Here is a 140,174-nt window from a genome sequence, read left to right on the forward strand (position 1 = left end):
CTTCAAGAACTAGCAAAGCGGAAAGTACAGACCATAAATCGGAAATTTTACTTCTAATTTCAGTTCATGATGTTTGAATTTGCCTGCTCAGACAGTCAGAATATTGCCGCTTGTTTTGAATGTTCTGTGTGTGCGTGCTATTTCCCCATACAGTAGGATGTCTGCTTGGATAACACTTTGAAGAATCTAAATTAATGAGTTACAGCTACATTTATTGAATTCTGATTATAAATTTTATTGAGCCCTCTTTTAGCCTCTAACCCAACTAGTAGCACTTCATGCTAGCTATCCCAAATTAAAGGTTTTTTAGTAGATTGGTCAGTGGCCTCCTACGCTATTCTGCGTTAGTCACCTCTTCCAAATATTGAATTAACACTGACAGCCTATTAGTTCAGCTCTGCACTTCTCTCTTTGCAAGTTGTTTACAGCGGAAGAAATTTCCAAAAAGCTTCACGGCGTCGAACTGGCGCTTCACACGTGTCACGGGAAAACATTAACAATTGGGTAAAAATTTTAAACTCCAAGCAAGCGATCATTTCTCATTGGCCGAGGTAAACTTCTTTTCACGTTAGAGACTTAGAAATGATGAGACATTTGTTGGAGAAGCCAGAACGTAGTAAAAAAAAAAAAAAGAGTTGAATAAACACCATATGTATATTTTTTGGCAATGCCACAAGTAAATTGGAATTAAGTATTACTTGCATAAATAAAATGTAATATTAAAAATAAAATATTGATTTTTAAATGATCCTTATTGTATGATTTAATGACGCGTGGTCATCACTGCTTGTTAGCCAATCAGATAAAGGTTTAGATGAAGAGCCACAAAGAATTTAAATTGTTTTCATAGTGCAACTCTATAGAGGTCCAACATTTTCACAGTTCAACCTGTACTGAACTATGTTGATGAAAAAAATATCAATAATCACATGAGAGTTAAAATGTAAATACATTAGCTGTCGATATGTATTACAGCTCTGTTTTGATCAAACCAGAAATACCTAGGGGGTTTATCAGATATCAGAAAGTTGTCGACTTCAATCCGAAGCCAACATAAGAGCAGAAAAATGAAAATCAGCTTTTTTTTCCCCCTGATGTTTGTGCTTCCCTGCTGACACTTTTAAAGAACAACCTATCCAAAAGCATCCAGCACCAATTCTCTCAAAATCTCATCAGCTCCGCTGGATCATTTATTGCAACGCATAATGAAACTGCAGCAACCAGAGGGAGCAGCTTTAATTTGGGATAAATGCAAACCGCAGTTAGAGAGTCTGTCGCTTCACAGAGAAGCAGATTGAGCCTTATTGGGCTTCACACATGAGACATCCACCTGCCCTCTCCTCCTCCGCTCTCCCACTGTTGTTCCTCCACTATCTCTCTCTCTCCGATTCCCCTGTTTTGCAAGAAAGCACAGGAACAACATGACGCCCTCTTGCCGTGCATCAGCTATTAACAGCAACAGGAAGTAGTTTTGGTTTGTACGAGGAAGGTTTGCGCTTACATCTGTTGGTGTCACTTCAGTAAGTACAGGTTTGACAAGTGTGGAAAAACAACATTGGGGTAGAGGTAGGGGTGGAGAGACAAACAGCACTACAAGAGGCAGATTCGACCAGAGGAAGCTCTGAAAGTCAGAAGGTATGAAGTATTAATGAGAGGAAAGTGAAAAAGAGGTAAGGGAAAAAGTACAGAAGGATCCTGTCAACACATTTTAACTTACACTGCAGAGGAACATCACGGTTAAAGGGAGCAAACTTTGATCAGTCCGCAACGCAGAGCAGGAAATAAACTTTAATGTGAAAACATGTTAGTTTTTAATCATAATCTACTACTGAGCCTCGGAGAGTAAAAGATGCAGTTTCTGCACAAGACTCATTTGCATTTAACCTTGAGGACGTCTGGATTCATAGACTTGAAATAAATGAAACTCTTTCAAAAATAATGAGGAGATGCACATAGTAACCTGATCACGTGTCAGGCGACTTGGTGGCAATGCGTGTGGCGCAATGTTTCGCAGCTAATTAGTGCAACTGGAAACTTGTTGGTGAAATCGGTGGGTTAGAAAAAGTTCTTTCAGATGAAAAGATGGAGAAAAAGTTCACCACTCTGCTGAAAAACGGTGGGAAAATAATTCAGCAATTTTGGTGCTAATTTTTAAATTGGACCTTAGCGAATAAGTGAAACGAGGGGAAAACAAGCAAAAATAAGCAATGATAAATGGATTAAAGTATTTTCACATTCAAATTTGGAAAAAAGATGCTCAAATTGAAAAACATGGCACCTTGCGTGGTACTTGAATTTTCTTTTCAAAGAAACAGTTTTTATGTTGCGTAACTATAAGTTTTCACATCAACAGTCTTACCTTGACCAGTGAGGAAGTCTAAAAATGTTCAACAGTAAAAGATTGGGTTTTCTCACAATCAAATTGGATAAAGTATAGCAATGCAACATTGGTGTCTATAAAATAAGAAACCATTCCAGTTCCACAAATTTATATTAAAAAAGATTGAAAAAAAATAGACTAGTACAAAGTGAGCAATCAGCAGGGACACAAGAGGAGAAAGTCTCTTTGCTAAAAATGGTCTAGTTAAAGCAAAGTCCAGATGTCCATATCACGAGCACTTTTCACACTCACTACTACCATCAAATTGTCTGACAGTTTTCTGAGAAGCAGAAACTTCCCATGTTTACAGGAAAATTTTAAAGAAACATGCTCATGAAAAGGTGAGCATGTGAGCTGAAAGTAAGAGCGTATGTGCTGATGGGGTCATGCATGCCTTTACGTTGAAATAAGGATTTTACATTTGCAGCTGTTCATCCAGTGACATTTCAGTGACTGTGACCATCCAGGAAAACATCCAGCAGCTTCAATCAGGTGTGAATGAGGCCTAACTGCCGCAGATGACAAAGGCTGGTGGCGGTGGGGCCCCAGAGAGGATGAGCCGTTATTTACAGAGTGGGCAGATTCAATAAGGTCAGGAAACAAATTTCTTTTCATCTCGGCGAGCAGTTCTTTTCCAAGCTCCGTTCCGCTCTCAGCACCAAGACTTACAGGTGCACCGCCTTGGGGCTCTCCATCATGCATAGTTGTATATGACGAGCTTCAAATTCAGCTGCCTGACCCTTGGCTTTGCCCTCTCTTTTTCTTTATTTTACTTCTCTCTTCCAGCTCCTGCTTTTGGTTTGAAATCATTATTTGACCGTTTCTTTCCTGATGTTTACTCTGCACCGTTTTCTGAATGCCTAGAAACCCCATTCATGTCTCAGTTTCAATCTCCAAGTCTCCTCGAAATCCACTACAATAGGTAAATTTAGCATTGCAGCACATGCTCATGTTAATAAATGATGTGCTTGCACATGCAATATGTATATGTTTGTTCTTGTAAGTGAATTAAAGCCATCAATACCTGACACCATCACACAAGGCTTGGCTCTGAGATAACCTTGCACATTCTCGCATCAATACTATAGACTGCACCAGCAGCAAAATAGCATATTGTCAGTATTTGTCAGATTCATGTTTTAACAATCGATCTATGCAGGCCCCTGGACACTGGGGGGCTCTAATGCTGCTCCACCACTTGCATGAACTGTAGTTATGCCAGCTGGCTGATGAAGCAGCCAACGTACAGGGAATTAGAGCAAAGTGAATAGCAAAGAAGAAAATTAGGCAGTGTTGATGCAATGTTTACAAGTCTTAGAGTGAAATACTCAGATTTCCAATGAGCTTGCTATGGGGTTTAACAAGATCTGAGGATCTGAGAAGACATGGGAATACAACATCATAGTGTATATAAATAGTCTACAAGTGGAGGACATTTTCTTATAGCAACCCATTGGCCCAGGTCTGGCCATGGAACTTCACCCTTAAAGTAGGTCGCAAGATGCTAACAGAAGTCTCCAAAAGCCATCACAACACTCTTACTACTATTCACATAACAAACAGAAAGATCAACTTTCATGGGATGTGTACAAGAAAGACACCATCAAGATCACTGGTTGCTTGGATTTTGGGGTTTCTCGTGTTTGGTTTTCTGACTATTTGCTGTCTTTATCTTCAGCCTAGGTCTTCTTTTCTTTCTTTGCATTCAGATTAGTCATTCTTGCTCTTCCTCCAGACAGTGTTTGGTCTTTGCTATTGTTTATTTCCTCCTCAGCTCCTCTAGTTCATTAGTCTCTTTCCCTCAGCCTACCTACTTGGTCTCCTCTCACAGCTGCACCCTGTTCCCAATCAGTGCCCCGATAAATAAGCTCCTCATTTGGTCAGGCAGTGCTGAATTCTCCCATTTTACTAGTTGTTTTCATTACTTCATTGTTTCCAGTTCCCACTAGTTCCTCCACCTCCAAAGCTTTTCACACTCCTAAACAAAAGTACATCAAATATTTGTCACAGCTATAGCATTTCAAAGGTTTTGTTGGCTGCTGTGGAAGCAAAGGTCTCCAAAAAGTGAAGTTAGGCTGAAGCTACTGTTGACAATGATGTACATTAACTCCATCTGGCATGTAGCTGTCAGGCAGACTTCTTCATTATCTCACAATGCATGCAAACACACACACGCACACACACACACCCCCTGATAAGCTCACCTGATCAAAGAGTCATTCATCTCTCTCCCTCATACACTCTGTCATTTACACTCTTGGGAATCCAAAAAGGCACATACACCTGCAGCTAAAGAGCGACCCACTAAACAGGCTATTACGATGCATTCAGAGTCGACTTGTAATGCCTCAGTGATGAGTTTGGGAAACTTCCTAAGTAAATACATCAACAACAAGTTGTGGAATTTTCATTGTTACTCTTCAAAATCGCTACATCCGATATTAGGCTGATTTAGTTTGGGTTTTTGCCGTTTCCTTCGCCTAATCTGGGAGACCCAGAGGCGGATTCAGCTCACAGGGAATGATGCAGGAGACGGCAACGTCTCGATCTGAGAAGCTTCTGCATAGTTTAACCGAGCACAGCAGACGACGTGCCTAACAACTCCACAGAGCTGCAGCCATGAAAAGTGCGTAACCCTCGCCGTATCAAATCCAAAATTGAATTTTCTGCTTCATCGCATGTTTCTTGCTGCGATGGATACAGAGTGAGCACGGAGAGGAGGGTGGGGGTGGGGGTTCTTTGAATCTTTTAACCTTTACGGCTTGTTGCAGTATCAAGCCCTGCGGACAAGATCGGATGCTGACACGTTTGTCAAGGGATGACAAATTAGCTGTCCTTCCAGATGCCTGATTGCCTGACCTTTATTCACTAAGTGGTGGCGGTGGTGAAGGGGCTTGACAGCCTTAAATGGTGCCTGTGTCAATGAGGGCCTGCATAGGAAATGCACATTTTACCCCATTAGTCTTTACAGTGATGGAAATACAATCGCCACCATAGCGAGTTCAGCATTTTTTTTTATTCACATTTTAAATATTTGAAACTACAGTTTTTACTTTCCTATTCATTGCTTTAAGAGCACTTAGAAGAATAACAGACCCACTCACTTTTAACTTATAAGAAGTTAAAAGAGCACAGCTAAAAATTGTCTAGTTAAAGCAAAGTCCAGATGTCCATATCACAAGCACTTTTCACACACACTACTACCATCAAATTGTCTGACAGTTTTCTGAGCAGCAGAAACTTCCCATGTTTACAAGAAAATTTAAAATAATTTTAAAATTCTTAATTCTTATAAAAAATTCTAAAATGTATTTATTCCGAGTACTTTTTTTGCAGAATAAATACAGCGCTTTCTGTTTTAGTAATGCTACCACTGATAACCAGTAATATAAAGATAGTTACTACGTGCAAAAGTTAGCATTTTACTTGTGAACAAGTTTACATTGTCACACACACTAGATATGTTTACCTTGAGTTACCCTGAGCATCTACATTCATCCAGCAGGCTGATTGATGTGATAGAGCAACACAATCTGATCCTTTTGACTGACATTTGCAGCAGACCTTAAAATGAACCTAAACTATGAAAAAAAAAAAAATCTCATTGACACGCAAGAACCTAAATTTTAGTTTCCTGATGATATTTCCTTCAGATTTCAAACTCATTCTGATTTTGTTGAGTGCTCTGCAGAAAATGCAGTAACTTATCTAGGAGACAATCTTTAGCTTTGGGTTTAAAAGGAGAAAGTTTCACACTTTGTGGTCAGCATCAGGTTTACTTCAGATCACAAATGGATCACACCTGTTAAAAACTTATTTGTGCATTTTAATGACTTCTCGTAAAAAAAAAAGAAATCTATGTTGGGGCTCGAGAGGAGATACAGTTGGCGCGGAGGTGTTTGGGGGAGCAGTGAAACGTTAGACTGCATAATTATGCAGCTTAAACAGAGTCTCTGTTTATAACCCTCTTATGTTGGAAAGCAAATCAAATTTTGACAAACAAATATGAGGATTTTCCAAAAATGTAAGATGGAAGAAGAATACACAGTCAACATTTGAAACATTACATTGTGTAAAGTGCTATTGCTACACATCAGATTGTTGATTAAAGTCTCATTAAAAGCAACTTTACACAGGACGTTCTTCGCCTAGATATAAAGGCACTCAGTGTTTCAGCTGTTCTGCAGTTTACTGGAAGTTTATTCCAAATTTGTGGTACATAGAAGCTGAATGATGCTAATGGAGAGTTATATGGTGAGAACAGCTGTATTTATACTCATCTTCATCTAAAAACACTCAGATTTTACTTACTAAATGACTTCTGCACACAACTGATTTATTAGTGTTGGATCAAAAACAGATGCATGCCACACTACGCAGATTTTCCTTTGTGAAAATGTTTGAAAACCACAAATCCCGTTCCTCCTGCTGCAATTTAATATCACATTTTGTTGGTCTATGACATAAAAACACTGCTGCTTTTGTATGTTTACGGCATATCACTCAAGTGAATGAGTGGACCTTGATTTGACGTATGTTGAAATATTTGTCAAAATCACACCTGAATTCATGTTTCATTTCCTGTAAAGCCATTTGTTACTTATTTTTGACAGCCGCTCTCAAGAAATGCAAGGGCAAAAATCAAAGACAGGCAATGAGCAAATGAAGGCAGACTGTCTATACCAACAGAACCAAAAACAAAAGAGCTGCTTCTTACAAAAAGGTCAGTCGAACTGTCAAACGCCAGGATAAAACTACATGTACAAACCAACGGGGGCCTTAAAAAATAAAATAAATTCAAGAAACTCAAGGACACAAAAAAAATTAAATGGCAGTACTTCAATAAAAGACTCGATGGATTCAGACCTACAAACTTAGAGATATTTGGGGCAAACGGGTCTGGACTACCCCCAAACCCTGACTTTATGTAGCCAAAGTCCATCAGCTGCATGTTAAATACCGTTAGCCACAGTCAACTTAACCAAAGTGCATCTTCTTCAGCCTAATTGAGTTAGAGGATGCCATCTCCTTTGAGAAACAAGATATTAAGCTTCCCTTTCAGGGCACAGTGAGGAAAGTAAATCACTTTTAATTAGAATAAACCTACAGATTAGATCTGGCCTTTTGCTTGAAGACATTTGCATAGCTCCTCTAAATACATTCCCGGCGCCATTGTGTGATAAGTGGGATTAAGCAATGAGCAGAGAACGGAGGTTCTCCGGTTTAAAACCAAAGTGTTCAAGTTATGTAACTATGAGGAAACTTACGACTGATTAAGCTTTTAAATTGAACGATTAACAAGCAAATTAGATACGATCTAAAACACGAACCGAAATTTAAGCAATTATTAAATCATTTTTCAAACTGCATATTTCATGTGCGTTTTTATTAGTTACTTTCATTGTTCTAGCAATAGAATCTCACATAAAGTCAAATTATATTTAAAAAAATGTAAGTTTTACTTAAATAATTATTAGAATATGATCACATTCTCCAAGTTACACATTTATAAACTGGATGTTTTTGCTAAGTGTTAATGGTTAATATCTGCAGTGGATATCTTAACATTTTTACTATATTTTACTTTTAGAGCTGATGTGTAGTCGCAGTACAGCATCCCATCATGTTAAAGCCACTTTAATGCCCAAATTTTCCATGGCATCTGTTACAAAGATAAAACTGAAGAAAAAGCTGAACCAAGACGTGAAGTTTTAGCGGAGCGGCTGTGTCCAAACGCTCACCTATTGCCATAAGATTTAGATCGTGTCAAAATGAAGCAGATTATAGGTACAAAATAGCTGAAATGAGCTCCTGCTTTTATTCATTTTATGTACTTTTTTAAAAAAACCTTCTTATAACAAAATGGTGTTCTTTCACCAGATGGATATTTATGATCAGTGGGTATCAGGATGATAAATGTATTTCTCTTTAATGGGACATTTTTATCTCGTTTTCGGAGCTGATTGATCCAGCTGCAGTCTCTGCTTTGTAAAAATATTCATGCAATGCAAAGGAATCTCCTGAATTTTTCAATTTATGCCTCACCTTGCACAAAAAGTTGCTCTAGCAAGCAGTCAGCTATTTTATTTTTTTTTGTGGTGTTTTACGAGTTAAAATCTGTCCGCTGATGCTTACCTTTTCAACAGTTCCACATAAGGCTATTTATACACCTGTGTATAAATACATACCTTAAAATCCCCCATTTGTTAATGGATGTAATAAGGCTTAAAAAGAGATTCAAACTTAAAAACCAAACTGACAAAAAAATGCAACTGATTAATTTTAGCCCTATTTGTGTCTAAATAACATACTTTAAGTGATTCACTGCTTTATCTGTGATGTTATAGTCTCAGCAGAGCTGATGCTTGTCCATCTGACAGCCCAGTCTGTGACTTGACTATATGTTTGTTCCCATTTAGAACAGGCAGCTGAACCATTCAATCACTCAAGATGGATTTTAAAGGGCGGTGTTAATTGATTGTCTTAAGAGTGGCTCCCTTACAATTGGATCATCCAGGATACACGCCTGTATACCTTATAGAGCTGCTGCTGATCATCAGTGAAAGGAGACAATTATTATAGTTCAGTCGTCTGATCGGGATGTTTCTCCATTTACTTACAAGTGAAAAGAGATCTTACAGAACCAGAACCTGCTGCAAATAAAAAGGGTGTTTTTACACCTAAGAGACTGGTAGACTCTGCAACATTTGTTACATTTTCAGGTAGTGCGGTTCACTTTCATGCTGCAATGTGTCAAACGAACCAAGTCCTTTGAAAAATCTGTTCACTCCGCCACCTGTGGCGGCGCTATACCAAGAACCACTACAGGAAATGACAAAAACCTCTGAAGAAGACAGAGGTTTTGAATGAAGTGATGTAAGATTTTAGTGGTTGCAGGATGATGAAAGACCACAAGCCATTTCTCCTGCTAATGATAAACACTTATTTGTTTATGCATTTACCCAGAATGCCATGCACTATCTTTCCCTTACTACTTTTGGAGTGGTCTGTGGTCTCCTTGGATACACACATGCAATCAAACCAGACCAAAGTTTGCTTCAACCAAACCGAAACTTACATTTGTGATCAGAGTTCACTTTTTTTATCCTTAGAGTTAAATTATGCATTCACATCTCCCCAAACAAACTGAACTTTCTAGGCAAACAAACTAGTCTGAATAAAGCGGATTAAACAGGTGTGATGCACACTTTCTCTCTCTTCTGACCTGAGAACTTTGGACTATTCAGAACAATCCTTTTAAACTAGAGACCCAATATTGGATCATTTGTAGAGGATGGACTAATGAACAGTACATTTTCCACCTTAAACTTAATCATCATCTTCATTCTGAGCTTGAACACTGGACCTTTCTCTCTGTATATTAAGTGATAGAGAGATGAGTTCAGCATATTTAATTTAAAAATATGAATTATATGTAACTTTAGGAGCATCTTTGTCTGACGTGTTCATTGTCAGTTGATGAGATGCAACCTGCAAACTTTTTTTGGTCAAGATTTCAACACTAGAAAGAAGAAAGACTGGAATGGGAATAATCAGAGCTGGGATGGGATGTTAAGGCAGATGGAAAGAGAATATAAAGCAACAGGAACGCATTCAAATACAACAATTGCTTTGAATCACCCAATCGCTTCTCGTTCAGAGGTGACAGTCCATCTGTCACCGGCGTAGAAGTCCGCAGGGGGATCAATGTCTGCTGAGGTGGCCAAAACAGAAGCCATCTGCATCCCAATTAGTATTCCTTCGCGGTGGGGCCGAAACCAGCCGATGCATCGGCCTCCGAAAGCGAAACGGCAGCGCAGGTGCCATGTCGATAGATTGATAAGACAAGCGAGACGTGGCCCTGGAGAGCGCGTGCCCGGACAAGTGATTTAACCCGCTCTGCGATAAACTTGGCAGGACTCACACAAGCAGACAGACCAGCACTTGCACATACATAACCCAAGCAACCGCTCACACACTCACAGCAACACGCGTATGCTCACAGACTCTGAGCAGATATGGACGTCTTACAAGGATGAATGGGCAGCCCGCGAAGGACGGCAGGACAGCATAATAAAAGCAAGACGAGGCATTAATCCTCCTTGTGGGGATCGCTGATGTCTGCAGCATTATGGCAGGCCAAGAACATTTTTCACATCTACAGTATGTGTGGGAAGGTGTGTGTATGTGCGTGTGTGTCTGTTTGGGGGGACTCAAATTAGAAATCCCGCAAGTAAGTGTAACGCTAAATCACTATGTGCCTGGCACGTTGTGTCATCATTATTATACAGTTGCTCTAAGGTGGTGGGGTGTGTATAGCTGGGAGGATGTGTGTGAGACATGCTGTCACACTATTCACTGCCGTCTATGTCCAGTCTACATGGAGCAATAACAAGTGGAATCAGTTTGAAAATGCCTCATTAATACTGAAATGTGCAACATTTTTCAAAGCATATGCTAATGGTAATTTGGCAAACGGTTTTATTAATGTACTTGCACACATGTACATTATCTCTATGTGACTACAATGTAGTCATATTTATCTTGTTTTTTAATATGTTTTCAGATTGTCAAACACTTTAAAAATATTTGCCACCTTAAAAGTCAAGGCGGTTCACATCCAACATCGATTGGCCACACCTAGTCGTTCGATTAAACTGAAGACGTACAGCATATGTGGACATGCTAAATGTTTTCTACATTCCCAACAGGAAATCAAATGTATGTAATGTTTACAGGTTTTTTTGCTCATGCATGCTGCATTGTTTGGTGAAAACAAGGAGTGCTACAGAATTCATGTAGAAATCTGCTGTGAAAATGAAGTATTGCGTTTCTGGATCCATATTCAAAGCTGAATAAGCATTGGAAGCATGTGCTCAGCAAGTGAAGAAACATATTTTCTGCTCGTCTGCAGAGCTAGTCGGAGTGTAACACACACACACACACATTATGCCCCCCAACCAACTCCACAGGCTCTGATCAGGGGCCTGTTTCACAGAGCAGCAGAGGTGGGTGGCAAGAAGGCAGCAATGAGCTCTGCTCAGCCTTCAAGGATGGTACATAACAAGGGACACTGCTAAAGTGTGGGGCTTACCTGTAATTCAACAAAATAACCAACTGCGCTGCTTTTTTGCCAGCCAGTGAGAAAATGAGGGTTGTACCTGGACAAACATGAGTCCAGTCTTCCCACTTGCTCCTCAAAAATGCTATAAAACTGTAAAAACATTGCACTTAGATCCAAGACCAAGCCAGTCAAAAAGAGATCTGCTGGCGAATAATGAATTCAGCAGTATTTGATCGAAGTCAGGAAAGTAAACAGAATTCCTTTTTGCTATTTGATTCACTGCAATTTTTAGACTGCCATTAGCTGAATATTTCCAACCACATTCTCACCTCTTTGTTCCAGCTAAACTAGTCTGAATGCATTCAGCAACAGGCACAAACAGCTTCAAAGCAGCAGCAGACATGGTAATGGCAGGTTTAGACAGATATCTGGATGTTGCCATACTGCTGACCTACTAAAGACTATGGTTTGCTGTCTGACAGTCTTATTAAATGTTGCCCAATAAGAAGGTTGTTCGTTCTGTTTAGGACTTTCTAGTTTTCATTCGCAATGCCATGCATTTGTTTGTGAAAATAGAAATGTACTCATTACATGGAAAACGTAGAGCTGAAAATGAACAGCAGTCGGAAAGTTTTGTTCTAGTCGGCCACCCAGGCTAAGCAAGATGTGTGAAGCTAACGTTTACCCTAGCTTGTCGTAAGATAGGAACTGAGTGTCTTTGTATACATAGCGGTAAATAACTCAGGAGAACTAATTATGCTTTTTTGTTATTATAAAATTTACGTTAAAGTATCTGTGGTCAAGTTTTATTGGCCTCAAATAAAACTTTTCAACCAAATTTTCAACCAAAAAAAACTGGTTGAAAACTTGGTTATGGATGTCAGCTTCCAGTTGCTGGTAAGAGAAACATCATTTAGATTTACCAATAGTTCAGATACTCTGGTGCAAACATGACAACTTCTGTCTTGTCTGATTTAAATCGCAGAATATTAAAGTTATGACCAGGAATCTATTTCTATGGTGCAAGATAAACAAAAAATCACTGTAGGTTTGTAATTACAACATCAACGATGGCAAGGACAGCGACCAAAAAGTAACCTTTGCTTTCAAAAATAGGCAACTGACAGCATTATCCCCCCACAGCTTTTTTTTCTTTATTTGATTTTCTGGGTCAAGTCTGTCAATCCAAGTAAAAAAAAATTAAAAAAAACCATAAAATGCATAATTGAGCACTATATTTTATGAGTGGAGATGACCTTTACAGAGCTCGTGCTGCGCTGGGGGGATATCAGGCCACCAATTAGCAGTGTTGTTTCTGCTCCAGTGCCATCTCAGGTCTCAGAGAGACACACATGTCATCAGTGCCATCAGCAAAATGCAGGAAGGAGACAACAACTCGGTGGCACGCCGATGCAAAACTGTCTCGGATGAGTAACAATTTATACACTTATTGCATTTAAGGGAAAAAAAATTTGCTATTATGTGAAGACCTTCATGGATTATCGCCATTTCTGGAAAGGAAGAGAAGTTTAAATAGCAGCTGGGTGTTTTTATGTGAACTCCTCCATAGAATCAAAGGTTCTTATGTTTTGTTTTGGTTTTTTTAACACAAGTCTTATGAAACGATGTGTTAAATAATCACAATTATTTTGATGTGATTAAACATCTTGACTTCTTTCTTTAGTTAAATGGTCCAAATGGGACCAAAACCCACTGCCAGTCATACATAATACAATTTAATTACACTATTTTGCCTTAATTATTGAATTATAAGCAAGATTTTAGCATTTTAGCTAAAATCTTGCTCATAACTTAAGAGAAAACCTGACCTGCACTTGTTAATCCAATCCAATCCAACTTTATTTATAAAGCACTTTAAAACAACCACAGCTGATACAAAGTGCTGTACAGTAAAACCCAACATAATAATAAAAAAAACAATAATAAAAAAAAATTAAAAACTCTTACAGTTTAAAAACAAAAACATACAATTTAAAACTAGATCCCGCTGGTGTTGAAAGCCAAGTAAAATAGATGGGTTTTAAGACGAACTTTAAAAGTGGACAGTGAAGGGGCCTCTCTGACCTCCAAAGGCAAGGTGTTCCATAACTTAGGGCCAATGACAGAGAAAGCCTTGTCCACTCTGAGCTTCCTCCTGGATCTCGGTACCTCCAAGAGCAGCTGATCTGCTGACCTGAGTGACCGATAATAATGACGTGAAACAGTAGTATTACACGTCTGTGTGAAAAATTGCACCACCATATGCAATTTAAGGATTATGCCCCAGTAAGCACGCCAACACAGCGGTCAAGGGCAGGCGTAATAATGAATTGATTGCCCTCACAGACTGTCATAATGAATGTAAATCAGCCTAGAGAGTGTGCTTTTAACAATCGATATGAATATGAATCTCTGCCACTGTTCAATTGATTGATTATATTCATTTTTATGTAGACATATTGCAAGGTTCAATCCTGAACTTCGCAAACAGACCATGCATCAAAATAAAACGACTTTTTGAAAACTGATTTAGAAACAGGGAGAAATAAAAATTAAAAAAAGGGAGAGAGAAATTCAAAAATGAATATCCAAAGAGTTGTCAATATTCCTGAAGTGTGGCACATGCAGCGCCCGACTATGGCGCTGCATTAAGCTTTCATGAAAGTGAAAGTTAATTAGATATGATGACTGAACTCCCGGGATCGTAATTAGCCGAACTGCGTGACTGCTCTCCTGTAATTAAATGTCATTTTCCCTCAGTTCACTGAGCAGGAAAAAAATAAAAAATACGAGGAAGAGGAAGAGAAAAGAGGCAAATAAGTATTAGAGGGGGAGGAAGGCTGCTCCAGAAAAATGGCAGTAAGAAGTAATTCACCTGTGGACTGTGGCCCCGATCTTGGACATTTCTGAGGCACGAGAGCCAGAATGACAAAGAGTGCCGCTAAACTGGTTGGCAGTTGTTCACATTAAGCTAATAAATGTGAACAACAGTACGTGTGAGCACTCGCACAAATTCTACAGCCCGCTTTGATGCCCATGGTGTGTTTTGGAGGCTGTGTAACGTAAGCACTCAAGGTGAGAGTCGTATCTGCAGGTGAGAATGAAATGTCAGATCGCGGCACGCGTCACGTGTGGATAACCCCAGGATGAGAAAACATGACTGAAAAGGAAGGAGGCGATCCAACCGAGTGCACGGCGGGCGAGTTGTCATGTGGTTGTGGAGTGGCATCCAACCCGCAAGTAGAACGTACTGACTGACAACAGAGGACACTCGGAAAGGACGATCGCAATAACCGGGTGGGGCCACAACTTGAACCAGGGATCTTTCACTGGGTTGTTTCACCAAGCAAAACTTTTCATACCATACCTTTTCACCTTCTGAAACACTACAAAATCAATTATCGATGCTTTTTGAGATTTGGACGAGACAAATTTTAGAAACATATTGATACCACTGCAGCTTTAGCTGTACGTTTAGGGAAGTGGTCCGACTAGAAGATGAACCTCCACCTGAGTCTAGTCTTTAGCAACCCCTAACAGGCATCTTTACAGATCTTCCCAGCCCAGTGCATAGTTTGGCACTCTACTTGCAATTCCCTACTGCTACAACAAAGGGGACACATTGCATTAACTGGACTACATCCCATAGAAAAGGTCCAGCATTGGTGAGAAGAAAGATGTGATTTTAGAGACTCTGGTTCCTGCTTGAAAAGTTCGGATAAAGGTGACTTGGTGTCGATGAGTTTTTTTATGCATCAATGAGGATTTTTAGAGTTTCCTGGTCTATATTAAGCAGCAAAGCTACCTGAGGCCATCACACTTTCCAAGTTTATAGACGTCAGTGAACTATGGGGTTAATAACAGTTAATTCATGATCGTCAGTTTGCTTTTCACATATAGGTTGCTTTGGATATCTTTAATTCCTCAATTACATTTTCATCCAAAAGCTTTTTTGTATTCACTCAAATTAAATTTGTTAAAATTTTTTGATATATATTTGAAATATATATATACATTTAAAAAAGAAAAATATGTTTTCTGTTGTTTTATAAAGTACTTTTGAATTGAACAGAATCTGAGCTAAATTTAAATTACTATATCGTTGGCACTATAACGATTTTCTCCGGATGTGTAAGATGTTTCCATCCACTTGAAATCTTCAACTTTCTCAACTCTATAGAGACGTTGACAGAAGTCTTGGTTAATCAGACTTCACAAGCACAGTCATCCCATCAAAGGAATATACTATGAGCTTTATAGATTGATGCCTTTCATGTTACATTTTATCTTTTGAAAGGGGTAAAGAATTTAAAATTGTGCGACTAGTGATCATTGCTTATGCATTTGTCAGATCAAAGGTGCCTGTTAATATTGGGAATTAACAGGCACTAGTACCACCACAGATTTGTATGGGGGTTTTTTTGTTTGTTTTTAATGGATTGTATTCCTCTAAAAATCTTGCTATTAAATTCATCAGATCCTTCAAGCTTTGGTGAAACTATTCCAACTTGGTGCAATCACAGAAAGTATCTGCAATTATGTGCGGCGAGAATCTCGGGTCTTAACGAGCTCATTCAAATCTTCGGAATATATACTTTGCGTTATGCTGCATTTATTAGCATGTTTTCTGAATTTCTTAGGTTTATTAATGTTATTTATTCCAGCCTGGTCATCTCTGGATGTATCTGAGAACTTATCCAAACGGGCAAAGGGAATGGATGAACGCAGAGGCGGAGGTTCTCATTGTCAGAAACACCCACAGGCCATGTTCTGTATAATAATCACTTATTTCACTGTCTTCATATAGTGCGCTCTCTGTGATGATATTGTTGATGCTGGAAGAAGAGCAGTGTGAGCGGAGAACCTAATTACCTTAGCCTGATGGACAGAAAATGATCACCGTGGACGTGATAAGGCTCCAACGCGTTTGCCGGGAAAAACGACCTGGGGTTCCCCGCCGTGTTTCAGATTAGAAAAACAACAGGTTGAAAACCCACCTGTGTCTTCATCTCAGACCTTAATGTGGAGTCGCCGCGGTCCTCATCCCTGCTCTGCTACAAAATGCAAAAATGATTGTCAGTGAGCTGGGACTCCCCAAGAACTTTGTTTTCACTTTGATGAAGGTCTGACCCCTTGAATAACTTTTACAGCCTTGCTGGAAGGAAGATTACAAACGCAAACCCATAAAATCCAGTTATCTCCTAGAGGACTGTTGGTTTTTTGCTAACCTTCAATTCTGAAATTTGAAAAGTGAGACTAGGGTAATCAATATAGACCAATGATCAATATCAACGGATAATACGTCGGATAGAATTTTCAATAATTTCACTGAACTGCACAGCATTCTGGGCGACGAAGGCAAAGGAAAGGATTTAGCTGTTCGTCCTCTCACAGCTACCTAAGCAAAATTGGTGACATCAACTGACTCTACCTTTGGTTACCTAGCAACAACCTGTTGAGTGAAACTTGTGCAGCAGCAGTTACAGGTTTCACCAAAGTGCCTCATAAGACGCCAGTATTTCAGATATTTAAAACAGAAAAATTAATCATTGATTATTGATAGACTGATATAAAATACTATTATAATACGTTTTTCAGACATATTGTCCAACTCTAAATAAGATACACATTTGTAAAATCTATTTTTTTCATTTTTAAAAACAACTCAGTCTCGGTCAAATTTAAAAGTCTGAAGAGCAGTTCACAAGTTTTAATACAGATTCTTAGTTGGATTTAGGTTGTGACATTAATTAGACACTTGAATATGCTTCAATCCAAGCCTTTGAATTGCAGTTCTAGCTGAAGGTTTAGGGTTATTTTTCAGCTAAAAGGTGAACCTGCACCTCCAAACTGTATATAAAAACATCTCATAATTTCTTAGTTTTTAATTTGCTAGAGAGACAGTAAAAGTTCTGGAAATGTCCATCAGCAATAATAATGCCATAACACTGAATAATCCACCTTCTGTCACTCCTTTAACCAAATAACGTATATGGAGTGCATTTTTCTTTGCCAGAAGAGATCTTCATACTAGTTATGTATTCGTTTCAAGATGTAACAGATGTATTTATGTTTAATTGGCGTCAAATTTAGACTGCACGTGTATTTTCAGCTGAAACAGTGCAAACGTTTCAAGATGAAGAGAACAAACTGTGAAGAAGCCTCCGAAAATGTATGACATTTTCCAAACCAAGTGTAGATTGTTGCATTTCTCGCATTATTTGGCGCGCCGCTGTTAAGCTTGGAAGAGAGCTGCTTTGAACTGCTGATGCACATTGAGAGGAAGCAAGTCTTCTCCCTGGCAACTGTGTGGGAAAACCTACTCAAACTGTTGAAAGCATGAAACCAGATAAGCATAACTGTGACATGACATTAAAGAGTGTTTGCTGCAGTGACTAAAAAATTGCGACTGAAACCGGCAACCACGGCCGCTTAGATGCAATCGAGGTCTGACAAAGTGAAGATTAAAGGTGTCAGACCTGAATGACATTTAGTGATCTCTCATTGGATTATTATTTTAGGGAAGCCGCTTTATGGGCGCTTTAATGGATGCTTTTGTAGGCGCTTGATTGATTTTATGACTGCTGCAGTCCATGCAATATAAAGACATTAAACCTCCTAACAGAGTCTCCTCAACTTTCCTTGCACTCTCTGGAATATACAGCAATTTTCTAATCCTGGTATACAAGGAGGAGGGAAATTTCAGAACAACATGCCAAAGAAACTAAATATAGACAACATGATTTGACCTTTCCTTATTGCAGCACCTTTTTTTTTTTTTTTATCATTTGCCCTGTGGCTGTACTGTACCTTAACATCCTGCCTAACTATTTGACTGTCAGAAAATACAGAAGGCATCTACAGCTAATTCCACCTGAGTCTTTAATTACCTCATTAATTTAGACTGGCAGAGGAGGTTAAAATCTCCCTGTGATCCCCAGGCTCCGCACGTGAACATTAGTCACTGAATGGAAGGCCGTAACCTCCTTCACCCTTTTTTGAGACCTTTAAGCACTTAACAAGATTTAATTCTAATACAAGAATTTATCATTAAAAGTCTTGCTGCAGCTTTTTGGAGTCCAGCCGAATTGTTGATTGACTCACAGCGAAGCTAACTTGTACTTTGTAATTGGCAGCGGTTGATGAAGGGCTTAAGAAGCATTTGGCCCCATGTGGCTTTCCAAGAGGACTTCCAGGGGTGGGGAGAAAATAAAGGTTTTCACCTTTAAATTTCATTAGTTGCTGAAAGTAAACTATGAAAATGTTGTTCATGCAGCTGGTTAGTCTGATTTCATTAGAAAGTACTATTGGTTCAATTTCTTTCCAAAAATGAACAAGTATCAGATGCACAGTGCTGGGAAAAAAAATATATTTCCACACTTTTACACCAATATTGTCTTCATTTTTAGCTTTCAAATAATCAAATGTCAACATTTTTTGATTGACTAAAAGCCAAAACCATAACTTATCTCTGAATAACCCAATGTTTTGGGTGCAGGTCTTATTACTTCCTGCCTGATGTACAGAATCAAGAAATTACTTAAATAGAACTGGTCTTAGTAAGTCAACTGAGACATCTCCAAAAGCAACAACTCATGCAAACAACAAACCATTAAAGTCATTGACATTTATTGGTAGGACCAAATCAACTATAGAGAAATCATTGAGCATTGGTGACCGTTCCAATACAAACCGGCTAACAAAAATTACCCCAAGAATGCCTGAAGGATGAAAATGACATGTAAACATTTGCAGGTTTCTTTTGTCTCAGTTAATTTCATGATTCAATCGTAAGAGGAAGAAAAGGCAAAATTAGCAGAGATGAGAGAGTTCCACGGTTAAAATGACCCAAAAAAGAGCACAAAAGCCAATCTCACAAAACAAAACACACTGATCATCCACAAAGCGAGACAAAAGTAGAAATTCCTAGGTTGATATACGGCACAAAACTACAATCTTTTATAAAGAAATGTCATACCAACGGACAAACATGGCAGCAGTCGTTTGATGGTGTGGTTTGCTCCAGAAACATCTGAAGAAGCATGACAGGTCATCATCAGTTTGTGACCCAAGACAAAAACCAACGTTTATTTATGCAACAGGACAAGGATCCAATACTTCCTGAGAAACATTTTAACAGATATATCTTCTTACTAAATCATTAGGTATTTTTGAATTGGCCAACCTAAAATCCAGACTTAAATGCGCCTTGGAAATTTGTAAGAGTATCTAAAACCTCTAGCTATGCGTGCACACAAACACCAAATCATGTGACATTTGTAAGATTGGGAATACTTTACATGTGGCGTTATTGAGATTAATTGATATTTAGTCCATTGAGATATTCTAGGAGAATTTTTAGACGTAATATAGCAGACTATCCACATTTCCTTGTAGCAACATCGGCTGAAAATTTCCATGGCTGTTCTCATCTGCATCTGTTATTTAAAATTGTTCACTGAAGAACAGGGGTTAGGAAGAGCACAAAAACACACAGAGGCTTCTCCAGATTACATCAAGATAGGAGAATAATAGTGGGAGGGCTGAGATGGAGGTTATATTGGTCAACCTTCACGCTTAGCAAAAGGAAGAGGGGTCAGCACACATCCTGTCTCTACCAAAATTGGAATTAAACAAGAGACCAGGCAAAGCAGGCGGAATAGACGCCGATGATAGCAGGGAGGAGGATAAGACTGATTTCTGATTAATGAACTGTTCCTTTTTGCCTCAGCTAAAGAGTCTCCTCTAGTGCAGCCAAACAGAAAATGATGCAGAACTTGATGAAAGTGAGGAAAGCAATCAGTTCACAAAACTGTTCAGAGGTAGGAAAAGGATTAGCAGAATGGTTAACAATAGGGCTGATTGGAGGAGCGAAAGAGAGTTGCCGAGTACAGTGTACCAGACAAAAAAAAAGTTTCAGATTTTCATTTTAGAAAAAAAAAAACACAGTATTTAATTTTTTTTTCCAAGCAACCTTTACCTTCTAATGTGAGAGTAACTTAGAAACCTGAAGCTACCTTTGGTTGACCTGGTTTAGGTGGAGATCACATGATTCTCAGTGTCTGCAACTTTTAGACACTGATTGGTCCAACACACCTGAATCAAATGGCTGAATTACCAATTTGGTACACAGTCAAGTTCTCCAGAACCTTGCAAATGACCCAATTATTTCACTAAAAGTTGCACCAACCCTTGAGGTCTTAGGTTTCAAACCAGCTGTACAGATCAACACCTATAGATCTGCATAATTCAGCATGGGTAGCATTTTCTCACCATATAAACTGTAATTTTATGCTATGACTTGAATTTATTTCCAACATTTCTGAAAACTGTATCTAAATGGTGTCATTTTTCAAAATGAAACAGTCTCTATCTTAGTATAGTTATGAACAGATTGACTATACTTTGCGTGACAACAGATCTTGGTTAGATTATTATCCAGTAAGATTGACTGCGAAGAGAGGGAATTGCTTCCTATAATGTCAAATGTTATGAGCTTGTCATACAAGATGATATTTGCTGCTAATTTAACAATAACCTGTAGAAACATGAGCAAAAATCTTTGCTTACGTGATACATCTGGAGGCCAGAGGAAATGCAATCAGAAAGGACACATGGAGAAAGATGTTGAGAGATATGAAAACTTTTCTCATACCGACTTCGCTAAACTGGGCCAAAACCACCAACAAGCAATAAATCACAGCACTTTCCAACAAATAACTTGATAACAAGTCAAAGGTAGGGACTGAGAGGAGAGATGAAGCTCTGTGTGTCCTTGTAATACCTGCAGGCCTCCCCCCTCCCCGCCCATCCTTTAAAAAGCACTGAATAAACTAAACTGGCAGCTTACAGGTCCATTAAATCAACTATGATTGTGGCGGAGAGAGAAAACGGGAGCATTATTACATTTGTGTTATTGGTCAAATATTGCTGGCCTGTGAAGGAAAGAGGTGATATCCAGAACGGGGGCCGGGCAAATGGAGAAAGAGAGCAAAAAATGAAGAGGAGGAGGAGGAGGAAGAGTAAGGAGGCAGCGGAGCGGGTTGCATGTGTCCTTTCTGATAACTGAGTTTTCACTTGCTTTCGACCCCCTCCTTGCTGTAATAGGAGCTGACACCTATTTGTGACATATGACTGTATCTCTGATTGCCTGGGGCCTGATAGCATTCTGATGCCCCAGCTCAGCTCATGATGGAGGGATAGTGAGACTGAGCAATGGAAAAATGGAGGAGTTTGTGGCTGTAATGCGCCCGTCAGGGTGATACTATATCTTTGGGAGATATGGAGGCTGCGTGTCGGCTGGGGGGGGGAAGCTCAGGTAGTTCATGTGTTACTTAGTTGTAGAAATGATGGAAGATGTGTGGGAGAAATTGGATGGAGGGAAAGTCGCCAAGTACCTCAAGTTATCAGTTCTCCTCCCGCATCTAATTGCTGGATGCTGGAGCAGGTGTGTGTGTGTGTGCGTGTGTGTGCGGGGCAAAGCAGAGCAAACATTACACTGCTGTGACACTAAACTAAACAATGCCACATGAAAAGAATGTCTCCTGTTGAGACAGGCTTTTTAATGGGCCAGAATACATGGCAAGATGAGCACAAAGTGACAGCAGTTTTAATCTCAGTTGTTGCAGTGCGACAAAGTCTCTTTCCGTATCGCCGAAAAGATACAGATCCTCTGGTTAACTTTAAGATTCCCAGAAGGTCGCAAATATTTCCAAATCCAGAGTCTTCCAGGGAAGATAGAGGTTATAAAATCCTAAGATTTATCTGCTCAGTCTTCCGGCTATTCACCGAAGTTCTCTCCATTGATTCTTTCCTTTAAAGAGTAAACAATAAGTTTCCAAATCTTGGATTGAGGCAGGCAAAAAGGTCAAACCAGCCAATGTAATTTAGTAACATCTTCCACATTAGAGCATCCAACAAGGTTTTATATTTTTGAATTTCAAACTAGCGGATCTCACAAACGTAGTATATTTTGTCCTTCATTGGTGCAGCCAGAGAGAAAAAAATTAAAAACGAAGCAACAAGTCAGAAAAGCATCGTTAGAACAACAATTTTTATCAAAGCTCATACAGCATCTACTTATAATCTTTCCAAAGACTAATGAGCCTTAATTAATTTCTATCTTGCTCCGCTTTGTGCCTCAGTACCCCAGTACCCCAGTCTCTAGTTTCTAGTAAAAAAGCAAAAGTGGAGATCGATTCTAACAAGCTAACATCATCATCTGAACCTCTGGAATGAAGCTTTCTATTTACTTGCAGGTTCGGAGTTAATGCACAGCATTCACAGGGCAGAGAAGAGGTGTAACGCAGTGCTTTCACAGATCAATGGCTTCTCCTCAGGAGAGTCTCTGGCATGATAAAACACTTTTCACTCTGTATGCTTACTGAGTCGAGCCTCCATCTAATGTGTCTGGCTAAGGTCACCGGGGTTAGATAAAAAAACAAGTGCAGTTTATCAATACTTTCAAGGGTACTGACATTCATAAATGCAGAGGTTAAGATTAATATGAGCACATGGGGTATATTTATTTCATTCATAATGTGGAAGATTGATGTTTTCTCCATAGTGTCCTCCACTTTTATTGCCATGCCTGGTAAAGATGTCTGAGGACAGTTAAAATATACGCACCGGGTTGAAATATCCAACCATTTAGTTGGAGAACATTTATTAAGTTAGAAAAAAAACATGTTTTTACTATATAACTGGTGCTACATTTATTAGTATCTTTAATATTTCCCATAAAATACATTCAACTAAAGCACATACTGTCCTTTCAGTCTATCCAAACCGTTTGGGGGAAGTTAAATTCATCATCCAAAAGCAGAAACACTATGGCACGACTACAAACGTACTAAAACTGACAGAAAAGAAGGGTGCTATTCAGAAATTCAGAGGTTTGCTGCTTTACCTTGGAGCCGTTAGCACTTTCATGTAAACAAAACCCTTCTCGCATTTCTAATGGTAAAATTTAACGATGAAGAAAAAAAGAAGTCAATTTCTGTAGGAAAAAGGTACTCTAGTCCATTTGTCAGCTGCTGTCAGCGGAAAGTTATTACGTGTTTTCGCAGTTGATCGTAAATGTGTGGAAAATTTCCTCCATTCTGATCAACATTCATCAAAAGCTTCTCAATTAGGAGACATCTTCATTGACAACCAGAGAGCTTTTGCCATCTAATGAGGTATCTCACATGATTGCCCCGCTGGTAAATTATTCAGCTAAAAATCCAAACGGCGAAGTCGATGGGAAGACGGACACAGTGGGGAGCCGAAGGGGGGAGGAAGGAAAATGAAAGAAGTCTCATCATTTTCAATTCATCACCTTTCTTCCATATTGCCCTGTAGATCACAGAGAATATTCACCTAATCAGATTTATGATTTATCCCATTTAAATTCAGTCGACTTTCTCAAACGCCGAGAGATGGTGGGTGGGGAAAAAAGCGGCCGAGAGAAAGACGAAGGTGCAATTTATAATCTACAGAAGACAGACACCAAGTGTGGGTGACCTCTATTTGGATGAATAAAGATTGGCTCTTTTAATGTCCCACTATTGAGGACTTTCTAATGAGCATAAATTATTAACAGTTAGTCTCTCGAACTCAAAAATCTTTAAACGTCTTTGCTTGATCGCATATTATAAAAAGAGGATTTCAAAAAAAATGGTCGAAGACCATTTTCTGCTTATTACTATATTCGACCACTTATTTTATTGTAAAAAGATCAAATATAATTGGCAAAAACAAAAATTATTTCAGACGTGATTAATTTTTTAATTATTAGAATAATACACTGCATATGTGTACCGCTAAGAGTGTTTGTGTATGTAAATGTAAAAGTGTTTTTCAAAGCTTAAAAAGCATCTTTGGTTCTAATTTAAAGGCAAAAACATTTTTAAATTATAAGTTTTAATAATTAATACATCATATAGCATTTCTACCACACACTTTCATGTTGAAACACATTTTTCTGAAAAAAAAAAAAAACAGCAATCATAGGCTCTCCTCTCAGAAACAGTACATGTAGCTGTCAAGTAATTTAAATCAGAAATCAGGACTTTTTCCCCCAAAGAAAATTTCTCTATCTGGAAAATTATTATTTTCCAAAAATGAGCAAAGTATTTTATTTCTTTCAAAAATCTTGCTCTCCAGAAAGTTGGTAAGCTTTGTGAAAATAACCGTGAGGCGAAAACGTTTGAAACACCTTCTGCATTCATCTTCTTAGAGAGGTGAAGATGCTACACAGTTTAAGCCCCAGCTGCGACGGACAGCTAGCAGGACAAACAGCCGAGCTTAATCAAGAGCATAAAACTCCCAGAGGTGAGAAAATTCACTGCTTTGTTGTCTTCTGTCAGGACAAAGCATGTAAATAAATCAATAAGCGCTCTCTTCAAACATGAGTCCGGCAAGTTTTCCCAGCTGGAACGAAACAAGCAGAAGACGACCGATTACCACGTGTTGCTAGGATGCTGGTCAAACCTGACCAAATAATTCATTATATTCAGAAGAATGTAAAGCTAAACCTCAGCAACAATAGTCAACTTTGCTAAAAGAAAGAAAGCAAAAGACATCTTTTTTCCTGTAGTTATTTTTAAGGGCAAATATTTACAAAGTTTGATGAAAATTGGAATATGATGGAGCAATAAAAAAAACTGCCACTGACCAGAAAATTTTGCTCGCAACCAAGTTGTATGTAAATATATAGATTGTGATGCAAGTTGCAAAGATGAGGTTTTGTGAAGATGAAAATTACAGTACGGTTGGAATGGTGGGAAAATTACCTGTTTCCATTTACTTTGGTTATTTTTATATAATGTTTTGAAAAACTTAACTATTAAAAATCTACATGACTTATATTGTGAATTTCTCTAAAAACATTAAATGTCGGTATAGTTTTATGCCAACACATTTCTCCTTTGGGCAGGCCCAAGTTCAGCAGCTAGATGGCCCATCGTCTCACCGGGTATTAAGACCTTTTAAAGAAATAAGACAAGTACAGAAGACAGTATATCTTCACAGTCACACTTCTGTACACGGCAGATATGTTTTCCCTGTTCTAAATTGAATTAGCGAGACGATCCCCTGCCAAGTGTGGAAAAGTGGAGCGGGCGTGTGGAAAATGCTCCATACTAAGTGAAATCTTCTCTGCGACACGAATCATGCTGAGAGCCATAGCTGCTTTTATTACCGGCCACAGTGCCAGGATGACAAGTCCTAACACAGACTCGAATTTGCACGCAGAAATACACACACACGGCACAGGGACATTTGTGGCAAGCAGTTAGAACTGTTTGCAAGCATGTAAGCGCACAGCCCAGGAAGGAAACTTGATGCGAAAAGTCAAACATACAAGAGGCACTGCTGGGCTCCTTCACAATGGAAGGGGTGTGAAATGAGTCCGGGGCACGTTGCACTGCGGGAAGGCTTTTAACACATGCCTTGGTACTGATGAGCAGTCAAAGCCCCTTTCTGTGATCTGGTCAACTCGGCTCAGGAGGCTGGTTGACAGCAAATTGTTTTTGTCATTTCTCACTCTGAGGCGAGGCGCACTTGCGCCGCGGTTGAGCTTCCACAAACTCCAAGCTTAGCAGAGAAGAAAACTTTCAGAGGCAAATCTCATAGTATTAAGCAAAAAAATAATCATGATGAAAATATGAATCAGACCTTAACACTGTATTTCAAAGCAGGCAAGACAATGTAGCTTTGTCTCTAAAGGTGAAACATTACAAATATATTTGTAAGATTCGTACTAAACAGATTAGTTTCTTACTTTTCAAAACATTTTTGTCCAAAGATATTACATTAACAGGAAAAGGAATTTAAAGGAAGGAACTGCCCCAATGGATTCAGTTCACACTCTGCCTATCACAGAACCCTCTTGGATGGGTTTATCCATTGTAACCAGCAACAGTGACTTGCCTTTTCCCATTGTCTGAAGTATAATGGAAGTCAGTGTTTTGACACCTTTTTCAACCACATGTGTAAAATTACCTTCACGTAACATTTCAGCACCAACAATCATGTTGTGAGAGAATGGACAGCTCAGAAAAGGAAGATTTTCAGCTGCTTCCATTCACCTCACAGACAACAAAAAAATTATCAACTCTCTTTAAACATTTCAAGTTTTTACGCAGTTTTATAGTTGGATTTGCATCTGAACTTTGGCGTTTATCTCAACCGTTCAATTGTAGCTCTGGGTGTTTTTTGACGGTGCCGTCCTTTTGCCCCAGTCTTAGATCTTGTGGCCGCCGCCAGCATTTTTCCTGCAACCTACATTTTAGCTCTTCTTATCTTACTCAACTCTAATCTTAGAAGAAAAGCATTAATCCAGCATGGTGCTGCCAACACCATGTTTTACCGTAGAGATGAGCTTTCAGTGGGATTTTTCCCCAGACAAAGCACTTTGCATGCAGGCTGAAGAGTTACATTTTTGGTTATCATATAAATAGTACATGCTCTCGATACACATCATAAAATAAAGAAATGCTGATCCTCATACTTCAGCAAGTACTTAGTTTTCTGCTTTTATTATTATTTTCAATTACCTGAATAATTTATGATTGATGCTTTAATTTAGCCATCGCTCAAAGCCTGTGGGTTACCGTCTTAATTTTTTGTAATAAATGTTCAACACCATAGACGTGATGCATGATGTCCACGTAAGCATGTTATTTATGCACCATTTTGCCTTTTTTTTGTCACTTCAATTTGTTGGACATCACGATCGGGGCAGTGGCAGCTCTAACCCTCGCCACGCAAGCAAAACTTAATAAAATCTAATCACTGGCATCCATCTTATTGGAGGTGACATTTGAAAGGACAGAACGGGGTTTTATCCACAACGCCTTCTCCGCTTTAGCTGAAAGCACAAACATGAAGTTGATCTAATCAGTTCTCGTCTGTATTCGTGTTTTTTTTTTTTCCCCCACACTCAGCACATGCCAGGTGTCCTTGGGGAATATTTTTAGAATATATCTCAATTAGTGCCAACGATGTAAAATATCAGGTTTGAAAAAACAATCCAAGTTCACGTGGGTTATTGGCGAGAGAAAAAAAAACGTGAAATGTGACGGCAAACTCTCAGAATAAAGCTTTCGTGTTTAAAATGCAAACTGCCTTCAGTGAGTGAAGGTTACAACTTCATCTTCACGTGTCTGCTACGCCTGCTTGGATGTCTTGTTAAAACAGCTAAAGTTGTGTTTAAAAGCTTGGAGCCGTTCTGTGTGGAACAACGGCTTCCCTCTTTATCTGTCTTCTAAATAATACATATCAAAAATTAGTTCTGAACCATTACAGATAGAAATCCTATATTGTCAGTTAAAAGCAGAGAAGAAAACATATTTGATCTCCAAACAATACTTATTTCTTGTTGATCTTCTGATTTGAAGTACATTTTAGTGAGGATAAATTAAAACAATAACAAACATCTGAAAATCCAATATACCACAGATAAAACCGCCAGGGTTTTTGCTTAGCTGCGGACAAATCAAAATGAAAGTTTCAGTTTCAAGTATCGTTTTCTTATTTTTTACATGTGCATACAACATTAGGGTTTTTGGAAAAGTTCCTCTATTTTCACGTCATGTATCAAATCTTTGCCAATTTTTCTTAAGTAGTAAGAACATATTCTTCTTACTAGAGGTTTGTGATCATTCGTATTGTGATGTCAATCCAATACCAAGTTTTAAAAAAAGGGTACGGATACATTTTTAACTCAAATTTATTCCCCAATTTATAGATTTTAATTTGACAAAAAAAAAAGGGAAAACCAAAAGTTTGTGGTTATAGTAAGATTATTGTAAAACATTTCAAGGGGAATGAATACGTTTGCAAGTGTGTGCATGTTTATTGCTGTTGTGAGAGACTGTCGATCTGTGTGGTTGATCCCCTCTTTACCTGAGAGCTCTGCCTGAGTCTATTGAACTTAAACCTTTGCAGGGTCTTTCTGCTGTGAATGGCAGGAGGACGCCTGCCGTTCTGTCTAGAACCTCTCTATAACCCTGTCAATGAGGCAGCTTCACTTCTCTCTGTGTGTGCGTGTGCGTGTGAGTGCGTGCGTAACACTGTTTTGGCCTGCAAGTCTTTGTGTGAAGATCGGTTCCCATGTGGGAAAGGTTTGAGTGTGTGACTCAGCCCTAGCGATGGTGTGGGATTGCAGGAATAAGAAAGACAGAGCCAGGGGTTAATCTGAGGTGGGTGCAGTTCATCAGATTCCTGAAGTGACGTGTGGCGGGAGTTGGGATCAAGCGGGAAGAGCCCGCAAAGCAGAGCAGAGAACTGCAGCATCAACAACAGCAGTGACTAATAACAGCTGTCCCCCTCCACTTACTGAGGATTTACACAACATAGGAGAGGCTTCTGACAATTGTACACATCATTTTAACAAGCAGGCAAACACACCAAATTGCCATGTTCTTACTGCTACCTCAGCGTTTTGCTTGCATGTGCATGGCAGATATACAGGATTAGTGATTTGACGGTTTCTGCAGAAACCTGAATCTGAAATATATGAAACTTGTGTCGATTTACGAGATAAAAGACAAATGAAGCATGCACAAAACATTAGGAACGGAAAGCCTTAAATGAAAAAATTTACAGGGGCGGGGGAGGAAAAGTTGAATGCATGCAATAAAGTGTATGCTCAGTCATTCATACTGCAATACTACCCTGCAGATGGATTCATTTCTGTGGTCTGATGAAGTGTTGCTTAGGGACAAAAGAGTCATCTAAATGAGCAAAGACAATGAGCACACAGCCACTTTGTTTACAGAGTGGCTGGAAGAATATGGAGAAAGCAGCCATCACCTAACCTTAACGTCCGTTTCAAAGAAAATCTGCACAGCACTGAAAAGGTGTGCATGAGAGTCCTGACGAAACCTAATCCTGACAATTATGAGATAACTAAACAAAAACAGGAAAGGTTAGCCGTTTAGCACGTCTTATGGGCAGTACTTCTTTATAAAGAAACCCCACTTACAGAGTTACTGTGTTGACACAAGCTCTGGAGTGCAGCTCAAACAGCATTAGCTTTGTGTGGCATTTAGTGGAAAGGGCATGCCGTGTTGACACCGATGGTAGAAAATGAGAAAATGCAAAAAGCTATTCAGATTTTTAAAAATATAGATATATTAAGCCCTCCAGACGCAGAGCTCCTTCAGCCACAATATGAAAAAAAAAAACACTAAAGTAAGACCTGGCATACACTCTGTTGGATTAAAGAAAAATATGTGTTCTACACAAAAAAATCACTGCAGCCTCTTTTCGCTGATGTAAACGCAATGAAACAGGTAAATTAATGTATAATTATGGCAAAAAGATGGTTGGTGAGGATTTTTTTTGACTGGACGCATATAGATTGGAGTCTCACTCAGGTGCATGACCGTCTGCATTTACCATTTCTCATCATGCTACAGAGTCTTTTTAAAAAGAAAAAAAAAGGAGAAGGGGTATTGATTGGGTTTCAGAAGGATAGAACTTCTGAAAGAAAGAAAACTCTCCACTCACACAGATAAGCTCTATAAATACACCGCAGCCCATTTACAAGAAGATCAATGGTGCATTAAAGTACCTGACAAAAAGTTTGTGAAATTAACGGATGAACAAGGCTTGTATTGAATTAAGATCGTTCTTCATTCATTGTTTTGTTTACTTTTGTGCAGAACTGGTGCAGTAAGGGACACCCAGACACAATGCAATCCCATTTCCAAACTGAACTAGATTTTATTGATCGCATACGGAGTCAAATGAATTGTGCCTCATACCCAAAAAGAAACTCGACCTTACATTCAACGTTACAGTGAAAACGGGAATGTACAATTATTTAGTAAATTGCTTTGTTCACAATTAATTCTGCTGTTAAACACTGTGCAATGGAGAAAACCAAAGTGTAATTGTGAAGATCTTTAGTGGTGAGGGTTCAAAATGATAAAGCTTATCAAAAAAATACAAATTTGAGAGTTCTAGCTCTTGGTATTTTGAAAATAAATTTTAGTCCTTAAACATTTCGCATCATCTATGGGAATTTCTGATGTGCGGATTCATTATAAAGTTATTAATGTTGTTCACACTGTAAACCTAAGTATGTCCCCGTATGGTACTGTCTCTTAAACCTCTGATATCTGTATCATCTTTGAATTTTTTTTATTAAAAAAACAAAATATCAATGCCTGTTTTGGCTGCAACTTGTGTGACCGTTTTTCAAAAATTGGCATGGCAGAAGAAGACAGAGCAGCTGAAACACCAGTTTTTCTATATTTACAACAAAGTTAAAAGTGTTACGTTTGCAACTTCTTCTGTTGGTTTTATCCACACACAGTTAACTGGAATTGCATTAAAAATGTACGTCAACAAATAACATCTATTTATGTCAAATTCTGTAGTGCAGGATTTAACATACATAGTTTAGACGTGAAATAAAAATCAAATAAAAATGAAGACTTAAAAAAAACGAGTGCTTTTGAAGGCTATTCTACAAATTTTGACATAACAGCTGAATCCATAAATAACCGTACTACGAATAAGAGAAAAACAAAGATCCTCCACACAATGATAGTGGTTCTGTTGAGTGTGATGCATCTGGATCTGTTTTTTCAAGTGCTTTAGGGATGTTTCAAATGTAAATAAAACTTTTTCTTTTTTTTAAGTCCACTCTTACTAGCTGGAGTTCGCAGCTTCAAAAAGACTATCAGCACCAGGATGCCACTCCACTGGGCAAAGAAGAAAAAAAGTCAGAACATCTTACACCGCACTACATCAAAATGCAACAAATGAAAGGCGTAAAATTCTGTGTGAGAGCGAGCGCTCGCAGACCCCCACCGTCGGGTGGGTGAAGGTGCAGCCAGCGAGTCGTATTGCTGGTCAACACATCCCCACCTCTCCTTCTGCTCTCAGCGTTTGTACAAGGAATATTTTTGTAGTCCAGTTCTGTTCCTCGGGACAATAAACACGTCTTCAACAAAAACAATCTCCCACATTTCTTACACTTTGTGCCTCCTACACATATCCCCTCTTTTTCACATCAGTTTTACACTTCCTCTCTTCCGCCTTCTGTCGTTTCTCTTCCTCGCTTGCTACAGTGTTTAGTCTTGGCTCTTACTTTTCCCCCTGCAGGGCTGAGTGTCTGCTGTAATGAATTGTACTTAATTGCCAAGTGGGACCCACAGCTTTAAATATAAGTCTCAAGACATTTAACCTGGGCTGATATAAATGATAAACACACCTTAATAAATGGCTCTGAGCTTAAAGCAGTAAAGAAAACCCATTTATCTCTTCAGGTCCAGAACATTGGTATGCAAATACGCGGCACACACATCAACTGATCTGGCCAATAATTTGCTTTTAAATTAATTCCCAACATCCTGCGATTTGAGGGCATAAAAGCTTAATGCTCTCCTGCTGATGGCTCATTATTAATCTAATTAAATGAATTAAAACTATTTTAATCATATACAGTTTCGCTCTTTGTAACCCTGCTTTCTTGATGCAGGCTCAACGTAGGACCAAATGGCTCTTTGAGCTCCATTTGAAAAAGGGTCTGTATATTCTAGCTGAGCATATCTGAAACAAGCACAGCATTAGCTGCTTTAGTTTGCTGCACCTAAAGAACTTTCTTCATATTCAATACAGAAAATTGACAAAACTTCAGCAAAGTGTTTGATCTGTTTCAGATCTGAGTTTTTGCTACTTTGGCACACTTAAAGGCCGTTCAAACAAACCTGGCCCCAAATTAGTTGCGTTCTAGACTCAATAATTGGTTGTGCCACCTTTGGCAACAACACCAACCAATCAAGTGTTTATAATAATGGGCAATTAGCATTTTAAATCCACAACCTGTTTAAAGTCACAAAGCATCATCAACGCACTAAAAACCTTCTTTCGGGAGCCCCAAAAACCTTTGAGTTTTTGTCCAGACAAAATGTCGTTACCATGTAACCGAGAGGTCAAGACTCAACAAAACATTAGCAATTTACTCTCCTGTCTTTAATAGCAACTGAAATCATTATTTGATCTGCAAAAGGTCCTTTTTTACATTTGATATTTCATGAAAATACCATTGTAGGTTATAGAACTAAAGTTGAAGCACACCTCATCAGTGGCAAACTAATATTTAGCCAAGAAATTTTGAAGAAATGTTGGCCCGGCCACTTCAAAGAAAACATGAGATGGCCCAATGTTATTACCAAGTCATCGCAGTGACATTTGAGGAGCATTTGCAGGAATTTTGTATAAGTCTCACCTATGTGGCCACATCAAAATGCCACAATATGAGATTCAGTGAAGGACGATGTGGAGGCTTCATTTGTTCAAAGCCTTTCGTCTTCATTCACCACTGGAATACAAAGCAGACATATATAGCATCGACAGAATGATGGACACATTATATTTGCCTAGAACAATCTGGAACAAAACACACAGTCTTTGAAATAAAAGCGTTATCTTGCCTCAGTCTGCTCCTCTAGCAAACCATTTGGAAAGAGAAGATGAAAACACGAGGTTTAATAGAATGCAGAATAATTGTGCGACTACCGGAATTTGATATACACATTTGTAGACATTTCATTAACAAGGGACCAGTGTTGGCTTCTTTAAAAAACAGCATTATTATATGTCCACATAAGGGAGTCCTATCTCATTAGTCAGAAGGAGACAGCTTCGAGTTAAGGGGAGAATCTGAATATGGAAATTTAAACCAAGACAGAGGGTTCACTTCTCACTGGGGTGACATTTCAAAGCAAAGGACTTTTTTTTTTTTTTCACATGAAAAAGTACATTTCTAAGATGTAAAAATATATGTGTGGTTATCCTGCATTAGATCACAATGGAAAGTTTAGAAAACATGGTAGGTGTGAGTAAGTAGATAGCCACAACAACCATCGAGGAGCTCCAATTCCCCAAGCTAAAAGTTGGCACTTGTCATCCATATAAAATCAACCAAACTCAGTGTAATGTGACGCGTTTGAGAAAGTGCAAACAAACCCTCTGCACACATTTTTGGAAATGTTCACCCTGTGTTTCTGACCAGTGCATTAACAATACTGGTTATGACACTCATGCATAATAGAAAGCACTGAGAACCCAAAGGAGCTGAGGAGCATAAAAAAAAAAAAACAGAATCAGAGCGCCAAGTTGCTGCAGCCGGCCAAACGGACAGCCTCCCACTCCTCCTGCTCTTTTCCTCCACCTCAGTCTGACATATGCTGCACATGCAAAGCCAGATCAAAGTAAGCATGGCCCTTATGAATAAAAGAGTGCAACCCATCTGTGTGGCTGTAGAAATATGGAGCCTCCGTGTCAGAGAGGCAGAGCAAAGCAGGCTTCACATGGGGTCGTGTAAGGCCAGAGTACTGCTGAACCCGTAGCTCTTCTGGCAGCCACTGGCATAATTATGGCTGGTGAAAACATAAAAAGATCCAGATCCAGATGCAGTTTAAAAAGAAAATGTTAATAGTGGCATTGAAAAAATAAGTAAAGACTACCACACAAAATGGTGTTCATGGTGCCACATAGGTATGGTACATTTACTGACTGAACCAGATTTGGACAAATTCTTACAAAAATCATTGGTCTTAAACAGTCACTCTGAAAAATATCCAATTCTAATTCGCTGTACAATTTAACATATCTTTAGAAGATATTGCTGAATGTCCTTCTCACACTAACTTTGAATTTTTTCCTACAGTAACAACGTACACACTGAATAGTTTTGTGGCTAGTGGTCAGACTGAAAAGTCAAACTGGTAGTTTTCATGTACTTTATATATACCGATCAGATAAAGATACAATTCAAGTTTCTGGAGCAGGGTCAGTAAAACTGAAAATTGTCCAATTTGTTTATGTCTAAATTTGAGAGTAGAACAAGGTGTTTAAGCTACAGATTGATTTGAACCATATTCACAGCTTAAATAAAAGTCTGCGTGATGAGGCATTTTCCTTTTCTCTGCTCGCTTTTTCATTTTTCTTTTACGTTATACTGAAATCAGTGCAGATACTGTAGATAACGGTATGCGACGTAATCACGTAGCAGGCTCTCCTGTGTCATTTTGCACATCAAACTTGGCTTTTCCCTTGTTCTCCCAATCCACTGTACACCACTGAAATCTGCTTTGCTGGAATAAAAAGAAGAGGGTTTATGCACTACCACCTCACTGCCTCTTCAAAGGCAGTGGAGTTAATGCTTTGGTTATTGTTTTATCAGCACATTATAAGCGGGCGCAGAGGAGGAACGTTTCTGAAGTCAAGTTCAACACCAGGTGAGCAGGGTAATATCCTGAAAAGCACGACACAGTTTGACCAGATTCTGTCTATTTCAGCATTGGCAGGGAACGCCCATGGCTGGCACATGCCCCAGCTCAGCATCAAGGATAAATTATCAATGCAGGCCAACTCCTGGGGGACACAGCAACTGCTGGAGCTGGGGAAAGTTGTGTGAAGGGATGACCAGGGACAGAGGCAAAGTTGGCAGCAGCTGAAATTCATTTTAAAGTAATATCGCTAATATTTTGTGTTCTCAATAAGAAATAAATCAGTTAATCGCATGATAAATTAAAACTAACTCAATAACTTCCATTTGCATGATTGATTTTTTTTTTCTATCTTTCTACCAAAGACTGTGTGGCAAAAGGCTTCAGTCCGTTTCACTGGTTTCAACTAGCACTCTTTCTTGAAGGGCAGTTTTGTTTATAGAGCTAATACAGTATCTATTTTATTTGTTGATTTAGTTCTGGATACTTAAGATGCCTTCCAGTTAGAATGTTAAATGTTTGTTAGAAACTAAAGTTTATTGATCTTTGATAGGGTGATATTGCAATAAACCATGTTGAAATATCATTTATAGCAATAACTTCTGTGACAATTTCTCATCCAGCAAAATTTGTCATTGTGGGAGGCCTATATCACACCGTATAGTCAATACTGTGTGAGAAAAATTATATTTCAATATTTTATTCTGGACAGTCAGAAAGTTGCAGTCCCCATTTTTGTGCCGTGATAAAATGTTTTCCCAACACGCATCCAATGCCAAGGTATTCAAAGCTCTTGAACCCTTTCCTATAGTGTACTTCAATTGGATTTTAAGAGAGAAACCAACAAAAAGTAGGGAAACATTCTGATGTGACATGAAAGTCAAGGGTTTCATATTTCCTTTTACAAATAAAAGTCTGAGTATAAATCTAGCTGTTGTGTAAAAGGTCTCAGAGATTTGTTGGAGAACATTACAGAGCAAGCAGCAACATGAAGACCAAGGAACACAGCAGACGGGTCAGAGATCTGCTCTGGAGATAGTTAAAGCATGATTAGGGTATAAAACAACATCCTAAGCTCTCAGTACACACTGTTCAAAAATGTAAAGTGCACAGTAATTATGTAGCAGCTGTTAATTTACAAAAATATTAAAGAGTATGCAACTCAAAGTTGTAGGATTGCTCTCCAGGACTGAATTTGCACAGCCCTGGTTTAATAATCACATGAATGTGTTTTAATTGCCCAGTGAAAGAAGAGAATCGATGGAGAGGCTTGAAAATCAAACTCTTGGTTGCTATTATTCAAGCCAACTGAGACTGAGACGTACAAATCTGGTACAGAATTACTTCCAAAGAGTTGTAGCTTTAATTGCAGCAAAAGTTGGTTCTACAGTGTTGACTCAAGATTTTTGAAGCAAATGCCACATTAAATATATCCACAACTATTAACTATGGCTGTAACATGGCAACATGTGAAAAGGTCCAAAAGGTGATAACAATAAAACCACCTACAGCGACTCATTGTCAAGGACAAAGTATTTAGATTTAGTTTACCTCAGAAATCCATGCACTCACACAGTAACCTAATGTGATAACATCGTGAAAGGTACCAATGAATTTTAGCATTGCAGTCTCTAAAACAGTGGTTCTTAACCTGGGTTCAATGAGTCGGTCTCAGGGGTTCGGCGGAGCCTCTGCCGCGGAGGTAAAGACACACTTGTGTAAAGTCGTGATGACGCCCCGCTTTGCCATCACGTTACATTGCTTAGCCAATCAGTGCTGCAGAGGAGCACTGATTGAAGGAGTTCCACTCTCAGCATGGATTTGAACTTTTGTCTTTAATTACTTCAGCAAAGCTCACAGTTTTTACAAAATTCTATAGTCTAAATCTGCTCCTTAGTCGCATCTTTTCGGGGTTGGTACTGCCTCTAGTGGTACCAACCACTAGAGGTTGGCAGTGGTACCAACCACTGCCAACCTCTAGAGGCAGTGTATAATTACACAATTAGCTGTGTAATTATACACAGCTAATATAATTACATTACTAAATCAGAATACCGCAAAGTATTTTGTGTCTGGGGGGGGGGGGGGGGGTAGGGATTGGAATAAGAAGGGTTCGGTGAATGCGCATATGCAACTGGGGGGTTCGGTACCTCAAAAAAGGTTAAGAACCACTGCTCTAAAAGTAACATACTTAAACCTGCACAAACAACCATTTGTTCTTGTTTAGAGTTCTATCAAACAGCCACTGCAGGTTTATTCCTTAAGTGTTACCCTGAGGGAAAAAGCCAAGGCGGGGAAATGCTCTCTTATGTGATATGCCAGGCACAGATGCGTTTACAGTGTGTTATTAATCACAGGAAGATCATTTTCTCGTGCGAGCCACCCAGGAGCTTAATTTCATTTGTTCTCATCGATTTAACGGCCATTTCAGAAACAGGAGGAGGTGCAGGGGAGTGCAGGCTCGATACAAGCTATTGATCACAAGGTAAATGACCTTGTATACACGGTGACCGCGGACGCGAAGAGAAATCACGTCGTTCACAGGTCTCCGTAGACTTCCAGCCACACCAGCTGACGTGAAGCCAGTTGCGGACGAGGCCGCTTTGGCGGGAGCGCAGATGGAGCTGCTCAAGGCATGTACACCTGCCCACGGGGGCGTCAAACCTCTTCCGCCTGAGCGTAATTAATCTCATCTGTTCATATTTGCCTTCAAAGCCAATTCGTCGCTCAAGGGCCGCTGTCATGGTAACCGGTTCCACGCCTACGAGTCGGTTTTTCACGCTTTTGCTCCTGGTTGGCACAAGGGGTGAAGTATGAACATCTTGCGACCTTTGGCTGTTTTTGCTCATGAACTACCAGCCCTAAATCCAGTGACACGTGAGAGCTAACGGGAGCCAAGGAAGAGGGCCAATGCTCTTTTGGTGAGTAAACAGTGTTTACATGAATTATTACAATATAGGAGATGATTAAGTACTCCGCAGAACAGTGGCACCACTTTGGCAGCAGTCCCACAACTCGATTTATGAGGTTTGCTGCATTTTTCTTGTGTTAAATATGAGAATAATAGGGGTTTTTTTGTCAGAATAATTAAACAGAGTTTCTGTGCAACTACCAAGCATGAAGAAGTAATGAAGTGCTCCTTTGTTTAAGGTCACTGGTGGAGATGGGATTTGCAGCTCTTCTAGAAGAGCAAAATCTATTGAAGCCATTCTTTTCAAGGAACTGATTTCAGAAGTCAGAATAATGAGTTTAAGAGTTTATTATAAATTATTAATTTGATATAGTAACTAGTAAACTGTCTCTAGATAATTTGAGATAACGCAAAGGATGGTTGTGAGCGTTTAATTAATAACCATCTCAGTTAAATAAACACCGACCTGTTGATGGATTTTAGGGACAAGCAGTGTGTGAACCTGTGTGTTAAAAAGGTCTTTGAGAGATTTGGTTCCTTCATGAGCGTCACAACTCTGATTACTTGTGAGGCAACAGACGGTTTGATTTGATTGCCTTTTCTTAATCCTAATCTTGTTATTCTATAGGCCCCCTCCTTTAGAAATCCGCCTGCCTTCGCTAACACACACTTTCTTAGAAATGTGTGTATCCCTGTGCCTCCGTGTGCACTGTAAGTATGTGAATGATGGATATATCTCGTTGCCTGGCTTACCTTATCAGCAGTAGGGCCAGTATGGGTTTCATCAGGCGCTCGATGAAGCAGGAGATATGGGCAAGCTGAGGCAGCTTTAGAGGAAGGCGGCGCTCACACACAAAACAAGATTGGCTTGTCTTCAGTGCAAAATAAATGGCGTTGTTGAGGCTCAGATAGTCAAAGAAGAAAAGGAGAGACTGCTTTAAGGTGCAACTTACCTGATAAGAGGCCAGCTGTGATTAAAAAAGGTAAAAGGGAGCGGGACGGCTTAATGCAGTTCTCGCGGATAGAAAACTGTCAAGAACTTTCTTAAGTAGCAAGCTTGGTAATTAGACACAGAACACTTGTGGAAAAGACACGTTAACTTTTTTAATTGTCTGTTGCCAAAGCTAAATTTCAATCGCATGTGGTGAATAGGGGTGAGCAAACCAAATTCCCATTTGTTTTACCTGCTAAAGTTGCAGGACAAACAAACATGCAGACTCTAAAAGAAAACAGAAATAAATCACTTTTTTTTCCAATTTTACTTGCCAACAGCAGTGTGAGGGATTTTGCGGGTTAATAAAAAAAAAAAAAACACATCAACCCAAGGAGCACTCTCAAAAGAAAATGACAAAACACATGTCCAAAAGAATTGTTCACATTCACAATTGTTATAAACACAAATCAAAGATACATTAACATCAGTTCAAGTCAGGAGGATGTTTTAAATAAAAAAAAAAAAATCTCTTTAAACCTAAATCTGCACTCTTAGATTCACTTTAAATACACATTTATTCTATCTGCTTTCTTATTACAAAGGGGACTGAGTATTTCTGTCAAAAAAAACCTCCGACATATGAAGATTTTCCTCTCTACTTATAGAACGAGGGTTTATAACCCTGGCCAACCTGAATTCAACAGACGCAGTTTGTTTATTGCCCAGGCCAGCTTGGCCTCTGTTAATAAACAGCTAATGACCACTCGCAGCAGAAAGGCTGGAAACAACATATTTTGAATGCTGTTGATCATAATACCTAAACAGAAATCTCAACCTACTAGAATAAGCATTGGTAGATCAAAGCTTTACAAAAACAGGAGATCATAAATTGGGCACCCGAATTCTGATTTGGGCATTTCAACCTAAAACACTTATTTTAGAGACACAGAAGCCTGACATACTGCAGATATGTTGCTCAATCTCGGTGAGCTACATAGACTCTTACAACGAAAGGGTTTTCTGCTCTTCTGTCAAGCCTTTCCAAATTTGCAGAAATGCAACCTTGTGTTGCCTTTGAAATAAAAGGAATCCTGCTACATCTGAAGGTCAATGGGTTGCTCTTCCTTACCGAGCAATTTGTTTCTTTCAAACCACTCTAGATTGTTAAAGATGTACTCTGTAGGGCAGTTGCTGCATCTTTTCCTAAATGCAAAGTGCCTCGTATTATCAGAGGGAGCTCTCTTGCGGCACTTCACGACTTGCTTTTGCCTTTAAAACACATGCTCAGAGGAACAAAAAGCTGCCACCTGAGAATATGGAGAGTTGCCACGACCCAGAATGTCCACAGGAATCCTAAGTGTAGACGGTGAACAAGGGATGCAGACGGCCCCGCTCCGCAGGGCGTCTTGTGCTTTTCTGAAGTGGGCCCTAAAAGACGGTCTTCGAAGCACACAAATTGTGGTTTATCAAAGAGATGGGCCGTAATCTTGGAAAGCAGGCAGGTGTTGACCACCTGCTCTTATGTTCTGAGCCAACCTCTTCAGAACAGCAATTCCAAGGAACACTAAATGAGAGACAGAGCACCAGAACAGGCGATTACAAGGACGAGAGCGGGTTAAAGAGCAAGTCAGTGTAAGCAGAAAGGCAAACATTAAGAGGGGAAAGAAGAGCAGTGTGGCTTAGTGAATTACAACGAAATTAACAGGAGGCAAGACCCATGTGAGAGCAAAGAAAACAACTGAAAGGCAACGAGTGAATGAGTGAGTGAGTGAATGAATGGGTGAGTAAGAGTGTCACACTTGAGCTGACAAAACATCACCTCCTCTTGTCATAGAAGGGAAGGCCAGGCCAGGGGGAATTGGAATGAGTGGAAATGCTGGATCCCAGGCCCACTGTGGCCATCACTGTCACTCTCGTCTGGCAGCACAACATGTTCCAATGACACAAAAAGTCCCTCGAGTTTGAAACTGCGCAAGAGACTCCCCTCTTTTCTTTTCCTCTTTCACACACAAGACAGACACTCCCTAAATTTTACTTAAAACTTTTTGTTTGATCCTTTCAATAATGCTCCGTTTCATTGAACTATCAAAATCTATGTAATTAACAGACGGAGTTGGATTAGCTGTACGTCAAAGCAGCTGAAAAAAAATGTGCACCCCATCCAATGAATATGTAAAAGTTTGTAGTTGTAAAGTGACCAGTACTCCCTTTTTGTGTTGCATGTTCACCTCTTTCACCAACCAGTGTTGGCAGAAACGTTCCAAACAAATGTCGCTGATTGTACCTGGAAGAACCCGGTAAGACGGTTTGCATGATCGAGTTTACATGGCATAACTTTCACAGCAAAGTGGATTTCTTTTGTGGACTTTGAGAACTGTACACCGCATAAGACCTTCATTCTTCATGTGGCAGAATATCCCAGCTCCCTGATCCTCAAATCTGTTCATGTCTCAAGTTGTTTTGCTTTGTGTTTTCCCAAGCTTCCTTTTTGAGTGTTTACATTCTCTCTTATTCTGTTAGCACAGCCAGAAAAATGTGTGAGTCAACATGGGGGTGGAAGGGGGATTAAAAATCACCCTTTTCAACTCGTGGACACACCCACATCACAGTTTTTCTTGCCATCATCTCACAGGCTAGAAAACAGCCACCACTAACTGAGAAAAATTATGAAAAAACATGCAAAGGAACGAACAAGAAGGTATAAAAATCTTCAGGAATACGTTGAGCTTTAACAGTGTCCAACAAGGTCACATAACACCAGGCATGAAAAAAATAAACATGTTTAGTAAAAGGGATTTTTTTAAAGTTTATGAACCTTTCCAATTTTTATGTAAGATTTCACATTTGATCAAATCAGCAAACACAGCCACTGGGAGAAGGTATGGCTGTTTTGGGTTTGCCGCTTCCACAGACAAATTAGCTCGACTTCAACAACTACAACCAAAAACAACTCAGGGAAACCGATCCCAGTCACTCCGTTCAATAATCCCGTCCCTCACTTCCGACGTCCATCATGGCGCCTCAACGTGATTTGTCGACATCGTTGGCAAAGATCCATAATATTGTGGAAGGGACGCGAGCGTGGTGCATCAAATTGTTGAAACAACTCATGAATAAAAACACTTTTGAGAAGGAAAGCAATTTGTTTAGAAAGGTATAACAACTCCTCTTCCACTTTTTGTGCTCATATGATTGAGAGTGCAAATAGCAGGTTATGAGCTGAACTGTCAACATGCCATATCAAAACAAAGAGAAAAGCAAAGTGTTGCAACTCAAAGATTTTTTGAATCTCTATGTACTACATAAATAGTAAAACTGTGTGTGTGAACTCCAGCAGAGAAATGTGTTTAGAAATTGTAGGGGAGGGGAAATATTAGTTCCTCACTACATTAAAAATAAACTGGTTGTGAGCGAGTCTGGCAGCATTGAAATACCACAAAAAAGTTCAGCTTAAGAGTTTTCTTTTATCAAAAGCATTTTTATAAAATCAGAAGCAGTGACAGGGTATAAAAAATGACCCATATTACATCTACAGGGTCATTATTTTAGAGGTGGAGTAAATCTCGTCAGTCCATCACAGAACAAAGAATTAAACACAGGTTACTACAATGACTGATTAACATGCATGTTTTTGGACTACGGGGGAAAGCTGGAATACCAGGAGAGAACCCTTCCACCCTTATGCGGAGAACTCCAAGCAGAAAGATCAATGAGAATTGGGGTGAATTGACCCCAATTCTCATTTTGTTTATTCATGTGTAGCAAAAGAAAATTTGTTTTTCAATGAAAAGAAACCAGGTTGTGTTGAACTTTACTGTCAAAATATGATCGTTCTTTTAGCTTTAAATTGTAAGATTTCATAACAACAATTTGCCCGTCACTAGTTGTTAAAGACTTTTGGGTTCATCTAGAAATCATGCATGAACCTGTGAAGATAAAGTTTTAGAACCACTGAATGTATTCAAATGATTTTGAATCCATTTCACACCTTGGAGTTTCCTTATGCCTTTTTGTTATTTTCCCATTTTCAAGTTCTCTGTGTTTTGTTTGCCTTCGCTTTATTGATTTTATGCCTCTTTATCTGTTAGCCAGACTTTTCTCCAGCCACTGATGAACTCCTTCTTGGAATGGTGGCTCCAGATCAAGGTCTTCAGTAGTGGTTAATAATGTGTTGAGAATCATTTTGCCACTCCGAGAATGCTGTGGCCTTCCCGAGTTTTTGTGTGGCTCAATTAAAGCAGCTGCACTTTTCATTTGGGTTAAACAGTGGCCCAAGTCTTATTAGCAAGCGCGAGATTGAAGGACCGAGAGCGGGCTCCCGAGAAGTGGGAGATACTAGGGAGAGTAAGCGGAGTGAGACCAGAGCGAACACTCCCATTAACACATTTCCTACCGCTATTTTCCAATTAGCTTGGTATCGATCAGCTAGCAACCCTCTTGCCGTGCTGTGGCTTTCACAGACTGGGCTCGTGGCCACTTTACTCTCAAGTTGTGTTGAGATTTCACCACACAGTGGAGGTGGACAAGCGGGCTCGGCTTGGACGCCGTCCAGGTATGCTGGAGTGGTAAATTGGCTTGAAAATCCCTTTCATTTAATGTCCCTGTCCTCTCATTGCAAGCCGACTGTTTCAACAAGTAAATAAAAAAGGCAAACATATACATCCATGTACGGTTTGTGCACTTTTACTGAGGGGTACAAACATCTTCTGGAAATGTCATAGTTGATGTGATCATGCTGCCAGTGTGAGGAGTGAATTTTCACAGAGAAACTGCATAGACTTGTGCCTTGAAGACTCAAAAAAAGTCAATGTTTTTTCTGCAAATTTCTGGGAATTAAGAAAATTGAAATACAAGGTAGTTCCTCTTACTTTTAAACAATCTCCTCCAACAGTCTGCACAGTGTGTGTGTCTCTGTGATGGCCGGTCTGAACTCCAGAGTGGCAAGGCAAGAGGGAGAGAAGGTTAAACCTCCTGTGATTAAAAAGAAAAGTGGGATTCTAATAATGTCGCCATCACACCATGAGGATGGCAATTACTGAGAGTGTAGCTCTATAAATGTCTTTCGTTGATTTAACATTTTCCTGTGACCACTAGCCAACAGGCTGTACTATAGAGATCAAAACTATTTTAGATAGCTGATTTAGCCCTGAAGAAGTATTAACTGAATGTTGCTTTATCTAAAATTAGAAATTAGCTGTAAATTTCTAAAATGGCATACTCTGTACAGCAGAAAGGGTTAGGGTCGATTACTTTTCACAGATTAAACATAAAAACTTTTGTTTGGTGTTGCATGGTGGAGCACTTAGCACTGTTGCCTTGCAGCAAATAGGTTCAGTGTCCTGGTCAAAGCCCATTATTGTAGAGTTTGCATTGCCTCCTGGTGAATGGGTAGTATTCTCTGTAACTACTCTTTAAAGCATTGGCTAGCACCTAACAAATCATAAGCTTTAGTAAACTTTGAGTTATAAATGGGGAACATTCAGCGGCAAGCGTTCTGAGGGTCAGAGTTGTGTTGAGACTTTCCAGTGACATAATGGATGAGCATAAAAACAGCAAATTATCCTACAATATCACTTTGGTTAAAAAGTTGGCGCCAAACACACAACAGATGAAGAGTGACCCATCCATCTAATCCTTGTTCTTATGCACAGTCAGAGTGGTTCATGTCAATATTCAGACGTATGAAATGGGAAGGACACACAGGGACTTGCATAATAAACAGCACACACTCATACCTTAGGGAAGTTGCCGGATTACCCATTTACAATCAATGGATGCTGAGAACACGCAAACTCCATGCAGAGAAACGCTGTGGTAGATTCAAGTCCAATTACTTCTTAACCAGCAGCAGGAGAATGAATATACCAGGTCTGTTGTGTTTAAGGAAAAACACTGTGTAAGGGGATTGGTGCTGTGCCAATATCTAGCTGTAGACTAAGTCTTACACTGAGCTCTCCACTCTCAAGTCCCAACAGACTGAACTCTTCCTATTTTTCAGCTGCAAAGGAATAAGAAAAAAAAATCAGTTTGACAGCTTCTGTTTGTGGTTTGTCTTTACAAACATCATGGTTAAGTGTTAGGGTTTTGATCAGAGTCTGAAGTTAGGTAAGTGGCCTTCTCTAGTCCATTTGTGAAACAGACAGCGGTGGGTCATAAAAAGAAACGTGTTTAACACCAGAATACATTTTTTAGTCAAGTGTATTTTGTTTAGAACATTTAGCAACAGATGAAGGTGATTTATATGAAACAAGCAATAAACCTTAAATTGTGCCATATGCCATCATCAAGACCATCAAGAATAATCATCGTCACACATCAAATATATCAGCTGTTTTTAATATGAGGCAACTCTAAACAAATGGGGTTCTAGCCTAGATTTAAACTCTGTTTTAGCAGTTTTGCAGTTTTCTGGAAGTTTTGGTGCTTAAAAATAAAATGCTGCTTCACCGTGTTTTGTTTTGAGGATGCAGAGAAGACAAGAACCAGAAGACCTGAGTGGTCTGGAAGGTTGATAAAACAATAACAAGTCTTTAACGTATTTTGTTGCTAAGCCATTCAGTAATTTGTTCCAGGTGAAACAAAATAAGAAATAGGAGAGCAATGTCCCAACAAATGGCTTGGATATAAAGAAATCGAGAGTCTTGCATTTTCAACCAAGTTCTGCAAATGTTTTGTCTAATAATTCATATATGGCGTTTCCCTCCCTACAGCTGGATATACCATCAATCTCATGTTTGGTCAACCTTTGGTACTGTTGTCTTGCAAAAATTACTTCAATGAAGAGAAAGGAGTACCACTGCCACACAGAAGACAGAGGAACAAAGGCTAATCGAGACACACAAAGAGCTCACTTGACAACCAGCTGACCACAACAACACAGCTACACATAAAGGCAGAGAAACAAAAGACAGGACAGGGCACACAGAGCAGCTTTCTAAATAAAACACAAGCTTATCCTAGACAGAGTTCTCAGAAGGATAAAACAATAAGATTATGCTAAAACAGATTTTCCATACTCCCTATGATGTGTAGCACTATATACTGGTGTGCTTACTGTAGATTCACTGTAGATTTATTGGACATTTTCCCCTGTAAACAGCTGCAGACAGCAAGTTGTTTAACTGAGAGAAGCCAGAGTGAAAAAGCCAAACGATGGGAAACAAAATCATCTGCACTGAGGATTTCACACTAATTTTAGGTATCACTGATCCCAAAATACTCATTAGTGCAGCTTTTAACAAAAGAAAATAGATTTAAATTGCTTCATGCATGATTATGATCAGATTCTAAGTTGTCATTTAATAGGTAGCAAAATGTACAGTAAAATGAAATTGTGTTTCTCTCATTTGAAGGATAGTGATAAAGTAGAGTCTTCCTTTAGACGATCAAGAAATCTATCACAACTTTGGAGGGGAGCAACACCTGGCACATCTGTTTAAGCCCAAGCAGCAGAGAATGTTGCCTAAAAAAGTGCAATTCGTTGGTTATCGAGTGTTTGTCCACTGATTTCTGTTAAGCTGAACCAAAGCAGCGATTTCCTTTTCATGTCTATGCTTAATGCTGTGTATAATAAACTGCCTGGTCAAAAAAGCAAAAGTTGCCACCTGGATTTAACTAAGCAAATTAGTTAAACCCTCCTAATGGATAATTACTGAATGGGTGATTATGTTTCAGCCGGCAACAAGTTATTTAATCTCAAAGAGTTGCTTCTCATTTCTTAACCATGTTGAAAGACACATCCCATGTGGAAAAGATGCCAGTCTGTTTGAGAAGGGTCAAATCATTGGTATACATCAAGCAGAGAAAACATTTACTACTAAAAATGGGTTAAGAAGTGTCTAACACATTAAAAACTGGAAGGATAGTGGGGACCAACATCTTTGAGATGACAAAAATGATAGAGTTACTACTCTACAAGATACAAGTATATTCCACTATTTCATGAAACTTTCTTAGAAACGTCTTCAAACATAACAAGTGGATTTGCCTTCACCGTTTTCCAATTTATTAAATCAACACTGTTTGCACTTTTGCTGAAGAAACCTTTTAAAATCAATCAATGGCTCTTCTTAATACTCCCCTCATATGCCCAGTTCCATTGTAGAGGAAAGTATTTATCATGCTGCATTAGCAGATCTTGCACAAACAACCATGAACAAGAGTTTTGAAGAGCCTCTGCCAAGGTAAGCAAATCAATCAGACAGAATCTCTTTTGTTTCCTGTACAATACTGTGTGTTTTTCCCTTTTCTACTGTTCTTTTTGAGAACTATTAAGTTCACGAAGGTAGGAAACAAAAGCTGCTGTCACAATGAGTGTCTGGAAGTGAACCTGGCACGAGCGGCACCCTCTTATCTGAGCTCAGCAAAAGTTCCCATTGATTGGGCTACTGATTGTGCGTCTGTCAGCCTACCTGTCCGCACACCTTAATACCCCCCACCTTGCCTCTCTCTTCTATCCATCCTCCCAAGGCCTCATTGATCAGCTTTGGCTAGGCTGCTGCCCACTGATCAGTCAGCTTGATGTCTTTTGTGTCTGGGTGGAGTGAATAAAAGTGTTGGGGTAATCAAACAAGAATGAAGGCAGGGAGATAGGTGGAGTCAGTGGTTGGCCCATGAATGCATGACTTGATTCCATACTTTCTATGCTCAGGTTTATGAGGTTTTCTGACTTCTATCCCATTTTGTATGAAAACAGAAGGTTATAAATAAAGGGACATATTTCAACAGTGATCTGGCTTTAAATATGGAGTTTGTAAAATCGGATGGTTATGATGGCTAAGTGGACACGTAATGCAATGAGGTATACTCTGTAAACGCGTATTACAATCAATTGAGCATTTTGAATCACTTCTGAATTCCCAGGATTAGAAATTGAGATTTTCCATAGAATGTATTTTTTTCTGCACCTCTGAACACAGCTTTGAGATGGGTAACAAAGTATTGGAAAAAAATCAGATTTTTTTCCTGCCTATATACAAAATCTTTTCCATATCTTCCAGAATTTTCCTAGTCTGAAACCTTGCCAAATGATTAAACAAAGGATCAAAAGGACGTTGATTTGGGATTCATCCCGAAGGGTTGACAAGCCCCTCAGATAAACAAGAGGCAAACTTTCATCCAATTCCTGTTCATGCCATGAGCACCCCTTACTTTTCTTTCCAACTGTGGACACAGAGAATAATTGCATCCATGAGACTGCATAAATTAGATGGGAGTTGTGGCAAATCTATAGGCAAGTGGATGGGGCCTAAGCGGGGATCAGCGCCTCTCAAATTTCTGAGCAGAACCTCACAGAGAGTCACAAATGGGACAGATTGATTAGAGGGGGCCTGGATAAACCATAATTTCCCTTTCAGCCTTGTCAATAAGCATTTAATAAAGGGGGATGAAACAAAGTGGGAGGAGGTGGCTTGGGGTGTTATTATGATAAGTGATGCTTTATGAGGATATTCTGTAGCAAGGTGACAGAGGGAAAAATGGCACTGGTGGAGGCACAGATTGACGATGCAAATGCAGAATAATGTGCACAATCGGGGGAAGGAAATATTCAACCAGATGGTAACCGGAAGAGGCAGTGCATAAATGCATTTATTAGCAGCCAGACAATTCCACGAAAATTAGGTTCAGGGAAAAATAGTTTACAGCCTGATATTGCCCAATCAAAACACATACATATTCTGATATTCACAAATAACTTGTGAATAAAATTGTCACATGAAAGCTGACTTCTGGCTTGCTGCGACAGCAGAAGAATTTATAATCAATCTTTTAAAAACTGAAGACATAAACAAGCATTTACCCAGTTTGGAAGCCCCCAGTGTGGCTGGGGATTGGTAGGTTTTCCTTTCCGTCCTCCATGTTTTCAGTCAATTCGTGCCTTAGATAAAAAGAGCTTAGAAAGATTATCCCCCTGGCTTGCATGCCATTATCATTAATCAGTGTGTTATTGACTGCTCTGTCCTTTCCTGTTTCAAGTTCAGGCCTCCCTTAATCCACAGATTCTGCCCAGAAGACACACACCTGACTCTGGGAGGCTCAGCGCAGCTTGAACCACGTCCACCCTTGCAGGCATAAATCGATTCGCAGTGAGCCCCCCTCTCCAATCAAAATGCCCAAACATTGTGACTGCCAATGTAAATTTTCCTTTTTACAGTATCTGGAGACTCGTTCTTGAGAATCTGCTGCAAAGGCCAGAAGGAATTAAGCTCATTATGTGTTCATTTTCACAGAAAACCGTATCTAAAAGGCATGTGTCAGACACAATTACAGATTTAAATACCCGAAATTACATTTTAAAAGTTGCTGCATTAAAGAAAATGTATAAAGTGCATTTAGTTAAAATCCAGTTAAAATGCTGGCAAATATTTTGCTGATTTGAAGAGCCTCTGGTGTATCTGTTCAGTTTTACGTTGTCTTGATGGTTTACTGCATTGAATAAGTTCAGTGTTGTGAAGATGTTTTCAGTCATTCATTTACTTTATTTATAGGTCGGTTCCAAGGAAGAAAAAACGTCTTGTAATTTTTTCCAAGTGTGCAGTCATTGTTTCCACTCATCTTCAGTCCAGTCCAGACTATTAAGAGACTTTTTAAAACATAACTCTGACCTAGGAGTTATCTAGTGGATAAAAATGCTTTTAGAAATCAAGGACTTCACAATTTAAGAGTCAATTTGGAGAGGCACATTTTAACATTTCTTTACCAGCAGAATGTCACAGCACAATTTGTTTTTGTTTTAGCTAAATACATTCACACACATAGTATATCATCTTATTTTTACAAGAATGTTGCATTAACTAGCATTCATTTTTATAGCCTAGCTCTTGCCTGCAACCTAACCTTTACCAGTGCATGCTAAACTTAATGGTAGTCCTAAACCTACCCCATAACCTTATCATTAGCTGTATATTCCTAACTTTAACCTCTACATAAGCTTAAATAATACCTTAGCCCTATTGCTGATGTTCAAGTTGATCAAAAGAATAGGGAAAATTGGGTTGAAGTGACTTTGAAGGTGCATGGTGGCAGAATGCAAAGCAGATTACATTTTCAAGCAGATGGGTTCAAGCAGCAGAGGATGTCATTCAGTGTCCATCTTATCCAAAAACAAAAAGGAAACTGAGGCTGCAATTCCCACAAGTTTTCCAAAATAAGAGTTTGGAGAAAACATTGTCTGGTGCAATGAGTCTCATTTTGAGCTGCAACATTCAAATAATAGTTAGTATTTTACAAAAAAAACATGAAAGCATGGCGACATCCCAACTTGCATCAGAAGTTCAGGTGGTACCAGTCAACCTTGATTTAAACACCAAAGCCCATGAGTATTCAAGAATAACAATGTTGGCTACTTTCCTGAACATGACGATGAGTTCACTGTATGATGGCTGCCTCCGTCACCAGATCCCCATCTAATGGAGAACCATTGGGATATGGTGGAACTGAAGATTTGTATTATGCATCCAATCTCCATCAACTGTCTCCATATTCACCTGATGCCATATAATCACAATAAGGACCAAGATCTCAGAGAGAATATCTGAGATGTTGTTAAATCTATACCACACAACTCATGAACTCACTAAAGGTGAGTAAGTGTTTGAAGGATTAAAATAAAACTATTTGATCATGAACAAGAAAGAGATGAAGCAATAATCTATATTCATGGTAAACAAAACACTTCCTCTGGGAGATGTTGAGCTTTGCGTGCTCTCCTTCACAGACAATATCCATCTCTCCTACATCTGTGCTATATGCTGTATGTCCACAAACATGGCCGCGCAAGGATGTTTGTTTACAGGAGAGGTATGTTATCTTAGCCATGTTTGTGTGCACCTTTGGTTTGAGTGGTTAAACACTTTATGTGGGGCTGCCTCTCACTGTTGACTACAGCTATTTACAGACACGCACAGCCTGGTCAAATAGATGGAGATAATCTATGCAAATGCATTCTCAATCAAAAGCTATTTAGCCGCCTGTGTAGTTTTCTGTACGTGTTCATTGAGACAGTTCCCTCAGGGCCCGCCGGTGGAGATGGTATGGTGATATGAGACTGATTAAAAACAATGCAAAGTGGTTTGTTTAGCTTCAAGAACACCAGACAAATTTGTGTTCTCTTAGTGTGCAATGAGTGTTATATTACCAGGATGTAAGAAGCTTGTTTAGTTGCATTGTTGTTAGAGACATGCAATGCAAACACCATCTTCTCGCCTTGGGGAGAATGATATAAGCCTGCGTCAATCAAATTTTATTTTATGTTTTTATGTTTATGTTGCTTCACATTGTTGTGCAACGTGAAAAACGATGTTTGCTTGTCCAATTAACATCCGCAGTTCATATTGCAAGAAATGGTTAAAACGGAGCAAGCCAACAATTCAGTCAGGTATAACTTTTAGAACCACTGCTGGATGAAACATGACCAATAGCGGCTTATTAATGTCTCACTTTGGGCTTCGGTCTCTGGATTCGGTGTACTTTGCACAGAGGTCATCAAACCCTTTCCTATTGGTTTCTGGTGAATATTGTTGGATTTCAGTTTATTTATGCACCACCAATTTATAACAAATGTAATTTCAGTGAATTTTACATAAGGAAAACTTCAGTTTGTGTTGTCACATATAACTGAATTCAGTATAAATTAATCCACTTTATTTTAATTTATAGACAAATTCATGTGAAATTATGCAATACAGTCAAACACAGGTCACACATTTTCAGTTAAAAAGTTGTCAGGAAGACCAACTGATGGCACTAAAGTTATAACTAAGCTGTAACCCGTCTCTTTTAACAGGACGACACCTCCAGCAGAACCAGAGCTCGCTTAAAAAAGTAGCAGCAAAAGCCTCACCAAAGGATCCATTCAGGAAATATACAAAGTTGAATATAAGCTCCTACTACTTCAAGGCAGGATTATGGTTATGCCGAGACAGATTTTACGGGTTTTGCTGAGGTTGATGCCACATGACGCATCCTCCTCCTCGTAGTCCTGGACTGCTGGCTTGATTTTTGAGAACTAGCAGCTGTGCGGCTCCTACAGTGATTTATGAATTACAGAGGGGAACTCAGATGCGACTAAACTTCTCAAGGTTATGACGGAGATTTAATAACCCCTAGAAACACAGAGCTATTAGTATTTTTCTATGGGAAAGAAAAGCAAAGAGTATATGCAGTTCATGACAGAAATATCTCTAACAATTGCACCACTTGCGCACGACTGGCAAAACCAAAGTTAACAGCCGTTAACAGGAAATCCAGCTGAAGAAAATACACTAGGCCAGCAACATTTTTGATGGCAGAAAAAAAGAGAATGCAAAGTTTATTGCAGAAAGCGTATTAACGGAGAGTAGTAAGAGAAGATAGCCGAAGCTAGCAGCTAAAGCACACTGCAGCAAAACTATGAAGATAGCTAGAGATAATCTAACCAATTCACCTAATCCTAAAAGTAGATAGTGTCTAACTTATGGTCAAAGACACTGTCCACAGTAGAGGAGAATGCTAAGCAAAATGTTGGTTTATATTCTACTTTTAGAATCTCTAGGATCAACATTGTATGTGGAGTCTGAGTGCGAAAGAACTAAATTATAATCATTTTGTGTTCTCCGAGCCATTTATGAAGGGGTAAACTACTGTTGGGTGCAAATAAATGTTTCCCAACATATATATTAAGAAAATAATAAAATACCTTTAGTGTCATTATACATGTACAACAAAATTGATTGACTGGATCGATGCAAGCACTGCCCGTTTTATGGTGCAATGTCATGTTGGTGGAAATGCAGAGAAACAAGTAGAAAACATGGTATGAAAAGGGCAAATTTGGATTGTACCACAATGTATTGTATACCTATATATATAGAAATAATAAAAAATATTGTTAGTTGTGTTACAACGGACAGAAAGAAAAACAAGAAAGTTGAAGCTGAATCTTCAATTCCTGTTGACATACAAGCCATCATTAGCACTGCACCAAAGGTTGTTTTTCCAAGAAGTTAAAGGCACAATTTAAAACTCCCACACAAGATTGCCTTAAATATGTTTTCCATGTTCTTTTTTATTTTGATTGCAAGCCCTTATGCCAATAATGAATGTGCAGAGTGTTATTTAGTGTAATTGAGGCTGTTGCAAGAATATTATTAGCATCCACCATGAACATGTTGTTTCTGCAATGAGTTCTTCTGCTAGTGTTCATTTAATTAGCAATACTGTGAAAAACGAGCTCTGAAAACACAACTGACAACCAAGCATGCATTCACACTAGCATGTGTTTCCATATGCCTGAATGTAGCTGTAACAAAAGGAAACATGAGGGATGTGCAAAAGGACACCTTAGTGTACAGGAGAGGAAATTACTCTCCCTACTACCAGTCTCTTTCTTGGGGTTTCCTCTGTTAGACTAGAGGGGAAGCTGGTCAGAATCAGTGGGAAGATTGATGGAGCTAAATATGTCAGGGTAATCCTGAAACAAAGGCTAAAACAGACTTGTTCATCTGCTAGGAAGACAAGAACCCTAGATCAACAGCCAGCAATTAAATGGTTTAGCCCAAAACACATCCATGAGTTCAAATGATTCTGTCATAGTACAGACCTAAATCCAGTTCAACATCTGCAATAGAAACTGAAAACTGATCCCAAGTCATTAAATGGAATACATTATGATTCTAGAAGCTCTGTTAATTATAATCCAAAAGGTTGATCAACTCTGACTATGGGTTATGACATGTTTGACCCAAACAACTTGTGTTGGCGACCATTTGGACCTTGCTAACAAGTACACGCCTGTACTAATACTTAACGAGATTCGTCATTGCTTTGTTCTTCTGCTAATAAACAAAACCTTCATTTTCTTTCTGTTGGGCACTATACTCCACTAATGAAGTGGCAGTATTACCATTCCTGCTAAAAAGCACAGCAAACATGGCCCCAAAAAAACTGGGCTGACATTTGCAGAAACTCTTTCTGGACCATAAAGGGTTGGTACAGATGACAAACTTTCTATCACTCTGAGTGTACAGTAGAAAAGACTGAAAGTTATGAATTGTTAGACCTCAAACATAGGCAAGGTTGAGTTCAAACTCATGATCAAAACTAAACAAGACGTTTGAATGAGAGGAAAGGATGTGGAAAACTTTCAGTCTCTAGATGTGCAAAGCTGGTAGGAACAATCCATATTAAAACCCAATTATGTTTGTGGTTTTAATGTGTCTACTGTGGCAAGGCATGAAGGGTGCAAATTTCTTCACAGGGGTTAGTCCTTTCAAATGAAGTTCTCCTCACCCATCTATTCATAAAGTATTCTTGGAATGGTGGTGGGGGATGAAATGTTTTAGTCACATGTAGATGAGCAGATTTTTTTTTTTTGCAGAATAACATATTGCTCTGTGCCACAGTTTGGCATTTTCACTCAATAAACCTTTGCCCATGATCAGCATTTTAAAAAAGTAATCCTGTAGAGCGGTTTTCAGATCTCCCCAGCAGCTAATGGGCACATGTTGAGGGAATCAAATTAGTCTACCCTGCCACATGTCCACATCTCCACTGAAGTCTCTTCTCTATCAGCACGCTTGCTCTGTGCGAGCCAAAAAAGTCATTCCTGCCCATCGTGCTTTCTGTAGCGCTTCCCCCTCTTCCTCGGCACACGACGGAGCCGAGAGCCAAAAGCATGCCTCTCCCAGCCACCCACACTCCCCCTGCCTCTCTCCCCTTTCCCTCACCTCCCTTGCTAAACTCCAAAGTCTCCTAATTCCTGTTGCACTAATTGGGGCTGACAGACACAGCTAATTATGCGCAGATAATCTGCTGCATCTGACTAATTATAATTCCCATTAGCTGCCGATAATACTCATTAGATCAACTTTCTCAAGAAGAAATTGGAAATAATAGGTCGGGCTCAACGCTGCATTTTTTCGGCAATCGTAGGTAGGCCACTTGGTGGAGGGGGAGTCATGGGGGAGAGGGGGCTGTTTGATGTAGGGGAGGCAGCCTGCTTGTTGTCATTGGCCGCTGTGGAAATAGATACGCCATCTGATCCAAATGAAATCTGATACGTCTCGACTGCAGCAGCAGGAGTAAAGAGAGACAGCCGAGGGGGATTGGATTTCATCATGTGGGTCTGCGTTCGGTCAGACGGTACTATGTTCATAAAAATAAACAGCATATATTTATCTATATGTGTGGCCTCCGAGGCATTTGCTGTACGAGTCTCAGCAGTGCCCCACTCCTGCTTGACCACCGACGCTAGTGAAAAAAGCAGTTTAAAAAGCCGTTACTCGAACTTGCGCTTACCTAGTGGGGGAGTTTATTAGCCCATTCTGCGGCATTATCACGGTAAAGCACCAATCACACACACTCTTTTTTGGCCATTTACCTTTGGTCCAATTCAGCCACCACTGCGAAATCTAATCCCATATGTTCTTTATAGCAACGTGGCAGCTTTTAGCTCAGTAAAAATATCAGGTAGCAGGTGCTTAGATGTGCTTTCAAATCCTGTAGAGAAGGATATTATTTAGCTATGGTTAGAAGTCTATTGTCATGGTCCTGATTTTGAAAAATTATGTTTCTTTTGAGCCACAATTATGTCCAACTAAATGCAACAGAAACATTCAACATTAAGAACATTCAGTTTGAATAAAAGCAACTGAAGAGGGCCCGTCTTAATTATCAACAGTGTCCTGAAAGGTCCTGAAACCCTCAAACAAGATATCGATCGCATTGAGGCCTGACAAAAAGAGAATAAAAGTTGGACTTAACCACAAAGTACCTCGCTTACTAGTACCTAACAATGTCTTCAACATTGTACATCTTTTCTTCCACAACATTCGACAACACTTTGACATTCAGCATTTGTGGGTTTCCATGACAACCCATCAAATCACCCATAGGGAAGAGAACTGATGGCACTTTTGGGTCTTCTAATGAAAAGAATGATTCAAACAATATTAGGCTCTATGCGCCATACTCTGTGCTTTATTGTGTTGTGTGATTAGGCAATAAAAGAGCTCTGTATCTCTCCCTCCACTTGTATGCATTCATCTTTATATTTTAGCCCCGCAAGGCCAACTGTAATTCCCAACTTGTGGGTGTAAGTGTTTGGAGCCCAGGTGCCGGTTCACCTCAGACTAAATTAGATCTGCTTAAGCTGAAGGTTCCCAGCACGGTAACAAAAAAACAAACAAAAAAATTATTTACGCTGTTGGGTAGGGTTCACCAAACCTTGGGTCAAGATTGTAACCCAGTTTTAGTAAAATGGTTCTGCATTTTACTTTCAGGAATTACAAAAAAAACACTTGACCTCGGATTCAAATTTTACTGGGAAAATATAACTGATCTATCTGACAAGCTCTGGATAGATACAAACTTTATTCTCCATGTGTGAGGTCTTCTGCACATGTAGAATCCACATGAGCCCTTCTGTGACCAAAACTCTCTTTTTGTGATTTGGAAAATTGTGAAAGAACAGGCATAATTCTTTATTTGAAAATATGCGCAAAAAGAAAAAGAAAGGTATGCTACACTCTGCCTCCATGAAATGCTTCTAACAAGATAATACGGGCTGTTATCCCTGCACCCAGTGAGCCATTTTGTGAAATAGGTCTCTTTTTGTCCTAATAAAAGGTAATGTCTGGGGAAAAGTGGAAATCTGGTCGGCACACACACTTAACAATAGAAATAAACTAATATCCTATCGCTGAGTGATAGTGATATACGAGTATGAAATAATTTGTTTAAGGGAATAAAACTGAAGAGGGAAAGCACACACTGGCATCAAGTGGTTATAACATTTGGTTATGAACTCAAGGGAGTAAATTTTGTTCTTAATCTGCTTTTTAGAAGCGGAATTAAACTAAACCTGTTGGTCTTGGGTTTGAACCCCCTCTGGAGTCTTTCAACCCAGTGCACATGCAGGCTCTCTGGTTACTGTGGTTTCCTTACACAATCCAAAACCTGCATGTTGGGTGATGTTCATTCTCAGTATAAAATACACTATGGAATAACATCTGTCTATATTAAATTTATGACTAGTTCTTTGGTCACAGTGTGAATGCTGAGCATAACACTATACTAACTATGTAATATGTAATATTGTTAGCTTAAGTAGATCTGAATCACATTTTCAGTTTTATATTTCAGGTTAGAGGTTATTCTGTTCAACTATATTTGGTAATATCAATGTTGGACATTAGTCACTTTATCCACTTTTACTATAAATACTATACTCAGTATAGTATTTACCCAGAATACTATAGTGGGTAAAGTATTCTTTACTCAGTAAAGAATACTTTACTTTACCCAGTAAAGTATTACCCAGTATTCCCAGTATTTACTAAAAAATTTTCTGGGTAAATTTTCTGGGTAAAGTATTCCCAGTACTTTACTTTACCCAGAAAATATTTTACCATTAAAAGTGCCAACGTTGCATTAAATTGTCATTTACAAAATCATGCAACGCTGGCACCTTTTAATGGACTTTTAATGCAACTTTTAATGCAACTTTGCATTAAAAGTGTCATTATTTACCGAATGACACTTCATGACAACAGTCAAAGACATTCATAAGGACTCGTTCATGTTCATGACAGATGTTATGTCATGTTTATGACAGTGTCATGTGAGTCTTATTCACACCCCTTCAAATAAAGTGTTACCCAAGACCACAGTCTAGATAAATACAGCTTTATGTAGTTTTGCATTTGATATTAGCTTCAGGCAGAGTGAGTTTCTCCAACCCAATAAACAAAAACAGTAATCAACTCCACTGAAGTGAAACAGATGAGAGTGCCTCCATGAAAAGTTTTTTTTTAATATAAAACCAAAGAAAAAAACCGAAACACTTTTCCCATTGTCTGCATCAAACTTGTTTTGATTCTGAATCTTCAGTATCTGTGAATGGGGTTCTTTGTTCTACGATCTTTAAGGTTTACTGTGGCTGTAGCAGGAAAATAGCTTACAAAGACAATCTGAAGTGTTGATAAAGACAAATTTGAGTGCATTTGCAGAAAATGTGCAATAGTAGTGCTGATGGAAAAACTAAAAAGGTAACATTTGGTCAGAAATTCAGCTCTCTTTCTCTCTATGCAGCATTTCCATTCCCATAATTGTCCCATTAGCGGCCTTTAACAACGGTTTCTCTCACCGAGTCTGCTGTAAAAGGCTCTACAGTAGCACTTTCTGCAGCTGTCATTTTTTATGTAGGACGGGGTTTAGCACCGGCAGCGGAGCCAGTGGTTTAATACGTTAGAAAAGCTTGGTGTGACTCATGTTTAGTGATTACCATTGTTTCTGCCCGGCAATCGTCCGTCGCCATCGCCCCATCTGCACTGTTTCCTGATGAGAGGAGCAGTAACCACCTTAAGAGGTGCTTAGTACTTCCAATAATGAGACAGAGAAAGTTTCCTGAGAGGAAAATAGGAGCCGAGTGGGTGAACAGATTCAAACCATCAAAACCAAGTACACCCCTGACCCATTTGTCTTCTTCAATAGTCAATATTGGGTTAAAAGATAAGACTGAAAAATGTTACTTTGTCCTCTTTCTGCTCAGCTTGAACTCCTCTGCCTCCTCTTCTCTCCACATTTCTGCCTCATCATCAAGCAAAATGAGTCGTGCACTGTCTCAGCAGTGTGTTCTTTCTCTCCTTTCACTTTCCCAATCGGTTCCCCCTTCTCATTGGCTCTGGATTCTGGCCGAATGCTGGACTATTTTCATAACAGGAAACAACACTTGTAAATTTTCTAAAAGAAGCTCAGCTGTCTAAAATGAGCTTCCAGAGAGAGACGGGGGGAAAAGGGGGCTATAGAGTCCTATTTGCATGAGCAGACAGAAGGTTAATAACACAAGCCCCACTGTGAAAAGGGAGAAGAAAAAAGGAAGAACGGAGTTAGTAGGAGGGATGGAAAGTGCTGATCCTCCACTTCTGGCTCATGAGAATCCATCTAAGACACAAGGGAGGAGCGTGGAAGTAATTAGAGCCCCGTATACGTGATGGGTTTCATGTACGGCACCACCTCCTTTTTTCTCCACTGCGGCACCTCATTTTCCCCAAATACTTGTTGAGACAAGGCGCTAACAAAAGCAGGAGCTGCAAGTCTGAGAAGGGATCATTTTTAACCATCTGCTGCTGCAGCAGACACACCAGGGTTGGTAAGACTCTTAAATCTCACCTAGCTAATAAAAAGTCAGGGGATATCTGATTGAATGTACTGTGTAGGTCAGTTTCTGTGACACATTATTGGGGCGTAAAGGTTCCCCAAGGTGTGACATTCTGACCTTTTATTTTCCCTTTAGGTCATGCACAGTGTAACCTCAATAATTCTAGTCTCCACTGGACAAAAAGTTTCTTCAGACTAAGCCGAATACCTTGGAACGATAAATATACAGAACACTGGCAGCATTAAGGCACAGAATGTTCTTCCTTTTAGCTGACAAATTTGAACAGTTGAATCATCTTGTTTGATCAGCTGAAGCTTTAATTACACATTTAAAGGAATGTGATGCTTCAGTTAATGTGAATTTGACTTGAATCGTCTTTGAATATCAATGTCAGGTCATTTCCATGTCTATTTTGATGGTTTAAAAGGTTAGAGGATTTTTGCCTGGTTCTGTGAAGAAAACCTTTCTCCCACTTGATAGGGATAGATGACATGAGCTCCGCCCATCCGCTACAGACATGGAGTCATTCACTGATTGGTTTGGTGTCCCTGACATGATGAAGACATTAGGGGTAAAGAGAAATTCTTCCACTTAAGCTAAAAACATGTCAGTCTGAACATACAAGTGCAGACTGGTCAGTTCACTTTATGTTCATTGGGAAATTTTGTTTCTTTGTGCTGGTCTTGTCTGCTTCTTACCTAAAAGGAGAAGCTCCTTTGCTTCACATTCTGATGCAGTCCAAGACCTCTGGAGCAGCTGAGCAATGAAGTGGTGGTGGAAAATCACTGTGGCAGTGCTGTACTTAGATGGGCTCTTGTCCTTGCCCCGGGGATTGACATACAAAAAGGTGGGATATGTGGTATCTATATACCAATTTAGAGGGAAGGTGAACTCACAGAGCAACGAGCTTCCAGAGAAGACAGGTCTTTGTGGAGAATGGGGAGACTTAAACAGAGTGCTTGGCCAACTTTATTACAGAAATGTCTGCCAGAGGTGAGGGTGTTTAAATGGCAAAGCCTCTTCACAGTCTCCTTTTTCAATGGGTTTCTGCCAAACTTGATGTTCCAGTAACCCATGTCCTGAGCTTGTCTTCAGCAAATTGTTTGTAGGCTGACCCTTATCCCTTCAATAGTCTACAGCTCTCATTCGTCTATTTAAAAAAAAAAAAAAAGACAACCTCTGGAGATGATGTGGCACATGATCACTCAACTTCTTTGGTCTGTTCTCGTTGGAACCCGTCTCATGAAACATGGTCTTGGTCACAGTGCCGCAGCTCGGTTTCAGGGTGTTGATGTTCTCATAGCCTATGCCATTTTTATTAATTATTTTTCTTCTGATTCTCAGGGAATGTTATGTTGAGCATCCAATGACTGGACTGAGAGAGTGTGAGAGCCCACTTGCGCATCACATGACACCAGGGAAGAAAAATGGTTAATTGGGTAAAATTTACAAATTTTAACTTAGGGCTGTTCTCATTATTGTTGCCAATGGGTTAGATATTGATGGTTGTGTGTTGACACAAGCAGAACACCGAGTACATTGTTTAAAAGCCACATCTTCAGTGCAGTCCCATGAAAAGACATGATAAAATATTTACAAAAATGTGTAAGGGGTGTACTTGCTCTTGTAGCTTTAATCTCTACCCTTGCATTGTTGCATTGTGGTTGAAGAGTGCACTTCAGCAGTCACCAGAGAGAAATGATCAACAGGCAAACGGCTGGATCCCTGTTTGCTCCGGCCTAATGAAACTATTCTATTTTAAGACCATCTGTGGGTTGTTTTTTTTAGGACTTGTGCAGACTTCTTTTCTGCATCCTCAGATTGTACAAGCATAGATATGAGCACACTGGGAATAAGGCAGCGATACTTCATAAAAGTCTAATTCAAAGTTTTTGTTTTGATTTTTTCGTTTTGGTGTGCGCGACCATGGACGGCCATGGTAACAGAATTTAAAATGAATTATGGAAACAAAGAAGAAGGGGGAAAAAATAGTTGCACAAAGCCACACAAACGCTTTATAAATAGAGATCCATGGCAACCTGAGATTTGTTGTTTGCCGCCACACGCTGCTGAGAGCGAGACAAGAGTGCGGACTTAAATAACACCAGGAGATTGGTTTGCGAGAGAGGCAAAGTCAAAACAAATTACGCCTTTTCTATCACCATGGGCCTGCTGGTAAAGGATCTGAAATAGCTTTGTGCCTAGGGACATTTTTACCACTGAAAGAATATGGCGGCAATATCCTCGGAGGACCTTAAAAAGAAAAGAAAAAACAAAAGGATGAGGGACGGAGGAGAGGATGGGGAATGAGAGGGTTTAGTTTTACTTCAGATCACAGGTGGTGACTTGATCCCCTTAACTAACCTCTTTTTTTCCCACTTTATCCTCCTCCCTTTTGCCTGCCCCTTCCCATTTCACTGAACGCCTGGGAAAAATGAGAAATACCTCCCCGGCCGACGTGCCTTCTTCTCTTTTGTTGTTTTCTAAAAGCAGGGCCCAAACGGGGGCTTGAATTACAACATTGTCCAAACATAATGAAAATGGAATCCTCTCTTGGGTCAGCCCTGACGGTTTTATCCAATTTCCATCAGCTCCTGCTTGTTGATTTAACTTGTTTTTCAGGTAAACAAAAGAGAAAGATGTTTGGGTCTGTTTTTTTTTTTTTTTTTGCTCTTCTCTATTTAATCTGACCTTCAGCATACCTCTATCTAGTTGGCTCTCTGATACAAATAATCACTTGAAAACCACACTCTTTGTACCCAATCGCTTCATTTTCCCTTTGCAACATAAAAGTTGTTACATCAGATATTTATCAGGGTTTTAATTGATTTTTGTTTTGCAAGATAAAGTAATTCAGTGCGAGTGTTTCACTCTGGCCCTTGTGTTGTTCATTAATGTGTACTTGGTGGGCAATGCATCAAGTTGTTGCACTTCAGACCTTTTTTCCTCTGGTATCTTGAGGAGTACATATGGCCACTTTGGTAGCTGGCATTTGATGGCTGTGCTAAAGGGTTGGAAGTCAGCCAGGCATTGTCAAACGGTAGATGGATGGAAGCTCAAAGAACTTGCCCTGACCCAGGGCACCCTCAGCATCAAGGATGAGAGGGACAGAATGAAACTCTGATAAAGCACTTGCAGCGAATAAAAGAAAAATAAAACACCTTTGTTTGGTATGAGAATACTTTGGGGGCATATTCATGAGAATATTTGCAAATACCAAATCTGGGCAAACTTTTGCTTTAATTACAATTCTGAAACTAGATGGAAAGGTAGAGCTGCTCTTAAAATAGCTCGATTTAGCAAATGGCGTCTCTCATTCCTGGCACTGGCATTCATTTGACAAACACAGCAAATTTGTCAAAATCTGGCATCTCCAAAGACCAGACCTGTCTGTGTCTTACATAAGGAATGACATAAAGAATGTCAACAAAACAGTCCGACTTGGGTCGGCGAGGAGAGTCTTCCGCGACTGGGCTGGGGCGTGGCTGGACGATGGTTACCCTTTTCCGTTCGCGCACACATGTTCGTGGAGAACGTGGTGCTAAATAACCTGCAGACGACATGATTATCAAGACGGCAGGTAGATAGGTCAGTCAAACTTTATTAACAAACCAGCGTTCTGACAACTATCCCAGCATGCACCGCGCGCTTCTTCTTCTACGGGCAAAAATGAAGTCGACGGCTGCTTACCGAAGTTGCTAGACCTGTTGTGGCTCAATATTGGTTCATATATAAGGCGCACCGGATTATAAGGCACACTGTCGGCTTTTGAGGAAATTGAAGGTTTTTAGGTGCGCCTTATAGTGCGGAAAATACGGTATTAGTAAAAGTTTTTGATGATGGTGAAATTCTGATGTTAACCTATGATAAAACTGGATATTGAGGAGGCAGTGCACCAATGATCTTCATAAAGCAGGAAAAGTAAAGCACTTTCAGTCAGAGCATCTACGCATCACTTCCTACTGCTACTTCCTTTGTGACTAATCAAATGCCTTTCTGTAAATACCAGCCAAATACAGTGATTGGTGTTTGAATAAAATGGTATTTGTACTTAATAATTGAATAGCGCTTTATAAAGTCGAGATGACCTTAAACGCTTCACACAACATTCAGTTTTTCCACCCATTCACGCATATATTCACACCCTGATGGTGGTGAGCTACTGGATGCCACAGCTGCCGTGGGGCAATTAGAGGTGGGTGAAGTGTCTTGCCCAATGACAGAACAACACTGTATAGCACTGCAATGTTTTACAACAAACTAATCTGGATTTTTACCAAAGATATAAAGATAAAGTGACCACCTACAAGCAAACCCTTTGATCAGTTTTTTAAACCTCGGTTTAAAAATTTTGAAATCATGAAAAATAAAGATTTGTATGAGCAATTTATTCAGTCTAATGCCATTTAGCTAGCACAACAACCTCTCCCCCATTAGCTGTGACTAAAGACTCGTCTAAACGGTTGGACTTTCCACCCAGTTGGAACAAATCCATTGAACACTGAATGTATTACTGCTTTCCCAGGTCTAATAGTCTAAACCCACCTGGTGATTTACAGCTAGTTGGATCTATACAGTTGGCGATTTTAGCCCGTGTAGCCCAACATATTAAAATTCCCTTAATTTCCAAAAATGCAAACAGTCCCTTTCTAGACCACAAAGAGTCACAAATGATTGAAACAACAAGCATTTCAGAATGTAATGGAGAAAATTTTAAGAACCAGCCACTGCTGGCTTCACGAGGCATACAAATCAAAAATCAATAACAAACAAAGCAGCAATTGTTCAGGTCTCCTAATCTCCCCACAATATAAACAGACAACTAAAGTCTATTGGGAACCTGTTTTTCTTCTCACCTCTTTTTTGCATAAGTATGAAACAGAAGGGGAAGGAGGAAAACAACATTGCTTAGGCTCGGCGATAACTGAGACATAATTTGTTGAAATTGGATGATACAGCTCAATAACAGGAATGCAACCGTGATACGAGAAAGCTCTCATTGTATTTCCCCATATTTAATCACCGCTGACATGTGTGGTGTTACAATGTGCTAACTACTGTGCTAAATCTCATGCTGTTGTTTGTGAGAAGCGGTGATAAGGGAGGGAGGGGAACACATTTTCCGTTCCTCTGGCTGCTATAAAGGACCCCTGGTAAATGGATTTTTTTTAAACCCATGGCAGTTACAAAATTACAAACTGAACAATAAAAATGTCTCTGTCTGAAATGTGTTTCTGGGGGATTTTCCATGTTTCACAATGTGACAGGGCAAATGTGTTCATTGGATCGGGTATAAATGCCGACTGCCAACAGTTTGCAACGGTCGTGTTGGAAATAAAAATGATAACTAAAAACCAAGTGTTGGATGTTGGAAATAAGAGGCATTATGTCGCTGCTTTTAGCCGCTATTTGAGCTGGCAGACTTTTCTACTCTGCTTATTCACCTTGTGGTTGTTATTCTCAAATCAGCAGAATTCCACTTTTGCGCCAGCAGAGTTTCTGACAACTGGCTGTTGACATTACAGTGATGAACCTTTTAGCAAACATTCTTCCAGTTTCAAATATGTTAAGATTTTTTTACCCCGTCACTCACAACCTTAAAATATATATATTAAAAAAAACATGAATTGTTCAATAAATATTGAAGAAGTCAAACTTGAAAGAGTTAAAGTCCTTTTTGTCTGGCTATTCTGTTCACAACAACAACATAAATATAGTAAAATTAAGCTTATAAGTCATGACAACATCTGGGTTTTAGCATTAACATAAAAGGTACAGCAGTCTTATGGTAAGTAAATGTCATCCAGCGATCATACTTTCTGAGCTCTGGTATCTATTGGCAAATTTGTAATGGCTGCCCTCCAACATGGGAAATTCAGATGCAAATTTTGACATTTTAAATCAGAGGAGTGTAAGGTCTAAGGCTAAACTTTTCAAGCTGCTTGTAAATGTTAATTTGCATTCAAACTCTATATTCAAGTTTTTTTTTTATGTTTTCCAGAGCAAAATCTCTCTCCATGTGACGCCGAATGCAACCCAAAATCAAACCACTGTCAATCCAACTCTATGCCTGAAGATGGCTACTGTCCATTTCAAAACTTCTGGTTTCATCTTTTGATTAAACTATGTGATAAATGCACAAATCCAATCTGCTTTGACCCATGTGCAGATTTTGAAGTCTCCTTATCAGATCACATTTGTACTGCTGGTTCCAAACAATAAGACAGGGCAATTTTTCCCATTAAAAAAAAAAGGTTTTATGCGTCTTTCAAACTCAATTATAAAGTTTTTCCTTTCAAGTTGTTCATCAGGTGCTACCTTAAAACCTCCAACCATCAACTTATAGGCTTCTTGTGTTGACCTCTGCAGCAATTATTTTTATTTTGGTGGTATGGGGCAGCTGTTTGGAGACGATCCTCCTTACTAATTGTTGGGAAAATGTGCCGTGTTCATTTAGCTCTACAGTTTGCATTACATGACCTTTAGCAGCAATAACACACTCTTCTCCCTAGCAAGCTCATTAAGACTGAGACCTTGATTAAAGCTTTATGGGAGTTATAAGAATCTCTTGATGTGCCTAAGCATTCGGATGGTGGGCCTTTCCTTTTGTTTCCTTGTTCGGCCCAAAAAAAAAAAAAAAAAAAAAAAGAGCTTTTCGAATAAATATACTTGTCTTCCGCTTTCTTTGCCAAGAGTATTTGTTTTTTGGCGCCTGGTGATGTACGGTTTCGTACTTATTTAGTTTCTTAACTAAAATCGTGACCCATCTGAGTGAATCAAATGTTAGCTGCTGTATTTTTTTTTTCTCCCCACAGCTTTTGGACAACTCTACCATCTCTCAACATTCCCTCTGGCAACAACAGATGCACCCCACAGAGCACAAGTACTCGAGGTTGTGAATCACAGTTTCAGAATTAGAATCTTTTTGTGTATCTAACACACATAACGGAGCAGATAGATTGCAATTATGTGCTTCAGTAAGAATTTATTCCATTGTTGTGCAAATTACTGTGTCTTGCATAAGTATTCAGACTTGTTCACATTTTGCTACGTTACCGTCACAAACGTCTGTTTATTTCGGAGGCGTTTTTTGGTGATGAACTAACTCAAATAATTTACTATAAATAAAAGGAGAAGAAGGATGCACCATTTTTTAAATAAATATCTAGAGTATGACAGCTGTACATTATCTGCACACTCAAATTTAGATATTCTTTGCTAAATTGTTCAGGCTTATTCAGCTTATATAGATTCTCAACTAATTTTAGGTCCATGCTTTGACTGGGCCATTGTAACACACGAATACTGTCAAATCCAGATATTCACATACAGAAATAAAAAGACATAGTAGTTTTTTTTCTCACTGAAGTGAAATCTGACCAAACTTGTCGTTTTAGATTAGAGTTACCAAAATTATTTCCATTTGCTTAATACCAGAAAACTTTGACAAAATTTTAACATTATTTTAAAATGTTATTTTGTAACTTTCTTCAAATTCATAAGTTTACATACATTTGGCCATTATCAGGGATAATTGTCTTTTATACTGAATGACTTGGGTTTTGGGTTTCAATCAACAATCCACTAATAGTAGATTAACTATGTTTGAGTTAATTTGATGCATTTTATGACCATACCTGCTTTTTTCTTTGACATGATTGGAAAGTCCAAAAAAAATTATAATAATTTTAAATCTTCCAAGATATCAGGAAGAGAACTGTGGAGCTGCACAAGTCTGGTTCATGCCTGGGAACACTTTGCAGATGGTTTAAGGTGCCGTCTTCGTCTGTTCAAACAATTACATGCAAATACAGTCATGACGGGAATGTCCGACTCAGGAACGAGATGGGCTCTGTAATTTGGTCCAAAATGTACAGATTGAACAAAAGACATTGTGAAGATGCTGGCAAGACGGTGTCAAGTCCCGTCTTTCTTATGACAGCTTTTCTTTGCTGCTGACTAATAAAAACATGAAACCAAAAAAAAAAGTCTTCTCTTTGATGCTTTAAAAAAATAATTCATTTATTCAACCACTAAAAGATCTATAAATTCTTCAACAAAGCCACCTTAAAACAAAAGTTTAACTTATTTTTCTTGTATAAAGTGGCTGCAGTCGTTTAATCAATACTAATTATTTTTCATGCAAGCAATTCTACTTAATGAGCTACAACATGCAAAACTGCTCCCCTTTTATCCTTATGTAATCAATATTTCCACTAACTGCTTTGCCTAATTTGCACATTGGTCCTACTGACAGTTTTTTTCAAAAGATATCCAGGACAGTTGCAATGTACAGCCCGCTTCTTGCAGGTTATGGTGTTAAGAGCCTTATTTTTAGGTTTCAATTCATTAAAGTGAGCCTCCAGGCAGGCCTGCAGTGCACACACACACACACACACATTGATACTCACTCAACAACACAGGACCTGTATGCAGATGAAATTATAGATGGCATTAATAGGTAAACACAGTGAAGTAAACAAACTCCATTAAAAACCTGACATGTTTCATTTAGCTGAGATGTTTTTGCCCCACTGGCTCGGCTGCAGGGATTGTTTAAAAGGGAGGGTGATGCTGCTGCTGAAGGTAAAGGTGGAGGTTGAAAGACCAGTAGCTAGGCTGGGGGGTGCGGGGGGTTGTTCTCTTAAGGGATACAATCAGAGTGCGGCACAGGTAATTATACGCCGCACGCTCGTAATGTGGGGGTCAGCGAGAGTCCGTTCCCTTTATTTTACAATCAATAGCCGCAACAGAGGCGCTAGCTGAGACGGAGAGAAACTGATGGAGGAGAAGGAACTTGAAAAAGTTCTTATATGTAGGATTTAAAAGTATATCCAGACGCTTGGGAATGCAAAAAAAAAAAAAACAGCTGAATAGAAACATTTAGGAGGTCAGATGCATCAGATAAATCTCCAGTGGCATCTACAGGTCCCTACATAAGTTATTCTCAGCTAATGCAGCAGTTTGGAGGAGATAATACAATATTTAAGACAGAGTAAAGTAGGGGTAAAAAAAAAAAAAAAAAGCATTTGTTCAATTGCTTTTAAGATAAATAGAGAATCAGCCAATCACATGGAGGCAACTTAAAGCATTCAGCCTTGCTGAAGCTCAAAATGAGCAGCAGAACAGAAAAAGCAGATGAGAGAGATTTTTAATGCGGCAGGATTGTTGGGCAGAGAATTTCAGAAATTACTGCTCCACCGGGATTTGATCCAGTGAAAAGAGAGAAAATATCCAGTGAGAGGAAGTTACTTTGATGGAAACGCCTCATTGATGTCAGAAGAAAATGACCAAGACTGGCTCAGAATGATGGGAAGTCAAGAGAGGAGCAAATATCCACTTGTTACTATGCAGAATGCCCTCTCCAAACACGCAATACACCAGACACTGAAGCAGAAGATTGCAGAAAATTGAGGGTCCAATTCACACAGGCTCAAAATGGCTTTACAATAACAGATTGGTCCAATTATTCTTAGTAGTCTTGTCAGAATTTGGCCTTATGAGCATGAAAGCATAAATCCATCCCACCTTGCACTGAAGCTTGAGGCTGATGGTGATAGAGTAATAGGGGAAGTTTTCTTACCAGTTGAGTATTGTTTGTGCATCTTAGGATGAATGCTTACAACAGATTAATGCACAAAAGCTCAGATCATCTCAAACTGGTTTCTAGACGTGAATCTGAGGGACCTTAAGGTCCCTCAGTCTCAATCTAATTAATAGAGCTTCTTCAGGATGAGGTGCAACAAGATATTTGCATCATGGATTTCGATATGGACCCAAATCTCTGAGGAATCAGCGACTTGGAAGACCAGAAACAATCATTTATGAAACTGGGTTCTGGAATGGATATATTTCAGAACGTTTCACGTTTCCATGCGGCCATTTATTTTTTTTAAATGATGACATCAAAACAACATGTCTGTCTGTCTTTCCTGCACTCTCACAAACAAACATGGCGCCATTCTGTGTTTTTTTTGTGTTGTTGTCTTGCATTGCGCCACCGATTGGCCAGGCATATCTACATCATTTTCGGTGGTGCCGTATCGTGATGTGTGGACACGCATTTTTCTGTTAAACGTTTAAAAAAATCTCTGTGAAGCATTTACGGGTTTGTTAAAAATAAAAGCTTACAAAGGCAGATTAAAAGCAACACATCGTACTGTGTATGAATGAAAAACAGATGCCACTTCAAGGGTGCCTCCACATGAAACCGAGACAGAAAAGCATTGATTCCCTCTTAGCTGAAGTCGTAATCTGTCTTGGACCGCGTGCGATTCCTCAGCCTCACTGGAAGATAAAGATGAAGGGAAAGGGGGGGAAGAGGGGTTCGGGTGCTACAGCGGTAATATCAGTCTTCAGCCAAATGGATATACATGAATGGCAGGCTTTTTACAAACGATAAGGATGTTGTTGTCACAGATCTGTGGGAAACAAGAGGAGGATGAGGCCTTGTCGATTTGCCCACCGCTTTGGGAGAGGAAAACGGCTAACTGGAGCAAAACGCAGCTTTCTACTGCTTGCTGATATCGCTTCTTTATGGAGATTTGAATCCTTAAACTGAAGTGCCCTGCGTGACGTCTCCCCCCCCATGAGCATATTGCTGACAATTACAGATGCGATTAGGCCTTGATGTGTGCAGGGTGGGCAGAATTTAGAGTGTTGCGTAACTAGAAGCTGGCCTTTCCAGCTCAACCTGAGCGGTGTTTGGCATTTCTGACAAGTCATTGTTTTGTTTCATCTCATCAGTGCTTTGAACTGCGAAGCGCCAGCAGGGGAAGTGCGATTATTCAGCTAAACTCTGTAGAGGAAATTACAGCTCTGAGACAGCAGGTGCATGGAAAAAAAAATACTCCTCCCTCTCCCCCATGCCTCAGGCATAAACAGGTGCATGGGCATGGAAGCACATATGCCAAAATGCGCATCTGTACGTACCAAAATAAATAAATATAGCATGCGTCACAAAAATAAAGTCACATTTTGTCATTTTGAATAAATGCTCAAATCCTTTTCCTCCTACAACCCCCGGAAAAAAATGAAAACAAAACAAAACATAAAATACAAGCAGCACAATCACTCTGTGACACAGATCCACACATGATCTCCCAAGAATGCAGCAAGCGAGCATGCAGGAGCTTTTCCAGACGAGGTAATTCTGTTTCTGTTTGTTTGAGAGGGAGGAGAAAAAAATAGGAAAAAGATAGAGGTAGAGGACGGTGGGGGTTTAAATCTAACATAGGAGGCCCGTGGCAGAGTCCCCAGGATCAAATTCAATTCTGGCAAGATACACATTAAGCCCCGTCAATCACAGGAGTGCCCTTGGAAAGCAGCAGAATGGTGATGAGAGCAGCAGGGGAGTCTCTTTTTGCACGAAAGCGGGGATGAACCTTCCTTAAATCTGGTTTGGCACATTCAAGAACCCGCATCATCGTGGGGGGTCCCTTGTACTCGACTCTGTCGCTCATTTTTCAACTCAAGACCATTTATATTCACTAAACAGGAAACAATTTACATCCTCAGGCTGCACAGATGTCTGCATAAGGCACCTCTCAGCCACAAAGACAACATTTACAAAATATGCCAGGATATACACAATTATAATACCAAAGACAAAACAGAATACACTATTCATCTTCAAAATTATCTTTAATTTAAAATATTCAACTCTGATTTACGTTTTGCAGAGATGTTATTGTCCGTAAATGCTATTTATGCTCTTTATATTTTTATGTTCAGATCAAAAATAAGTATTCAGTGTAACTTTTTCACATTACAATTACTGGAATTTTATTACTTTTTTTGAATGGTGAATATTTTATAGGTTAACAGAAGTCAATGAAGCGATTGGAGTGAATACAAGTAACCTGCTTGATGGACGGTATTTATTAAAGGGAGGACTTTTACTGAGAATTGAAAACACAATATATCCCATCACCTTCATGCAGATGACATTCAGCTTTACTGCTCCTCCAAACATGTCTGTTTTCAAAAACAATTTAAGGCTTTCTTATTCAAAAAAAAGCCTCAACAGCTTTTAAGATATTTGCCTTTTTATTATTTGAATCATGTAGTTATTATTTACCTACTTATGTTTCGAGTGTCTCCGCTGTTTTTCTCATTGAGAAAAGGTTTCGTTTTTGTACACCTCTCATGAAAGTTAAGCGTGTCCAGTCCCTTTATGAACGAACAAACATGTACTCCGTTATAAACATTAATAAGAGCCAAACCAGTGATGACATCTGAGGGTTTTTGGATACTTATTTTAGCATCTTGCGGTCTGCTTTGGAATGAGCTAGCTTGAATGTCCAGACCTTGGCTGGGAATGTCTCATTTGTAGTCATATTCATACAAATGAAAAGCACATTTAATTCAGTAAATCAATTCACTGAGTGAAACACTTTATAGAGATAAATTACACACACACTGGCTGATTAAGTCTTTGTGTTAATTATATTTTTTTACTTACATTTAATGAAAACATGCCAGATTTGAATATTACACTAGAACAGTAAATATATATAGCAGTGGTTCTTAACCCTTTTTGAGGTACCAAACCCCCCAGTTGCATATGCGCATTCACCGAACCCTTTTTATTCCAACCACCCCCCCAAGACACACAAAATATTTGCGGTATTCTGATTTAGTAATGTAATTATATTAGCTGTGTAACCACCCCCACACCACTAGAGGCAGTAGCAACCCCGAAAAGATGCGACTAAGGAGCAGATTTAGACTATAGAATTTGGTAAAACTGTGAGCTTTGCTGAAGTAATTAAAGACAAAAGTTCAAATCCATGCTGAGAGTGGAGCTCCTTCAATCAGGGCTCCTCCGCAGCACTGATTGGCTAAGCAATGTAACGTGATCCTCTGCAGCAAGTGATGGCAAAGCGGGGCATCATCACAACTTTACACAAGTGTGTCTTTACCTCCGCAGCAGAGGCTCCGCCGAACCCCTGAGACCAACTCATCGCACCCCTGGGGTTTGATCGAACCCAGGTTAAGAACCACTGATGTATAGAAATGTGGAATTGATGAAAGGGATGTTTTAAGCATGCTAAAAGGTCATCATTTTCATATTAATGAATTATAAATCTGCACCATATAAAGAGTTATTTCAGGTCATTTTGTGACCTCTTTCGATCCCTTTCTAGTCTCAAAAAGCTGCTTTCTGAAGGCCTTAGTCGGCTTTTTGGATCTCACTGTGGAGTTTACTCTACTTCCACCAGTCTGGAGCAAGCAAGCTAAACGTCTGAGGTTTAAACAGGGCAAACCTCCAGAAAAATGCTGACTAGCAATGTTCTCATGTGCACCTGATGTGATTTCTCTTTGTGTAATTTTAGCCATTTATGTGGGAATAAACGTGGAGGTGTTCGCATTTGTTCGTCGCCAAAAATGACCAGCTTCTTACATTTAAAAAAAAATTTAAAACCTGATTTTGTGTTTTATATTGCTTGATTTGATCAGTGTAACCCCATGGTTGTAGCATGGCAAAATTTTTCCCAAAAAAGGGGTTGCGAAAACTTTTCAAAGGCACAACCCGTGGCCCCGATCTTTCATCCCCACTGTGTACTATGAGTATACGCCGTGCTCAGCCAAATAAATGCATATGCTTAATCTCTCTTCACTTTCAGCAGACAGGAAAATTACATGCTGTTCCGCTCGCAGCTTGACTTCATTGCGGCTGCAGTGGAAGCGACAGTTAGCCTATTTACTTTTATTCTGGACTTGTGCTAATTATCTTAACTACACAAGTAATTATCTTCCACATCAAAGGGCCTCGCTCCGAGCCCTGCTGATCCCCTCCCTCCGTCTCTCACTCCCAAACAACCGGCCTGCCTGGCCCCCCGACACACGCCGTCGCCATCATCACGTTTCCCGAGCCAGCTGAATCATGACATTAGTGGATAATTAGCCGATCGCCTGACTGGGTTTGATTGGGGAGGGTGAGAGGGGCGAGGGCAACATGTGACGAAGCGAACCGTCTGGCATTGGAGCTGCCGAATTTTGAGAGATCACGGAACTGAGACTGAAGAGAGATCTCGCATGTTTTTACCTGCATGGATTATCGGGAAATAAATGACATCTGCAGGGATGCAAGGATTGTTGTTTGTTTGTTTTTCGCTATTTGGCCGTAGCTGTGTAGATCAATGAGGTTGTTTTTATTTAAACTGAAGCCTTAAAGGAATGAATGTATGGTAAAAAAAAAAAGAAAGAAAGAAAGAAGTAGGAATGTAGAGCTCATATTTGTGTGTGTTTGATTTTTACTCGCATTATCTGCCTTGTCTGTCAATACCTCTGGGCTGCAGACAATAATCAGGTCATCTGGCGCCAGGCACAGATCCTTCATTAACAGTATAACTGTAATCTCTGCAGAAAACATGCGACTGCTGGGGGAAAATTTACATGAAGTGCATTTAAATTCCTTTGAAGTTGTTTGTTTTGCTCACCTTGGAAACACGCTATTTCTACTTCTCTTCTGCGGTGCGGAGTAAACGCACCCCATAAATATTTATCCACCTTGAGCCCGTGCTATTCTGGCCCGGTGTTTTCGACATGGCCACCGGAGATTGGGCCTATCAGGACCCGCCGACGAGAAAGGGGAGGAAGAAGAGAGGAAGAACAAAAAAAAAAGAAGAAAAAAAAAAGAGCAAAAAAGAAAGCTTGAAGGAGAGAAGTGGTGCTGGAGAATATTTTTGTGCAGGTCCCAAAATGGAAAGTGGAGGGTTTGCGAAATGTTTAATGCAGAAGAATGGTTGCACGGTTCAGAGTCTGTTTCCTTTACAAGTCACCTCACACGCTCATGAAACTTCACTCACACAAGTCTAGGCGCTGCATTTCTTTTTTTTTGTGTGTGTGTGTGTGTGTGTGTGTTTTGGTGCTCAGAGGAAGCTCTTTGAAGCTTCAGTCTCCAAGGGAAAAACACCTGGTGATTCAGTCCAAATAAACCTTCCAAATGTATGAACACCTCCATAAAATTTTCAAATTTTTCTTTGATTGTTGGCATTTTATGTACTAGAGCATCACAAAGTAGTGTGCAGTTGTGAAGTGGGAGGAACAATCAGACGTTGATGTTAAACATTCATGCAAAAAAATCTAAATAAATGTTGAAAATTATCTCTGCACTTCCACCTAAAACATGGTGATGGCAGCATTGTGCTGTGGGAGTTGACTTTTTTAATCTCCATTTCTTTCTTATTAGCTTCCAGACATCTTTTGCAAATTTTCCAATGGACTCGTATTAATTTTAAGAAAATATTTTCTGCCCCTAAAATCACATCCACATTCAATTTTATTCACTGTAATCAAAATGTTTTTTATTAGAAAATGAGGAATCTTTTCACTCACTGTCCTGAGGTTTTATTTCCCACCTAACCTTTTAACATTTTATCATATTTCAACCTCAAACTCCAGTGCATTTGTTTTTATGTTAGACCTACACAAACTGGTGCACAAAGTGGAAGAATGGTTTGGGAAATGTTTGCACAAATTCAAAGTTGGGAACAAAACAAAGATAAAAAGTGTGTACATTCAAATAAAACCCACTTCAACCAAATATCTCTCTCTCTACCATAAAACTGTGTCAGAGGCATGATGCTGTTCAGAAGCTTTTCTTTGGTGGGACAAAGTTGCTCAGAGATGATGGGGAAACTGGGTGAAGCTAAATGCAGGGTTGATCTTCCAGAAACAAAATCCCAAACATAAAGCAAAAAAACTACTTTTCTCAAACCAACCTGAAGCTTGAGGCTATTTTGCAAAAAAAAAAAAGAACAAGTAATTAAAATCAAACGTAAAGGTATGTTTATGGACTTTCGTCTCGAATCTGACGCTTTTCAAGTTAAAATTAAAGCAAAAACTTTAGGAATTAAACATCTACAATATTTTCAAACTGTTTAAATCAATATAACTTTATTTCAGGTTATACTTCAAAGCAGCTCTGACATCTCAGATCTGCTGTGTTTTAAATAGCTGTTGCAAGACAAACCAATTTCTAACTATTGTATGCCGTTTAGTTAGACATGTTAGTTATGAGCAGGTTCAACAGTAGATACTTTCCTGTAGCAGTTTCCTGACCAATGAAAATCAACACATTCTTGCCTTGCAGTTTTATCTCAACACGGGGCTAATTCAAAAAAGTACTGCAAGTATTTAAATATACAGCAATAAATATATTCAAATATCTAACAAAGATCGAGTTCTTGTGTTGAACTGATCTTATTGGAAGAGTTAACAGAGGTTGGTACTGCAACTGCTTTGGCTGGATTTTTTTTTTTAGGAATCTTTCCTTACCTGCAGTCATCCGCCATTATCATCCAGGCTGAGCTCATCATGATGCCAGGCTGACCACTGCTTTTGTTCTCCTCCAATGTACTGGAAGTATTGATTTGACCTCTCCTGGTGTTCCTGCCATTTTCTCTGGTTGTTTGAGCTGCCACAGAGCGGTCCAGGTTAGCTGGCGATGGGAGCTCCTCTGTGCTAATGGCTAACTTGAATCAAACTCCAGACATTTCTGATAAAATAAAATAAAAAATTATATATATATATGGCAATGAATGAAAGTTTAGTCAACATTTAAAAGGGCAAATGTTATTTTAGAATCTAATCAAAAATGTTGTCACATATTCAGAATTAAATACTTTTGTGATCCCAAAAGGTAAATTATATGTTGTAATTCATATTATTCAAGGTTCTGCAAAAAGTAGATGCTGACCTCCTGCAGCAGTCTGTATTACAGTGAATCTGAAGAAGCTCTGTTTTTCCTATGACACTCATAAACAGAATGCTCAGGATTGTTTGTAATTTTACTTTTTTATGTAAAGTAACAGATTTGCAAAGTCTAGAATTGCACAGAAAACCCATAAATTGTGGAATCTGCAAAGTGAAACAGCACATTTTTTTTCTTAAAGTTATTCCTGCATGTCTGATTCTCTTTGAATAAAGCTCTTTGATTTCTAAAAAGTCATAACATTGAAGCAAATAGTGCCCATATCTGATATGTTCACATCTTTCCACATGATCATCAACACAAACTTAAATTTATTTTGTTGCATTTTTATCTGATTGACCAACATAAAGTTGCACATAACTCTAAAGTGTATGGAAAATTATAGTTTTGATCATTCTTACATAAAAAAATGTCCTGAAAACTGGAGTGCTTACATGCATTTATCACCTTCAATCAACACAATGACCTACTTAATAGGACAGGTAGTAGTTTTATAAATACACAGACATTTCTCCATATCTAGAAAAAAAACAAAAGGTAAATTCCATGTTTTTCCAGAGTTTTCAGACAGTGTCCAAAGTCATCATTACATCAAACCATATCCATGTGTCAGAATGGCTCCATTTGTGATGAGAATTTGTGACAAGCCTTAAAAATACATTTACAAAACAGATGCTTACCATCCAGTCGGACTGAGCTGAAGGCATTTTTTCTTTTTTAAATGAGTATGCAACGAATTCCGTCACCAGACTAATTTCTGTTCATCTCCTTCCAATTTACAACCGTGCCCCACTTTGTCTTACTCCATCACATAAAATGCAGAGAATCTCCGTCAAAATTTGTGGCTGTAAGCGTGGCGAGACGCGAGAAAAGCTAAAGTGGTGTGAAAACTTTTCGCGAGCGCAGCCAAGCAAACGTCAAGACAGCGGCGCACTTTGTGCATGAACTTGTGTGGCTGCTCATGCCTCATACTGACAGCGGCCCTGTGTGGGAGCATGACACTTCCTCCCCTGAACTCTGCGACACCTCTGCCAAAGGTGGGCTGGATTATACATCCAGAACCGTGTCACACACAAACACACACACACACACACACATCTGCAAACCACAGGCTTCCACAACACTGCAGCTCTCCACCTGGATGTTATTGGCGCCTGCCGCACCCTAATGAGCCCACCTCAGCTCAGTCAAAGTCATCTGATGACACTGATGTGGGGAGATTGATATTCACGCTTGACTCGCCGTCCTCTCCGCTCAACTGCGGTGTTTACCTCCCCACACAATTAGTATCTGTTGAAGACAGACGAGAGAGGGATGGAGACATGCTCCTCTGCTGCTGCTGTTTGTGCGACCACATTAGCTCCAATTGTTTATGAAGATGGGAGATGTCTTTTAACGCGTCTTGAAGGTGGCTTTCCATATCCCAAGGCCCCCCCACCCATTACTGGCTCATTTAATCCTCATAAAGCGGGTTTACCTCTCTGAATGTCAGAAGCGGCAAATGACTAAAGCTGCGTCGGGCTTAAGTAAAATGCATATTTCAACAGATAGCTGCAGAATTTGCATCAGAGGCAAACCTGGCTTTGGCTCGTGAGGTTGTGCGTCATCGATGGTGGTGAGGGGGCTTGTGGAGGTAACTCCAGGAGCGAGGCCCTGCAGGTTCAAAGCCTGCCCACACAGCAGCACCATATACACTACTGTTAACTTTCACCTGATCATAAGCATATAAACACTTAAAGCAGTTACAGAGGACAGCTGTGTGCTGACTCTGTGAAGGAGACGACGGCCAGCCTCTGGCATAAACAAGGTTTTGGCTGGTGTGAAGGAGGACCACAACCAAAACCAGAAAGCCATGTCTTCCAACTTGATATAGCAACAATTCGCATTCTTCCCAATTTGACTCTTTGCCGTTTCAGTACAGTTTATATGCTGATTTTTAATTCCCCAATTGGAAGGGGGAAAAAAAGTGGCTCTGGCTGAAAAGAGCAGGTGGACATGCAGGTCTGCTGGGTTTGTGAACGATGCGGGAAGAATTTTTTTTTTATGTAGAACCACAGCGACCCTCTCAGGACAGAACCGTAATTGCAGCCTCTTCTGTTCGAAGAGATAAGCTAATGGCAAATATGTCTTTGATAGCTAAAACAAAAAGAACCTCGCACAGTTTAATTCAAACTTCACAATTATGATTCATTGCAGTCCAGATAACACATTTATTCAACTTTGCCTGTTTTCTATACGTCTTATGAAGGTTTGTTTCTCTGTTTTTCAAATATTGATACAAAATGTTGGGTTTTAGCTAACATTTGCGCTATAAACAAACTTTTTTCCCCGGTCAAAATTTACATATCTTAATTATAAGTGCATAAGCTAACAAAAAAAATTAACCAACACAGCTTAAATTTAAATGAGTTCACATGTAGCTACCTGTTGGTTTCTTGCTGCTCTAAATAGACTCCTTCTTATTTTAGGTGTGTCTCTGTTCCAGCACACGTGACACAGGTGATTGTTTCTCCTCCCGCTTGCCGTAGTGCTCGTTAATCAGCCATTCATTTAAATCAGGTGTGCGGCAGCAGATTTTTCAATATATTAAAATAACATGAAACTGAGAATATTTCCAGGTCGTTTTATAAGTTTCTAAAAATTTGTCTGAATTGGTAATTACTAGCAATTGTGCTTTGAAAAAATTGCATTTTTCATTTGTTGCTTTGTAAAAAAAACAAACAATCTTGCCAGCCATGGTCAGCTTTTCCTGTCGAAATTCCACTCTAAATATCCAAATAAAAGATGTTTTTAAAAGTATAAACCAGTTTCTGGGAAGATAAAATGACTGTACACATAATTTTGTTAGCTATAACGGAAAAAAAGTTGATAAACTTCCCCCCACCAACCAAACTTAACTCAATTTTGGTGTGTATACAAGTGTAACATTAAATTATGGCATCTATTATTAATCACCCCGAAGCCCCAGAAGTTTTTTGTCTATTTTTTAGCATAATGACTCATTTTCAACCAGAGATGAGAACAATTGATCAAGGACGGTGATATTCCAGCAAAAAATCTCTTGAAAGTCCTCCGAGACACTTTGTAATACCTTAGATATGAGACTAAATTCAAAAGCGCACTCATCCATCACAGTAAAAAAAGAATAATTTCACTACCTAGAGTTCTATTATAAAAGGAAAAAGCTTATAAACAAAGACTCCAGCAGCTCCTTTATTAATTGAAGGTCTAAGCTGAATTAATGTTTCCAAAACAAAATTGTGTGTTTTGAGATTATTTTTTTTTTCTTATCCAAACACAGTTAAGTCATGTTTTTGGCTCAATTTGCACTGGGAAATATGCCTTTTTTGCTCAAAATGTGAAGCGTGTGTTTTTACATTACAATGTGACTTAACAGAAACTTTTACAAAATTCAGACTTTACGTTCAGTTTTATTGCGTTCCAGAACAAATTTAACTCTCCCTGACTTTTGTCTTAATGCAGCCGACTTGCTATTTTGACTTCCTGGAACTGTAAAGCAAACTTTCCATGTATTTAAATCAAACAGTATGAATCTACCTTTTTTTTTTTTTTTTTACATATCCCACATTTGTGTAACTGCTTTCTATATGCATACACTTATTGAACTTGGGTAACTTATTCTTTTTGGGGGAGAGGGAGAGGTCGAAGTTGCAGTAAACTTGCCAACAGCTGCACTATAAAAACAGAAGTCATGCATTTAATTCAAATATTTTCACTCTTATCCAAGTTTTATGTATTGTGCAACAACTGGGATTTAAATTTAGCCTTCAGCGTTTCTGCATTTCAGCTAAGAATGTAAAATATTAACGCACACATTTTTTATCATTCCTGTATCAGTTACAAATCTATTTAGTTTGTCAGAAGAGAGAAAATGAGCTTTTGAGATGGAAATTAATATCAGAAACACAAACGCAGCCTTGAGTGTTTACTTTTAAGCAAAACATAAAGTATTAAACGGACTGAAATGGATCAAAAATCACTTTCACTTTGTTTATTTTGTATTTTTATTGTTCTTTTGCTACAAAAAAACTCCCAGCAATATTCTGTATGCCCCTCCCATTAAAAAATAACACTACAGTAAAGTACAAAATGAAGTATATCAAAACTACCCGGTGCTACCCAGAAAAAATAAGCGATCATAGAAAAAGAAAAAAAAAAAACTGAAGGGAGAAATGTCTTTCAAGTCTACAGCTACAAAAGTTAGAAAAGGGTTACGTTAAAAAAGGCAAATATTCACCACAGAATGTGTCACTTCACAATCACTCTGCATGTCTTTCTTCACATATAAAGTAATGCAAATACTTTACAATAAGTTAATAGAGGCACATCCTTTTACAACAGCAAAGCAACCGTCAAATTTTTTTACCTTAAAGAAAAAGAACAACAAAAAAAAAAAAAGCACGCAGTTGACATTTTTTTCTTATTTTTGTTGGCAACAATTTCTCCGAAAAAGAAAAAAATGTAAAATCACACGACAAAAAGAAAAAAATAATAAGAATCATCTGGGTAGCAACATTTTTGGTTTCTTTAGAACAAAATGTTCCGTGTTTACGACAGACTGTGAGCTTTAGACGCACACTGAGAGTCCCAAAGTGGTGCAATCCAATGCAAAATAATTTGTGAAATACGCATTTGTGTCCACAGATATGTTTCAGACCATAAAACAAACGTGTCACGGATCAGTTCATCGTGGAATTAAAATAATCTCATGAAACGGGCCTCGGCGTTGACGGATCAAATCGATTTATGATGTGCCGCGACAAGAAATTGGATTTATCTATTGAAAACTCATTTCTGCACATTCTCAGAATGACTTTTAATCATTGAAATATTGACATATCAAAGTGTATGCTTCGTTTGTTGTACTGTGACGTCGGTCCAATGCTTATTTAACAACTTATTTACGTACTGAATTGAGCTTTTGGCCCCCCCAACATAGACAAACATACGGCATACAATGTATTCAAATATAAATACTGTATTTATATGAACAAAAATATACCAAAATTATTTTCATACAAAAAATAAAATAAAATGGAAGTTTACAATATAATAACTTAGACAAAAACAAGGCTTTTAGATTTTTTTGTTCTTTCTTTTTTTTTTTTTAAACAAGACACTTGAGCCCTAACTTTCTATTCTTTTCGATCATTCAAGCAAAACTTACTAAATACTGAAAAAAAACAAACTGTACAGTACCAATGGCATGTTCAACAAATAAAAAATAAGTTAGTGTCAGGCAACTGTACAGGTTATTTACAGTTTAAATACAAAAGAAAGCAACAGACTTAAAAACTGTGGGAATGACATAAGCTTAATAGGTTTTTATTCAAATTAACGGGATTCTGTAAGGCAACCAAAACAAACTATATCAGCTGTTCACAACAACAACAAAAAATGGCAGTGGAGGTGTTTGGATTGAGAGTGGAGGAAGAGGGGGGGGGGAGAAAAACGCCTCCACCTTGGCACAGTCACGAGGCTGAAAGAAAGGGCGGAGAGGAGGGTGAGGAAATACGGACACATTCATTTCTGACACCACCTGTTACAGCAGGTGCCCAGTAAACATCGAAGTCTCCCGCAGAGACAGAAGGAGGGGAATGAGGAGTGAGTGTGTGTGGGTTTGTGGGGAGGAGCTTTTTTTGGTTAGTGGTCTTGTTCCTCAGTCGACGTCGCTGAGGTCGCTGACTTGCTCGTCCTGCACCAGGCTCAGGTGGTTCATGGCGCGGCTGAAGGCGATCTGGACCGCTTTACGGATGCTGGACGTGCGGCCTTCCATCAGCTTGATCTTGTCAATGGTTTTGTCGATGCCAAGAGGAACCATCTTGGACCTGGGAAGCCACTGCCTGGAGATCCCAATGCTCACAATTATTTTTTTTTTCCACCCACCAAATCACATTTGCAGCAATGATTGAGTGTCTAAGAATATTCAGAGTTTCTCCTAGGTTACGGTGAACAGTTATAAAAACAGGGGTTTGGTCAATTTCTTTCAAAATCTTTGCTGTATTTAGCCAATTGTAACAAATTAAATAAAAGCTGGTTTGGTTGCAGAAATCTTGTTTACAATTTTCAACTGAACATTTATTTTAGCCACTGTGGGAATCAACCAACATACTATTTAAGTATGGTAGATTTGTGTTGATTTTTCTATGTCACGATTCATAGAAATTAATCCATCAGTGGTATGTTGGGGTTTCTATAGCAACAATTAAATGCTAGCTGCATCCCAACTGGTTGTTTGGGAGTAATGTAGGAAAGTAAAATAAAAAGTTCTAGAAAGCTTTGGCAACAAAAAAAAAACTGAATATAGATAAATAGGTTGCATTTTCCTCAATTCTTTCCCAGCAAAGACGAATTTACTCTGAAGGCGTTCTACACAACCTCCACCGGCGCTCGCCGGTAATTGTGGCGTGTGCTGCACGTCTGAAATTGCCCGGCATCCTTTCGCAATATTTTAATGGGAGTCGAGGTGAAAATATCAAGTGCCTCTCGAGGCGAGAGCCATTTGTTTTCTCCTGACAACTGATGCTCCGCAGCCAGAGGAGAATAATGATCAGCTGACGGGGAGGTTGACAGGTTTACCCTTGTAGGAGCCGGCGTCGGCCTAAATCACTCAGACGAACGGGGCGGCACTCACCAGCTGCGCTTGTTGTCGAAGAAGAGGACGAGGTGGAGCTTCTCCTCGGCCTTGTACTGCATCTGCTCTCCGATTCGGAGCACGTCCATGGGGGGGATGGGGATGGACACCCCGTTGTGTTGGCAGCCGACGCGTGGCATGTGGGGGTCGATGATCTGCCACGCAGCAGATGCAGTGGAGGGCAGGGGCGAGGGGGGGATTGGGAGACACAGCCGAAACTGTTAGCACAAACAATCCTATGCACACTGCTAGCTTAAACCAATGGGGTTCCTTGTTGATTTTGTGCGATTGTCACTTGTTAATAAAGATAAAATAAAAAAAAATTTGGATTTCTTTCAAGGCAAACATCAAATAGTTGATCTAGAGTGCCATCTAGTGGACAAACAGTCTCAATTTCTTCCAACTTCAGGAAGACGTTAATAATTTGGCTTCAGTGAGTCCTGAACATGAAGGTGACATTTAAACAGGATAATAGCAATGAAAAAATAAAACTCACCAAAGCAGGGTAGGAAGGGTAGCCGCTGCATTTGGCCCAGACTAGCTTCAAAGGTTCCAGGGCAACTGTTGCAGCACTAGCCGGCATCCAGATATTGCTGTTGCCGACCTCTATGGAAGCGGGAACGACACCAGAGAAGTTGAGACACAGAGAGAGAGAGAGAGAGACGCACTCTCAAAGCTGCTGGTGGAAAATTAGCTTGGAAAAAAAAAAAAAAAAAGAAAAAGGTACAGCGAGGGGCAAACGCGTAATTTAGCCAGGAGTTTTTAAGTAGTTAATTTGCCAAATGTGAGATTGAGTCGAAGGTAAGATGACGGTGGGGGGACGTCCAGATGCAGACTGGTTTGATTGCTGGCGGTGGCAGGCGGGGAAATAAATAAATTAGCGGTCACTGCCAACACTCAAAAGCCCCTGGCTTGTAGCGGATGCTCATTTCCAAATTTGGCTTTTTTTGGTTTGTTAGGCATGAATTGAAACCAGATGTCTGCAGGTTTTATCATATTATGTCTGAAGAATATTAAGATAATTCAGCAATATCTGCAGACATCAGGGATGCTGCTAATCTATTTAGTCCAATAACCACCTTGGCCTCGCAAAAACATTCATTCCCCTTGAACTTTTCCTTTTGTCACATTAGAAGTAAAACCTCCAGTGTTTCTTTATGAACTACTAAAAACAAAGTAGTGCATAACTTTGACGCACAATGAAAAGGATTCTTGCTTGGTTTATTTTGCATTATTTGAGAAAAACTTGGTACGCAGCAGTGATCTTTACTTGTTCCTTATATTTTTGTGTGGGGTACCCCAAGGCTCCATTTTCAGCCAACTTCTTTTTCTGACAATGACTACAGCCAGAGCTCCACAGAAATGGGTTAGATCAAAGTATATTTAGCTAAAAGAGAGACGGCCTAGTCAAAGCCAACAGTTTCATTTGCAGTCCTAACATGACAAAACAACATAAAAAAGTTCAAGGGGGTAATCAATCCAATGAATAAGAAACATTCAAGGTATTATTAGCAACCATGTATTAAAGGTACATTTCAGAAACTTTATCAAGCTGCCTTTGACCAATATTTACCTGCAGCAATTCTAGCAGCTTTGGCAAAGTTCCCTGATTCAATGCAGGCGATGAGTTCACTCTTATCATCCACAGTGTTTCTTCGGACTAAAGCTGGTTTCCCCTTTCCACATTTTGGAAGACTGAGAATGGTGCTGTGAGCAAAATGTACACACACAAACACACATCAAAACAACCTTCCTTGGACAAAACCTTTGGATAAACAGCTGTAACTAAAACATAAGGGTGAGCCTCAAAGGTTTGCCTCTCGTCTGTGTGTCTGGCCGTCTGACCTGGCGCTTCCCTGTAGACTGCTGCATGAAGATATGGAGGACTCGGAGGCACAGCGCCGTCGCGGCTCCACCGCTCTGCTGGTCCGCCGTGTTTTTTCTACTTCTTTCTCCTCATCCAGCTCCAGGAAACCTCTCGACAGGCCTGCGAGGAGCCAGAAGACAGAACAGCACTCTCTATATCTGACAACTAGACGGTAATATCCTGGTAAGCCAAGAAGAACGTTTTGGCCTGCGGTCCAGCAGATTCCTTACTGAATTCTTCACCAATAATAGTTCCTAAGGATGTCTTTACCAGTGTCGAGTCTTTTCCTGGGAGACGCCCCCTCGTCTGTGTGTTCAGTCTCCTCTTCCTCCACCTCCCTGCATCTGCTGCCACTGCGCTTCCTCTTCTTGCTGTGAAGCAGCGTCTCCAGCCGCGGTATGACAACCGAGAGGAAAGATTTGGCGCCGAGCTGGGAGCCGTCCTTATTCTCCCCGTCCTGCTCGCCTGACCCGCCGTCGGCCCCGTCGTCCTCCCTGTCTTCGCTCTCGGGCGGCCCGTGCGCTCCGGCCGCCTTCGACTTGTGGAAGACGACGGCCGTCCGGTGGTTGGCCGTGCCCGTGGGCTCCGCGAAGGTGGGCGTGGCCAGCACGCTCACGTCGCCGTCCAACAGGGCGCTCTGCAGGGAGTGGCCGTTGAGGCGTGGAGCCGAGGACAGCAGCTCCGCCGCGTCCCCGTCCAACCGCGGCCGCTTGCTGCGAGTCTGTTCCGCGCCGTCCAGGGCATCGACGATCGGTTTGAGGGTGGGGGGTTCGGAGTCGGCGTCTGAGCGGAGGAGCGGGGGTAGAGCGTCCGGCGGCTCCAGTTTAGGAGGAAGAGACTTGTCTCCTGTGGAGGGGACATTATGGAAGCACAGCTGAATGGAGGCAGAATCACCTCATCTCCGTCATTGGCTTCTAATCGATTAAATGAACTTTTGGCTTGTGAAAAGCTGGTTATTTTTTTCCCCACCATTGCACTCCTTGAGTTTCCATTACTAAGAGTGAGGTCAGGCATTTTAATTTACACAGTTATAAGTTATAATATTGCACGACTACCGTCAGAAAATTACCAGAACAAAGTCGTAGCGTTAGGAAAATTAAGTAGCTATTTTGTGAGAACTCCAACATGACAAGACAAGTAGCAAGAAAAAAAAAAAGGAAAGTTGAGCATTTTGTGAAGCCAGACTTTGGCATAAGCTTTACAGTTAAGGAAATACTTCATCTTTTAACACATCAGCGTCAAATTATGATCACTTGCAGGACATCGAAATGATTGAGCCAATGACAGAGTCTATTTAAAAAGAAAATAAATCACCCAGATGTTAGTCAGATCTTCCTAACACACCGTTTTTTCTTTTTAAAGCAACTTTGTTCTTGTAATTTTAATACGTTCTTGTAAAAATGCTTCTTTGTTTTGCTAGCACGATGACTCCTTTTTGTAATTCAACAAAAATTCTCACAGCCAGGTCCTAATATGATTCACAGAAGGGATCATCCCCCCCCCCCCCCATCACTTGCAATTTCAGTTTTAGAAAAGAAAGCAAGAAAAAAAAATCTGAAAAATCTAAAACAGGATCTGGTGTGAAAAAAATAAATTCTGAAATTTTATTTTTAAGCCAAATAGCCCATGCCTCATCTCCATCCATTTTCTTTTTATAAAATCAGACCATCTTCTCTGTCCCTGAAAAGTAAAGATGTATTCTGCTAAATTATGCATGTTAAGTTTTTGTGATTTCATTCTCCTTTTGGGTCATTTCAAAAATATTATAGTTCCAACATAATTTTCCATGTCAAAATTTCACACTTTTCGCAATGCAAATTTCCAAGTAGAAGCAGAGGTTGCACCTTTCCTCTGCTTCAGCACCGCCATCGTTGGCTTGGAAACCTCCACGTTTCAGTGTGGCTCACTGATTTGGAAGAACAACTTCACAGAAGTTGTTTTGAATCAGCAAGCCTTTGAACAACTCAAGTTTAAAGTGAAGCCGTCCTTTACAGCACACAGATCAAAGCCGGCGGGTTTTGTTTCATCACAGTTGGTGTATTTCTCTAAATCTTTTGACTGGTTTTTATTAATACAAATGAAAGAATATGGTTGTTTGTTTGTTTTTTGTTTTTTTTACACAACTGTTCTGCTTTAATGTATATTCCGCTTTCCATTTTTACAGCCTGCTCAAACCAAACACACATTTTAATGTGTTGGAACGGCTCAAAGTTCAAACCCAAATCTAAAACAGAATCTGCTTGAAAAATATTTTTAAAATGTCCTGCAGAGGAAAAACTGGTTAGAAATGAAAACTTCTATTCTCCTCTGCAAGGACAAAACAGTTTGGAACCTATCAACAAAAACCTGTTGAAACAAAGCCGCATGTTTGGTCAAGTGACATTTGCTTAATTAAAATAGGAGGTATAAAACAGTCACTCTCTCAACCAGATAGTCTTTGAGGTGCAGTTTACATAAAACCGTCTTCATGTGTTATCAAAATGTGCCACACCTTCCACTTCCTACAAGGACAAAATTCTCCTTCAAAGTGCTTTAAAGAGACATCCATCATTGCGACAACCAATCAATAAAGCTGTCACATGTCAATAACAGCGTTGTCTCTATCTTTCAGAAATAAAAACTGAGTAAAACAGAGAACACATACGTACCTTCGTCATCTTGAAAATGCCCGTTGGGTTTCTGTTTGTCCTCTGTGGATTTGTCCAGCTCCGGAGGGGACGGAGCGGCTGCGAAGGCAGAACTGTGGTGGTGAGAGGGCAGAAGCTTCTTCAGGCTGATTTCGTTTCGCACGTCGCTGATGGTCTTCTTAAGCAGCTTGAGGCGCTTGCTGCGGGACGGGCTGGTCTTCATGGCACAGGTCAGGTCGAACTTCTCCAGGAGCAGCTGCAGCTGCTTGTCCAGGGGAAGGTGCTCCCGGTTGGCTGGCACCAGCAGACGGTCCACTGAGGGCACAGGAATTAAAACCAACACGAGATTCAGTAGGAGATTGACCAACCGTTTCAGACTGAACATTTAAGACAAAGATTCTCACCGTCTTCCCAAGAAAACGACGGCGGCGTTTTGACTTCGGGAGCTTCCGACAAGTGCATGCCACTCTCGGCGTCGAAGCCCATCTGCTCCACGTCCCGCCGGGCCTTCCTGAGCAGGACGCCGCCCTGGTCTCGGAGGCGAATGGCGGCCCGGTAGAAGTAGGTGTCCTTGGAGTTGTATTTCATGCAGTTGTCGACGATGAGGTTGAAGTCGGCCTCGAACTGATCCAGGTTGGTGTAGGCCTGGGCGTCGATGCGCTGCCGGATGGTGGAGAAGTCCATTGGGCGTTTGATGTGGTCGAGATAGTCTGGGACCTGCAGAAAGTGTTTAGTCAATGACACAATGTCACTAGAGGTTGATATTAGACAACGGAAGGAGATTTCAAGACTCTATGCTTGAAATAAAAGGCAGCGCCCAACGTGGGGCTCGAACCCACGACCCTGAGATTAAGAGTCTCATGCTCTACCGACTGAGCTAGCCGGGCTTGGCAAGCAAACTTCTCAAGTGTCAAATTCCACTTTGCAGGAAACCGCATTGCGTAACCCAGGCTCCACCAGGTGGGCGGCAGCGATTTATGACCTGAACCACAGCTCAGAGCGAGACGGAAGCCAGCAGCCGCAGGGTTCCACAAACTTAAACGAGACGACGATACTTTATTTTAAGAAATGTGCTATCCTCTATCTATCTTAAATTCAACACAACCGAGATGCTTTTATTACTTCTTACAGGAAATTAAATTGATCCCACCAATAGTTGGGATGTTTATGTGGCGAGTTGCTGGATATTAGTTTAACAAATCAAACAATTTGAGGCCGAGGTTTACGGGAAGTATTGTTTTCTTATTTGTCACAGTTTAAATGTGGCACGCTTAAAATGTATTAAGGAACTATGTGGAATCTTTGTATGAGAGTATGACTGAAACACAAGACAAAATGTAAGGCCTGTGATTAAGTCAACTTACCTTTTAATTAATTTAATGCCTTATTTTTAGACAAAAGAATTTAAGTCTTTATAAGGATATGTGGACCCTTTGAATACACAAGGAACATAGAAAAAGTTACATAAAAGCTCCCTTTCTATAAATAACATTGTGATGGGCTGAAAATGAATTTAATTGAACAAAAATATTGTGACATATTTCTACCAAATTTTCAGTTTTAACCAAATTGCAGAAATCGATGACAATGAAAGGTTATTTAACACAACAGAGTTTTCTGCACTTCCTTCGTGTCAAACGTCCACACATCTTGAAAATTAATGTTCTGAAGTCACAAGTCCATTTAGTGCCCATTTTTTAGGGTGTGAATAAAAACAAAAACTAAATTTCTTGCACAGTGGTCAAGATGTGAAGAAATATCCTGTTAAAAAAAACAACTGAAATATGGATGGAGAAGTGGACAAACAGTGGATAAACTCAGACAATAAGATGGATAAATAGACAAACATACAGTTAGATAAAAATCAATGGATAAAATTAGATGAATGGAAAAAGGATTGGTTGGATGCTGAAGCGTACAGAAAATTAATGAACAGTTGAGGGGACAGATAGAGGAATACAATCTTTCGGGAAATGCCAAAAAGAATAAAACAATCTTTTTTCCAATTATCCAAACTCAAATCAAAGCCCAGACTTTTTCATAATGCAAGAAACCCTAAAAATATAGACAACATGTTCAAGTCTCTCTTGTAGATCACCTCATTGACATCCACAGGCTGGGTGAAGATCTTGGCCTGGTCTTTGGCCTGAAGTTGGTCCAACAGAGCCCGGAGCAAGATGCTAAACGGCGTTAGCTTCATCTCCAGGACGGTTTCATGTAGCTTAATCTGCAACAGAGCCATGAGGAAAACAGAAATATGAGGAAACGTGTAAAAACGGGCCTGAATTTGTCAATGTGTCCTCTTCTACCTCTTCCCGTTTTAGCTTCTCCCTCTTGCGAATCAGCTCCAGCAGCAGCCGCGCTCTCTCCAGATCGTGTCGGAGGCGGTGCCATTCCTTCAGCTGTTCCTTCAGCGCTCTGCTTTCCTCCTCGTTCTGCCTCTAAGGGGGGGAAAAAAAACAAATAGAAATTCAATAAGTGAATGCAGAAATTATACGAGATGAAAAAAACTACACTTGTACGTTCATTATAGGCTTCAATAAACTTTCACAAGAATTGTTTGTGTTTCCACTTTACCAAAAACTGGTAACACAAAATAATATAAGGAAAAACAGATGAGCATGCGAATTGTACCGGCTGTGAGTTCTTCTGTGCCTGCAGGCAGGTCTGAAGGCGTCTGATCAGGGGGACTCCGTTCCTGGATCGTCTTTTCAGGGTCCAATAATTTAGGACCAGTTCCACAAAAGCTCTCTTCTTCTGTATGGACACCTGGTTCAGAATGGTTTGGAGCCTTGACAAGGCACAAGAAAACATATTAGAACCAGTGAGATAGAACAAGGTGTCAGAACAACTTTGTTTTTTGATCATCAAACAACAGGGTTAAAACAGGGCTTTATGTAAACTCAACTTCCATGATCCTCATTCCTTTTAAGAAATGAAAAAGGAGGTATAGGAAAAAAGGACACATGGGAAGATGAAAAGAAAACACAAATAAAATGAAAGGAAGGAAGTAAAGAAAAATGGAGGAGAGGAAGGAAGAAAGGAAAAGAAGAAGGAAAAGAAGGGACAGATTAAGGAAAAGCAGAAGTAAAGACAACAGGAAGGACCAAAGAAAGGAATGTAGGTCTGCAACAAGGTAGGAAGGATGGCAGGAATGTGAAGGGCAAAAAGAAAACAGGAAAGAGGAAAATTAGGGTGGAAGGAAGAAATAATAAAGGACACAATAAAGGAGGAAAATGTACAAGAATAATGAAAATAGGAAGGAAACAGGGCAGGATAAACACAAAAAAGTAACTTACTCTCTAAGCTAATACTAATCACAAACACCATTCTTTTCACGTCTGTGCAAGAATTTAGAATAAAAACACTCATGGTTGAAATGCTTCACAGAGCCTCCACTTGATTATACCTGTGAGCAGGAAAACTAGGCACAGTAGCAGGAGCTGCAACCTCATTTTCCTCGTCAGGTTCAGGCTTCTTGCTCTTGCCTTTCTTCTTCTGCGGCTGCTTTCCCTTGCAATGTTCTTTATCGTCTCCCCTGCCTTTATTCGCCCTCTTACAGAATCCGTTTTTACGCTTGGCATCTTCGTAGATGGAGAGCGGCCTCCTCACACATCCGTTGGGCGTGTGCGCTCCACAGTAGGCGGTCTTTTTGACGGAGAGGATGGGCTCTCCCGTGTCCATCACCTCGTTGATCGGCTCCATCTTCATGAAGAGGCCGGCCTTTTGGGCGCAGGTGACGTGGAAGGCCGTGTAGCAGTTGGCCTTGTGGCACTGGATACACGCACCCACGCTCTTCTCCTTGCAGATGTAGCAGGTGAGCTTCCAGCGGGCGGACGGGATCTGCCCGACGCCGTCGATGGGCTCGATGAAGGTGGTGTTGGCGAAGCCGACCTCTGGCACCCAGAGGGCGCAGACCACATGGCCCCACCGATCGTCGTCTGTCTTCTTCACGGCTCCCCCCTTGTTGGGACAGAGGATGCAGCCCGCCGGCTGGGTCGGCAACTGGAGGCAGTGTCTGCAGTGCCAGTGGCTCTCTGGGACGTAGGGGACGCCGTAGCACTCCTGGTGCACGGACACGCCGCACACGCCGCAGAACAGGATGGTGTTGCCTTTGTGGCACTCGCCGCTCATGCAGATGGAGCAAACTGCGTCCTCGTCGACGGCGGGCTGCTTCTCGCTCGCTTGGTCCAGACTCTCTAGGTGCAGCTCTTTCTCGAAACGGTCGATCAGGAACTCGAAAACGTTGTGGGAAACCTGACTCATCCCTTCGCTTTTGCGTTTTTCGTTCACCAACTCCAGCCAGGCGTAGTCCTCCTCGTCCATGTCGTATTCCGTCTCCTCATCGAGCTCCTCCTCCGTCTTCTCTATGTACTTGTAAAACGCGGCTGGGCGCTTGGGAACCGCGGGAAGGTTGTATTCGACAACTCGAAATTTCGGCTCGGGGAGCTTTGGCGCGGCAGGACCCGCGGCGTGATGCCCACCGCCCTCCGCGTTGCCGGCGATGCCCAGCGCAGCATTTCTCTTCTCTTGGTTGTTTTTTAGTCTGGCCGACCTCTGGCGGACCTGCTGCTGAGGTTTGTCGGCGTTCTCCTTGTTGCTGGTGCACTCCATCATCTCCTGGACCATGGGGTCGTCGTCAGAGATCACATCCAGCTTGTCGTATATGCTTAGCCGGTGGATGCGGCCGTCCAGCTCGAACTCCACCATGCGCTGCGCCTGGGCGTAGGTCAGGATCTGCTTGTTGGGAGAGGGCTTGATTGGAGACTGCGCCCTCTGCGGCACCGCGGGCCGGTGCTGCCGAGCTTTCTTCTTCATCTTGACTCTCCGTGATGCTGTGGAGTGACAGACGGAAAGTCATTTTTGACCGTATAAAAAGTTTGAGGTATAGTGACCACAAAATTCAAGATGTTTTGTAGGAAGGCTATGACTGACCAACACAAATTAGTGCAGGATTGTGAAGTGGAAGGAAAGCTATACATGATTTTCAAAATTCTGTATTTATTTGTCTCTTTATGTAAATCAGTTGGACTTTTATCTCGCTGGTAATGAAATTGTTCAAGAGAGCATGCAGAAGAAGCAAGGTGCAATGCAAATGCTCAATTTAAGGGATCAGAACAGAACCATAGCTTATATTTCTGTCATAACGCAAACTGATAGTGTGAATTTTATTCTAAAAGCTAAAATTGATGATGGCTGAGGTTCAGATATTATAAGAACTATAACCTAATAACGTCGGCTGAAACTGACTGCCAAGTTGCTTTTTGATATTAGGATATCATCACTGTCAAATCAATGCAAAATTAATATCAGCAGTGATCATGAATGGGGAGTTATATTGTTTTTTAAATTATTGTGATAAATTTCTTATCAAGATAAAAACTTTGATTCAATGTTGCCATGATAAACTCCAGTTAATGATGTTTAAACCCCCCAAAACCGTCCACACTGTCAGGACTGCATGTTTTTCTATTTTCTCCACTGTTTGTTCAATGAAAGTAATAATTATCAATAGATTTGAGATTATTATTAAATGCAGTTGCAATGTACATTTTAGTAATATACATTACGCTTTTTTTGTATGACTGGTATCAAGAATGGAGAAGACTGGTGTGAGGAAATTGTTTGTGTTGCAATTAATACAGCCGCTGAAGTAAATTCCTGGTCAGTATGTGTTTGTCTTTTTTGAATGAATACAAAACTTGACTATGCGTTTGTGACCGATACCTCTACAGCAGTGGTCCCAAAACTACGGCCCGCGGGCCGGATTCGGCCGGCCTCCACATTTGGTCCGGCCCCCTGAACAATACCAGAGAGCATTCAGATTTTTTTTCATAAACCATTTTCCGGAGTGTGAGCCGCTTATATGTGGATTTTTCTTCAACCATCACGGGGCTCTTTAGCAGGAAGTGAATCATTGGAAGTCAAAATTGGAAATAAAAGAACAAAGCTCCCATTAAAACGGAATTAGATTTTAATAGGGAATTAAAATTTGAGAATGTTGTTGATCAGTTAAATAGCATTGAGGGGGAAAAGAAGATTTTTTGTTTTTTTAAAAAAATAATGCCGGGATCATTATGAGAATTTGAGGTATAGATATTAGGATCCAGTAGATGGCAGTAGTGCAACAATAATGGACGCAAGCTGCTGTTGAAATCTAAAGAAGAAGAAGAAGGAGGCGGCGGTGCCCATTTTCATTTAGCACATGCTAGTAGCAACACGAAGGATCAGCACTTTTACTGTTACAGTTACCGTTCAGAAACTACCGTAATCCGTTCTGTTAAATCTAATCTTGGCAACTTTTTCTTTTTCAACACTAATAAATGTGATATACGATTGACCCGTTATTACACAAATTTTGGCTGTCCGCCCCCCTCTGCTCCTGCTACATCGTTGTGGAAAACCTGGAGCGGCAGAGATATATGCGGCTTATATGTTTACATACACATATGTATGTAAACATACACATACATGTTTACATTGTATGTTTAAAAAAAAACAAACTTTGGGGTTGTGGCTTATAGTCCGGTGCGGCTCATAGTTCTGAAAATACGGACTATAATCCTTCCTGACTTTTGTTCTGTGAAGAACCCAGAGAGGGTTATTTGATTGTGCTTTCTGGAAAACAATACATTTTTATATTTAGGCACTCATGTAATGGTCACACTTATTCTGTTACAAACTGACTCCGGCCCCCCACCAGAGAAGGGAGAAGTTATGTGGCCCTCACAGGAAAAAGTTTGGGGACCCCTGCTCTACAGGTATCTTTAGTATTTGCAGTGACAGGATGCACAAGTGGGTTAATGAGTGAATGAATTGAATGGCTGGAAGTAGTGACAGATGGATTAATAGGTGAATGCAACAAAGATTAAATCAGTTAACGTATATGCACAATTGAGAAAATGGAATAGGCTGTCAGGTCTGGGCATTTCCTCTTCTATACCCCCATTTCCTTTTCTCAAACTTACTCAAACCAGGAAAGTACTAAAATCAACTTGAACAGTTTTCCACATTTTGATATTCACTAAGGAGCTCTGCTAACTCCAAGAAAAAAAATGGCTAAAAACTATCTTTTAGTATTACTTTTTATGTAAATAAACGCACAAAACACACGACCCCATCAGCTATGCTAGTACTTCAAACCTCCATGATTAGCCATTCTGTAAACAGTATCTTAGTAGGGCGCTAGTTAGTCAGCTGAGGCATTTAAATGCAATGGGTAATTCCCAATAAGTGATTTCACAACATAAATGCACATGGAGTTGACACTTTTTACTCAATAATTAGCCTCAGGAGGAATTTGCTAAGATGCTAACAATAACGTAGGCTAACTAGCATCAGAAGCTAACCGCCCCCCGAAACGGAACAAATGGCGTCAAAACAAAACAAAAGCCATTTGAAACAATGTTACCCAATTCAAACCATACACTGGGCTAATATGAAGCACACAGGGTGCACTGCGTGACTCCAAATTGCAAAAAGCATGATAAACGCAAAGCACATACCTCGGTTAAACGGACAGTTTTGCTAGTAGGTAGCTAGTCAGCAGCCTTACAAAGCAACGGCCCGAGAAACGGTTCTCATTCCCTGCACAATGTTATCATCCAGCGAGGGGGGATACTTTGGTCCTTTCACCTAAAACAGAAAGAGGTCTGCTTGGTGTCCGTGCTGGTTTCTGTGCAAATTTCTACAGAGAAGACACAGTTCCTCCCTTTGTAGGCCATTCAAAGGCTGCAGAGGCAAACAGCAGGAACAGCAGCGTTACAGGATGGAACATCCCCCCAGCACAACAATGCGTTTATCCAGCAGCAGACAACTCCCACTCGGTACGCGCAACTCTACGCATGACGCTGGAGGTCATGTTGGTGAGGATTTCATACAAAAGAGCCCCCCCCATCTGTCACACAATCGATGTATTGCCCTTTTTTTTTTTTGTCAGTCCAGGCTAGCCAAACACAGACAAAGCTCCGTACACAAAGCCTTCGGGTAGGGGTGCAGTGGGAGTAAAGCTGTGACGTGTTTTGTTTTGACTTGACCAAACGGAAATGGCTTTAAAAACCAGCAAGTCACGGTTTGGGTTAATCTTTAACCTACACCGACAGGATAGCGCGTGCAAGACAGAAAAACGGGTTTAAAGCCCCACCCAGGTGACAGGTGTAACACCAACCGCCGCCACCCATCACAGCCCATGAACTCAAGAGGATTTTCTGCTTTACAGAGTTGTAGGTTTTTGTTTTTTGTTTTGTTCTTCAAAGTTCATGTGTACATTGTGCTTAATTACATAAAAAAAAAAGGTGTCAATTTCTGGGACAAAACCTGTTGTCATATTTAAGCTCATATTTCTCTTTTCCTATTTGATAACTAGAAGATGAACGCAACACAGGAGAATTATTATTTTTTTTAATAACACACAAACTTTACTGGTAATTATGTTTTTTCATCATCAATTCTAAACAGCCTCGTTGTTCCCCACATCCCCACAGAATAATGCTGCTCCTACCATGTCTCCTGGTGTGTTTGAGTACCTTCTCCCATGTGTTTGCTGTCTCTAACATAGGTTGTGACAAATAGGACTTCTTTCTTTCAACAAGAGCTTTTATTGTTTTCATTCTTCCACACAGGTGCCCAATGAACAGATTCTCTAACACTTTGATTCATATCCATCAATGAGGTGTTTCACTTTGACGGCATATTAAATTAAAGTCAACTAAAGTCATTTTCTGTACTCTTATCAAAGCTTGTTGCTAGGAAATGTAGATCAAACAACAGGAAGCCACTTAGTTACTTTGGTTTGATCAGAAATCATGTCTTGTATTTATTTCTTTCATGAAGAAGTAAGTTGGCCTTAAGCCATACTTCAACAAAGAACATCGGTTTCATTATCAGAAAAATGTTGAAATGTCCCATCTGGATTATTTGACCCCCCCAAATCAAACAACTAGCAACCTACAAATGTGTGTAATTTATTGAAAATTACTTTCTCCCCCCACCATTCAACATACAAACTGGATTTGGAGGATGAACTTAATTGACCGATACAACTAATTAACAAATGATTGTGAAACAATGGTAAATGATGCAAGAACCCGTTTCTGAATGGAACCGATTCTCATTTTGTGAGCACAGAAAAAGTGATAAGTGTGAAAACGGAATCGTGAGGCCGCGTGATGTCACCGAACATTTTGAAGTCATCGGCCGTTTGGCCACAATGAAGACTCTGAGCCCGGTGACATCACTGAGCGCGTTCCTTCCGTCCGACGTTGCGTGGAGCTGCTTCTCCGGCCGAACGCGAACTGCTAGCAAACCAGGAGACAAAAGCAACAAAGTGAACCCCCCTCCGGATCAATCGAATGTGTCACAATTAACCGTTTACCAGCCGAAACCCTGCGATCCCGTCGTCAGAGTGAACTGTAAGTACGCCGGGATGATGTGGGGCTCTGGAAACGGGGGCTTAATGCGGGCGGGACGTCGTGGTTGAGAGCTTCCCTGATTCGGATCCTGTGCGGTTCGTGCGCTCGGCTTGGTTCTGCCTCGCCAGGTTAGCTTGTATGTCCTGTGTGTGGCCTAGCTGGCAGCTAACCAGCTAGCAGACGTGGTACGGTCCGACCATAACGGGGCGCATATCTAAGAGTGTGGTGACAATTCTGCCTGTGTATGTGTACACGAATCATAGCCGTGGGTACTGGGGCGAGATTTCACGTGTCAGAACGGCTTTACCTGTGAGTTGCTTTTGTGTGTTTATTAGCCTTCTGGCTAACTATTAGCTCCAACATAGCCACCGTCGTGTTTACTGATGATGTAGCCTTATAGCCGGCGATATTTAACACTACTCCGTGAATCGTGGATTTATGTGATGCCTGGAGGAAGGTAACGATCGTGGCTGCTGGAGTTCATTGTGGCTAAGCGAAGAGCCGGCAGGGAAGCGCACTGATCTAAAGTGGGGCTGTTATGAGCAGGTGATCGCTAGCCAACCGTGGCTATTTTCTGCTGTCCTCTCGCATCTTCCTGACTAGCACGTAAAGCTCAACCCGGAAAGCTCGCCGCCGGTGATCGATAAGAAAACTTCACATTTGAAAGGATTTCTGTTCGGAGTCGTGATTGATTTTCAGAAAAAGAAAAAATAATAATAATAATAATAATAATAACGTGTTAACGTATTCATAAAACCAGCATACTACTGCTTTTGTTTGGGGGGGAAAAATGAATCAATTGAATTTGTTAAAGCTTGATCATTGTTATGATCACACAGTTTCAACTAAAGTCTTCAAACCAATGGGTTTCACGTACTGACATACTGTAAAGAAATTGTATAGTTTCAATATTTACTGATGATGACGTTTAGAATAGTTGTATGCCAGAACTGTTAAAGAATATATATAAAAAAAGATAAATGATACCAAGATCAGGTGTGTAGGTGAAAAATCAAGACATATATCTGAGATTCTGGGATAATTTATGGCTTTCTTTTTCCTCAGAAAAATGTGAAGAGTTAACAGTCCTGATATTCAGGCCGAACATTGCATTATTTTTCAGCAGGTCATTCTAATTAAGTCCTAAAATTAAAATACAAGTCTAGGACTTATGGACCATAATCTGATTTAAAAGGATTTTAATTATTGTTTCAATTGATATTTGGAATATAAGTACTTAAAGCCATAATCAAGCAGACTCTTAGGCTGTTTAGTTACAAATTTCTCATAAATCAAACACAAATTTTCACATGAAAATGTCAACAAGAATCTCTGGCTACTTCTCTATAAGGACAGAAAAAACATGTCTATAAAATATACATCACCAATTCTTTTGAATATTTGTATTACTATTCTCCTTTTTTCTCTCATTGGATATATATATATATATATATATATATTTCCTTTTAATTAAATCCTTACTTCTAAAGTGCTTCTTTTATTATTATTATTATTATTATTATTATTATTATTATTATTATTCTAGCACAGGGTTTACCAGAATCAGCTGGTCGGCTCGGTTCCTGACCTTCTGTGATGTCAGCAACCCAACAAAGCAGAATTGAAAGGCTTTTGTCTACAACTGCAGGATTTCACAAAATATACACCAGTAGTTAATTAGCCAGCAATATGTTCATTTCAGCCTATACGTTTCATGCTAATGCTGTTAGAGATTACGGTCTACGCGAGCTTCATTGTTATGTAAATCAGCACTGCAAGACGTTTTGTTGCATTATAGGAACTATTCCCTGCAATACCGTGTGTGTCTTTTTGTTCTGGTTTTGCTTCTGTAGTTTAGAACTCTGCTTCCTGGTTTGCTTGTTTACTTCAAAATCATAACCACAGACAAGGCTGAGAACTGTTGATTTTTTTTTTTTTTTTTACTTTTTAAAGACTGCTTTCGTAATCGGTTTAATCACAAAGGAGCTGTTGACTTCTTGCAGGTTTTACTGTGTGAAACGGTTAAAAATACTTGATGTATAGTGTCACCTAATTAATGTGTATACTCTGAATGGTTATGTATTATTATGTAATACAAAAACGGACATGATTTAATCGATGTAACTTGAATCATAAGAGCCACAACTATTCCCACTGTCTCTAAAACACATTATTTAATGATATTTTTCGCATTTATTTCTGATGTTTTGATCTTGAAACAGACTTGAAGGTGTTGTTCTTGCTGTTTATTTTCTACTTATCTGAATTTGTCACATCTCTTTACGCCTAAGCAGCACCCTCCTGATTTCAGTACCAGCTCCAGTTTTAGCTCGGTGATGTGCCACAAATCCATGTTCCAGATAAGCATGCTGTGAGCAGTCCTCCTTTTTTATATTCAGAAAAAACTCTTAAGGTTTGATTCGTATTAGCGAAGGAAAGATAATACGGCCGTTCTGTATCTGAATGTGTGACTTATCAGCATGGCATATTGAACCAAAGCATGGACAATTGATCAGTTAAGCAGAAATTAGATGGTTCATTTGTCAGACTAGTTCCTCAATCGGCTAACCTGCGTGTAGATTTCTAGCTGATTTTAAAGCAACATCCTCTTAAAGTGACACAAAAAACCGAGTGAAGGCAAATACCAGACATGTTTGGATAAATTCCATCAAAGTGGGCAGAGACGAACACTGAGGGACACGGCCAAGTGTGGGGGTCTGTGACACGGACAGCCATCAAGCTGTACCGTTGTAATCAATTTGAAATTTCAACTACAACAGCCATCCTTCAACCCAAGGTTTCACAGAGACGGTTTCAGGCAAAATTAAACACATTTATAAAAAAAATGCCACAATTTGCACAGAGATTTGGACAACTTATCTGCAAAAATATATTTTGGTATTCAAAAAAATGGAAAAGTACGACCGTCTGAGCTAAAAGCCTGCACAACTTGGAGCTGAAACTGAACTTAATTCAGTTTCTTTATATAAAATATTGCCATTTGTATAAATAATAGAAATTAAATAACTGCCCTTTACTTAGATGATTTCCAAATGACAATTTTGTTAGATTAATACACTGTAAAGCTGTTAGTGTTTGGCTTTGATCTCGCAAACCGGTTTCATTTATTTGCCTTGTACAGGATCTAGTGGGGGGAAAAAAAAGAAAGTAAAGCATACAGGTTTGATTGCATCATTACGGTACACTTGTATTACCTGCTTTTGGAATCCAGTTTGTAGCGTTTGCACTGATTCTATCTTTTTTTTGCCCCTTTCTCTGTAGGTTGTGTGGAGAGAAGTGGAAAACATTTAATTTATAAATGGAGGGAAACAAGCAGGCACTCAGGGTCAACGAAAGCAACACGCTCAATACCACACCTGCTTGAGAAGCACCTTATCAATGACTGCAGCTGAAACTAAGTGACTACACCCAACAACGCAAGCCTGACTGATCCATAGAAACGATTGGGCTGCCACCATGGACGGAGAGGAGCATATTCCTCGCCTGAGTGAGGATTTCTTCTGTGTGCCTGACAGTTCTGCAGAAAGTAAAAAAAGAGAGGCGAAAGGGACCTGCCTGAAAATCGAGGGACAGGAAGGTTATGTATTAAAGTCCTACAGCTTTCATCCTCACAATCTCACGGATGCAAAGTCGCCAAGCTGCTCCTCAACACTGGATAAAGATTCCCTCCCTACTTTCCATTTATCTTCTCAGGTAGACAAACGGTTAGACTTGGAGAAAGTATGTGACATTGCTCCATCATCCCTCAATGATGGACATACAGACACTGAGAAGTATCCAAACGGTGGTGGACTGAGTGAAAGTGTCAAAGATCATATTGGGGATGCAAATGGGATGGAAGAGGAAATGCCAGATGACGAAAGGCTAGCATTTGGTGGCGCCATTGCCCCTTTTCTAACCCGAGACTGTGATGACTATAGTAATTTATTTAGCGGATACACAAGCACCCTTTATGATGTTGCCATGGATGCCGTCACTCAAAGTCTTTTGTCGTCGATGAGGGGTCACGGCAACCCGAGGAAAAAATCTCAAGCGTGGAATCACTTCTTCATTTCGCCACGGGACAATACCAAAGCAATCTGTCTATACTGCATGAAAGAGTTCAGTCGGGGCAAGAACGAAAAAGACCTCAGCACGAGTTGTTTGATGAGGCACGTACGAAGGGCTCACCCGACTGCGCTTATACAGGACGGCACAGATGCATCCTTCTCCAGCCTGCCTCTTTTTCCCTCATCGTTGATACCTCCCTCCCCAGGCTCACCAAAAAACGGAGACTATTTTACTTCTCCCTCAAAGAACACGTCACCGTCCACATCCTCAGCTGAAAATTCAAGCCCATCATCCAAAGAAGTGCTGCCCAAAGTCGAACAAAAAATGGAACAGTTTACAAACGTCGACCCTCTGAGTAGCATCCTTCCACCCTTTCCATCCTCACATTCCAGCGAAAACAACAACGACGACTTATTAGACGGAGGACCCGAGCGCCCTCCGGGAACCCCTAAAGGCGCCAGTTCCCGTCGCAGGTCGGCCGTGTGGAAGCATTTCTACTTGTCACCTGCAGACAATTCCAAAGCTGTGTGTATCCACTGCATGAATGAATTCAGTAGGGGTAAAAACGGAAAGGATCTCGGGACAAGCTGTCTTATTCGTCACATGTGGAGAGCCCACAAAGAGGTTGTGATCGAGGAAAACGGACATGGCAACCACATTCCGCCACCCTATACAAACCCACCCTCACTGCTGTCCCGCTCACATGATGCACTGGAAATTAAAAAAGAACCACCGTTTCTCATCTCCTCCCCAGAGACCCTATCAGATGAACTACCCCAAAGCTTAGAGGAAAGCATGTTTATTAAGGAGGAGAGAGACCTTATGCATCTCTCAGGGCAGGATTCCTCTTTTAACTTCTTTAAAACTCAGGGGGCTGATAGACCACTGACTTCCTCACCATACCTCTCTGAAGGCCCCAGCCTCAGTCAGAACCATTTAGTTTTCCAACAGAATAAAAAGCTTATGAAACGGGTGAAATCTGAAGTGTGGCAACATTTCATAGTGTCGCCAGTTGACCAGTTAAAAGCACTGTGCCGTTACTGTCCTTGTGTCATTAGTCGGGGCAAGCGGGGTGACTTTGGCACAAGTTGCCTGATGAGGCATCTGATGAGACGTCACCCAGACGTCATGAAAAACCAAAAAAGCACAGACGAGAAGGAATCGTTCCCTCACCCCTACGCCATGCTCACCTCAACAGATCCAGTCTCAGCCAAAGAAGCTGATGACTCTGGCATTGACAAAAAACCCTCAAACCTGCCCGTTTTCAGCAAAAGGACGTCAAAACTGTGGAATCATTTCTCAATTTCCGACACTGATCCCACCAAGGTGAATTGTTTGCACTGTAGCCGCACAATTAGCAGAGGCAAAAAGACTACGAACCTCGGCACAAGCTGCCTCTTCAGGCACATGCAGAGGTTCCACGGACATTTTCTCGAAAGTAACAATTCTATCTCAGGTGTTGTGCCGTCTGCTGAAGTTCGCATTAAACAAGAGCCGGTGGAAGACACCGTTTATCAGTCAGAGCAAAGCTGTGCGAGGTTTGATGAACACCACCCGGTTGCCAAAAAAACCACCAAGCTTATTGCGGAAATGCTCGCGCTGGATCTTCAGCCATCAGCTATGGTAGAGAATTCTGGACTGACTAGACTGATAGAGTTCCTCCAGCCTCAGTATTCTCTTCCACCTTCTTCTTACTTTACCAGCACCGCCATACCAGAAATGTACAATAAGGTGAAAGATGTTGTGCTGACCCACCTAAAAGAGGCAGAAGGCGGCGTTGTCCACTTCACAACAAGTATTTGGGTCAGCAGCCAGACAAGAGAATACTTGACCCTTACCGCTCACTGGGCAGCATACGAGTCAAATCTCCGACCTCAAGGTCAAGACTTCCACTGTTCAGCTCTCCTAAGTGTCTCGCAAATAGATTGTGATCAAGATATGCACGACATCCCAAAGCAGCTTGAGTACCTGTGGGACAATTGGATCACCTCACCAGGGCTGAAGAAGGGGTTCATAGTAACAGATAACGACACCATCAAAAATACCTTGGAGGAGCATGGCCATGTCACCGTGCAGTGTTTTGGACACACCATAGACCTCATTGTAAGTGAAGCCATAAAAAGCCAGAGATTGGTTCAGAATCTTCTGAGCATAGCGCGAAAGATCTGTGAACGTGTGCACCGTTCAGCGAATGCAAAAGAGAGACTGGCTGAGCTCCAAAAGACTCACCAGCTGCCAGAAAACCAGCTGATACAGGACGTTCCGTCTAAGTGGATGACGTCCTTCTTCATGCTGGAACGCCTGGTTGAGCAGAAGGTAGCTATCGATGACTTGTCGATAGAGTGCAATTTCAGGGAAATAATCAGCTTTGACCAGTGGGAGGTGATGCTCTCAGTCTGCAATGCACTGAAACCCTTTGAAGTGGCCAGCAGGGAGCTGAGCAACCGCACTGCCACTCTGGGTCAAGTCATACCGCTCATTCACATTCTCACCAGGAAAATAGATCTTTTGTTTGATGAGACTGTTGGCATCGACAATATGCTGATGTCTCTAAAGGAAGCAATGATGAACAGAATGTCGGCTACTCTGCAAGACCCACGTTATACCTGGGCCACCATGTTGGACCCGAGATACAAAACATCACTGTTCACAGAGGAGGAAGCCGAGCGTTGCAAACAAGATCTGATCCAGGAGCTGGACTTGTCCTCTTCTACCTCAGTTCCAGTTAGCTCTTTCCTCCCCAACGGCTGCGACGAGGACCCCGTTTCCTCCGACAACCCCCACTCAACCAGAGACAACCTCTGGCCCTTGATGCCTGAATTCAGGCAAAACATAAAAGAAGAGGAGGAGGAGGAAAAGTCTGCAGAGATGGTAGTGCTGGAGTATTTGGAGGAAGACATCTTAGATCAAAGCTGTGACCCCCTCGATTATTGGAACCTGAAGAAGTTCCTGTGGCCCGATCTTGCCAAAGTAGCCGCCCGTTACGTGGGCTGCCCTCCCACCATCGTCCCAGCAGAGACGCTGTTCAGCACCGCCGGCGTCAACTGTGCTCTAAACCAGCCCAGGCCAATGCTGGACAACATAGAGGGACTGCTGTTCCTTAAGGTCAACCTCCCCTTGATCTATTTTCAGTACTGAACATTATTGAATATTAATTTGAAAACTGTTCTATCAAGGACCAAGTTGCATAGCTGTGAAATGGGTGGGCTTGTGTGGGGCTAATTGTAAGATAGGGATTTATACACTGATTCTTAATGCAAAGGCCAGATTGAGGGTTTCTTGTATTGTGTACTACTGTTAAACACTTGGAGCTGTTGTGATGAAACGTCTCAGAAGTGTATCAGGGAGGGATTTTTTTTTTCTTTTTTTTTTTTTTTTTAGCTGTAGGGGGTTTTGCGATGGTGTGTTTGGTTGTAATCTTTTGTTCTTGTCGTTTTTTCTGTTGTCTACTCTCTCCTTGTGCCTTAACCAAAACTACTTCAGGTCAAAATGCTGTAAATATTATAGAAATTGTGCTGATTGCATCAGGATCCGTTTTTTTTTTTTGTTTTTTTAATTAAACATAGATGCAAGGATTTTTTTGTTTTGTTTTTCAGAATGACAACTTGGCCCAAAAACAAATGCTGTGACTGAAAGATGTTTTAAGTTAATGCTATTTAATTTTTCTTTGTAAATTTGAGGCTTACGGTACTGTCACTTAGAAATATTTTTTGTTGGGTTTTTTTTGTTGTTTTTTTTTAACTCACTGAAATGTTTTTAATAAGATGATGTATAATGTGGCTGTATTTTCAGAATAAGGTGGGTTTTTTGGAATACACCAGTTGTCTCTTAAGCACAATTTAAGTTTATGTCCAGGGGATTAAATTATGGGTTTATTATTGATTAACAGTTTACTGTACATTTTTATATTAAATGACTTCTGAACCTAATTTGATAAACGTTTTAGCATTCAGACTGGAAACATGCAAATTTTGTGGTCATTTGTAAATAAAGGTTTTTCTTGAACAGTGTTTTATTTTTATTCGAGCTTTTGTGTGAAGTTTTGAAGGATTTAAAGGGTTAGCTCAGGATTTATAGAGGAAGTTATTTATTTTGTTTTACACGTATCTTTTTACCCGCAGTAGATGACACTTATCTTCATTTAGCATAGGTCAAGTTTAAACTTCAAATAAGGTTACAAATTCACAAAAATAGGACATTGCTCAATTGACATTTTTGTAGAAGGAAAATTTGTTAATCTTGATAAAGTTTAGTTCCTGTTACGCTGCTGACAAAGACTGCCTCGTTCGGCTCTCTGGTTGCTTATGTGAGCCATTAAGAAACAAGGTCACCCACTCCTTTATAATGTGGTTAATCTTATTTTGGTCCCAGTTAGTGTTTCAAACAGGAAGATTATTGCTGTTGCACCACCTGCAATTCCTGCGAAAACAAATTTCCAATGCAAACTTGCCCATTTTAGCAGTTAAAGCAAATTAAATTTTTAAGATGTTATTTAAGGCTACAAATATTTTTGTTTGGCCTCAAACCAATTAATTTAATTTCCAGCACCGACCACTCTGGATTTATACTACCCCTCTCCAAAACGTCCTGAACTGTCTGTAAGGATAACAACATGCTTTCATTTTCTCTGTTTGGCTTTTATTCATTTACAAGTCAAAATATATAAATGATTCTCTGGTGTAAACAATAGCTGGATGCATTTCCTGGGGCAGAAGATCATAGGCCATCTGTGCTGGTATGTGACAAAGACATTTGTTTTGTTTTAACAACCTAGCAGCATGATTTTTAATCATCTTTGGTCACCTTATAGTTCCAAATTATATTTCGGCTCATGTTTCTCTCGGTGTGCCCTCCCAAGTCTTGCTCTGCATCAGCACAGCTTTCCTCGCTAGGTGAACTCTGACGGGTGGGAAGTGAGCCGTGCTAAAGGCGATGTTGTTGAAACCTTCGATGTAGGCCAGAGGCTTATGCGTGTTGTGCAGCTGCTGTATCTTGGTGATGTTCACCTCCATCAACAGGTGTGAGTACACCCGGAGCTCAGGGCTTGTGGAGCTTATGTCTTCTCTTTTGTCATATCTGTAGGATTGAAGACTATTAGAAAGATAACCAAAATGAGGCGCATTTTTATGTAATGGCACAAAAGTAGCACCCTTTCCGCAATTCACTGGTATCTGATAAAGATACCAAATTTTGTAGCAAAATTTCACAGTGGAAAAAAAAAAAAACTGGAGAGGGGAGTGGTTGGAGATAATAGATTTTTTTCCTTTAAAGTAAGTAAATATAAAACCTTTTAATGAGGAGTTTATCTTTTAAAGTACAGCGTCATAGAAGTTGTATAAAGTTGCAAAACTTCTCATTTCTTTAGGGTGTCATTATGTGACAATCCAGATTCTAAACCCAATATTCAAAATGGAAAAGACAAGAAAACATGCTGTACAAGCAGCTTGTGTGTTCATTGTTTTGAGTCAGAAAATGGCAAGAAAAAGAAAGCTACTTGCCTGTTTCCTTGGGACATAAATATAAGGATTTAATTATTTCTCTCAAACATTTAGAAGTATAAAATCACACACATGAACAAGGAATGCAAAAGACATATTTTTGTACCACAATAATCTTGACATGCTCGAAAAGGCGTAGGAAGAAGAAACTTATATAACAACATAAAGGCTTATTTCTATTAGCCCCTCTCCAAAACAGAAAAAATAGGAAAGCATGCCATTTTTACAGAGAAAATGGGATTTTATAAGTGATATAATAGTAGAAGAAAATAACTAAATAGCTTGTTTCCTTGGGGAAATGATGATGCTACAGTCTGAGAATGATTAAAGCATTATAAACTTCTAACACTGCAACAGGACCCAACTTTCTTCCTTATTTCAATAGCGTGGAATTTTTCCTACTACAATGATAGATGCGTTTAACTGAATTCTTTTTACATTTCTTTAGCAGGGGTGTCAATAACAGTGATGGGCAATGTTTACACAACACTTACCTCCAGTTTTTGTTTTGCTCTAAGAAGCGTGACACTCCTGTTTCAGCAGCAAATGTGTCGATGTGAACAAAGACATCTGGGGGGTGGGGGGAGGAAAAATGTGTGCACCACGTTAAAAATCCAGAAGTGTGTGTTAATATTAGGAAATAAGGTTACTTAATTGCGGTTGTGACCTGCTGTGGCTGGCAACAGCCTGTGTAGTTCCTGGATTCCCTTGCCGCCCGGGTAGTTGTGATGGGAAACATACAGGCAAAGGAAAGTGTATGATGAGTTGATCAACAGCTGGCCAACCACAACTGCAGAGCCCAGTTTGTACATCCAGGATTTCTGATAGTTGCACAATCTGAAGCAAAACAAAAGGGGGAAAAAATGAATGAAATAAAGGATAAGTAAAGTAAGTATATCATCTTGATATAAGATTTTTTTTTAATCAACTTTAACTTGCATGAAGGAACAGCCGCGTGCAGCGGCCAAATTGAGCACAGGGAAAGTGTAAATGATGAAACGCAGCTCCTTGTGAGGCAGCAGCGAATAGACGAGGATGAAGCCAACTGTGGGGAGCAGCAGCAGCCTAATCCGCCTGTCCAGGAGGCCGAGAGGCACGAAGAGCAGCGAGCAGCCCAGGGCCCGAGGCAAGGCGGAGTAAAAATACCACAGAAAGGGCGAGGTTTAATGGAGAGAGGAGTTAGGGAGAACTTGGGAGTTAGACAGAAAAGAAATATTTGGGGAAATCATTAGGATTTCCATTTTAAAACAAAAAAAAACTGAAGACAGGTGTAAATTTTTCCCCAATGCAAATCATGTTCAATGCATTTTTTTGCACAAAATCATTCTTAGATAATGAGCTGTTTTTTGAGGTCTCTGTCACTTTAAATCCAAACAAACTGCTGTTGCCCCCCGACCCCCAACTCAACTTTTACACTTGCACATAAAAATGGCTGTAGACAGACACACAATTATACAGTTGCACTTCTTTGAAAAGCAGAAGTAGAGCCTCCAGCACAACAAACAAAAATTCAGCAAGTGCTTTCTGGATGGTAAGTCAACACACAAAACACCTGTCTTTTCCAGCAGTCATTGTACAGCGCATACAGAGGTAAAACCAGCTGACCAAACGTGCTGGAGATCAGCTTGAGCAGCTAGGTTCAAGCAGATCCTTCGCCGGGGTTGCTAGGTGAGGGTCAGTGCCTGCTGGTTTGTGACGTTATATTCCATAAGATTTTGAAACGGCTAATTTTCTAGAAAAACAAAAAAAAGAATTTACTGCCAAAAGTATGTATGTTTTTTTAAGCACTTGGATTGTTTTTAGAAGCAGTAGAAACTCAAAAGGAAGTACAAAAAAGCAAAATATGACATCTGCATTATAGGTTCCCTTTAAAAGGATATTCCCCAGTTGGAGCTTTTATTAAGAATGGTGTTGTACCACAGCACCTGGCCCTCAGGCCACAAAAGCTTCCTCCAAAAGAAGGTGTCGACAGCCACAGTCAGAGCTGAAGCAAAAAAAATAAAACAAACATATTTCTGGTTTAATTGTATGCAATTATTAAGCATAAAACAAATAATAAAAAAATGAATTTACTTTCAGTCCACCTTAAGAGATGCCAAACGTTCTGCCCACCTCATTAGATATTGTAAATTCTGCTCTCACCTAGAGAGAAGAGTCCAGCAGGAGCAGCGTAGTAAATCAGCTGCTGCAGCCCCAGCCTCCTGCTCAGCAGCGCCATCAGCAGCATGAGGCCCAGCAAGATGCAGAGCTCGGACCGGATCACGATGATGACCAAAGCGGAGAGTCTGATGAACCAGCCGTGTTTCTGAGCCATCCACGACGTGAACGCTACAAGAACTTTGGGAGGAATTTTGCAACCGTAAAGAAAGAGATGTACCAAGATTCCTTCGGTAAAGATGTTAGTGTAGCGTACCTATTGGCAGCGCAAAGACATTGGGGAGTGTCCTGGTGCTGTAGAACATGAGGTGGAACTGGGAGGCACAGGTCAGACAGAAAAGACACGCAACTGTGGAGCCAAACTGCCTCCGCACTTCTTTCTGCATATGCCACAGAGCGCCGATCACGCAAAAGCCCAGCGAAGCCCGGACTGAGCAGAACGTACATTAGAAATCCTCACATTCAGATTAAAGCAGCCATTGTCTGTTTGTTTACTTACCTATAAACTGAGTGTAGAACTTCGGTGCCTCCAGCAGAGATGATAAAGAAATAAACGGGGAGCAGAGCGTGGAGAGGAACAGGGGTCCGAGAAAAGTACGCGGCACAACTCCAGGGAATTCGTGATGGTCATACTGAGAGAGAAGCGATATTTTATAGTTTCCAGTGCACTCAAAACATCATGAAAACAATTCACTTTTAAAAAATATACATGCCAACAGACAAAAAAAAATTATTTTCCGCCATGACAGCAGGCGAGCCGACGAAAACAAACATTTGTTACACCAATTTTAAACAACAATCTTGTTTAAATATTTAAATTCCTTATAAAATCAGTACTGTCACAAACATTAATATTGCCATGTGTAATTTACAAGACGCGAGTTTGTTATTTCTTGCTAAGGTTTTCTATTTTTTTAGTAGTTATTAGAGATACAAAAATCACAATTTTGTGGCCAATTTCTGGCCAAATGCAAAATGATTCCATCTAGTTTTATTTCTGCTCTCAGTGAAAAAATTTCAGAAACACTATGAACGTTTAACAGTATTGAAATTATAACTTTTTAAAAACTTAATATACCATGATACTGGAAATTAGGCCAAAGATATACTGTACCATTGTACATATTTCATGAATCTGATTCTTCTCAATGAAAACCTTAATACCTCAAATATTGCTTACTCAACTAGAATGAGTAAGCAATATTTACTCATATTTGAATAGTGGAAAACATTACTATAGCAACATCATAACAGAATGTGTCAGAAAAATGTTATCCATCTTGCACAAGTTCTACAAATCAGGTAAAAATATATAAACTGCAAATTTTGCGGAAATTGCATTATTAAAAAGTATTTATTTTAATATGAAGATATCCTTTGTTTGTACTATGATAATCAAAGTACTGGCGTGAGCTGTTGACATTTAAGTAATTATTTGTTTAAAGGCCTTTTGGTTTGTCTCTTCTGTGCGCATGCGTGTGATTTACAGTCTACATCATTGAAAGTCTGCTTACCTTGTCAAAATCAAGTCTGTGGTACAGAATGTCGTGCGCCGCCTGTAAATTAAAGCTTTCTTCGACTTTCGTAAAGGGGCAAATGAATAAATGCAGGAAGCTCAGAGAAATTAACAAAAACAGCAAAGGCATCCCCAAAACATTCTTCTTTTCCGCCATGACAGCTGGCGAGCCGACGATTTTACTTCCGGTCAACACAGGAAGCGAACGCTCTCAAAAGCGTTTTCGCTTTGAAGTCGCTAAATATTATTTGTTTTATCAAAAAACGTGTCGGTACCTGTTTGGTATTGGAATAAAGAGGTTTTCCAAAATTAAAAAATATGTTTTTGAATAAAACAAATAGGTTTCCTAAATTTTCCACGTGTGGCTAGATTTTATGTCCCGCTCGTGGCGGCTTGTGATTGGTTGTTTTAATGATTGACAGGCCTTTAAACCAAAAACTATAAGCCACAATCAGCCTTAGAGGCTGACGCAGAAAACTAGAAAAGCATCTCTTTTTTTTCTACAACCGGCATGTAAATACTACTTAGCTGCGCTTTGCATAGATACAATTATCTTAGGTTTGACGTTAGAATAGTTCATTTAAATGTATCCAACCGTTACGGAACTTTATAGCTAGGTGTAAACCAGTTAGTGACGGGTGCTACTGTCATGATAGCGTGATTGAGTCTGTTTGGGTGAGAGATGTTGTCCCCCTGCCTTCCACAGCTGCGGCTCCTCTCCTGCTCCATTATTCTTATTTTGCTTTTTCAAGCCGGCGACACCAACAGCGATTTAGAAAGCGCCTGCAGCACCTGCCAACAAATTACTGAGAACTTCAACAAGGTCAGAGATCTTTTCAAAACACTGGTCTTGCTTGCACCGCCGTGCTACACTATTCAATCTCATGGAACAAAATAGTATTTTAGGTATAACTGTCAGGCGAAAGGAAATGCATACACGCTCTAATGCATTTAATTGATGCTTTTTGCTTGAAATGTGTGGCGGGTATTTGTGCTCAGTCCCTTTTAATCTGGCATCCCTAAATACAATTCAGCGCAGTTAACTGCTTTTAGTCAGAAACGTTTGTTTGGAAAACTTTGTAAACTAACTGCATTATGAACACAGCAGAAAGGTCAGGTGTGAAACTTTAAGATGAATCTGTTAGATTTTAAAATAATCACGAGTAAGGCACATTTGATAAGTCGACCTCATTGGTCTACGTGCAAAACCTCTTCTTCTTTCCACTTGGTATAAATAATTTGAGTTTGTGGTTTTCTTCTTTTTTCAGGGCTATGATAGAACAGCAAAGCAGAACTTTGGAGGAGGCAACACGGCGTGGGAGGAGAGAAAACTGTCCAAGTATGAGACGAGGTGAGACGAGTCCAGATCGTCCTGTCCTCTGCTAACTCCAAGTCAACCTGATGCAGAGCCGTTTGACCTCGGCAGTTGAAGCTTATCTACGCTATTAGATAACAGATCATTAAACAGCAAGGTTGCACCGAATAGAGAACCTTTACTTTTACTAGTCGCTTCCTGTGTCGTACCTCCCAGCTTCCTTTTCCTCTATGCCCTGTGTGGATATATCTGTCTGTCTTCCTGCAGTGAGATTCGCCTGATGGAGATCTTGGAGGATCTGTGTGATAGCAGCAGCTTTGAGTGCAACCGCATGGTGGAGGAACACGAGGAGCAATTTGAGACCTGGTGGTTTAAAAAGTGGGTGTCCGGTGAGATTGTCAGTGAGCATGAGCTGATGTTCAGAAAAGTGTTTAAGCATAAGCAATTATCTAATCTGGGACCTTCTTGTATCTGAATTATTTCACGATCAGGGTTAACAAACTAGTTATTCCCCAAAATACTGAAAAACCAGTTGAACTTGGCAAGTTTTTGCAGTAAGTTTCTACATTCAGTGAAGCCCACCTCTCCCCATTTCATCCCCTTCTGCGATGCAGGAAAACCAAACATCCAGATCTGCATAAATGGTTCTGCATAGACACTATCAAGGTCTGTTGCCCAAAGGGAACATTTGGACCAGACTGCAATGGTAAGGAACTATTCTAATGAAACCAGAGGAAGGATAGATCTGGCTGTAATATTTGACGCACCAATGATGATGACAATTTTGTTTCTGAAGCTTGTATAGGGGGCTCGGAGAGGCCGTGTCATGGAAACGGGGTGTGTGACGGCGATGGGACCCGCGGAGGCAACGGGAAGTGCAGCTGCCACCACGCCTATGAGGGGGAGTTCTGCTTGGACTGCTTCGATGGGTACTTCAACGAAGTCAGAAACGATACCTTCTCTTTGTGTACAGGTAAACTTTAATCTGACTTGTATAGGAATCGACACGGTTCAGTGAACTGGTCAGTGATTCAGGGTTTACATCCTGCCACAGAGTGCGACACGTCGTGCAAGACCTGCACCGGCGCAACCAATCAAGACTGTGACGAGTGCAAGGAGGGCTGGGAGGAGGATGACCAAGAAGCTTGTGTCGGTAAGGAACACAGTCCTGTTCTGCAGACCCTATGTGGGATTTAATTGTAAAGAAAGACTTGGTGTAGGGTTGCACATTTTGAAACTGATACATTTGTGTTGTCGGCCGAATGATTTGCAGATGTGAACGAGTGTGCCAAAGAGCCTTCACCGTGCAAAGAGGATCAATACTGCCTTAACGCTGAAGGTTCCTACTCCTGCAGTGGTAAGGTTCAGATTAGTTTCCTCAGATTAAAGGGGACAAATTTCAGAAATAATGAAATAATTACAATATTTTCAACCTTTTCACAGCAGCTGAACATGGAATTAATTAGTTTTGATCGACTTGCACTCATACAGGTTGTGACGAGGCGTGCACCGGCTGCACTGGAGGTGGTCCTGATGAGTGCCAGGCTTGTGCTGAAGGGTACCAGGATGTAGAAGGAGGATGCACTGGTAGGATGGAAATATTTTAGTAGATTGTAAATTATCGAGGAAAACAACTGTATTACCATGTGTGCAGAGTCATTTTTACAGTTATCTTTTGCTTATTGCTGTACTCGTTTTCTAGATATTGATGAATGTTCACAGTCGGAGCCTGCGTGTGTGAAGGAGAACCAGGAGTGTGTCAACAGTAAAGGCAGCTTCATCTGCATCTGCTCCAGTGGCTATGAGGAGAAAGATGGCGAGTGTGTCCAACAGAGCGGTGAGGGTCACTGTGTTAAATACTTAAACATTTCACCGTTGGTAGCACTACTCTCACCTTTTTCCTTCCTTTGTCTGTAGATGAAAAGGAGGAGTCTGAAGCATCGGAGACGACTCCAGAGCCACACAGGGAGCTCTGATGTTGAAACTTGGACCAGTATATGAACGAACTGAACCTAATGACTTTCTTTTTTTTTCTTTTTTTTTTTACTTGGACCGCAATCAATATACCACCTGTTTTCAAAACCCACCAGTGTTTTCCAGCAGTGGAATTGGACAGAAACAGGACATTTTATGCCACTGTTCATTTGTTGTTTTAATAAAGTTGTTTCAATAAAAGTGAATGTTGAATTCAATGTGATTCTATGTTAACAAATCAAATACTTTATTTTATTTTATAACTTTTAGAATGGAGCAAGTTTAACTGAAGCTGTAAATTAGTGGAAAATCAAAGAAGGAAAACGGTGTTGGGCTTATGGCAATTTTGTGTTGCAGTAATTTGAAATCACCACATGATGGCAGTAGTGTTAAGTTGCCTTTCAGTGGCTCGGTAAAGGAGCCAATTGGTAATAAGTTGCATAAATGTATGCATAGAAAGCAATTACAAAAGTGGACACAATAAAATGAGTATTCATTTAATTTAAATGATTAAGTAAAACCTTAGTTTTACAATGCAAATGCTGGTAAGTCAAAACGGGAAGTCAACTGTTACAAAACAAAGATCTTAGGAAGTTAAATTTGTTATGCTATGAAACTGAAGTACAAGGTCTGAGTTTTGTTAAAGTTGGCTAGTTTTGTAATGTAAATACGTTTGGTATTTTGAACACAAATTGATTTATAGACATTTTATTTTGAAGTTTTGAGTTATTTGAATTAACCATTTCGACAGTTTTTAGAGATTTTTTTTTTTTCTCAAGCCAAAAGACACGTGTCACGCCTACATTTGTAAAGCTTTGAGGAAAAACTGCCTGACAACGCAGGAGACATTTTAAATGCAATCGTGTTGCAGTGACTTGGGATTGCCACACGATGGCAGTGTTGGCTGTTGAAATTTCGATCTTCAGCGCTCACATGTCTGGAATGGATCCAGAAAGCGCGGGATACTGTGACGGTGTTTTAAATCATCTGTACTGTGCACTCAGTTTCCTTAATAATACAGTATTTCCTCTTACATTGATCCAGAGTTTCCTTTACAATCTGTGGTAATAAAAGTACATGTCCCTACTCTTAAAACTTAATTATTTAAGAGATTAGTCATAATCTAGATTACTTTCCTCGAGCTGGGCACAAGGGGAGGTAGTCATGTTTCTTACCAACAATTGCTTACCCTTCAGTCTCTCCTCCTGATCAACCCTCTCCACTATATTTGGGATGATGTAAGTTGTTTTGATTTGCCCGATCTTGCTGAAGGTGGAAGGAGCAGCTAGTTGAGACCTGTCTGAGCCGGCAGCAGAGATGCAGAGTTGCCCCACTCCGACCCTCACACTCAGCATGCTGGGCTCATCACTGCGGAGGCATGGATTACACTGTTAGAACTATCTCGTGTTATTAAATATTTTATCCATAACTCAAAGGAGAAAGTGTTTGCTTTAGGAGATGGATGATATGAGGTACTTTGCAAGAAGAGAGCATCAGCGTGAGTCAGCATCCTGACTAATACATGAGTCAGTGTACCTAATACTGATGCCACCCTTTTAGGTGAATTTAGCCTTCATCAGATGCATATTTGATATGATGTTTTATGTGCTGGAGATGAGATGTGCTCCACTGAGCCTACCTCAGTAACAGCTTTAGTGGGAAAGTCTGTTGCAGGAACCTGAGGCTTAATGACATTCAAAGCAGATTTGCTTTTTCCTCACTTATGCCTTCTCCCAGTGCTAACTAGAAACAACCGATAAAAGCCAGGAGGCAAATGAACCAGTCTTGTAGAGGTACAGCATTGTCTTTGTAATATCTTGACTGATCTCTTTAGATTTTTTCCATGATGTCAAACAAGGAAGCATTGTACTTAAGTAGTTCCTTAAGGTATGTCCACGGGGGCATATTTAACAACCTCAGATGTTGTGAATTAACCTATCAGAAGCTTACAAAGCTTTGACATCACCTTGTGGATTTCCCCAAATTGCCTAAAATTGCTTTTTGTATATGTACACTTCTGACTTGGCAAATTACTCTTGGGCCACATCTTAAATTCATTTACCTTATGAATAACTTGAAAACGATGCAACGACTGTTTCACCCTCTGGGAAAAGAAAACAATACTCCTTCATGACTTTCTGATTTTCAGTGCTTTGAACTTATGACCCGTTTGAAGACCGCTCCTTTAACCACCAGGCTTTCCTTTTGTTGGGGATTGTTTATTCTGAATGCTGGCCTCCCCTTCCGTGCGGTAAAGGGACCTAGCTTCAGTTTTGCACATGCATGCGTGCATGCTCGCTCACTTTGTGGTTGGAGGGGCACCCCGATACTTTCTTTTAACCTTGGTGGTTTTCCGCTGCCAGTAAACCTCAGCTGTGAAGCACATGGTCCAGCTGTAGCAGGGTGACTACTAGGACGCTTCCAGAGATGGAAAGCACAGGGACACATGGGTGATGGCACCAAAATCTGTATTCAGTGTTTTAATGCCACTGAACTCTTGTTCTTGGGCATCTAAATCTACTGCTCTTCTTCTTCCTCAGTCATCAGGGGTTTCATCTCAAACCAGCTTTTTTCCCAGAGCTATCTTTAGCCGAAAGTCTTCATTGTTCCATTATAGGCCGGTGGGACGGGGATAATCACAGTGCCGAGATGCTCTAAGGGAAACTGCATGTTAAACTAGAAGCCAGATGTGGCACCATGTGCTTTTGTTGTCTGTCAGCGGTCTGCACCGCCTCTGATGTCAGGCACTCCTTAAACTTGCTGCCCTTTCTGATGCGGTCAGCTTCGCCTTGTTTTCAGCCAGCTGGGCTCCCAACCGCCGACAATTAGGCCGGACAAATTGGATGCCGTGGGCTGGAGCTCAGACCCATGGCTTCTTGAGGAATCTTTCCTTGAAAGGAGCAAAAAAAGTGACCCCAACCCTCGTGATCTTGGCCTCTTTTCTTATAAGATGTAGACATTGACAGGAAGCGAAAGCAATGGAAGAGGGTGGAACAGCTGGAGCCATTTGCCTTGGGTTGAGGAGGGGGAAATTGGAAATCTGCTTTGTTTGTGAAAGATATCTAACTCACCGACTCGCAGCTTGTGTGACCCCCGGAGCTCAAATGACCCCTAAATCCCCCTCAAATGAAGAGATTCCTAAATTTTCATAAGGAGAAGAAAAAGTAAAAAAAAAGTAATAATAGTGAAGTGCAATAATCTGGTTGCATAAATGTGCATCTTTGAACTAACACCTTGTTGAAATACTTTTAGGATTTATTTGTTATGCATCCTATTGATGCTTAAAACTGCCTAAATTTAACAAAACTATAAACCCTCAGCACAGCAGATCCCAAGTTTGTGGTTCCATCTGTGCTGCATCTTAGCAGAAAACATCTAAATCAAGAGCACTTGATCCAGATGTCTTTTCTCCTTAAACAAACTGCCACGGTTGGATTGTATGTTTAGTATTTCCCAGAGTAAATTAAATTGACCGTTGGTGACAAAAAACAGGGAAACATAATCTACATCTGAATTATTTAGGTCACAATATTTTCTTTTTTCCACCAAAGGAAAACGCACTCCGACCCTTAAGCAGCAGAGAATTCAATAACTCTGCTGTTTTGATTGCATGTGCAGAAATTAGATTCTACCTGAGACCATTTCAACTCGATAACAACAATCCCAGCTTTTTGAATTATTCAGTGTGTTTTGTTGCCTTGTTTCATTGCGCTGAGAATGAAAACAATCTTTCAATTGTTTGTAATTTTCTTATTTACTTCAACATGGTATCGTTTCACTTTCTTTTGTACAATCCACTGTAGCTGGTCCGTTTTCAGAAGGGTATTCCTTCCTATTCTGAGTGTTGAGCAGAGACTGCCCTTACAATGATCTGTTTGATCCTGAAGCCAGGGTCCAGGTCTAGAATTGTCTCTCTGTATGTGCAGGTGTGCACATGTGCCGAGCATAACAGGGTGATGAGATTAGGCCCAGCGTGCTTTCCGTGTACAGCAATACGTCACGACTGAATCATTGGCCTCTGATCTTTTGCAGCCATCAGGAATGAGAGGAGACAGATAGGAGACTTTGATCTCAGGGCTGTAGGCTTAAGTCCTTTGTCTGTTGAGATGCAAATAAAAATGAAAACATTGAGACATTTCATCTGCTTTTGCTCCAGCTATTACTACATTAATGAAATAACTATCCATACAGATACTATCCATACAGATCTTTACGCTCATGGAATTGCTGAGTTGTTCATGATACTTTGGTTGCATTGTCCACATCTGCAGAAGGATTGCAACAGTCCCACTAAAGGTGGGGGATTCTGCATCTTTCCTGGGTTGTTTTTAAGGGATAATTGGTACTTGTCGAAGGAAGTGCTGTGTCTGCTTTTCTGGCACAAAGTGTAAACCTGTTCCCAGTACAAGGTGGACTGTGTCCAATTGTGGCGTTTATGGACCACAACTCAAGGTGCATTTGTGACGAGGGTTTGGACCTCAGGGGTCTCACCTTAGCTTGTTGCAGATGCTCTAACAGCATGTGGCAATGGACCACCAGGAAAAAGGTTGATTGCTTTCCTTGGGGTAAGGGGTCAGTCTGAGACACAAGAGGAGACGTTCAAATAACTTGTCTTGTTCACCAGAGAGAACTGTGGGTAGATGGGTTGAGACCTTGCCTGGAGCAATGTGGTCACTGCTCTGGTCTGTCACGGTGAAGACAGAGGAGAATCAAAATGAGACTCCGATGGTCATCAGATATAGTTCATGGCCAAAAGGAGAAATGCCGGAGACAACAAGCTAAAATAAGCGAGGCAGAGTTACATTACTCTGTTTTCTCTGAAAAGAACCCTTTCAAAAGGAATTTAAACTGTAGCAAAAAAATTTGACAGGAAATGTTTGTGGTTTTAAAAACCGTGACTATCTATACCCAAGATACACCTTTTTACCATTAGTCAGCTCAGGCTCCCTTTGGCAATCCTTCAAACACACCTTGTAACACTGTAGATTTATAAACAAATTCTTAAAACTGAGCAGGTTCCTCTTTTACTTCTAGACAGCTCTGTCCTTTTGGTATGTGGGGAGAAAAACATCTGGGGTTCTCCTGGAGTGCCTCAGACCAAGATGCTTAGCAGTAGATCCTTTGAGCCATGTGGATTGGGCTTCTTTCCTAAAACCACTATGAGATCCCTTTTTTTTTCTTTATCGGGGAGCTTTGGAGTCCAGATGCATGCCTCAGTCCTTGTGTTATGTCCAAAGAGTTAAATCTTTGGTAGAAAGTTGTTGTGCAAATGGCTGCAAAACATCAAATGTCTAGCCAATATGTTGTTTTACCTCAACATATTCTTGTATTATACTAAGATGGTTTTAATTCTTTAGCATGCTGCTTCAGCAACTAGAAGGAAGAAAAGTTTGTAATATATTGCAACATGGTGTACTTGGAGAAGGAGCCGGGGCAGCAGAGCAAAACAACATTTTTTGTATCACCAGAATTTTCTTTTTACAACTACAAGGAAGACTGCAAGACTTGATCTCTATTGCAAGATCTAATGAAGCTTGATGTAGCACTGATGACTCCTAACATTGATCCATCTATCCAGGTGTCAGTGCAGAAGATCAGCCACGTATACTTTGTGTCCTGAATCTTTGTTGCATTTCTTAGTGAAGGCCAAAGTTGCCAAATGGTTGAACTATCGCTGCCTACTATAGGAGAAGACTAGTGTATAGACTTTGTTGACGAATCACTCAGCTTTCTTAACAAGTCCCCTTGATGCTTAGACTACAAAAAATAGGAATGGTGACTCTACAATTCCTTGTTTGAATCTTCTAACATCTGCAGAAAGATCCGTTGAGGTTTTATTTTTGTTATTCCTGCATCCTTGCAGGGTTGGTGTATCTTTCTGGTGGACAGTGGATAAGAGCTGGGATTCACCCTGGACAGGTAAGGCAAATTCTGCTTCATCAATTTGGAATTCTTCAATGAGTAATAGTTTTCATAAATATTCTTATAGAGCACCTTTTTTTCATGGTGGAATTCCGTACTAACCTGCATTATACTTCCATTATAAAGCACAGGGAGTCCTGTACAGCCGTTTTTGGGATCAGGCACTTGGTTTCTCTGTTGCAGCACCGTGTAACCAACGCTCAAATGTTGCATGTGTGCAGGTAGTAAAATGTTAGACATTCCCCCTTCAGATAAGTCATCCTTGGATGGCTAGAGAACCTAACACGGAGATCCCATAAGCACACCAATAAAGTCACAGACAGTCGGAGCCAGATGTTCAGCAGCTGGTCGAAATAGCAACGTCAGGTATGTTCTTATCCTTGTCAAAATCGCTTTGAGCAATATTTCTACTGGAAATAAATGTAAAGAAAATATATTTGTAAAAACAAAAAGAAAAGAAGCTGCATCAGGGGTTGTGCGTCTGGAAGCATGACCTAACTTTGGGTTTGCGATGAATTAGCAGGAGTTTGCATTGTTCACCTATTGTAACACCTGCGGCATTTATAAGACACTTTCTGGTTCCCCACATCAAAGGCATTTTTCTCCCGCACTGCTGGACCCAACTTCAAAGTGATTTCCAGACCTTTTTTTTTGTCCAAAACCAGCTGTAAAACCCCGGTGGAGGCGGAGACCTCTGTTCCTTTCTCCATATAGCAGTGTGTTGTTGCCATGGCGCTCAGGTGGTGTTGACACTGGAGGGTGTAAACAGGACGGAAGGGAACAAGGAGTTGATGAGTAGGGGAGAGAAGGAGTCACAGATGACACAAGTCTTGGCGATATACTGCATTGCTAAGGGGGTAAGAGCAAGAGTTTATGCTTACTGTTACAAAAACATGTTTTTCTCATGAATTTGTTCTTTATTGCATTTATTTTTATTTTTTTTATGTTTTTCCTTTCAGAAACCGCAACTTTTTCCTGTAATAACTCGTAATAACTTCTATGGCTTTTTAACTGTTATGCTTTTGTCCCTTACAGATTTCTTTTGTTTTTGCTTTTTGGCACAATTTAATGTTTTAGATTACTAAACATCCTTTACACATCAGACAAAAGTAACTGGAATAAATACAAAAGATAATGATTTCACTTATTAAAGGAAAAAAAGCCCTCAAACTAAATTGTCTCATGTGAGTATACATAATTGGTGCCTTGTTAACTAACCCAGGTTTGATGACTGTTTGAGTAACTAAGAAATCATTGAAATAGAACCTGTCCTACAACACAAAGTAGGCCTCACAAAGAGACGCATCACTCCTCATTAAAAAAAAATTCAAAAGCAGATGCAAAACAAAATCAGGAATATCTAAAAGTCTACAAAGTGGCTAAAAACCGACTTGAGAGCTACTATTAACAAATGGAGAAAACACTGAGCGGTGGTGGACCTTCCAAGAGGAGGCTGGCCTACCAAAATTACTTCAAAAGTCCATTCACATTACTTACATAAGGTTGCAAAACAATCCAGAGTATCTCTAGCACAGTATTTTTTTCACAATTTCGTGGGGAAAAAAATTCTAACTTTTGACATTTTTCACATTACAAGTAAAAACTTCAATGTTTTTTATTATGGATTTAAAGTGATAGGCCAACACAAAGTAGAGCAAAACAGATGGAAGGTGAATTTTTGTCACTTCCTTTGCAGCCTCTAACAGGTTTTCTTATGCTGTCGTCTTCCATTTGGCTCCCTCCACGAAAGGTATCCCCACGGTCTGCTGCTTCCAACTCTCTGTTTCACTGACTTATTGAAGCTGACAAGCAGTGGTACTTTTCCTCCTCAAATTGTGTTTTACACGTAGGCCAAAAGGTCAAGCTGTTGACTAACGCTGGAGATAATTCACGTGTATTTAAAGTTACTCTCTTCCAATCCAATTTGTGATAGCTGTTTTGTTGTGTTAAGCAGCACGTGCTCAAGCTCCAACTTTCACGACCCAGCCGGCTGTACTCTCAGAATACAACAGACTACAGCTGGAGCTCCAAAACATTCTCTCATCTTCCTCCAGCTTCCTAAACGTGGCTCACTCTGATCCTCGTTTTATTGAATTGTTTAGTGGACGAGTTCCATCGCAACATAATAAGAGGGGACGCAGTTCTCTTATGAACCTTCAGAAGCCACATGAAAGCAAAACGCAGTCTATTGCGAGCAGCAAACAACGTGCCCTTCGCGGGCTTCTGTGTCACTCGGCGTGGAACTCATTTCCTGGCCGCTATCGCTTCATATGGCTTTGTTTTTTCTGGACGGGGACCCCAGAGAAGAGAAGAGCAGCGATCACAGGAGGGCTCAGCAGCTTATCCTCGCTGACCACCACACTGATGGCGGTTATGCAACGGAGAGGGCTACTCTCGGTCAGCACAAAGGGTGATTCGCGTTCAGTTCAGCAACCTTCGGGGGGAAAAACAGAATCTGCTGTTTTTCTACAATTGGAGTACTTATGAAACCTCGTTTCGAAGTGCAGCCTTCTTCCTGAGCACCAGTTAGGCATTTTCTGTCTCGAGCGTCTCAGCGGGTCGGCTTTGAAGAAAAAAAAAAAAAAAAAAGAGTGCGTCCCGTATTGAAGTCTGTGCTGATGATTCTGCAGTCAGAGTGAGCACTGCTGGGTCAGCTAAGCCTTGCCTGTCACCTCTCTGTCGGCTCAGCACTTTTGGACATATATCTGCCATGTAGAGCTGCCGGTCCGCTGGCATTCCCCGCAGTACCTCACTGCACTGAAGCGTACCCCGACACATCCTGTTATTCACATTCACGGTTTTCAAGTTAAGTGCTAAAGTTCTTCTGAAATGCCTTTTCAGATTTGCAGGTTTACATGAAAGAATCTGAAACAGATTGAAGACTGAATTCAACATCTCTTAAATACATAACTTTAAATTTAGAGATTCTAATGGAATCTAGAGATGCACTGAAAAGCTGACTATAGAACAGGATGAGTTTTTTTTTATTTTTTTTAGCTAGGCTAAACATAATTGGTTAGCCATCACACACTGCCTGATTATTTAGGAAAATACTTATCTGAGAGCAATGAAAATCACTGAAATTTTATTTCCAAATAGATCCATGATCCTTTGACGTGGGGGGGGGGGGGAATCATAGATAAAAAGAAAAGTAACTTACTTGGTCATTATGCAGCAGAACACTGAATTCCACACCACTGATCCCAATATACATAAACCTTTCACAGTGGGAGCACATCAAAGTCAACACACTTACTACAAAAATATGAAAGAACTTGATGTTCCAGTTATTTAAAGTTAATCATAAACAGACAAATGTTTGCTGTCACCGATATAATAACTTGGTCTGAATCCAATTTACCCTATAAACCCTATCTCAAAGCATGTGATGTCACCACTGCTCCTAATTCAAAGATGTAGTGACCACTGTACTTCTATCCTCTTCTGTTATTGTCACTGGAATGATGTCAAAATCAACTAGAACTGGAATCAGCAGGTCAAATCTTTAAAAATCAGGAGATCATAAATTAGCCAAAAGACTTTAATTGTTGCATATTGAATGGAAATGCAAACAAAAAACAAATGGAAACAAAAAATAGTTTACTATCAGAATTCAACATGGTATTTTTTTTTTGTCTTTATTAAGTAAACCCCCCTTCAACTCCATATGAAGCCATATAAATGAATTGTGATAAAAAGAGACTTTGTGTTCCTTTGGCTTAACTCCAGTTCTCCACTAGGGAACTTCGCAGAGTTCTTCTGTTACCATCTTCCCAGAGATCCACTTGTCTCCTCATCATCCAGCCTTGTTTGACACTGCTTCAGTAGTTTTTATGTTTTTAGCTAGTGCTCACGTAGTTTGATACAGGCAAGTTAAGTAATTAACTCAAATTTTAGGCTGATTTTTGTGTGAGATTATGCTACTGCACCAAATGCAATTTCATGTAAAAAAAAAAAAAAAAGGAAAAAAAAGAGTGGAGTGTTCCTTTAACCATTTAGAAACAACAATAAGTGGCTTTTCTCCGACTCTGATGATCTACATCTTTTAAACTTTGAACACTAGGTGTCACCCTGCATGCAAGGGGTGATCCGTCAGGTTTCGGACGGCTGCCCACACATGGCGAGGCCAGAAAACATGTGGACCCACGAGGAGCTGAGAGGCCAGAGACAGCTGTGGACGGGAATCGGCCAGCAGGGGTGGTCTGTCTTGTTTTACAGTTCTCAGCTGCATGGGCCTCTTCTCCTGAGGACTTGAATTTTTTATTATGGTGTAAAAGAGGCTGATCCTCAGTGTAGCATTGCAAACAACTTAACTGCAGTCTTATATGGCCTTTGGGTAATGATCATTAGTCACTTAGGCCTTGTTTTTGGGTAACGTTGAATTCCATCCATCCATCCATCCATTTTCTTGCACCCTTTTTCCCTCAGTGGGGTCGGGAGGGGTGCTGGTGCCCATCTCCAGCCAACGTTTCGGGCGAGAGGCGGGGTACACCCTGGACAGGTCGCCAGTCTGTCGCAGGGCAACACAGACACACACAGGACACACAACCATGCACACACACACACTCATACCTAGGGGCAATTTGGAGAGGCCAGTTAACCTGTCAGTCATGTTTTTGGACTGTGGGAGGAAACCGGAGTACCCGGAGAAAACCCACGCATACACAGGGAGAACATGCAAACTCCATGCAGAAAGACCCCAGGCCGGGAATCGAACCCAGAACCTTCTTGCTGCAAGGCAACAGCTCTACCAACTGCGCCACTGTGCAGCCCGTAACGTTGAATTGTATGTGTAATTTTAGATATGTTTAGTTACTATAAAATACCCTTTTCATTTATTGTGACATTACAGCCAGAAATCCTATGCATCTTTTTGGAATTTCATGTGATAAACCAACACAGAATAGTGCCAACTAAAAGGAAAATGATGCAAATCAATCAAGTTCAAAAGAATGCCTTCAGAAGTCCCCTTGTTTGTATGAAACCCACCTGTTTGCAGTGTAATCGTTGTATAAATATAGCTGTTCTGTGAAGACCTCAGAAGGTTGTTAGAGGACATCATAGAACAAACAGCATCAGTGAAGTGGTTTAAAGCAGGATTAGAGTATAAAACAATATCTTAGCATACGCAAAACCTTTTAACTTTTACATCTCACAGAGCACTGTTCAGTCCACCACCTATCTGAGAAGCAGCTCAGATCACCATGGTAACTCTGGAGGAGGAGCAGGGAGCACTGGCTCAGGTGGGAACATTATCACACATACTTCACAAACTTTATGGTAGACTTATTAATCAGTAGTCAGTCATTTACTGACTAATAATTCACAAATAGAAGCATTTTTGGAAAGACTGATGTATAAGAAAGTCCTCTGGCCAGATGGGACCACAGCTGGACTTTTTGGCCTACTTAAAAACGATTTTGAGGTGGAAAAGTAACCACTTCATATCCACTTGACTGTCGGCATGGCGAAACGTGGCAGTGGCATTATCAGACTCTGATGTCTTTCTTCAGTAAGGAGAGATAAGCTGGTCAGAGTTGAAAGAAGACCTGTTAGAAGCTACAAAAACATGCCAGTGATCCTGTAATCTGGGGTATGAATACTGCAAGGTTGATTCTTTTAACACTTATTGTCCAATAAAAACCTACTTCCCTTGTCGCAGCTTCTTTATGGTCTAAAATCTATCCAAGAATCAGTTAAGTGATGGTGACATAACATTCAGTCAGTCTTTGATGTGCAGATTTGATCAGGAAATTAGCCGCCTTCCAAACTTTTGTCCCTTCACAAGCAGGGAGGAAGAAGAAGAAGAAGAAAAAACAAAAAGCAAAGAGAGAGAGAAAAAGAGCTTCCGGTGCTTTTCATTCTGTTGCAGAAAATGTAAATTAAGCGTGTGACCAAATGACTACACAGCTTGATCTGGCAGGTTTTACATAATGCTGGAAGCTGGTCAGGTTTCCCGTAGCCAAGCACTAGCAGCTACGACTTGGCACACATCCTGTTTCTGGGGCTATTTAGCCACGGCTGTGAATGGCTCCGGTGGAGAAACGCGATGGAAACGTCTCCGATTGCGGAGAGGAGGAAAAGGCGGCGAATGGGCCCACTCACCAGCTTGCTGCGGCCCCCGCGCACAGACATACACAAACCCCCGCACGTAGTGAGGAACATGAACATATTGGCAACCACCACGGCTGATGCACAACCTATGAAGCCATCAGGTGGAGAACCGTAAACGGCAAACCTTAAATCGCACGTGAATTTAGCTGACGCCGAATACAAAGGGCTACACACACTCTTTTGACTCTTTCCATCTTGTTCTCCCGCCTACACACTGACACGCTATCACACATGTTTGTACGTGCCAGTACAGAACTCCCAGATGGACTACTACCAGAGCAGCAGTTGCATAACAAAGGCCTGCTTTCTAGCCGCAAACTTTAAAGCGAGAACCAAGACGATATTATTTGACGATGTTAAGACACCGATGCTTTGCGTGGCTGATAGAGCGTCAGTCTATTGGCTGGTTTTTCTTACGTGTGACATAAACTTCTATTTCTCACACCTTCAGTTGTCATTTATGTCAGTTGTGGTAACACATTTGGGATGTATGGCTTTAATTTTGTCACTGTGTTTTGCAAAACTATTAATATCCCCTGAGATTTTTCACATTTTTATCACACTACGCTCACAAACTTCAATGGATTTTGTTGGTATTTCTTTGGATTAAATGGTCGTCTAACGTTTTTTTTTTTCTTTTTCTTTTTTTTTTTACAAATTAAAATCAATTTTAATTTCAAAGCATTAAACATAGTTTCTTCCAGGATTTAGCTCCCGGCTGAAGAAAAGCGTCCACATAGCATGATTCCACCACAATTAATGCAGCTCCGTTGTGTTGGTTTGCAGTTGTGCCACTTGTGTTTTTTTCTTATTTTGAACAATGGATTGAACAACCTCACTTAAACTTCTCCAAAACTCTGTACCTGATCTCTCTGGCGTCTATCTTGGTCTTCATAATCCTTTAATAGTCTCAAACCATCCTACAAAGTCTTCCGAGAACAACTGGATTTAAACTGAGTCGACTATTTGTTACAATCACATGAAAGATTTTGGATACCTCATTAAATATTCAGACATCATTGACAAATGCATATTAATTTACTTGCCACTAGGCAACCTAAACTAATTTTGTTTTACTGATTAAACTGCAGATGTAAAATGAGTTCTTAGCTGAAGAAACTCATTTTCTTCTTACATTCAGCTCAGAGATGTTTGATTCGGTTTCCTGTTTCAGGTCAACCCATGTCATCTCAGTTACATCAAGATCTGGGCCTTGACTGGGTCCAGGACTTTCCATTTCATCCTTCTCGGTGAGTTGTTGGTGGATTTACTGGTATGTTTGGATTCACTCTCGGGTTGCAGGGTCCAGTTCTGCTTAAGTTTGAGTTTTTCTTCCAGATGGTTTCACATTTTAAACACCTTGTGATACACAGTACAACTCATGGTGGGTCCTATGATTGTGAGCTAGTCAGGTCTTCCAACTCTATGCCTCAAAGTCCTACGATTGCATTTTAGGGTGTTGTAAAACTTCTTAGCATCCTGGTGTCTGCTTCCATGGTCGGCCAGACATGGGGATGTAGGCAGTCAGTAATCTTGCAGAAGACGTTTTTCAAATAAGACCTAAATTGAACATGTACATCATTCTCAACCCACCATTTTACTATTTACTGTTAAACATCGGGCGTCACTATCTGACAGCAAAGCTACCAGACATACCCTAAAATCAAACATTGAACGCTACCTATCATTTTCCTTCATCCACTTCTTAGTTTTACTTGTCTAGAATATAAAATCTGAACAAGTTTGTTGTTGTCACTTAGCAAGCGCGAATCTTTTTTTCAAGAATATGTGTTAAATATAGCGGTCGTTTTATATTTACTTTTGTACAGGACTTGTCTAATACCAGTACATTAGTGTTTCATAAAAGGAAATGTAAATCTAATCTGATTAATACAAGGCTAACACTGAAACAAATCAATAAACATGACTTGTAGATAATGGTTGCAAACTGTCATTTTGCTAAGACGGGGCTTACTCAACTGGAGATCACAAGAGAACAAGATGTGACTGTTAATCGGGTTCATCTCGCCTCTTTCCCCTGACAGGCAGTCAAGCCCACTGTCCCTCACAACCCCACATTGTTGGCAGAAGGCTGCCATTTACAAGCTGCGGAGGAAAGGGCTTTGAGGTAGGGGTAACCGAGAACAGACGGAACTTCTGCCACGTACACATCTCTTAATCTTCGGTGACTCATGTTCTTCCCTTACGCCATGGTTTCTGTCATTTTTTTTTCCATTTCTCCATGTAGTTCTGCTAAGTTAAACAACAGGTTTAGTGGGAGGTTATCAGCCCTCTGGATTTGGATCTAAACTGGGTGTTCGGCGTTACTTTCTGCCACCCCAGCAGTACCTATGGCCACCTTTGCGACCCATTAAAAGGTCAAACTCAATTCCTTGTCAATCTTCTCTCTTTCTCTCTCTCTTTCTCTGTAGTTCATCTCTAACAGCTGTTAAATGTTGAACAATGAGGATTTTGTCAAGCGCATGAGATGGTAAATTGCTGTTAGAAGTGGATTTTCTCTGTCATGTTTTGCAGTAGAGATGGTGAGGAAGATACAGTGGACCCAGGTAGAACTGAAGAAATGTTTAATGAGTAAAAAGGGGGCGTTTCCGGTGAAGCCCCGCTTCGATGCTTGTGTCGTCTAACTGAAAACCACGTGACGCTTCGCGTCGTTTGTTGCCAGTCATTTGGTCTACGGTCCCCGTCCAGAAAAAACAAAGCCATATGAAGCGATAGCGGCCAGAGGAGAATATTCGTCTTCAGTGGCCAAAATAAAATAAACATTGACCAACATATGTGATGTGTATTGATGATGGCACTCATCAAAATGTAATGTTTGTTACTGGTTTTCTCAATTGTCGATTATGGTGTTTTTTAATGACTTTATATTTTTGGGATTTTATGATGTAAAGCTCTTTGACGTTCAACATATACCAGGATTAGATTGGCTACAAATCATTTTAATATTTAAAACGTATGACAATTATATATGATTTTATTGACTCTCATGTTACTAAACATGAGTTTGATGAAAACTTTGTGACAATATTGCATTTACTAATTTTTGGAAGTATGATCCAACTGAGTGRCAAGGCTGTTACAGTTTCACCAGCAGATGTCACTAGTGAGTGATGAATGAAGCATCGAGTAATGAACCTTTTTGCAAAGCAAAGAATTGGAAAGCTTCATGAGTCTTCATTTGCCCATCACTAGCTAAGAGCTCATAACTGGTAGCAATTGGTAGCACAATAGACATCTGACAGCAGACAAGAAGAGACGACTAGACAAGGACCTGACAAGGAGCACAGGTGGGATTAAATACACAAAGGGTAATCAGGGAAACGAGGCACAGCTGGGAACAATCAAGGGTTAGACAGGACAACACTAGACTCTAAATAGATACAGAAACCTAAATGAATACACAGAAAAAACCAAATCCTTACACTCTCTTTGTCCGTCTACCTCGCGCTACCTGGACCCATCAAACGAAAGCCAATACAACGATGTTGTTGAGTAGGCACTAACGCTCAGACAATGTTTTCTTGTCGTCTCGCTCTCCCACCTTGTTTGCGGCTCCTTGTGAGAGTTTTACAATCATCTTGGATGGTAATTGCACTCTAAACAATGGCTCTTTTATGTTGCTCACAGTTAGATGTAAGAGTCAGACCTCTGACTGCTGGTCATGGGGGGTCTAGCTGCTGCATCTCTCTTGAACAAAATTGATCCTATTTATTCCTGGCTTAGTGAAGAGATTTTGTCCTCATCTTCATCTGACCTTACCCACTGTAGTGTAGCTTCAAAGTGTTGGTGTTGTTTAAAATCTCCAACCTTTGGTTCCATCTGACTCAGAAAATGGGAATTACGTATTGTATTTGGTCTGTTTGCCTTGTAAGTGTTTCTATAACTTGCACTCTGACATTTTCATGTGATGGGCCAAAACAAAATGATTTTCACAATTTAGATCAAAATGTATTTAAAATATATTCATTGAAATATAACACAGAAAGCATGAAACTCATTCTGGAAGCTTTTGCCAATTAAGTCAACTTCTTTTCCTTAGAAAAGTGTGAGATATGTAAGTGGAGGCTAATTGTGAAACAAAAATAATTATAAACTGAACTTGTACTCAGACATTGCAGCAAGAAATTGTTAAAGTGAGTACAGTACCCAACTAGCATGTCCATGTGGACGGCGTAGGGATTTTGCCTGTGTTACACTTGCTCAGGAAATGCTGTAAAGGTTTTGGGATTTCAACCCAGAACCTTCTTGCTGCTTTCCAACACCACTACAAACTGTGGCGTTGAGCGGCACGTGTTACAAATACACCCTCTTTATTTCCCTGAAGCCATTCATTTTACTTTTAGGTTGAGGTGTTAAGCTTAGATCTTGAAAAATGAGGCTTCTTTCTGCTTTCTCAATCTTTACCTTACAGGTAACGTTTTCCACATCGCTAATCTTCCATGTTGCATGAATGCATCCTGTGTTCCCTGATGAAAGCGGCTGAATGTTGCTGATGCCCATAGGTTCTTTCAGCCAACAGGCTCCGCCCTGTGCTCCAGATGATAACAAAAGGTCCTGCTGCCTTCTCCAACCGATTAACCAAACAAATGCCACCATTGGCACAAAACTTGTCTGTAAATGCACGTGGGCATTCCTGACATGCTTGCCTGTTTATGTGACAGAGGGGGTCAGAGGGGTTCATCCRTKTRTGWRTGCGTGTGTGYGTGTGTGTGTGTGTGTGTGTGTGKGKGTGTGTGTGTGTGTGTGTGYGTGTGTGTGTGTGTGTGTCATTGAGGCCATGTGTCCTGTATGGCTGAATGGACTTGGTGAACTCTAGGACTGAAATGTACAGTGTGTTATTTGCTCATCATGGCATCTACTGTACATGTGGTATCAATGAAGTTAGGTAACCTCATATTGAGGTTGGTCAATGTGCAAAAGTTTTCACACCTTTTGAACCATTTCAAATTGAAATCCATTGTATATTTCTAACTAAAACGTTGACTGACAGACCACAACACAGACTTGTTTTGAATGTATTAACACTGGCAGACCACATTTTTGTTGAGTGCACAATCACTTCTGAAATGTACATACTGAAAAACAAATCCACATGCAGTTGAGCTCAAAATTGCTCATACAGCTGGCAAATTTTAGTTGAAGGTCCAGACAAAGTCCAGATCTGAATATGATAGGGAAATGACAAGGAGACCTTCCAAACATAAAGACTTTAAGGTCATTTCCATATATTGTCAAAATATGAGCGGAAAAATGCAAAAAGCAAGATAGCAACTATAAGAATGTCAATGAAGGTCCACTCATTATTGAGTTTTTAAATATTTTTGATGTATAATATATAAATAATTTGTAATAAAATATCATTTAATTTTGTGTTTTCAAAACTACTATTTAGAATTTGTCTTACTACCTTTTTGAAAGAACATACATAATTTTACACCTAAATCCGGAAGGGGGGTAACTTTAGTTTTAACTGTAGCCTCTCCTAACACCAAAGCATCAGTGGATCCACTGCTTCTTCAAAAAAAGGTTTAAATCTTTGGGAACAAAGAGTCCATCAGGATGACGCACGGGTTTGTAGACAATCACCAACACAAACAAAGACCTCTCACTCAGCTGACTGACACTGAAGATGAGACATGTAAGCTACAAAGGATGCTCTGACATCAATAAGAGTCACTAAAGCATCCTTCGGTATTCTTCTCGTCTCCCTACGTGCAGTAAAGGAAGCTGTTTCTTCTTATGCCATTGACAAAGACATCCAATATTTGGTGGGGTTTAATGGTGTTTCATCCAAGTTGTATAAAAAGAAATGCATGGCATTCTTGAAAACACCCAGCTATGTTCCAGTGAATAGAAATGTTCTGCTTTGTGCATCTCCAGACATACTCTTGAAATAAAAGGGCAAACTTACAAAGTTATTTATCTGAGGGTCCGGAAAAGGTTCCCTAGAATAACTTTGGATTTTTTACTATTAATTTAGTTAACCAATTTCTTGAATGAAACGACAAAGAAGAATATATATGAGTGAGCCCACATACAGCAACAGTTACTGTGTTTTTGGTAAAAATATATTCATAAAAGAATCATGAAGCCTAAATACTTTAAACATTTCAGGCCGCTAAGCAATGTGATACAGTTTGCAACAACAAAAAAAGAAAAATCAAGCAAAATTGCTTTCCTTTCATTTCCTTTTTAAATACAATCTTTTGTAAATCCCTGATTGTACCATGCTCACTGTGAAACATACTTATTAAATGCAGAAACAGCTATTGGTTAATATTTGAATAGTTTGCTAATGGGTTTTATCAATAAATTCTGGCACCACTGGATATTTGAGAACATTTATGATTTTAATATGGCCCAAAACGAAAATGAGTTTGACAGTCCTACTCTATACCAAGGTGGTGGTTGAATCATGCTGAGGGGAGATTGGTCAATGTTGATGTGAAGATTGAGCAACACATCAACTCTGACCAAAACCAGGAAAATAGAGCACATCACAACAGTTCTAAGATCCGTGTACTGGCTCAGAGAATAGACTTGGAAATACTTTTTTTTCTAGCAGCACAATACGTTAAAGACCTGTTGTTGTTGTTGTTGTTGTTGTTGTTGTATAGTCATTCCAGATCACTCAGGTCTTCTGGTTCTACTCCATTATGCATTCCCAGGACCAAAACCAAAAACAGAGAAGCAGCATTCAGCTTCTAGGTCCCACAAATCTAGTGCATTTAAGGTGTTTTGCTGTTTTCCAGAAAACTGCAAAACAGCTGAGACACAGAGTTCCATTAAATCAAGGCTAAAACCTGTTTAGAATTCCCTTTGATTAACAATATCTGAACAATTGATCAATGTATTAGATGTATATTTGCTAGATCATTTTGATGATGGCATTTGACAAAATGTAATGCTCATTACTTGTTTCACAACTGTATGACGGTTTTTTTTTTTATGTAAAGCACTTTGAACTGCCTTGTTTCTGACATGTGCTATACACATCAAATAAACTTAACTTTTACGGTCAGTGCAAAGGACTGAGTGCAAAGTGTGAAATTTTGCCTCACAGGCAAGACTTGCTACTTTTATTTACGTCTTAAGAGCGGCAGAGAATTGTTCCTGACCTGCCCAGAAATGCAATCCAATTAATAAACGCTGACCAAATACATATTTCACAAAAAAGCAGTAATAACTGTGTGTTTGAAGGCGACTACTTCTAGCTGTAAACCGTAAGAGAGGGGGGTTTGGCTGATCACTGTGCCTTCCGCTCTCGGGTGTTCTTCATAAACAGTAGGAATGCGGATGCTCACACACGCAGCGTGATTAGGGGGAAAAGCCAGGAATATTATTCTCCTCCAGCAGTGAGGGAATGACACAGTGACACGCAGTCAGCTGTGACGCAGGCTCTTACATCACGCCAGCACTCCGTGTGCTGGAAACAAAGCACGGCGAGCAGCAGGGAGGGATGGGGAAGAGATGAAAAATGGCAGTCCTCAGCCTTTTCCAGATCTTCAATAATTAAGCAGCGCTGAGCTGTTCACCGAGCCGATAACTAATAGACTATTTTTAGTTGGCATGCTCAACACGGGCCCCGGTCGTGACTCCGTGCGACGCAAGAGGCAGCGCTCACGCAAGCCGGCAGACAAACGCGCCAACATATGGATGCTCACATTCAAGAATACGCATTCACACGGAAACCTAATCCTCTGGTTTTTTTTTTTTTTTTGTTTCTGGGACACTTGGCCGTTCCCTACCCCCTCTACCCCCTGCGGTATGTGTCCGTGCTTAGATGCACGCACAGAGAATGCGCTCGCTGCCGTGATGACGGCCGCGTGCAGCTCGCTCAAACTTTCAGAGCCAGCAGTGAAAAAGCACAAAGTCATAATTGTTTCAGGAGAAGATAAGTGGTGCTTTTTAAAAGGAATGGAGCTTATTATGTTATTGCAAAGTTAATTATACACAGGCAGCAAATTACATGACGTCTTTCAAAACTCTTGCATATAAAAATTTGATGGCTTTTGAAGGTTTTCCCACACTATAGTGCCTTGGAAAGGGATTCAAATTGCTTTAACTTGTTCCCGTTTTGCCTTTTATGACATTTTACGGTAAAATTGTTTTGGGTTTTTTTTCCTGCAAATTCAAATCTGAGAAGTGCAACATACAATTGTATTCAGCTGCTACTACTTAGATACCACAAACTATGATGTGGTGTAACAGCTGAAGCTAGAGAACATCAGTGGGACCCCGCCTATTCACGGCTCAATTTTTGTGGAATTTTCTTGTGGAACCCAATTCTTAATTATTCACATAAAATCAGCCTCATCGCGAATCTTTTTGTAGAGAACATGTGTGAAAGAAAATGCAGCCTGGGAAGCTGAAATCCCTGGGCGCAATGCTACTTGACATGCTGTAGCAAGGAAGTTTGTCAGAGTTGACCAATAGAGCTAAATACAGGACAGTCATGGGAAAAAAGTTGCTACAGACTGCAAAATGTGTCTGATGCATAACGCAGCGCAGCGCAGGGCTCCATCAGTCCCATTTGTGAGCAACATCATCTGAACTAGAAAGTGACTTAGGGATTTGTGGAGGAACCAGTGGGAGCTATAGGTAGATATTCTAGAGCAAAAAAAGATAGAAGGTAACGGAAAGATATCAGTAGCTGTGTTTCCATCAGCATTTTTAGAATAGGTCCATGGAAACGGCAAACTTTGGAATAACTTAATTTTGCAAAAGATTGAAGTGGCTTTATGCACTAAAGAGGAGATGAAAACACATTTAGGTTCTGACGTAGCAAACTTTCTCATCCTCCAGTGGGTCTGTGCCTTAGCAGAGGCACAAAATTTGGAACAATTTCAAAGCCTAAAGTGGATGACAAAAGGCAGGGATGGGAGTGGTGTCACAAGTCTGTGACTTACCAGAAGCCCGAAATTCAGAAAAAATGATGAATCTAAACCTCTAGCTTGGTGGGAAAGGCTTACAATATTTCTGAGATGTTTGGTCCATGCTATTTTGCAACCTCTATATATTTGTTACAGGCATATATAGCATCAAACATAGACGAAGTTACACTTTGCGGCCTGGATGATTCACATTTTCTTTTTTGCAATATTTTAAAAATTTGCTCAAATTTAACATGACAATAGGATGGAAACACATCTATTGGGACAGCATAATGTTAAGTTTGCGCCCCCAAAACTGGATAATTACATAGCCAATATACAAAAACATTTTCCACAAATCACTCATTTTTGAATAAAAATGTAAAAAAAATCAACATCTGGTGTCATTTCCAGATCTGCTGCAAGTCAAATAGTTTCATAGCAAAAGCGTGTCCCGTACTGTTTCAGTGAAATGAATTCATCTTAGGACACGCGTTATTCAATGCGAAGAGGATCCAAATTACCATGCTATAAATATAATATGCATAAGTGAGAGAGATTTTGAATTTGCTAAAGTAGATAGGCTTTTCCCTCAAGCCTGTACTGACCTTCATTTGGTACTCTGTCCTTGCAGTGAACCCCTCCACCAAAGCCTCCTAGGTAAGAATCCTCTCCATTAATGGATTGGTTTCATGAAGGCATCTTGTATCTATATATATACGTACAATGGGTCAGTGGATTTTTCTGTGCCTTTTTTGTCTGTTTCAATTACATTTGTCCCCTTTCACTTCAGTAGCCTTTACCAGTACCGCTGTCACACTATGTCCAAACATCCTGAATGCTTTTTTTCCTCCAAGAGTTCACGCAGGATGTCATTTGGGGAAAAGCCTGCGTACTCGCATGCAAGAGGGCGTGTGTTTCATGCATGTTAAATGCGTCATGAAAAGTGAATGCGTGTGCAGCATGTGCTCAGAAGTGCAACACACGGAACGTGGAGTCGCTCTTAAAAGCGCTCGCACACGAGATTTGCCTTTGAGTGATGTCATCGGTACGCTTCACGGCACCCGGGGCACTCGGACTGACGCGCGGGGCTTTGCAAACCAAAAATGCACCAACGGGTGACTGGGAATGACGTCACTCGGTCAGGGTTGAATAACGAAGCAGCAGAAAGTGGTTGAAGTCAGCAAACGTGACAGATACAACACAATAAGTGTTTTTTGCTACAATTTCACAACTTTTAATCCGTCACAATAACCTGTAACTCATGTTTTGCAGGAATGTAGCTCGTTTGTTTTCGTACGTTGTCTGCCTCAAATTTTTACTGCTAAATTACAATGACGGTCTTTTGTCAGTACTTTTGATTATCTAAAGTCAACAAATGCAGAAACCATGAAAACCTGCAAGGGGGTAAATACTTTTTCACATCACCACACACTGAAGTTTGTGGTCGTAGAAGTGATAAAGTAAGGAAAGGTTCAAGAGACATGAATCCCTTTGCAAGGCATTGTACGTGTAGCGAAAGCTTATGAATGAACTCCTAGTCATCTGTGTTTTCACTGACATCATACAGCGATGTTTATATCTTGTGGTTTAGGGCTAAATGTCACAGAGCTAGAAAGTTAATTCGATTTCATGTTAATTTGGCCCCGTAAGCTACATCCCCGACATCACAGATTTACGCAATACCGGTTTAACTTTATTTTTCTGCTCAATACAAAAGCTGCAACAGATGCAGCAGCTGATACTCATAAGCTCTGATATTGCCTTCTGGTTTAAATCACACAGATAACCAAAAGGCAATGCAAGCCCTTTGTCATCTGGAAAACATAATAGAAATTTAGTTTATTGTAGTATTTGTTGACACACTTAGAAGATTCCCACTACTTGGCTAAAGTTATTCATAGATGGAGCTAAATACTGCGCTGTCATTAAAGAAAAAAACTGCAGAAGCTTAAACAGTGGAGTGGTAGCTGACGCGTGTTAAAATGGCCCAGACCTAAATTTAAAAATCTGTGGCAAAACTTGAAGAATTGCTGTGCAATTGCTGTCCATCTCAATATAAACTTGAGTTCAAGACGTTTGTTTTTCAAAGAATGAAAAAATGTTCGACGCTACGTCGCATTGGTCTATTGCAGAATACGGCAATAAGACATACACTGACATTCCTAGTTGTAATGTGAATACTGAAAAGTTGAAGGCACTGTACTGGATTTCTTTTTTCTCATACTAAAAATAATCAATTTGGGCTTGGAAGGTCCACAGCCCTGGCAGCATTACAACTCGTTGGGTAACAAAGTCTCCTGATATTTTTGACTTCCACCTAAAACACCTACATCTGCATCTTTTTTTTGGGTAACTTCCAGTGCTTTTTCTTGTTACTTCAACTCGTTCTGTGTTTTTTTTTTTCTTTTTGCTTTCTTTTCTTGGCAGAGATCACCAAAAAACATTATTTTCAGCTTACATGCTGGCTGTTTCTCTCATCCTGTTCAGCTAAGGTACGTACGATACCTTCGGACCTTAGGGTTTTTTTTGCCTCAGGATAAAGCGGAAGAATCCTTTTGGAACAAACCAACGTTTTGTGAATGCTAGTGTCGAGGTTTAAATCTAAAGCTCCTGTCCCTCACAATGAGAGCCTCTGGGAATCAGCTGTGATGTTGTATAACGCTATTATTCCACTAAATAAAGAGATGCAAGCATAAAACCAGGGCATCGTTTTCCGTGTCAAACCACTTTTATGAATGTTATAACTTTTGAAATGAGCATGTTTGCAAAAAGAGGCAAAAAGTAGGGCACAACTAGTCGCGTGGCTGTTGTGACGCTGGATCTGACCTACTTCTTTTTGGCCAGTGACTCAGTTGCCTGCAGGTTGTACTGCATTGCACTGATTTGCTTTTCCTTAAAACCAAACCACCCGGCTCAGCGTCCTGCAGTACAGGCTGTTTGGTAGAAGCGAGGCTGCAGGAGTGCGTGCTCAGCTGCAGATGAGAGTGCATCTCCACCACTCAACACTGGTCCCAGAACTATACTCCCTGCTTCATAATGACACACTTTGAGTATAATTCCTGTTTGCTTCCACCCTGTTTCCCTTAAATGTGGGTCTCGCGGCGCTTCCTAACTCTGCAGCCTCTGTTTTAGAAATTGGGAAGAGGATGACTTGAACAAAACAGTGATCATCGCTGGGGTTTTTAAAACCCTTTAGAAAAAAACAAAGCAAAAAAAAAAACACACAAATCTAAATTTGATGAAATGCAGTCACAGTCCTTGTCGGCAACATTGATTAAGCTAATTTGTATTTTTCTAAAACTAAGCTATCATTCCTTTGTGCTTCACTGCTTCAACTAAGATGAACCCACAACTGTTTTGTTTTCTAAATTGATTCTCCAAGGTCAATGTTGCTGGTTTTCCATCCTGGCATTGTGCTACCACACGCCATCATGCTTCTGACCCACAAACTGCCAAAACTCCTGCTTTCATACAGGTGGTCTCGCTTGCTGGTAATTATTTAATCAGAGCCCTAGAGTTAAAAGCGGGAGTACTTTCTCTTTACTCTGACCTTGGATATCTTGCAGAAACTTGCCTGGGCATGTAAACCATGTTTACATCTATTATTTAAACAATAAATTGCTCAGTAGGTAGTAAGTACCTCTAAAAGCATAGAGCACAGAAAACTGCTTTAGACTTTGATAAGTAGGTATTTTCATCCCAGTAGATTTCATGTGATTTCACTTGGGTTGCATTCATATAATTTCAAAAAGCACTGATATGTTTTTGAAAATAGGATTTTCTGCTATGGTTAAACGTATTGCTTGCCGTTTATGTACCCAGTGCATCATTTCAGAGAATGTTCTGCTCCGCATGTGAAGCTGTACGTGTGCTATACATGCTATGTAGGTAACATCATGTCCCAGTTTGTTTGTGCATAGCTTGAGTGTGTACATGTGTGTGACTTCTTGCAGAGTGTTTATCTGATGTCCTTTTCTGAAAGTATCTGTGTGCGTTTGTGCGTGCATGCGTGTGTGCGTGGATGTGTGTGTTATGGGAGAAGAGTGGCACTGAAAGAGCCTTTAGGGAACAATAGTGGCTCATTATTGGGAATCCCTTGTTTCCCCTTTCTCGGAACTAGCTGTCCTAGTTGTAACATGATCACTGTGACAACCGCAGCCATCACCGTGGCTACAGGGTTACAGGTAAACAAGGAGGAGGAGGGGTATCGGCGGTGAGGAGTCGAGGAAAACAGGTAAGGCGTGGAAAATGAGGAATATAATAGAGAGAAAGGACGACTGTGCCGAGTATTAACACTGACCAGAAGAAGGATGTTGAATGAGGACAGTGCCTTGCAAAAGTATACATACTCCTTAGACTTTTCCATATTATTTCATGTTACAATCACAAGCTCCACTGTATTTTACTAGGACCTCGTAGACCAACGTTCAGTAGAGTAAAATATAATTTAGGGATGGACAGATGTGAAAATCCGGGCCGATATCACGATCCGATATTAAAACTGCCATTATGGCCGATAACCGATATTTCTTCATGACTGCTTCAGGAAAACTCCCCACACTCCTGTTTTACGTTACTATAACTCTGTCACATGACTAGACCACATAACCAACCTCCTCCATTCTCCCTTCAGAAACAAACTGTCATGATCCGTGGTTCTATGTGTTTATTTTCTAGTTTCTGTGTGATTCTGTTCCCTGTGGGTCCTGTCTCTGCGTCTTTCCCCGTTGATTGTCTCCCAGGTGTGTCTCGTTCCCGTGATTGCCCCGTGTGTATTTAGTCTCCCCTGTTGTCTGTATTCTTCGTCGGGTCCTTGTCTATCGCTTGTCATAGTTTGTCTACTGAATGTCTATTCCTTGTTGGTTGATGTCACCTTCTCCGTGCTATCAGTTTCCTCGTGCTGTCTCCCTGTTGTTCCTTTTGAGAAGTCCTTATCATTAAATTCATCATTTACCGCTACATCCTGGGTCCTGCCTGCGTCTTCACTCACCGGTAAACACCGCTCCCTGACACAAACAGTAACAAGATGGAAATAAATACGACGCTAACAATATTGGTTGTTAACGTCATCCCTTTTTTATTAATCGAGTCGATATTGATAATAGCGGCGATATCTTGTGCATCCCAATTGTAATTTATACATTTCTGTTTAGCTCTTCCGGTTTCCCACAGCATGATGCTACCACCACTGTGTCTCATATTTTGGGTTCATGTGACATTTGAGGTATCGTTATCTTTCCAAGTAAGTCAAGCAGAAATCCAATAACACAGGAGAGAAGAATTTTACACTCTTTATAAAACTGAAGAAAAGCACATTTCTCCCTTTCATCCTCCTCTCGTGCTAGCGCGAAACTCTTATGTAAACCATCTCGGGCGTGAGCGAGAGTCTGAGGAAACAATTGATCTCATTGATAAAATAACCCAAGGGTGAGAGCGCCTGCTCACATTTTTGTCGAGATTTTCGAAAAGCGCTCCGAGACGTTTCAGTGGCTCCGCTTCTGATGTCGATGTGGAGCAGGTCAGGAAGGAACGAGAGAGGGTAAACAAAAATAAAATCAGATGAATGAACGGGGGCTCCAGTGAAGACAAGAGGCCAGCGGAAGCGGCGGCGTTTGTCACAGATCCAGCTCCTTGGGGGTTTTAGCTGTGACGCGCTGGCACTGCATCGGGGTCACGCTGTTCCAGAGCTGTTCCATGACGGACCTTTTGTTTTTTAAATGAAGTTGTGCTGACATGCGACAGTGCTGAGTCACGATGTGCAGGTGAACGGTCACCTTGAAGGCTCCCACAGAGGGAGAGGGCAGAAAGCTGTGACGGTGTGTTGAGAGCAGAAGTAAGATTAGCAGTTCTGTTTGTAATCAAGTCAAACTAATGATTTTTTTTATCTTTTGGAACTGAAGCCCCTTTTATACTGATAGACTAAAATAAAACCTTAAATGCCACTCATAGAAAGAGTTTCCTGTCAAGAATATTTTAGAATTGCTGATAAAAAAAGATATCTTATCGTCAAGCACGTGCAGAGGGAGGGGGCTGGGGGTGCTTGAGCACCTGCCCCTTTTGCTCCTTGCCCCCAAGTGCCCTTTTGGTCAATTTTTTTTTTTTTTTTGGTATTGTTATTTTCTAAGCCCTCTTCTGACACATAACATGTACTAAAATTGTTTAGTTTTTTGTTGCTTTTTTTTTTTGTACAACATAATAAGCCATCCGGTCACCTTGTTACTTGACCTTTTGCCTGTGACGCATGACGCAATTGCCTCTCGCGCAGTGAGATAAAGTGGCTAACTGCGGAGCTCAACGTAGCGAACGTTCCAGATTACAGAACAGTTTTTGGCAAATTATTAAAAAAAAAACGTTTTTGGTGAATAAAGTGGAGTAGACTTGCTACTTGTCAGATGACGGAAAACGTTGAACGTATCGTTTCTGCTTCAGCACTCAGTAGCGGTTTAAGCAGAGAGGTAATGAAATACAACAGACACTGACAGGCCTCTGCGTCTGCCTTTCTCTGAAGAACTACTGAGCGGGAGGAGACAGCCAGGCAGGGATGAAAGTAGTTTTAAATTCTTGGGGGTACTATGACAAAACTATAAAGCACACTTTGGAGTTTCTATGCTGATGAAAGTTTTGCGACACAATAAAAGCTGTGTAGCTCTTGAATTGCTACAAAGTGGAGCTGTAATTCCCTCAGCCCACTGGCTGCAATGTTGACACGTTGAGATGCCGTGAGACCTGAATTCTGAAGATAGCCTTCCACATCGGGTTGATGGGGCAACA

General features: G+C 40.3%; 4 protein-coding genes, 1 long non-coding RNA gene and 1 other non-coding gene across 8 annotated transcripts; 2 read left to right on the forward strand and 4 right to left on the reverse strand.

Annotated features, from left to right (window-relative positions):
• Positions 1-43,190: 43,190 nt before the first annotated feature.
• LOC103459518 (uncharacterized) lies at positions 43,191-77,892 on the reverse strand. Of its 2 annotated transcripts, XR_532762.1 has the most exons (4): positions 77,805-77,892; positions 74,945-75,164; positions 44,259-44,521; positions 43,191-43,494 (listed from the first exon to the last, which is right to left on the reverse strand). It is a non-coding gene; the product is annotated as an uncharacterized LOC103459518 (long non-coding RNA). The 2 variants fall into 2 exon arrangements; XR_532761.1 differs by having other exon boundaries at positions 43,191-44,521.
• Positions 77,893-80,497: 2,605 nt separating this feature from the next.
• On the reverse strand, positions 80,498-94,658 carry LOC103459516 (bromodomain-containing protein 1). Its single transcript, XM_008401141.2, has 13 exons — positions 94,035-94,658; positions 89,939-91,364; positions 89,164-89,320; positions 88,839-88,970; positions 88,628-88,756; positions 86,934-87,246; positions 86,551-86,844; positions 84,173-84,748; positions 83,881-84,022; positions 83,609-83,742; positions 82,532-82,641; positions 82,036-82,190; positions 80,498-81,244 (listed from the first exon to the last, which is right to left on the reverse strand). Exons 2-13 carry the CDS (start codon positions 91,345-91,347, stop codon positions 81,061-81,063), a joined length of 3,735 nt encoding a protein of 1,244 aa, XP_008399363.1. The 5' UTR covers positions 91,348-91,364; positions 94,035-94,658; the 3' UTR covers positions 80,498-81,060.
• Positions 87,344-87,416, reverse strand: trnak-cuu (transfer RNA lysine (anticodon CUU)). The gene has a single exon. It is a non-coding gene; the product is annotated as a tRNA-Lys (tRNA).
• A 760-nt stretch (positions 94,659-95,418) lies between the features above and the next one.
• On the forward strand, positions 95,419-104,015 carry zbed4 (zinc finger, BED-type containing 4). 2 transcript variants are annotated; one of them, XM_008401143.2, is made up of 2 exons: positions 95,419-95,939; positions 99,222-104,015. In XM_008401143.2, the coding sequence occupies exon 2, from the start codon at positions 99,417-99,419 to the stop codon at positions 103,146-103,148; it is 3,732 nt and encodes a 1,243-aa protein (XP_008399365.1). In that variant the 5' UTR covers positions 95,419-95,939; positions 99,222-99,416; the 3' UTR covers positions 103,149-104,015. The 2 variants fall into 2 exon arrangements, with proteins under 2 accessions (XP_008399365.1, XP_017158388.1); XM_017302899.1 differs by lacking the exon at positions 95,419-95,939 and adding an exon at positions 95,962-96,067.
• Positions 103,545-109,525, reverse strand: alg12 (ALG12 alpha-1,6-mannosyltransferase). The gene is made up of 9 exons (XM_017302900.1): positions 109,180-109,525; positions 108,165-108,297; positions 107,922-108,095; positions 107,651-107,845; positions 107,389-107,492; positions 106,448-106,671; positions 106,176-106,345; positions 106,003-106,078; positions 103,545-105,086 (listed from the first exon to the last, which is right to left on the reverse strand). The coding sequence occupies exons 1-9, from the start codon at positions 109,336-109,338 to the stop codon at positions 104,840-104,842; spliced, it is 1,482 nt and encodes a 493-aa protein (XP_017158389.1). The 5' UTR covers positions 109,339-109,525; the 3' UTR covers positions 103,545-104,839.
• Positions 109,526-109,666: 141 nt separating this feature from the next.
• creld2 (cysteine-rich with EGF-like domains 2) lies at positions 109,667-112,688 on the forward strand. Its single transcript, XM_008401140.2, has 10 exons — positions 109,667-110,004; positions 110,450-110,532; positions 110,764-110,874; positions 111,111-111,202; positions 111,293-111,469; positions 111,551-111,649; positions 111,770-111,853; positions 111,988-112,083; positions 112,199-112,333; positions 112,414-112,688. Exons 1-10 carry the CDS (start codon positions 109,864-109,866, stop codon positions 112,470-112,472), a joined length of 1,077 nt encoding a protein of 358 aa, XP_008399362.1. The 5' UTR covers positions 109,667-109,863; the 3' UTR covers positions 112,473-112,688.
• Positions 112,689-140,174: the final 27,486 nt, after the last annotated feature.

Source organism: Poecilia reticulata, linkage group LG23, assembly GCF_000633615.1.
Source record: "Poecilia reticulata strain Guanapo linkage group LG23, Guppy_female_1.0+MT, whole genome shotgun sequence".
Taxonomy (NCBI): domain Eukaryota; kingdom Metazoa; phylum Chordata; class Actinopteri; order Cyprinodontiformes; family Poeciliidae; genus Poecilia; species Poecilia reticulata.

Excerpts from the sequence above, each read along its gene's own strand:
- LOC103459516 (XM_008401141.2), bottom strand. The coding sequence starts at position 91,347 with ATGAAGAAGAAAGCTCGGCAGCACCGGCCCGCGGTGCCGCAGAGGGCG. Across the intron at positions 82,642-83,608 it reads AGCTGCTAGAATTGCTGCAG|AGGTCGGCAACAGCAATATC; the intron begins GTAAATATTGGT and ends CCGCTTCCATAG. Across the intron at positions 82,191-82,531 it reads ACCCTTCCTACCCTGCTTTG|ATCATCGACCCCCACATGCC; the intron begins GTGAGTTTTATT and ends GCTGCGTGGCAG.
- zbed4 (XM_008401143.2), top strand. The coding sequence starts at position 99,417 with ATGGACGGAGAGGAGCATATTCCTCGCCTGAGTGAGGATTTCTTCTGT.
- alg12 (XM_017302900.1), bottom strand. The coding sequence starts at position 109,338 with ATGGCGGAAAAGAAGAATGTTTTGGGGATGCCTTTGCTGTTTTTGTTA. Across the intron at positions 108,298-109,179 it reads ACAGACTTGATTTTGACAAG|TATGACCATCACGAATTCCC; the intron begins GTAAGCAGACTT and ends CTTCTCTCTCAG. Across the intron at positions 106,079-106,175 it reads GCTGTTGCCAGCCACAGCAG|ATGTCTTTGTTCACATCGAC; the intron begins GTCACAACCGCA and ends CCCACCCCCCAG.
- creld2 (XM_008401140.2), top strand. The coding sequence starts at position 109,864 with ATGTTGTCCCCCTGCCTTCCACAGCTGCGGCTCCTCTCCTGCTCCATT. Across the intron at positions 110,005-110,449 it reads TTACTGAGAACTTCAACAAG|GGCTATGATAGAACAGCAAA; the intron begins GTCAGAGATCTT and ends TTCTTTTTTCAG. Across the intron at positions 111,470-111,550 it reads TACCTTCTCTTTGTGTACAG|AGTGCGACACGTCGTGCAAG; the intron begins GTAAACTTTAAT and ends ATCCTGCCACAG.